The sequence below is a fragment of the Tasmannia lanceolata genome, unplaced genomic scaffold (assembly GCF_043159265.1).
Source record: "Tasmannia lanceolata isolate RefF3 unplaced genomic scaffold, GAP_Taslan_0.1 ptg000006l, whole genome shotgun sequence".
NCBI lineage: Eukaryota > Viridiplantae > Streptophyta > Magnoliopsida > Canellales > Winteraceae > Tasmannia > Tasmannia lanceolata.
This window is the reverse complement of record NW_027518683.1, coordinates 23074999-23219177: the sequence shown is the minus strand read 5'-3', so window position 1 is coordinate 23219177 and position 144179 is coordinate 23074999. Positions and strand designations below refer to the sequence as shown.

The following is a 144179-nucleotide window of genomic DNA, read 5'->3' as shown; positions in this document are numbered from 1 at the left end:
GACCAGACATGCCAATCTCAAAAAGCTCTTAAATGGTTGCTGAAAACACCCATGAAACAATAAAGAAAATTAACAACGAAAAACCACACCCTTCTCGCCACTTTGCAATGAATGAATAGGGAATCGGCTGATTCTCTTCTTTTCTGTGGCGAAAACACATGTTTGCAAGGGTAAATTTATCTTTTAGCACATCTTAAGTATTAATGCTTTCCTCGACTGTGAGAGAAATATTCAAAGATCTACAAGGAGGATGGTACCTAGATGTTTATGCTCTACACCAGCAAAGTCGACAACTGCTACCAAGTACGTTTGCAATCTAGAGGAGATAGAGAGCAGCTGATGATGAAAAGATGAGAAAATCCATATGTTTGTTTGTTCAAGTTGTGTTTATGAACATTAAAAATAGTTCTATGTTGATGGAGTTGTCGAAGCCATGTGCTGCAGTGAAGAGGAAGAATGGATTGTATTTCTATGTTCACAGCATACATTACAGATGCACATGAATGATCATGGACAAAATTATTGGCAGGGCATGTGGTTCTGCCAATCCCACAATTCAAGATGATAGATAACCACTGTATATATCTGCAAGAATATTTAGATGTCTCACATGAGTAGATTAGATGTATATAACTATAGATAACTTAGAAATATGCATTTTCCTCTCACAAGAAGACAACGCACAACAGATGGATCTCTCTTAAAAATAGGTGTAGAAAGCTGCCGGGCCTGCCTCACAGGCAAAATAGGCTATTTCCCGATTATGGAGAAATGCACTTGCTGCTCTCTCTGATGAGTGCATTTCCGCGCTTTCTAACGGGCGGGGGATAAATTTAACAGAAATTTATTAAATGTCTGTGGCGCTTTTTGGAGTGAACAAACTTGTCATTGGTTGATAGCTTATTCTTCTATAATTTCTCTGAACTCATTATTGAAAAAAGCAAAACTTTAACCAACCCTTCATGGAGTTCTTTAAAAAACCTAAGTAAAGCCTGGATGATAAGACCATTTGCTGAAAAAAAAAATTAAATTATATAGAAACATTTAAATCTTGTACATGGAGACTAGAATCCAACCTGTTGGCGACGCCATTGTAACCGGAGAGCAGCAGCATCAGAAAGAATTCTTAGTTCAGCCTCCTCTTCCAGGTTCAAATGAAGCAACTCGGATGCACTCTCGTATGTCAACATATATGTGGGTCTGATAATTGAGTTATCCACACTGTACTCTGCTATGCTATAAACCCCACGTAAGGAGTAAAACCAACCATATTAGGGAAATATTTTTCTCGTATAACATCGAAAAGATAAACTTCAAAACAAATAAAGGCAAACATGATATTCACAACTTGCCTTCCATCGGGATGGAGTAGAACAGATACACTGACAGCATTACAAACTTTTCCTTGCTTCAAGCTCATTCCTTTCATGGCAAGTTTTTCAGGGAACATAGGGAAGGTGGCTGTGGGCAAGAAAACAGAGGTTCCTCTTCTCATTGCCTCTCTACAAATCAGAGGCAATATCAAGAATATAATATTATCAAATTACAAACTCTACTTTCATTCTACGGAATAATTAAAATACCTGTCAAGTATGCTTTGAGGTTGAACTAAGGAAGTAGGATCGGCAACATGTATCCAGACTCTGATTCGGCCATCCTGAAGCCTCATTGCACTCAGCGCATCATCGAGCTGTATGGTCATGAATGATTAGAACTTATAGTTAGAATGATTAGAATACAAGAAGGATTCTATAGAAATTTCAGAAAACATTATGGGGCCGTTTTGGGAAAAATGGATTTTATAATCCTGGATTGTAAAATCCTGGATTTACAAGCTAAAACCTAGATTTTAAATCCTAAAACCTGGATTTTAAATGTGTAAATAAGGTGTGTTACCATTCAATCTTGTAAAATCCTGATTTTAGCTTAAAACTCTTGGTTTTAGCGTGTAAAATCCAGGATTTTACAATCTTGGATTATAAAATTCACGTATCTAAACGGCCCATAAATCTGTCCAATAATTTGGGGCATGAACGAGTACGACAACTTGACATTACCTCATCAGCTTCATCAACATCAATCGCATAGACCTTCAGGAAAGTAAGATCTTTCCGGTTCGTCTGATGAAATGTAAGTAGCACCATATGAAAATCTGGCAATAAGAATTCCAAAACTTAAAATGGAAAATAAAATCTACCTTGTCTGGATCAGGAGAGAGCAATAAAAGGTTTTCAGCAGCCAACAGAATATCATCGGGATATTCAGTACGAATGTTGAATTTCAACAGATCAAGATTGACGTGAACTGGGAAATATCCAACATCTATAAGGAGATTTACTGCGGCAGATGACATCTTTGGCAGCCCCATGGCCTTGAGAATCTATCGATTAAACAGTAGAGAGAAGTTACTTATTCAGTTGATTTAGGCAAATCTGCGAATAGCTTTTAGCCAAGGTTTGAGATTTCGGTTTCGGCCTCAGCCAAAATTGAAATTTCGGTAATTTCAGTGTAAATCGGCCGAAATTTTTGAAATTTTGGTACAGATTTGGTTTCGGTCCCAGCCGAAATCCAAAATTTCAGTGGAAATTTCGGTATTTCAGCCAAAATTTAAAACCATGCTTTTAGGACTCTAGAAGCTTCTCCAAAAATGTTTTGCTTCAGATGCCAATATGCCTTCTAGAAGTGATTCACCACAACTGCTCAATAACTATCTTTGGCCATCCAAATAATAACAGGAAAAAGCCTATACCTAACCAAAAACAAACTCACATGCATAGATGGATACTACTACTTACCATCCCGGCAGTTTTCTTTTGATCATCATTCTTGCATGCATCAATAGCATAAGCATCGAGAGCTTCAATTCGGTGTCGGACCTTTTCTTCCGTTGTCCATGAGCATTTGGGGGGTTTAGAGTGGGGAGGCATTGCCTTTGCAGACATCAGTAATTTGACAAATTCCTCAAGTTCTTTTTCAGAGGCCTCTTTTGTACGTTTCCTACGTAGGAGTTCATCCACCTAATTTCATAAATGAGTAGCATTACATTTAATAAATATAAACACTCGAATGAACAAAAATTCAGAGCACAATGTCATTTAAGATCAAGCTTTGCCATTCAGGAAAAAAAAGATCAAGCTTACAAAATGAGTTTTGAACAAATGATAGATGATTGAGTTTAATAAAGTTTGAATACAATAAAAAATTGTGTATCCAAAAGTAATGATACATTCACCCGTTCCCCTTAGACCACCCCTTAGAAGTGTAAAAGAATAGTCATAAGTACTTAGAGGGGCTGTCCAAGAGAAGAAAAAAGAGGGGTGGGGGTTGGAATATATCATCCCCTTTATAAGCCATCGATTAGGGATAGAGACGGGTCTCTTCATTTTTTTCTGAGAGAGAGAGAGAGAGAGAGAGAGAGAGAGAGAGAGAGAGAGAGAGAGCCCCTTCTCCGGCAACTTGGTCGGAGCTCTGACCGCGCTCATTCATCCCCAGTTCCCCACCATCTCCACGCTACCCTCTTCCTCAAACCCATCCTCACTGTCTCACCTTCTCCCTACGACCGACCTCCATTAAAACCCCTTCCACCGACCACCATCTTCTCCTTCATTGAACCCAAATCCATTAATTCTGACCACCTCCTTCTCCAGCCAACCACCTCGATCTCCCACTTCTCCTTGGTCACCACCATCAAGCCCAACTTCCCTCAAATCACTCTCTTCCTCCACTACCAACAAATCCGATCAACACCACCATCTACCCCAACCTCCATTGATTTCGGCAATCACGCCGGAATCCGGCAATCACAACTTCACCACCACTTTTCCGTCAACCCACCCCAACTTCCCCGGCAACAACTCCAAATCCCGACAGCTCTCCGCAATCCCGCGCCTCTATTTGGCTGACGAAAAAGGTATGATTCTCCATCTCTTCCTCCCTTTTGTATCCTGTAATTCAATTCGCCATGTTTTGATCTGACTCGTTTTTTATATCATATTTTGATCATTTTCGCAATTTCCATGCTACTCTCTCTTGACCTGAATTTCATTTCTTGGATCTGATTATTAAACAGTTCATTGACTTTGTTTTAACACAATTCCTGTTGTCTTCATTTTATACCACTGCAGATCCATGCATCTTTAATTTTAAGCCCATATACTTCATCATCTCACTCTAACTGATTTTATATCCTTAAGAATTGATATCAATACAATAATGTTTGGTCATGACATGCTTTTTCCTTCTTCTAATTGGCTTGTGAGAGCCTTCTGGGAATTGTAATTGACATTTGACAGTTATTCAAATACAAAGGAAGTTAGGGTTGTGCATATGACAGAATGTGGTTGTACCAATATCAATTCCTCATTAGAAAAACAAAAGTGTTTGTTGCTTTTCAGAGAAAAAAAAAGAAGAAACACAAAGTCATGAATTGTCTCTTGATGATTGTGTTTCATGTTTTTTATTGCGAGCATTCAGGGGATGTCTAGGTTTGGTCTCTTAGTTACTTTTCTGTTGTGATTCTTCCACCTCGCATATATTTCGAAAGAGACCTCTAGTTTATTACTCTCTAAGTAGAGTTATCAATGTTCGGATGAATTTCGCGAGTAAGGTCATTCCTTCGATGTGTGGCAAAATACCTATGCAGCTCTTTAATTTTGTCTTTACTTCCTAACAGCAGCTTTGGGAATTCTTCATTTTCTTGTTAGATGTCAAGCATGGGAGATACTAACAATCCAGCTATCGAACCTGGCCTCGAACCTACACAAGAAACCTCTGCATCAAAGGTGAAAAAAAGCCTTTTAAATCTGATGTGTGGGATCATTATACTAAAATACTAAAAGTGGAAGGAGCAAAGTCTTCTAAGGCCAAGGTGAGATGCAATTATTGTGGTGTTGAATATGTCCACAGTAGTGTTAATGGGACTAGTACTGTGCGTACACAGTTACAAAAATGTGAGAAGTATCCCTACAAAGAGACAAGAGACAAAAGCTTCTATCTTGGCAATCAGTGACACAAAAAGAAAGAGATGGTAGCCTTGTCATTGAAATTTGACTAAGATGTATGTAGAGATGCACTTGCGATAATGATAATAATAGATGAGTTGCCATTTAAATTTGTGGAGCGCAAAGGTTTTCGATATTTTTGTAGTGTTATGCAACCTAGGTTCAAGTTGGTCTCTCGTTTGAAGGTGGCTAGAAATTGCTTAGCTTTATATGCTGTCAAGAAGAAGAAACTGAAGGGTTTTTTTGTCTAATGAAAGAATTTGCCTCACTACGGATACATGGACTTCTTTGCAAAACATGTCTTACATGTGTCTCATCGCTCACTTTATTGATAAAAATTGAAAACTTCGTAAATGAATAATCAATTTTTGTGTGCTTGCTAGTCACAAGGTGATGCCATTAGAGGGGCAATGGAGTCGTGCATGATTGATTGGGGTATTGAAAAATTGTGCATAATAAATATGGATAATGCTAGTTCCAACGATACTGCTATTACATCTTTGAGAAGAAGAATTGTTAAGAAAAATGCTAGTTCAGATAATTGTTTGATGTTGGATGGTGGGTTTTTGCACATGAGGTGGTGTGCACATATATTGAATTTAATTGTGAATGATGGTTTAAATGAGGCGAAGAAGTCAATCAATAGTATTCATGGGTTAGTGAGGTACATTAGGAGTTCTCCTGCTATAACCCAAAGAATTAAGGAATGTGTGGAGAAGGAGAAAATCACATCTAAGAGTCTTCTTTGCCTAGATATTCAAACAAGATGGAACTCAACATACCTATGTTAGATGCCGCATTGAAATTCCAAAAAGCCTTTGAACGGATAGAAGAGGAAGAATCATCATACTTGATTGATCTCAAGGCTGCGACTCCTACTGACTTTGATTGGGATAATGCTAGATTATTGCATAAATTTTTGAATTCTGTTGATCATATGGCTAATCGATTATCTAGAACTTTGTAGTGACTTCTAATATATATTTTCATGAAGTATGTGTAATTGAAAAAATTCTATTTGATTAGTCAAAAAATGTAAATCAATCCTTGAGATTAATGGCAATGAAGATGAAGGAGAAGTTTGATAAATATTGGGGGGCATATGGATAAGGTCAACATGATGTTGTTGGTTGCTGTAGTGTTGGATCCTCGTTTCAAATTAGAGTATGTGAAGTTTTATTATGCAAGACTTTATAGTTTTGAAAAGGTTGATGCACTTGAAAGGAGAGTGAGGGACACATTGAGTCGTCTTTTTTAGTATTACCAAATGGTGGACTTACTCTCATCATCTTCAAGTAGCACACCTAAAGTTGCAAGTGACATGGATGTTGATCAACCAAATTTTAAAGGATGTGAGCAAGCAAAGTCAGATTTCGTGTCGGATTTTAAAAATAAATTGAGACAAGACCCTGGTCTGGAAAGCAAGACGGAATTATATAGATATTTGGAGGAAGATGTTGATGAGGGAGGGTCGACATTTGAAATATTAGACTGGTGGAAGTTTAATTGTTCTAAATTTCATATTCTCTCACTCATTGCACGTGATGTTCTAGCTATTCCTGTTTCCACCGTTGCCTCGGAGTCGGCTTTTAGTACGGGAGGTCGAGTACTTGATAAATTCCGTAGTTCTCTGACTCCTAAGTTAGTGGAATGCTTGATTTGTACACAGGATCAGTTGTTAGCTTCACTAATTCCTATAGATAATGAAGAGAACTTACAGGACCTAGAAGATTTTGAGTCAGGTATTTTTTTTTCTTTTTTAGCTTCTTGTTGGCAATGTCAATTAATGGCAATTTGTTTAGTTGTCGATTCTAATACATATATAATTATTTTACTTTTTTGTAGCCGTAGCTACGGATTGTGAAGTTGTTGATCTTAACTCTTGAGTAACATAACTCTTGAGTTACTTGATTCGTGGTAAATAATTATTTTCTCGTAAGATTTGGGGAGAAAGGGTGCAAGATTTGATTCATGGTAAATAATTAATTGTAGCTTAACTCTTATGTTTATTTTTCAGAAAATATTTATGGATTTGGGGAGAAATGATGCAAGTTGATGGATGGAATGAGTTAATTTATTTGTATTAAACTTATTCATGACTGTGTATTTGTGTTGATGACTTGATTTGGATATGTTTTAAAGTTGATGGCTGATTTGGATAGATAAACCCCTTTTTTTTTTTATAGATAAACGTATTTAACTATTTGATTTGGATCTGTACTGGATAAACCGTGAACCGGACCGGTGAAAATCAATTCGGTTCGGTTATACTCCCCCATCGGTTCGGTTCAAAAAACCTCCCTAAACCAAACCGGACCGAACCGTGAGCAACCCTACGTTAATGAGTATCTCCTTGTATTTATAATAATCACTCGAACAAATTACAAGTATGCCCTAAAGTACAATAGCTAAGAGGTATAAAAGTAAATTACTATCTAATTGGATACATGACGTATGTATACATTATTTACGCAGATATATACACACACAATAATATATAAGTCCAAAATGTTTCACATCCTCCTCAAATTGATGCACTGGATCAAGAAGTAGCAATTTGCGAATAAATTATTTATTTTTGGCGTGCGCCATGGTGAATTATACTATATGGCCTAAGGTATTGTAAAGCATTCGGGCTATCTAATATTTGGCTTGAATCAAACAAAAAAGTTTTGATTGAGATTCTCGTTGAGGAGAAGGATCCTCCTTAGTCCATCAAATACTACTGGCAGGATCTTAGTTATTTAATTTTAGAGCTAAAGCCGAAAGTGTCGCATCAATTTAGAGAATCTAACTAGGCAGATGACTCTTTAGTGAATTTTGCCTGTAAATGTAAAGTTGACCACACTTATTGGAAGTGTGTTCTTTCCTACTAGGGCCATAGGTTCATTTAAATGTGATTTTTTTGGGCATTCCTAGCATTCGTTGTAAATAAAGTTGTCTTCTTTTGTTTGGGTTTAGAGGTTAGGTGTATGTCCCCCTCTTGTATTTCTACTGAATAATAAAATTCCAGGTGCTACCGCAACTTACTGGATAAATTCCTGGTTAAAAAAATCGATGGAAAGACTCAAATTTTAGACAACAAGAGAAGAGATGCATGTGAATTTTGAACAATGTTGGCTCTCATTGGATTGAGTTAGAATATGCAAATTTGATCGGGAAAGGTGGTCACAGCTTAAAATCAAGCAGGTGGTGTTTAAAATAATTCATGTAGTCTAAGAAATAGTGGTTGGTAGTGATCCGGTGAATGAAAGAATTGACAAGCCCACCACTTGATCAAAATTGGGAATAGGCTGATTGGGCACATAGATATGTTTAACCGGTGACACTCAAATATGATGAGCAATATAATACATGTTAAACATGGAGCTCGGAAAAACATTCCCACTCCGGCTCGTCCCAGTATTCCTTTTGAATTCCCATCAAAATTTAGTTTTATCTACTCTTGGGGTGGTGGCTCCCAACGGGGTATTGAATTTAAGATGCGGCTCTTTGCCAAATGATGGCCCCCCAACCCCTTAACATTTCTTGTGTTGCCAATGGGCTCATTGCCTTGCTACTCCTTGCCTGATGGATTAAGCCGATCTTCATTTTCGATACTAGCTTCCCACATGAACTTTGAGTTAGAGCTGCACACAGTTCGGTCAGGTTCGGTTTAGGGAGGTTTTTCTAACCGAATTAATCCCATCGGTGTGGAGAAAATCCAAACCGTAACAGAACCAATGGGGGGTTATAACTGAACCAAGCCGAATCGACTTTCGGTTCGGTTCAGTACACGGTTTATCCGGTAAAGATCCAAATCAAGTAGCTAAATATGTTTAACGATAAAAAAAAGTTTATCTATGCAAATCAACCATCAATCCAACCATCAACTTTAGAACATATCCAAATCAAGTCATCAACAAAACAAAAGTAACTCAATCCAGCCATCAACTTGCATCATTTCTCCTCAAATCCATAGATATTTTCTGAAAAATAAACATAAGAGTTAAGTTACAATTAATTATTTATCATGAATCAAATATTGCACCCTTTCTCCCCAAATCTTACGAGAAAATAATTATTTACCACGAATCAAGTAACTCAAGAGTTAAGATCAACAACTTCACAATCCGTAGCTACGGCTACAAAAAAGTAAAATAATTATATATGTATTAGAATCGACAACTAAACAAATTGCCATTAATTGACATTGCCAACAAGAAGCTAAAAAAGAAAAAAAAATACCTGACTCAAAATCTTCTAGGTCCTGTAAGTTCTCTTCATTATCTATAGGAATTAGTGAAGCTAGCAACTGATCCTGTGTACAAATCAAGCATTCCACTAACTTAGGAGTCAGAGAACTACGGAATTTATCAAGTACTCGACCTCCCGTACTAAAAGCCGACTCCGAGGCAACGGTGGAAACAGGAATAGCTAGAACATCACGTGCAATGAGTGAGAGAATATGAAATTTAGAACAATTAAACTTCCACCAGTCTAATATTTCAAATGTCGACCCTCCCTCATCAACATCTTCCTCTAAATATCTATAGAATTCCGTCTTGCTTTCCAGACCAGGGTCTTGTCTCAATTTCTTTTTAAAATCCGACACGAAATCTGACTTTGCTTGCTCACATCCTTTAAAATTTGGTTGATCAACATCCATGTCACTTGCAACTTTAGGTGTGCTACTTGAAGATGATGAGAGTAAGTCCACCATTTGGTAATACTAAAAAAGACGACTCAATGTGTCCCTCACTCTCCTTTCAAGTGCATCAATCTTTTCAAAACTATAAAGTCTTGCATAACAAAACTTCACATACTCTAATTTGAAACGAGGATCCAATACTACAGCAACCAACAACATCATGTTGACCTTATCCATATGCCCCCCAATATTTATCAAACTTCTCCTTCATCTTCATTGCCATTAATCTCAAGGATTGATTTACATTTTTTGACTAATCAAATAGAATTTTTTCAATTACACACACTTCATGAAAATATATATTAGAAGTCACTACAAAGTTCTAGATAATCGATTAGCCATTGATCATAGCAATTGCTTATATAGAGTACATAAAGATAAACATAGAATGGAATCTAGATAACCATGGAAAGAGATAACTCTAATCTAATTCACTTGCCTAATCTAACCCAACTACTCTATCTAACCCATTCAAATCATTTTTTTATAGCAAATCGAGTTGCATTTGTTTTTGGGAACTACTATATTCACTAAACTTGGATTACAATTACGAGATAAACATAGAAGGGAGATCAAGATAATTATAGAAGAAACTTATCCTAATCAAATCTACTTTCCTAATCTTTTTTGGTTGCCTCTTCTAATCCACATGCCTAATTTATCCACGTGCCTCATTTAGCTAATCACGTGCCTAATTTTTTCATTGTAATCAAATGTATGTCGATTTTTCAATCCACATACGTTTGAGGGAGCATGTTAGAATATGTGAGAAGTTAGATTGGGTTGAGGTTCACCATTGGATCGTCTGTGTGGTAGATTAAGCAAGTTTGTTGATAGGGCAAGTAGATATATTAGAGAATAAAATCAGATCAGAAGATTTGATTTGAATGGGTTAGATAGAGTAGTCTTGGGTTAGATTAGGAAGTGAATTAGATTATAGTTATCCCTTTCCATGGTTATCTAGATTCTATTCTATGTTTATCTTTATGTACTTCATGTAAGCAATTGCTATGATCAATGGAAATCATCCAAAAATTCCAAAACTTATTATTTTCTATGAAAAATAGCAAACACTTTTGTTTTTCTAATGAGGAATTGATATTGGTACAACCACATTCTGTCATATGCACAACCCTAACTTCCTTAGGATTTGAATAACTGTCAAATGTCAATTACAATTCCAAGAAGGCTCTCACAAGCCAATTAGAAGAAGGAAAAATCATGCCATGACCAAACATTAATGTATTGATATCAATTCTTTAAGGATATAAAATCAGTTAGAGTGAGATGAAGAAGTATATGGGCCTAAAATTAAAGATGCATGGATCTGTAGTGGTATAAAATGAAGACAACAGGAATTGTGTGAAAACAAAGTCAATGAAATGTTTAAAAATCAGATCCAGGAAACGAAATTGAGGTCTGGAGAGAGTAGCATGGAAATTGCGAAAATGATCAAAATATAATAAAAAAAAGAGTTTTATCAAAACATGGCGAATTGAATTAAAGGTTGCAAAAGGAAGGAAGAGATGGAGAATCATACCCTTTTGGTAGGCCAAATAGAGGCGCGGGGATTGCGGAGAGCTGTCGGGATTTGGAGTTGTTGCCGGAGAAAATGTGGGTTGCAGGAAAGGTGGTGGTGAAGTTGTGATGGCCGGATTCTAGCGTGATTGCCGGAATCAATGGAGGTTGGGGTACATGGTGGTGGTGATCAGATCTGTTGGTAGTAAAGGAAGAGAGTGATTGAGGGAAGTTAGGCTTGATGGTGGTGATCAAGGAGAAGTGGGAGAAGATTGGGTTGGCCGGCCGGAGGAGGTGGTCGGAATTGATGGATTTGGGTTTAATGAAGGAGAAGATGGTGGTCGGTGGAAGGGGTTTTAATGGAGGTCGGTCAGAGGGAGATCGAGAGACAGTGAGGATGGGTTTGAGGAAGAGGGTAGGGTGGAGATGGTGGGGAACTGGGGATGAATGAGCGCGGTCATAGCTTCGACCAAGTTGTTGCAGAAGGGGCTCCCTCTCTCTCTCTCGTTCTCTCCTCTCCTCTCTTTCTCTCTCATGAAAAAAATGAAGAAACCCCTCTCAAACCCTAATCGATGGCTTATAAAGGGGATGATATATTCGCCCCCCCCCCCCCCCCCCCCCTCCTTTTTCTTCTCTTGGACAGCCCGTCTAAGTATTTATGACTATTCTTTTACACTTCTAAGGGGAAGGGCTGAATGTATCATTACTTATGAATACAGGGAATTGATATAGGCACACCTCCCTTGTTTAAATCACCCCTCTTCTCTTTGCAAATGATATTAACTCCTTTTAGATTTGATAATGACACAAAATCAGTTCGTCTTTTCCTCCATTTCTCGGTTCAATTCGATTCATTTTCAGATTAAAACTCAAAAAACGTGAACCGAACCAATGGGGTCGGTTTGGTAAAATACTAAACCGTGAACAAACCAATGCCTAGAAAAACCGAACCGAACCAAACCGAAAGGCCCGGTTCGGTTCAGTTTATCGGTTACATTGTTGCTTTATAATTGTACCACACCATTACAAACGAAACAAGGCGCCATAGGATTTTTTTGGTGCTAATGAAGTGCCCCCCTCCCCCCAAAAAAAATAAAAATCTAGGATGACTTTCTCAATTGAGGCCGTGAACAGCCACGATATGCCAAAATTTCCAAAAAGAGAACCCCACAATCTCCAATGGAGCATAATATGATTTAAGGTTTCCTTTGCCACCATGCACAAGACACACCTACTTGCTAATCGGAATCTCTTCCTTTTGGATCTTTCACAATTATTTAATTTGCTTATCGCTACCATCCAATCGAATAAGACCCTAGATAGAGCAAGAGAGAACTTTTTTTTTTTTTTGGAAGATAACATATATATTCATACTATGAAAGTTACACGGGGGACAAGTAGTCCAAACCGGTTTACATAGAATGACAATCCAGAATCATACATCTAGGCCAACAACATAAAAGACCAACTCGTCTACACCCACATCCGTCTAACATAACCACCATCATAACCCTCCATAGAAACAAACCACAGTACTTCCAATCCTCCATATAAACATCTAAACATATTCTTAAGCACAAAGAGAATACTGAATCCACACAGAGAAAGTACTTGTCCACCTTCTGTCAAAACCACCACTAGTCAATTGGGGGCTTCATCTAGAAGCACGAAAAGACATTTGTTAAACAAACCATTTCATGTATCCTTCAGCCTTAGGTAAAGTAGAGATTAAACAGAGGAAAAATCCTCGAGCAGCGAAGGACCCAAGGTCCCTCAAGCACACTCATATAATAAGGGCAAAGGTTCCCATCTCCAGACCATTAACGGCATTCCTCTTCAACCTTCAAGAAAAACAAGAAAAAACCTACACCACTCTTCAAAAAAAACATAAAAACCCCAATTGCAAAAACATAAAAAATCCCAAGAAGGCATTTACCACAGAGAAGTAGAAAACCCCTTATTTCTTGAGAGCCTTTAGCTCCTTGCTCCCCTTAGCCGGTGTCTTCCCCTTCTCCATTACATCTCGCTTCTCAAATTCTAGAAGCATCTCCTTTGTCTTCGCCATATTTTCCTCAAATCCAATTCCCAGATTCTTGCCCATTTTCGCCATTACTTCGAATTCTTCCTGAAAAGCTTGTTTTTCCTCATTCAATATTTCTACACTCGTTCTCCACTCCTTGTTCGGCCCTTCTCATACAACTCTTGATCTTCCCGCTAAGGTCTGCATCCAAGGAGTCTCTGGATTGAGCAGTCTCATGGCTGACAACAATCTCCCACTCTTCCTCTCCCGAGTCTGTCTCCACGTCCAAAGCCTTTTTTTCTTCATCCAGGGCATTTTTGAAGTGAGAGAGTTCATGGAGAGGGATACAAACCTCCATTGATCTTTTGCCAGTAAGGGCCTCGATTTCATCTTCCTTCCCCTTAGCTTCCTCTAAGAATTTTTTCCATTGATGCTCTAAATAGGCTTGTGCTATTTCACCTCGTGAGGCAGATTGTTGCCGCCTTCATCGCTTGGCATGGCCATGTCTTTTGAAGGACGTTGTTTCCTCAACTCCTAACCCTTCTTCCTTCGCCATTTTCCGTTTTCCGAATCGATCAAGCCTTCTGTCTTCGTCAAAGGAATTGCAGCCCCCATCCATATTGAAGGACTCCGAGAGATTCAGGAAGGTAGAGACGAGGTTTCTCTTTTTTGGTTCACACCTGCCATAACCCGTACCCTCCCCTTTTTATATTGTATCGAACCGACTCTTGAGGTCTTAAAATGACTTTTCTCGATCCGTAACTTCGATGCATTAGGGTTACGGGATTAGCACGAAATCCTTTCATATACTTTTTTGAGGATTTCCCTCGATACTTAGGACCAGGACGCAATGCAGTGAATATATGGTTAGCCTTTTTAAGATTCAAATGAAGGTTATCATTTATCGGTGAAAAGACTTCTCTCTTCACCCTCGGGACTCGACGAGATTTAATATCTTGATTCGTCGGCATTTGGTTTCAACTCCTCATTTTCTCCTCACCCCAAGCAAAGTCATTAAATGCCCTATGCTTAGTCTTTTCAGGGAGCCAAACATCTACAGCCGCATGATGCTAAGGTTTTAGCGTCCCGGCGAATGTGGGCATAACCTCCTCAGATCCGAAATCAAATTCAGAATAGGGGTGCAACGTTCCTATGTCCTTCCCTTAATGTAAAGCATTTTTATCTCTGTCAGCATTTGGACGCCTCATCATTCTCGCCAGTGAGGTTTCCGTCCAAGTAGACCCCAATTCAAATTTGAATTTCGGGTTCTCAACGGTCTACACATCTGGAGATAAGTTGGTTTTCCTTTACACTTTTTGCCGGATATTATCTTTTCCTCCGATATCAGTACGCCGGAGATGGATTTACCCCTTTTCATATGGTCGAACATTTCTTCCAAGAAGAGAGAATCATTAATGTTCAAACCACCATTAATAACCTCTTCATCCAAGCTACTCTTGACATTTATTAAATAACATCTATTCTCAACCCTCAAGTTAATAAATGGACTTAAACATTTCCATTGTGGAGTTAAAACTTTTGCAAAAGCAAAAGCTATACAATAATGATCATGGTATCCATGCATTTTAATTTGCAGGACCTGACCAAACAACATACTAAGAGACTCAATCATCGAGGGTGTCCACGCATGAAGTGGAATGTCATAGAATCTAATCCAAATGGATTTAGCCCCAGCATTAAAAGCCTGGAGCCATGTTGCAGAGATGTAAGGCAATTTCCCATGGCCTCACCTCTCCGATATAGCAATTCACTTGCTTGCTTTTCCGATTCAAATCGGAATAGAATTTCTCTGGTGTTAATTGACATAGGTTGTTGAAGGTTGGTCATTCCCCACGATTTCTTGGCCCATTCCCAAACTTCTTCGGTCTTCAAGCTTCTAATTTTCATATGCCCCACCAAACACGACCTGAGAAACCTCTTGTGTTCCTCAATCTCTTTACCGGAGACATTTAGCTCCGGGAGTCTGCCATGAATGCCGGTGACATCGTCAGCTACCTCCAAACATTTAGATAGATCTCCGCCATCGAGCACCGGTATAGTGGTGCCTTCCATGATCTTCACAAAGCATCTTCTGCATCGATTTCGTCCTTTGAAATTGTGGTAACCACAATTAGAGCATTCCCAATCCTCCATGGGAGGCTTTGGCATTCGCTTTTGTGGCTTAAATCCAGACATATCACTAACGTTTCTTTTTCCCCTCGTCGAGATCCTTTGTTCAAAAGTATGACGCTCACCTTCACTATCAGATCCATAATAGAGCTTGATATTATCAAGATTGTAGCCCTCATCCCTTCGACCATCTCGCCTCCCAATCCACAAGGTCCTTCGACTGAGAGATTACTTCTAGGTGACGAGCAAGTCAAATTACTGATCTTCTTCCCATTTCCAAATAGGATGAGGGTTTTCCTACATCAGTCTCTATTAATCTCCAAAGTTAGAAGCGCCACGAATATGGAGTAGCCTGCCTCTATGATATCAAGGTAGGTTTCTTTTAGGCTTTCAATGTTGTATCCACAGCTGCTGACTCCCCTTCCTATCGAGTTACCCAAACAGAGAACACCCGAGGATCTACCCCGCTTGTGTGCAAAGAAGTTTCGCACCGTCATCTCCTCCAGTTACTTAAAAATAATTAAAATAGCATATCAGGAGATCTGCAAATAGTGAAGCTCATATGGAGCACATATCTGATGAATTTTGAAGTCTTTTGTTTGCAACGCAGCTTGTTTTCCTCTCCCATCCTGTGGGATTGAGGTGTGGGTCTCATCTTTAACATAAAATCTATGAGAGAGCCAAACTTTTGCGAGAGGTGCACCTCTCGCATACTTCAAAGAAAAGAATGAACAGAAAAGACACATTGGGTGTTTGGGGCCCTAATCATCTCATCAAGTACTTGAGATGATATGCAACTCTTATCAAGAACCGATAAGACATGCGCCAAATTGTTGATCTTGCTTTGCTTTAGAATCCTCCTATGACATATTCCCATACAATAGTCACAACCCCCATTTCTCTCAAAATAATCATAAACTCTCAGCCATCTATGGCTTGCTAATAGGTATAGATTGAAGTCGCCGAGATCGCTTCCTCTTTTGTCCGCTTTGGCTATCCCTTTTCTCATATTCTTGTCAGAAAGCCCTTGCCCATTCTGTATCACATCATTGCTCTTTGTTGTTGGATCCAAGATTGGAGTCGTGGGGTCCATGCCCTTTCAGATTTGAGTTGGCGTGGTTAGAGCATCCAAAGCTGGAGGAGAGGATGGGTGAGTGGTGGGTGAATTTTGAACCCGATGGACCGGCTAATGCGGTAATAGGGGAGAAACTTAGGCATGTCAAGAAAAGATTAAAAGCTTGGAATTCTGAAAGACTAAAGGAGGGTGCTGAAAGAAAAGAGTGGCTTCACAATAGAATTAAAGTTCTTAAATCGAGAGAGGATAGTGGGCCTGCAGCAGATCAGGAGAGGGAAGAACTTGGGAAAGTGAAAGAAGAGCATAAGCTAGTGTTACTGCATGAAGAAATATCATTTTTTTTTTTTGAAATGGTAAGCCACTTGTATTAATAAAATAGGGAAGACAGAGAAAGTCACCCTTCAAAGAACAATAAGGGAAAAATACAAATAAAGATAAAAAAAATTACAAGAACCTCATGGAGGCAAAAAATCAAACCACTCCAATCCCAACCTCTCAATCTTAGTTCTAGCCAACGACTCCGCCTCACTATTAGCAGTTCGGCGAACATGGTTAAAGACAATGGAGGATCCCTCAACTAAATCAGAAATTTCATCAAATAACGACCAAAATCTCCATGGTGGTACCACTGATCCACGAAGCCTTTTGATCACATTTTGTGAATCCCCCTCCACAATAGTAGAGTCAAGAAGCTCTCTGTCAACCCATTTAATCCCCTTGTATGCCGCTCTAACTTCCGCCTCATTTGAGTCACACACCCCAATTGGCCCCGAGTAGGCCCAAACGATCTCTCCTCTATGATCGCGGCAAAGGCCACCAATACCTGCCGGTCCCGGATTACCCATGCTCGAACCGTCAAAATTGATTTTCATCAAACCAAACGGAGGAGCTTCCCACTTTTGGTACAATCTGTGATCGACTCTCTCCACTGAAACAAACCTCCCTCCATCCCTCCCACAGATCAAAAACAGAGACAAAGCGAAAGGTAGGTAAGCTCTTCGCCCAAGAGATGGTAAGAGCCATGGTCTTAATGTATAGCTGATAAGGCGATCTAATGGATCCCTCAAATACCCTTGAATTTCACTCCTTCCATAACACCCACCATGTAGCAAGAAGGCAAATTTCCCAAAGCATCTTACCCTTTTTCTTCATTGGCACCAACTCCCAACACAGAATCAAATCCGGGATAGAAAAGGGGACCACCCAACTAATACCAAATCTCGTTAAAATGTTACCCCATACTTCGCTAGCAACTTTACAATGGATAAAAAGATAGCACGCCGACTCTCCATCTTCTAGGCATAAGGGGCAATGATCCACCGAGCACATACCCCGCTTGCGAAAGGAATTAATCGTTTGAATCCAATCCCTGCTTGCCGCCCACCCAAATATACACTCTTGGTGGACAATATTTCCACACCTTTGCTGCGATAGAATGTGCAATACAAGGAACTAAATGCGAGTAGAATGATTTAACAGAAAAGAAGCCAGATGAGTCCAATTTCCAAACTCTTTTGTCCAACCCAGTCAACTTAATGTAGCAAGATTCTAGCAACTTGATAAACTGTGAAAAACCTTCCAACTCTCTAGCAAAAAAATTTCTCCTGAAAGCCGGCTTCCACACTACCCCTCCCCCGTCACGAATCAAAGCTTCCTTCGAAGAAGCAACAACAAATAACTCTGGATATAGGTACATAAGGGGGTCAGGTGAGCACCAAGCATCATACCAAAATTTAGTAAGGGTACCCAATTCAAAGTATGCATGAAGAAATATCATGGCGTCAAAAATCTAGGGTAAAATGGTTAAAGGAGGGGGATAAGAATACGACTTACTTCCATGGGATGGCAAATGCAAGGAGAAGAAATAATAGGATAGAAACTGTGGACGTAAAGCGTAGGCTTTCAAATAATAAAGAAGAGATTGTTGGGGAAATCTTAGCTTTTTCAGAAATTTATATTCTTCATATTTACCTTTGCGCCTGATTCCAGAAGGGGTGGAGTTTCGATGCTTGAGTGAACTAGAGAGAGTTTCGTTGGAAAAGCCCTTTGTGGAGGAGGAGGTAGAAAGAGGAGTTTTTTCTCTAAGCTGCGATAGAGCTCCCAGGCTGGATGGTTTCTGCCTCGCCTTTTTTCAGAGTTGTTGGGCCTACGTCAATGAAGATTTAATGAGATTCTTCAAGGATTTTTATGAGGGAATGGAGTTGGATAGAGGAACAGGTGCAACTTTTATAGCCCTCATTCCAAAAGTGTTTGGGGCCTCAAAGGTGTCGGATTTTAGGCCAATAAGCCTGGTTGGCTGTTTGTATAAGTCTTGGCAAAGGTCTTGGCAGAGCACATCAAATAGGTTCTCCCATCTATTATTTCTGAGTCACATTCTGCCTTTGTTAGTCAAAGGCAAATTATGGATTGCTCTTTGGTTGCCAATGAATTAATTGATTTCATGTCTAAAACGGGAGTCGAGGGTATTATTTGTAAATTGGACATGGAGAAGGCTTATGACCGTGTGGAATGGGACTGCTTAGACTATCTGTTTGGAAGAATGGGATTCGGTTCAAGATGGAGAGGTAGGATTAGGAGTTGCCTTTCATCTACTTGGTTCTCTGTGCTGATAAATGGTTCCCCTAAAGGTTTTTTTAAGTCATTCAGAGGCTTGCGCTAGGGTGATCCTCTTTCCCCTATCTTATTTATGATAGTGGTTGAGACTTTGAGCAGACTTGTAGAGAAGGGTAAGTCTGAGTGTGTAATAGATGGTTGTTCAGTCGGTGAAGAGGGAATAGAGGTCTCTCATCTCCAATTCGCCGATGACACCTTGCTTTTTGGTTCTCCTTGTCTGGAGAAAATGATGAATCTAAAAGCCATTATCAAGTGCTATGAGATGGTCTTGGGCCAAAGGACCAATTTCAGTAAATCCAAACTGTCTGCTTTGCTGTAAATTTGAATCAATCATCAGCTATGGGTTTTGCTCCAATTATGGGTTGCAGCTTGGACAAGCTTCCGTCCATTTATTTAAGCCTCCCTCTGAGAGCGGATAGGCCAAGATTATCTGCTTAGGATCCTATAGTGGAAAGGATTAAGAGAAGATTGGACACCTGGAAACGAAATCTTGTTTCTCGGAGAGGCAGGTTAACTTAATTAAAGAAGTGCTAGAGAATATCCTTATCTACCAGTTTTCTATTTTCAAGTGCTCTGATTAATCCAATCTACAAAACAATGACCGAACCCCTTTGGCCAAAACCCTTAATCGAATAACCTTTTTGGTCCTTATTTTCTTGATCAAACCCACTTGGAGGAAAAATCATTGATCGAAGTCTCTTGGGATAGAAAATCCTTTGTGGCTGAACCTTGTGAGATCGAAAATTTGTGGAGATTGCCATCTTCGTGCTTGGAATCTTAGTGAACAAAATCTTGATGCTTGGATCAAATTCTTCTTCCCAAAAGGTATGTTCTCTTTGCTCTCTATTTTAGTATTTTCTTCCAAGAGGCAAGCTTTCTCTCCATTCTCTCAATGACCATGCCCAAAAGAGATTGTGCCAGTATCCCCCATAGTTTTAAAACTCCCCAGCGTCATTGTGGACTCCCCCGAGTCGACTCCTTTATACCTTGCCCGTGTTCCGCGTTTTGCCCTACAGAGTGAATAAAAACTCCTTTGACTCTCCCAAATTATGACAGCGTCAACCGAGTACTCAGCCGCATCAACCAAGTACTCAACCGAGTCGAGCCGAGTCGACTAGGATTTTCATCGACCACATTCCGCGCCTCATCTGCGTTTTTAAACACTATCCCCACATCTAATGGGAGACCAAGATAAGTTTTTCTTTCGAATAATGAGGCCAAGATATGTTTTGGGTAGACCTTTTTCTCTACTACCAATTAAGGTAGCATTCCTCTCCATTTCTTCTCATGTTCCTCCTCTTTGTTTGAGAAAATGAGGATGTCATCCACAAATTATAGATGCGAAATTGTAGGTGACCTCGTACTTAGGGCTGGCAACGGGGCGGGGCCGGATGTTGCATTCCCCGTCCCTGCCGGTAGGACAATTCCCCATCCTCGCTTCGCTTCGAGGATGACAGGGAATCCCCATCCCCGTACCTCTCACCATGGTTTCAAATTTCGGTTTCGGAATACGTTTCAGGCCTCACCGAAACCGAAATTTCAGCCTAAATTTTGAAATTTCGGCCGAAATCCGACGAAACCATTAAAAATGATATTTTATTCTGTACCAAATTTCGGCAAAATTACCGGTAATTTCAGTCGAAATTTCCGAAACTTCGATAATTTCAGTCGAAATTTCAGTTTACTTTTGGGTATGATCTTTCCGTTAAATTCTATCTTTATCCCATCTATTTTTTTAGGAAATATTCCAATTGCATCCAATTTGGGAAGGGCTTTTCTGTCCTTTCCAACGCCTACAAGTAAAAAGTGCAGCTGTCCTCCTCACCTTTCACCTAAATCCTTGGGATATTTTATTCCTCTCCGCGTGGCTTCCTTTCTTTCTCGCCGACTCCGCTGGATTTCTCTACCCCTCAATGTTCTCTCTTTCGCTCTCTCAACATCTCCATTGCCATAAAGAATCAAGAGCTGAAGGTATTATTCTTCACTTTTTTTGCTCAAACCTCCTTGCCTCCTTTTAAACTCCATGGTTTTTCTAGGTTTCATCCTGAAGAAGAAAGACCACGCACCTATTTTAAAAACCACTAATTTCACTAATGGCACTGTGATTTCCAAAATTTCGGTAGGTAAAATATTAAATAATTAAAAACGCTTTGCGATTTCACTTTTGAAGGAAAATAATAAAAACTTTAAAAAAATTTGAGATTTGTGGTCAAGGTCCTAAAATTTCGGACGAAATATCCGAAATAACGAAATTTCGACCGAAATTTTAGCGAAGTAAAGTAACGTTTCGGGTATGTATCATTTTGGTTTCGGTCTTGACCGAAACCCGAAATTTCGGATTTCGGACGAAATTTAAAACCATGCCCCTCACTGGGCTACAGTAGTCCAGATTCTCAAGTACTTGAAAGGCGCTCCAGGGAGAGGCTTGTAGTTTAAAAGGCATGGTCAAATGAAGATTGAATGTTTTTCTAATGCAGATTGGGCTGGATCTCCAGCAGATAGGAGATCAACCACTGGGTATTGCACCTTTGTAGGAGGTAACTTGGTGTCGTGGAGAAGCAAGACATAAGATATCATAGCCATGTCCATTGCTGAAGCCGAATACAGAGCCATGGCACACACGAGTACAGAGCTTATCTGGTTGCGTTCACTCTTATCTGAGATTGGTATTGTTCCTTCTTCGCCTTCTCGGTTGTATTGTGATAACAAGGCTACCATACATATTGCTACCAATCCAGTCTTCCATGAACGAATGAAACATATTGAGGCGGACTGCCATTTTATTCGTCAGAGAATCCACAATGGGGAGATATGCATAGTTTTCACTCGATCTGGGGATCAGCTGACCAATATGCTTACAAAGTCATTGAGCAAAACTAAGTTAAGCGATAATTGTAACAAGCTAGGAATGTATGATATATACATTCCATCTTGAGGGGGGTGTTAGAATATGTAGAATGCCTAAGGGCATAGTTGTCTTTGTATCTTTCCTCTTCTCTTAATATAAATAAATAAGTGAGAGGGAGTTCTCTCCAACTCACTCTCTTCTTCCCTCATTTCTACTTCAACATCCTCGTCGATTACAACTCTATGAGCTATAGCCAATTCGAGTGACTGATCTTTCTCGAACAGCTAGGAGATGTCATACACGACAATTCTCAAATCACAATCCAATGAGTCCTCTTTGGATGTGTTCAGTTCCGACATTGTATTCCTGTCATGGTTATTTTCCTTTCTTCTTTGATATTGTTGATGCCAACTGGGGATAATATCGAATCTGTTCTTCTTCCACTAAATTAAGAACCAGTGATATGCCATTTGTATCCTCTCACAAATTTGTTTCCCCTTAAATTACAGCTTCTTGATCACCCAACCCAGACTTTTCTTGATGAATCAGATCCGGAGTTTTTGTTTCTCTGTTCTTCCATCTCTGCCATAATTGGTGAAGCACTCTCTCGTTCCTCATTCAAGATCAGTAGAGTCTTTGCAATTTGGGAAATACATAAGAAATGGAACAAGAGTTTTTTGTATAATATTAGGCAAGTTAAGATGGTTTGGGGTTTAGGAAAGTTTATGAAGTTAAATTACAGATATTTTGTAAGTTTGGACTGCCTCTATTTAGAGAAAAGGTATCTGGTTCTGTTTTGGGTAGCAACATGAGATTCATTTTTTTTAGTATGGTCATCTTCAAAGTAGAAAATGTGGTTTGGTTAGTTCATCTAAGGGCTGAAATTGATCCTAAACCAATGTATGATTAAATTAATGTTTTAAGAGGTTCCAGACTCTCTCTCTCTCTCTCTCTCTCTCTCACACACACACACACACACATACACACACATCATGTGTTTCAGTGGATTTTCAAGTACATAAAACAGTAGGAATTTTATCTCTTCAATTATGATGCACAAGCTTATTGGGGTGGTGATGCTACAATGGGCATGATGCTGCCATATTAGCAATAGTAGGGTCCGAAGCCCAAAATACCATGCTATTCCCAGTCTTTTGAGATCACATCTAATGAATTTAAGTGTCAGACCAAACTGTTTAGAGTCAAAAATATCTCTCAGGTCTAACAAATGATTCAGCAGAATATAAACAAACCCTTCCCCTTGGCGGTGAATTGAGGGTGCTCCACTCAAAGTGACCCTGATCATTCAAATAAAAAAACAAAGCGAGAGAGAGAGAGAGAGAGAGAGAATAACCGGTGTTAGGTTTCTGCCTGAAACACTCCAGCTCTCGATTCTCCAATCCCGTATAGGCCATAAATGATCACAACTGATGGCTGGTCTCGACAGACTAACTTATATGGTGTGTTCTGTGTGAGATGGTTGTCGTTTGCAATATGATGAAGAAACATAAATCTAATACACATCGTGAACGTGAAAATGCATCAGTCAAAAGTGCTCAAAATCAGACTTTGAAAAGGCATACACTAACTCAACGCACATGTTATCATTAGCTAAATACTATTGCATATTGCAAAGATAAAGCGTAGCTGATATTGATATCAATTCCGGACCCTGTTAGACCAACATTTCTGCTGACATCATACAATAATACCAATAATAGCCTCGGAAACCATGCAACCAAATGGTAAAAACAGCCTATGGAAGCCATGCAACAAAACGGTAAAATAAATGGTCAACATAAATAAGACTCGAGGCTTCTTTTCACAAATGCCCTGAAGTACAGAGATAAAGTATTGGATTTAATTTAACAAATAATCAGAATGATTACAATGTTACCTTTCTTGTTCCAATTAGTACGACAATTGTGATGAACATTAGTGACACCATCATTAGTATGGAAACTCTTTATCAAGATGATGCCACTTTCCTATTATGATCAGAAATTCACTAAGACGATATAATGTTACTGAATTCAGAAGACCAATTTAACAAAGGAATCAGAATGTATCATACTATTTGCACTAGACTGATTGTTTAATGCACGGCCACATTGCCAGACTGTATCGCAGACGACAAAGCATACCTGCACAGTAGGGCGAGGCTCATAAATAGAGCAGGAACCTTTACTCTCGATAGCATTGAAGTAAATGTCATCTTTTGATAGCAAAAGGTGTGCACAATAGCTCTCCAGAGGTTCCATACTACCATATATAATCTGCACGGATTTAAGCACCATCTTTATTTTAGAAGATCAGTGACCTAGTGCAACAGCTAAGTCACAAAATATGGTTCTCGGGAATTTCTCGGATAGGGAAAATCTTGGGATATATTAAATTTGTTTTATTTTTTCAGGTTTATATCAGGAAAAAACAATAAAAATAAAATTATTTAAAAATATATAAATTATGAAAAAACATGAAATAAAAAATAATGTCAAAATTTCGTGATATTACTTTCTCAAAAAGAAAATCGTGATATTATCGCGGTATTATAATGGATTCATGGTAAATGAAAATAACGCTATATTTTTTAAATTCTCGAGAGTATTTCGGGATTTTGTCATTTTATCGAACTGTAGCAATAGAATCGCTAGATTTTAAAAATTGCAACAGGAAGATATTTATGTCAAAATGATTTTACCTCTGCTAATTCTTCAGCTGTCACAGATTTGCTCTTTTCGAGAAGCTCCAACCAGGCATACTCAAGAAGTGTTGGATCCTGCAATGACTCATAACTAAATGAAGGAAGGAAAGCATTAAGTGAATTAAACAACCATATATACCCACCAAGAGATTCTGAGCTTTCTGAATAAAATCAGAGATTTCCGTATGGTCAAAATCTTCTGCACCAGGAACAATATATGTAATTTGTTGGGGTTTTATGGAGGATGTGATCCCATTCTGCTTCAAAAAAATACAGAAAACAAATAAAAGGAGTTAAATAAGGTAAGTCATAAACAACTCATCCTAGACACTGGTTCAAAAACCAAGAGTTTGAACACCTAGCAACCTATTCAACAGTCTGCAATAGTTGTTTCTGTTAGAACCTGATCGGAAACCATCCAGTTTTTCTTTCCATCGGGTTTCTGAGCAACTGCTAACAATATCCTATCAGAATCTTTCCGAAATTCCAGCAGTAATCCTTTTTGCAGGACCCATTTTTCATGTTTATCTTCAACTAATTCCTTGCTGCTTATTAATCCCATTCTGCAAGGGATAGAGAAAATAATTAGCTTACAAAGGAACCTACGAAGTTAATAAGGAGATAAAAAAATAGTATGAAATTATGAAGGAATGAGGGGAAGAAAAACCAAAATTAAGGAGAGAGTGCTGCTACGGAGACCTAGAGTGGAACCGAGAGTGGAACCTAACAAATCCCCGCATGCCACATGGCATGAGAGGCGTAGTTTTGCCATTTTCATGGAGAAAAAGAACCAAGAATCATGGGAAAGATTACAGCTGTGTTAAGAGGCCCTTTGTTCGGTTTCATTTTAGGTCCCCAACTCAGTTACCATATCATTATTCTTAAGGAAAATAGAAATGAAACTGCTGAAATTTTACCAATGTTTAAAAAATGAGAATTGCCGAAATCCCAAACATGAATGTGATAATGGCATTAAATAGCACAGACCCCGGATGCATGAACATAAACTCTTCATATTAAGTTTAAAAAGCCTATGGTGGTTCAATTGTTCTAGCTTTATAGTGGCTGAAGAGTTTTCTCTAGTCAAATTATAACAGTGTTGAACCCCCCAAAAAAATGCCCATAATGAATTCCTAGTCTCCATCGACCTATAACATTAGAAAGCATCTGTAACATCCAAAATTTCCCATTGAAAAAACAATGCATAACGAACCCAACCTCAAGATATTCTACATATAGGTTTTGATTAGCTTGATGAGAAAATTACGTCTAGATACAACAAATCGTTAATGACATATCCTGATAAACAAAGGTGGTGAGATTAAGAAAAAATGAGAAAGAAAAAAATTAGAGGCAGTGCTTGCAAAGGCACTACTTCGAGATTCAGAGAAGGTAGGATTGAACTTCCCTATTTCAGGCTTTAGAGAAGGTAGGATTTTTTTAATAAAGAACTATTACAAAAGCCACAAAAGCTCACTTTTTATTCCTCTTTTGGTCAAGCACGGACTTTTGGAAAATGCAATAACAATAGAGAAGGGATATAATGGGTTTCATTAGATGGTTTTACTTTAACACTTGTCAACTGAGAGGGCTATAACGCGCGGCATAGACTCCAAGAGTAGTGACATAAGTAGTCAACGGGGAGGAAACGAGCATTGGATTTGCCTGGAATTACCTCGGAGAAAAGTGGTAAGTAGTGTTTGGTTGTGTGGCATAGACTCAGTAAGTAGTTTCTCTTGGAGGACTTGTATCTCATCTTCCTTCTGGTGATTGGTTACACTCGTTATAACAGAGGGTCGTGAACCATGTTACACGGATTCTTCTTAATGGACAAAATACATGAGTTCACCAGGTGTCAGATTCCAATACTTACGGATTCTCTGCGACACTTCTAGATCTCTTTTATCTATTTTTTAATACTACTACCACAATTTTACAAGTACCGCACGTTTTGAGTTTTGTCCATTGCATAGTTACCGGAAACATTATATGCAAGTGGGAAACGCATTTCCACAGAAACGAAACGGAATTTAAAAATTGGGGAAACGCATGTGAAACGTCTAGGAAACGCTTGGGAAACATCTGGAAAACACGTTGGAAACATAGGGGAAACACATTTCCGAATGAATGTTTTTGTATTTTTGGGAAATCTTTTTACCTAATTCAAATTGATAAAAAAAATCTTATGTGTTATGGGAAAAAATTTTCCAACCTTTTTAAGTTAACATCTAACCCTGAAAATCACTCACCTCTCTTCACTCGAAAAGTCAAAAATCTCTCCCTTGGGGTTTCATGTACGTTTCACTCTCGTTTTCCTTAGGTTTCATCTGCGTTTCCCAAGACATTTCCCATGTGATTTTCTATCGTTTCCCGTTTCTCGTTTCCCCTTTAATTTTTTCACGAGTTTCACGTTTCGTTTCACATATCCGTTTCCCGACCCGGTAACTATGGTCCATCCTAACAGTAAGTTTTTTTATATAGATATAAAACATTATATTTACTTGACCTATTAAAATTTTCAATGTATTACTTGTTATAATCATATTACTATGTAAAAAAATTATTTCAGCGAATCCAAAAATCTTTCTTTTTGAGGTTTGTCAAATCCAACACTCAATATCTGTGTCGAATTCCGACACTCGTACCCGTACTGATGCAGCATAGATCGTGATGTTGGTGGTTGTGGCAAAGCTGAAATAGTTAGCTGAGGTCATGGATCATTTGGTGGTCGAGATTCAAGGGGAGGTTGTGAGCCACGAAAGTACACTCATTGTGGTCTGACCACACGATTCATACTTGTTGAGACATACATGGTAAGCCAGCATGGACCAATCCAAGGTTACCAGAAATGCTCCCAGAAGGAGGGAAGCGTGTTTCAGAAGTGGAAAATGCGACGCTTCCCAAAAGCTAGGGAAGCATCTTTCTGATTCATGGGAAGCGCATTTCCCAATTTTTTTTGTTCCGTTTTTTCTAAATTTCTTTCTTTTTTTTCATTTTACATTATCTTGTTTTTTTAATTTTTAATTTTTTTATTAAACCATAAATGCTCATGTGTGAAGATCCTTAATTTATTAATTGATTAATTATAAGAATTCTTTTTTTCTTTTTCTTTTTTTTAATGGTAAAGTTTTCTTTTTATTTTCCCATATTTTCTATTTTTATTTTACTTTTTATTTTTTAACTTTTAATTAATTTGTTCTTATTTGATCAATACCAAGAAGAGTAGAAAGGAGATGAACCAAGAAACATAAGAAGATTAAAAGTTGATTTGATTTGATACATTGATTAAATTATAATACTAAATTAACCATTTAACACTTCAATACTTTAATGTTCCTTTTAGTATGTGTGTCACTATAATCTATGTTTTTTTTTCAATGATAAATATTTTATTAAAAATAGAGGAGGGAGAAAATAAAAAATCATTAAATTGGCCCTACCAACTCCTACTAGAGCTAATCTGTTTGCATCACTGTTGGCTGATCTCCTAATATGTTCGAAACTAATCAAAGAGCCTGCCACTCAATCTTGGATCTCGTCAATTATATGTGTGAATCTTCAAGGATGAGGATGACTGCTGTCCAACCACCTGATAACATTGAGGAAATCACACTCTACCATCAAATTGCCCAGGTGTCTCCTCTTTGAGATCCTAATGGTCTATAATACCGCTCTAACCTCCACTTCGTTGGAATCTATGATCCCAACGGGGCCGGAGAAGTCCCACCTAGTCGCATCGTTCTCGTCTTTGAGAACTTCGTTTACTCCAGCAAGTCCGGGATTCCCAATCTAGTTTCATCGAAATTACGCTTCAAAAGCCAAGGGCCATGAGGGACACACTTCGGATCTCTACCTGCTCGCCGCTCATATAAATCTCTCTCCATCCACCCCTTAGATCATAATTAGAAGTGAACCTAGGAGGGACCTTCACCCATGAGATGAGTAAGGGTGTCACCTTCGAATAGATGAAATGTGACCTTTTGACCAAGCTATTGAAGATCCAAGTGTTCCTTTTTTTCAAATGGCAGATCCAAGTGTTCCTTTCTTTCCAAATTACGCATATAGTGGCCAAAAGGGTTGCACTCTAAAGAATCTTCCCTTTCTTCCACCAAGGGATGAAAAATCAACACTCTAGTAAGTCGGTAAGTAGAGAAAGGAAAAACCTAAGACAGATCAAATCTCCTGAGGATACAACTCGACCACCCATCTCTAGCTAACCCTCAATGAAGGAAATATGATCCATTGATTCCCCTGCCTCCATACATAGAGTACAATGTTCAATGATAGGCATCTTTCGGTTCCGCAAATGGTCCACGGTTGGGATCTAATCAAGGAAAGCGGCCCAACCGAATACAAAAACATTGGGAGGAGCAGGAATGGTCCATACAGTGTTTAAAAACGTGGATGCGACGCAGAACACAGCAAGAAAAATCCTTGTCGACTTGGCATGGATGCGGCTAAGTACTCGGTTGACGCGATCATAGCTCGGGAGAGTCAAAGGAGTTTTTATTGACTCTGTATGGCAAAACACGGAATGCGGATGCAGTGCAACGTGGAACGCGGCCAAGGTAGAAGGGAGTCGACGCAGACACGGGGGAGTTTTAAAACTATAGGCCGATAATCTGGCTAAATGTGAACATAGAGAAGGAGGAACAATGTGGTGGTAGAATGATTTGGCATTAAAAACCTCAAAGAAAGTCCAGATCCAAACCCTTTTGTATTTTTCAATCTTTTTTATATAGCAGGACTCTAATAACTCCAAAAAGCGAACCATATGATCCATGTCTCTATCAAAGAAATTTCATCTAAAATTTATCTTCCAAGAGACCCGACCCTCCACCCATTCAAAACAGGCTTTGACGAAAGTATCATTGTTGTTAGCCTCAGCAAACAGAAAAGGGAACGCCTCTACCAGTGGAGCCTCATCACACCACTTATCATGCCAGAACTTTATCATGTCCCCTTGTATAATTTGTATCTTATCCCCTCATTAATTAGACTCCTCAAGCCTAGGCCACCGGCTTTGATGGGTTTGCACACCTCCTAGCAAACTAGATGAAACTTCCTCTTATCCTCAGATCCTCCCCAAGGAAAACTCTTCCAGATCATCTCAATACGCTTAATCACATTAATATGGCATATTGACACAGATAAATAGTATATGGGAATATTAGCGAGCTCTGCCTTAATGAGTGATCTTGCTCCCAAAAAATACATATGGAATCTACGAATCCTACCATTTGGGGTTTGCCAAATCAGACACCTCGAATCCGTATCGGATCCCAACACGCTAATCCGGATCCATGCAACACAACGTACATGAAATAATAAAAAATAGAGCTTATAAATTTTCGTTCAGGCAATAGTTGTTTTTCCCATTGCTTCTTATAGAGTATGAGGATTATTTAGCAACAAGTTAAAAATTATACAGCGGCAACTCTTCATGCACTGCACAGAAACAAATTCATTCGATAGTTATTTCTATTGCTCTAAAACATTTTTAAATAACATTTTCTTAGTTGTGGAAGGGGATTCTCTTAACATTATCCATTGGTTGAGGGAGTCTCATGTCTATCCTTGGCGATTTGCTCCATTTTTTGAGGAAATTCAAGATATTGTGGGGGCTTTGTCGGCTTGTTTTCTTCATCTTAGGAGGTACACTAATGAGGTAGCGGACTCCTTAGCAAGGCGTGGGGTCTCCTTGGAGTCTTTGGAGCAATATGATTTCCTCCCGCCTTGATTCTGGGTTTTGCTATCTAGTGATATTGCTTTCCTCCTCCTATTTTTGTTCTGTAATCCTTGTATTATTGTTTGCCTTGTTTCATTGTAACTGACCATCTCGGTCTTTTTTAATGAATCCATTTGACCATTCAAAAAATACATTTTTAACAACTTAACAACATTATAAAGCAAAAGCTATCAATTCAGAGCAAAATTCGAGATGAAATGAATTCCTCATAGAAGAGAAACAAATTCATTCGGTAGGTATATCTATTTCTCTAAAATATTTCTATTAACTTAATAACATTATAAAGTAGAAGCTATCAATTCAGAGCAAAATTCGAGACGGAATGAATTCCTAAGAGAGGAAAAGAAAAGTCCCCATGCCATTTCCATGAAAATGTCATACTAGTAGTGCACATCATCTAAATGAGACTGACAGAATGAATGCAAACTAATCCTCTCTAACTACTAAGTTTATAGTCCTGATTGAACAGATGTAAGATTCAATGATATAAAACAGAAAAACCAAACAATAAGTCGCAATGAACTTCATAAACGAACTAACAAAAACAAAAACAAAAACGTAGACAAATATAGGGGGAAAAAAAAAGTAACACTACTTGCTACTGGCACGAAGACGCTTTCTTGCCCTAATCGCTTCGAATTCCTCCATAATGCTTTCGACGAGGGTCTGGACGAAACGTCTTTGGACGCCACTGGAACAAATAAGGACCTTCCCGGACTGAAGTTTTGTGAAAGGAAACCCTAATTGAGAATTTTTGTGCAGAAAAAAGGGGCGAGAATGGAAGAGACGAGTACGGAAAGGGGAGAGAGGAGGGGAGTAAGCAGAACGGAGGATAGAACAGCTGTTCATTGCTCGAACCGCCATGGTTGTGGTTTTGGAGATATGATAGAGACAAATTTCAGCTTTCATGGAACCCTAGGTTTGCAAAAAAAAAGATAACTGTTCTTGACATGGAACCCTAGATTTGTTAGAAATGCCGGAGCTTTTGAGAACTCTATCTGAACTGAAATAGGAGAGGGGCTTTCTCACTTGTTGATAAGTTGGAAGACAGAGATAGGGTCTTTGTGCAAGGAAAATTATAAGGGTGAGGATTTTTTCGCTCCCACTGTAGGATTATGCACCCCACCTTTAACGTAAAATGTGGGCAGACTTTAACGGTTTTTTATGTCAAATCGCGTCAGGGGGCGCATAATCGTACAGAGGGCGAAAAAATAAATATCTAAATTATAATGAGAAATTAGAGAAATTATGTGTAAAGGGGGCGGAAATGACACCGGGGTGGAATTAGAAGGGTGAAAAATGCTGGAATCTCTTTCCCTTCCCAAGTGGTGGTATTCTGATTCCGCACCAGTAGGAATTAAATTATTTGTTGACATTTTTTTGAATTAAATTTTAGCCACTGATATTTGAACGACCAGGTTTTGATAGTGAGACAAACTAATCTTGTATTTTCCCTTTTTAATTGCCTGCTGAGAGTTTTTAGAAATTGTAATAGCTTTTGATAGGAGGTTAAATAATAAAAGACAAGGAGAGTTTATATGATTATCAAAACATGATAGTCCAGATATCAGCAGACTAAATTTTTTATAGGGATTTTGCAAAAGAAGACATGTGCTTTACTTTATTTACAAAAAAGGGTCATATAGTTTAACAATTTAAAAATAGAGTCATCACATTTGAGTGAATTTTGTAAATATGGCTATGCTATCAATTTGCGACCAAAATACTCAGGGTTGTTTTTTTTTCTTCTTAACTCATAAAAATACCTAGATGTCCTTATATGTGAAAAGACGGAAATTACCTTGTAAACAGACTAAAATACCCATTTTCTGTATATACTGGCATTCTCGGCCAATGCCATTCATGGGTGTAAATAACGGGCCCTAACCCGTCAAAGCATGAGGTGTGAAATTGTGGGCCCTACCCTATACATTTTGGCTTGGTAGAGATCGTGGGACTTAGTGACCTACCCCATCAAAACATGAGATAAAATGGTGGGGCCCAACCAATGCATGGGTTTGGTGAGACCCACGCTATCGAAACATATCATTAGGCATCAGTGGTATTTTGGTCTTTTTATAAGATAATTTTCTGTCTCTTTAACATATAAGGACATTTTGGTCTTTATGAGTCAAAAAATTGCTATGGGTATTTTTGTCACAAATTGATGGCATGACCCACTCAAATGTGATGACTCTATCTGTAAACTGTCAAACTAGGAGCAAAATGCAGTCTTCTCAATGGCAAAGGACAAAGCTCCACGTCCCAACGGTTTTCCATTGCCATTTTACCAAAACTATTGGGGCATTATCAAGGAGGATGTAATAGCCTACCTTCACTAGTTTCAGGAGCGTGGTGTCATCAGCAGAGAAATCAACTCTACATTCATAATATTTTGTTAGTTGTGGAAGGGGATTCTCTTAATGTTATCCGTTGGTTGAGGGGGTCTCATGTCTATCTATGGCAATTTGCTCTATTTTTTGAGGAAATTCAAGATATCGTGAGGGCTTCGTCGGCTTGTTTTCTTCATCTTAGGAGGTTCGCCAATGATGTAGTGGACTCCTTAGCAAGGCGTGGGGTCCCCCCCCCCTGGAGTCTTTGGAGCAATATGATTTTCCTCCCCGCCTTGATCCAGGTTTTGCGGTCTGGTGATACTGCTTTCCTTCTTCTATTTTTTGTTCAGTAATCTTTGTATTATTGTTTGCCTCGTTTCATTGTAATTGACCATCTCGGTCTTTTTTAATGAATCTATTTTACCATTAAAAAGACATTTTTAAACACTTATCAACATTATGAAGCAAAAGCTATCAATTCAGAGCAAAATTCGAGATGAAATGAATTCCTCATAGAAGAGAAACAAATTCATTTGGTAGGTATTACTATCGCTCTAAAACATTTTTAATAACTTAATAACATTATAAAGTAAAGAGAAGGTTTCGCATGCTTCGCGACGCAAGCTAATAGAGTTCTTCGCCGGTGCCAAAGCCGTTATATTAAATAAGCGGTCTACATTTATTAGTGACAAAACCCGCTCCAAAAGGTAACCAGTAACCAACTTTTACTTTTCCAATTTTTCTTGGAACGAAAATCGTGAGAAAAAAAGGCATCCACCTATCATCCCCTCCTCCTTCCCCTCTTTCGATTTTTTTCTTGAATAAAATCTGTGAGAAAAATGGGGCTCACCCTCCATAGTCTTGTCTTCATCTCTCCCATAATAACCAGAAAACCGAATTGCTTCCTTGAAGTATTATTTGTAGTGGGATTTTTGCCAACAAGGGACTTATTGGTAAAATACTTTTCAATTAGTTATATAAAAACTAGTTATTGTCCACAAAGATTAACAAATGATTTTTCAAATCACCCCTGAGAGCAAGTTCCATTGATCACATTTTGCTAATACTCTTCAAAATAAAATTTCTACCCTTAAATTAAAGTCATTTTCTCTTCTAAATTTTCTGAATTCCATATTTTTCGTCAACCCGATGAGGTTGGGATTGTCTTTTATAATCTACCAAAATCCTAACCACCTAAGAAAAGCCACCAAAAAAAGATGAATCCATAAGCAATTTCAGTATGGAGACTGAAATCCTCACTTTTTATTGGCATAAATCTCTTAAATAGAATCAGAGGTTATGTTACTATCAAGGTTTTAAATTTTGACCGAAATTTTGGATTTCGGTCAACAACGAAACCGAAACGTTCCGAAACCAAAATTCCTGAAACGTACCAAATTTCGGTCGAAATTTCAATATAATATTAATATTTTATTTCTTTACGGAATTTCAGCCAAAAATTACCGAAATTTTGGTAGAAAAATCAGCTGTTTCGGTAACTTCTACCTAATTTCGACTGAAATTTCAGGATTTCGGCTGAGATTTTGGTTTCGGTGAAGCCCAAAATTATAGCAAAAACCAAAATTTAAAACCCTGGTTACTATACTATCTTCTACAATTATCGTCTTTCATATACAGTAAATCCCCTGGAAATATTGTCATGGATGAAACAAATTGTATTTTCTTTTATAGAGCATACTTTGAAAGTGTACATTTTTTTACGTAAAAAATAGACAGTTTGAAAAGCGAGTAATTTCTATCAGTCACCGAACTAATATTTCTGAATTTTGTCTGCCTGAGATTTTATATGGTGCAAGCCCTTATAGTCCCTTTTTTTTCAAACAGCAATGTACAGACCACATCATAATAGGATGATCCAAACCGTCAATAAGATGGAACACAATGTAAATAGGTTGTTCCCCAAAAATAATTTCCATAGGATGATCCCAACCCTCCGATCTATGGAGAACTGCATATTATGGAAACCTCTATAGATCGGAGGGCTAAGAGAAAATGATTTTTAGGGACAACCCATTTACGTTGCGTTCCATCTTATGGACGGTTTGGATCATCCTATGATGTGGTCCCTTTTTGAAAAATAAGGGACTATAAGGGCTTGCACCATATAAACAACTCTGCCTTGAGTTATAGCTTTAGAGATAAAGAGTTGAACGTAATTAAAAACTAACTCAATACTTTTTAAAAATGGAAGTGGGATTATACCTGAGACTTTACTAATTTCCATATATTTCAATAATAAGAAAAATTTAACAATGATTTCTTAGGCCTTTCCTAGGTTAACATTTACATAACGTGGATGTTTTTTTTATAAATATTTTCTTTTACAAATATTTTGGTAAAAACTTTTCCGTTTGGATGGCAGAATTTTTTTGGTTCTTGGGACTTTTGTGTAATTTCTGCAGGAAACCCACGTTTGGTTGCTAGTTAAATAGCGGGCCCAAAAAAATCCCACGAACTAAAATAACCACGCACGAAACCCAAAGCTGGAAAAAAAATATCCAAGGAACCAAAATAATCCCGCACGAAATCCGAGGAACCAAAATAACCAAAAGAAGAACTTTTTTCTTCCCAACAGTTCAAGCAACCAAACAAAGCGGATTTTTATTTTACCGGGATTTTTTTTTCCCACCATAGTCCGGTCAACCAAACATGGGATTTTTATTTTACCGGGATACTTCCAGAGAGTTTTTTTTCCCCACCAATCTCCCAGGAAGTTTTTTGTTCCACAAAAGTCCCAAGAACCAAAAAAAATTTGGCATCCAAACGAAATTTAAGAAATCAAGAAAAAAAATTCCAAAATTCAGAAAGTAAAAATTTTAAATCTAGGAAACTGATTTCCGAAATTGTAACTTTGTTTGGTTGCTTGAACTGTTGGGAAGAAAAAAATTCTTCTACAAGCTTATTTTTTGTTATTGGGATTATTTTGGTTCCTGGGAGTTTTTTTTTCCTTCCTGGGGTTTCGTGCAGGGTTATTTTGGTTCCTAAGATTATTTTGGGCCCACCAACCAAACGTGGGTTTCCTGCAGAAATTCCACAGAAGTCCCCAAGAATAAAAAAAAACACTGGCTCATTAGCTCATAGAATATTTTTTTAAAGTTTTTTTTGCTTTTTTTTGTTTGTTTTGTTTTGCAGTGACATATTAGTTCATATAATGTTAATTAGAGCTATTGTAGGACATTCTTTTCATTCCACACAAAAGAAGTTTTGCTGACCCAAAACATGATATCAATACAATGCAGAGATGAAGAATTATATTAATGCTAATTTTTGTATGCGACTCTTTCTATATAATGAAGTGTTAATTCTTGTATACATCTCTTTCGATATAATGAAGAAGTGTCACATAAAACCAGGAAAAGCTCTAAGTTTTACTGGCACTTGTGCAACATATCAACTACAAAGTTGAGTACATAATTCTTTTATTTGAGCATCAGAAGCGTTTGCTAGGGGATAGCTATAAGTTTTCCCATTACTTTGGCATGTCAAGTTCAGATGGTTCTCACTTTGGTTTGACTGCAACAAGAAGTTGATGTGGTAGGATAATGATTAGATTATAAAATTCTTTTGGTTCAAAAAAAATAAAATAAAATAAAATGAGAGAGAGATAGAGATTAGCAGCAGTACCAAGCAGGAAATGGATCTCGTCTTGCAGCTCCATCTTTTAGTGGGAACACAACTTAAATAATGGCACCAGGAGCAATGCTCATTGGCATCTACTCCTCGAAGGAGCATAATCAGACCAACAGTAAATCTGTAAAATTAGAGTAGGTTCAGATTGAAGTGTCCGAATACCTTGGCATTATTATTAACATGGAGAACTTTTCAACTGTAAAACAAACGATATTTGAAATTCTAAATGTCGAGAACAGAATCAATAATGCGATTTTTATAAGGAGCATGCAATATTTTTCTGAAGTGTTACAATATCCTCTTAAGTTATGCATTGGGAGACAGGTTGATGACCCTGTTAAAGAAGCTTCTCTCTCAACTTCAAGTGACTCGATATTCACAGGCACTTCTTTATTGGCAGATCATAAGGGGGCAACATCCCCCAATTGCTTTGTTGAGAACCGTACTGAAAAATGAGAGGAAGACACTTTATGCATTTTCCTCTAGTGGGGAAGATTCAAACAGCCATTTTTAATGACTTTTGTTTACTGGACCATTCCCAACACAGATGAGGTGTGGTTGATTGAATTTTTGGCTGGGTGAGAATAGTGAGAGTGGACATCTTGTAAAAGTGTTGTAGTTTTTCTTCTGTTTTACTCCATGATGGGGCTGTGTTTGATGTATGTGAGGACATCTTGTCCCCGGTTTGACATCTTCTCTAAGTAATAAAAGTCAATTTTCAAAAAAAAAAGAAAAAAAAAAAAAAAGAATAGTGAGAGTGGAGATTGAGATTCATTTGTCTTGTGGACGGAGCGGAGACAACAGGAATATTTAGGAATTGAACTAGCGACAGGGAGCAACACTGCAGTGGAGATGTGGCTAAGTGAGTGCTAGAGAATTCAATTTAATGAGCCGGTAGAAGTTTAATTGTTTGATATTACAATGTCATTTGCAAAGAGTCACTTGCAATCTATTAAAGAGACGAAGCATGCACATAGCCAGCATATGTATCTTTTGCAAAGAGAAGGAAACGTTGGATCATCTAATGATTGAATGCCCTTTTCCCTATAAGTTGTGGGAGACTACCATCAAGTGTTTTGGACTCCGGTTATCCACACTTCCATTAGAAAGGTCGTGCTGAACTGGACATGAGACCTTTTGGTGAAGTAGTCCAAACAATGTGGAAACTAGTACCCTATGTGGCATATATGGAGAGAAAGAAATGGTAGGATCTTTAAGGAGGAAGAAATAAGGTGGGCAAGAATATCCAAAGAAATGAAGTTGGATGTGATCTTTTGGGCAAGAGACAAGAAGGCAGCAAGCTACACTAAGGGGGATATTGTAAGGAAATGGAAAACAATAGTATCCAAAAGAAGAGAGGAAAGGAAAGCTGCGCCGAGATGGAATCCACCACCCATAGGTTGGTTGAAATTTAATTTTGATGGCAGCACTAAAGGAAATATAAGCCAAGTAGGAATTGGGGGCATTTTACGAGACTCAAATGGAAGGCAGTTGATGACCTTTTCAGGTCCTGCAGGCAGATGCGACACAAACGAAGCTGAGGCTAGACCTTTACTTTGGGGTCTAAAATGGTGCATAAAGGAGGGGCGGGGCCCACTAATTATTGAGGGTGACTCATCACAAGTCTTGGCGTGGGCATCAAACAAAGAAAATGGCCATTGGAAGTTATCAGGGATTATATCAGAAATTAGAGATCTAACACGGATAATTAATCCCAAATTTCAGCGTATGTTGCGATCGGCAAATGATAAGGATTAGGGAGGATGAATTAGCAAAGGATGAGTGGAGGAGGAAGTGGAGATTGTTGGGTTTAATGAAGAGCTGGATGGGGATGAAATGTAGAACTTAGGACTAAGATTGTGGTTTCTGTGTTGTTTTTTGGGACACCTTGTCCTCATGTTTTGCTGTATCTTTCTTTCTTGGTTTAATAAAATGTTTATCTTTGAAAAAAAATATATTACAATGTCATTGGACTGCCTCCTACAACTTGGAGAGGTGTCCTCTCCGCTTTTTGGGGGCAGTGAGCACTAGTTTCTATGAGAGGCTGATGATGATGACAGGAGTCTTGAAAGTCGATGCTATTTTATGCCAAACCTCTAGGCATTAGCAGTTTAATATGTTGGACACCAAGGTTAAGATAGAGGCATTAGACATTAACACTTGGTATTTCTTGACACTAATGAGATTGATGAGGTGGCTTGGCTGTCAGGGAAAGGACCTTGCGGACAGCGGCAACAGACCAGACAATTCAATCAAAAGGTAAGGCATGGATATCTAATGGGTCTGTTAAGAGAATTTACCATCCATTTGAAAAATCTAGTTAATGAGGGCCACTAAAAGTCTTTCAACAGAATCTTCCCCAAATTTTACATGTCATGCTCCAGAGAATCTAATCACTGAAGTAACATGCTGGTGAAACACTGAAGTAACATGCTGGTGAAACATGGTGTTAGCCATATTCCTCAAGCACATCAGTCAAAGACATAAATGCAGATTCAAAGATACATGAAGGTCAAACCACGTACCCAACAATTAGAAGGATCAGAGAAATGACCCACAATATGTACTGGTATGTCTTGTGTTTTGGTTTAGCTTGGCCTGTATTATATCCATGAGGAGCAAACTTTTGACTAATCCATCCAAATTGAGGGCGAATCAGAAACACAAACCCAAGAAGAAAGCCTGAAGAAAAGCCACCAATGTGAGCAAAGTTGTCCACATGTGGTAGGAGTCCCATGGCTAAATTGACTACAATGATGAAAATGAGAGTGAACAATGCTGCAAACTGAAAATATAAGGATTTAGAATAGTTAGACAAATGGTTGTTAGGTAAATGAAGAATCTTTATAAAATGTCATACTTCCACTAAATGAAGAATTTCAGGAATACCTTTTTTGCATAGATTGTCCAATTTGTAATAAGTTCAGAAAGCATGGCCCCTAATAATCCAAAAAGTGCACCAGAAGCACCAACAGAGATGCTTGATTGGATAAAAAGAGCTGACAACAAACTCCCACCAACTCCAGAGATGAAATATAACAAGCCAATGCGCACTGAAAAAAGACCATGCAGGCTTTAGACACTCAGAAAGAATCACACTCCAAGAATAGCAAACAAAAATGCAAAGAACGTTTGTGAACTAAGAGAGAGAAACTAAGTAATCATAAATAGAAAAATTCATAGATTTAAGATACTAAAACACGATCCTGTAATGCAGATTTAGCAAGAACGGTGTTGGAAACATTAAGTGTTGCACCGGTGGACCCTAATCATTTCTCAGAGGTGACCATACCAAACCAGGTATAGAAATCATATTACTTTTTCAGTCAATGCCTGGTTAGAAATACATGATTAGGTATATTTTTGTCGTCTCTAATGATGCATTTTAGTCATCACTCTTCTCTTTCTCTAATGATGCATTTTAGTCATCACTCTTCTCTTTCTCTAATAATGATGCATTTTAGTCATCACTCTGCTCAAATATGATATCAAGCGAAAATCGTCAACCGGACCCCCATACTCAACAGTCGTACTGTGCAGAAACAATTGTTGTTTCTTCCCTATCCGCACCATCTTTTGCCAATTTATCCGCATCCTCATTCGCTGATCTGCGCATGTGTTGAAACTTCAGGTTAATCAACGCCACTAGATCTTGAATTTCTGAAATTATGTCTGCTAGAGCCCAAGGTCCCACCGCTTTACCACTAGCCCACGATATAACATTTGATGAATCACCTTTGATGATTAGAAGCACGGCACCGTTGGTTACAAACCACTTTAACCCCATAGGAATGCCCAAGCTTCTGCTTCATTTGAATCACAAATGCTGACGGAACCGGAGTAGGATAATATAGTGTGCCCATCGGAATCTCAGAGAAGTCCTCCAACACCCGCTTGCCCCATGTATTCTTTTGAGCTTCCATCAAAATTTAATTTAGTCCATCCGATCGGAGAGCTCCACCTAGTTTTCATTTTGTCTTTCTTCTTCTCCAATATAACCTCCTTTCAGTTTCTTAGAATTTTGCCAACATTATAGCTCGGTGCTTCCTTTCCCAATCTACTCCACGTTATAATATCGGTTTTGATGTCAATCAATATCTTACACCAACTTCAGACAAGGTCTCCAAAAATCTGGTTCTTTCTCTCTTTCCAAATGTGCCACAATATCGCATTTCTTAACATGGTATCAATGCATTGTGATCAAAGGGAACAAAGCTAGGAATAGATCGTCATCAAGAAAAAGGAACTATTCTCTCATATTCCTTCATCTCCTCACCTCCTCTTCGTTCTATTCTAAAATCCTAGTTCTCTTCAACTGACTTACTCTATTCTTCCTTTAAACCTTTTTTCAACACAAAAGTCCTCAAATTCTCTCTTTCAAACCCTTAGTTCTTTAATCTCTTTAATCTCGCTTCTCTCTCATGGAGTATCATGTAACATTTTTAAACTCCAGTTGAGAAATCAATCAAGTTTAGAAATTCGACTCAGACTCAAGAACTCATCAAGCTGGATTTCAGTTTCAAGTCTTTAAACATTAACTAGGTCTAATGGGGAATGTAAACCTAATACCTATGAAAAACCTCAAAATAATATCATTATATGCAGCAGGAAGTCATAAAGTTGCGGGGATCTCGCATTGAATCATATTAACATAAATAATATAAATTTCCATCATATAGGAGTTAGATTGCATAGTTTATAATCTATGGCTCTGTTCACTTCTTTTCCCCGGAAAGGAAAGGAAATGATTTCGTTTTCCTTTACTTTCCAGGTGACATGGCAAAAGGGAAAGGAATGAAGAGGAAAAGGCTTCGTTTTCCATGGAAAGCCTCTTTCTGATATATTTAATCGGAAAGCAAATCTCAAGTAACAGGGAAAAAGTCAATTTCCACGTCATTTTTAGCCTTTAAATAAGAAATTCCACATCTGATAATAGTTTTCCCTGGAAAAGAAGTGAACACAGAAATTCTGTCTTGTCAAGGTCTTGTCAGGGAAAAAAAGGGCTGTTTTCCAGGGAAAACAGCACCAGGGAAAAGAAAAGAAAGGAAAAGAAACTGTGAGAAAATTCAATTTGTGAGAAAATTCCGTTGTTCACTTGGCCAAGAAAGGAAAAGAAAGTATGCAGGCAAAGTGGTTTTCTCAGGAAAGTGATTTTCTCACCCTTTTGGTGAGAAAATTTAGAGGGAAAGTGCAAGAAAGTTCTTTTTCCACGTCATTATTTATATTTTCCACCTGTGTAATTATGCTTTCCCGAGAAAACAAGTGAACGGCGGAAAATGTCAAATCATGTCCAATCACGGGAAAATTTGGCTTACTTTCTTCTCCTTTCCTTTCTCAAGAAGGCAAGTGAACAGAGCCTATAGGAAGACTTGCATTCTTGCATTCATTGAGATTTGATGGGGCCCCCTCCAAAAAAAGAAAGAAAAAGAAAACACACACACACACAATGAATAGTTACCACGCTGTCAGTATATATATGCACGTATATGTGGGGATTTGTACCAATAGCCAAATGGAGCAAACCACTAATATTTCATGCATGAACAGATGCAACAACTGACACGTCATGGGCATTCACAACAAAGCCAGATGACTGGAGTAACTATGTAACTTCACAACAAAGCTTGATGACTAGAGTAACAAATATAACTTCACAACAAAGCCTGATGACTAGAGTAACTAATATAACTTCACAAAAAAATGCTTGTTTTACAATATTGTGGAAGGAAAATATGATTTGATACATACCAAACCCAAATTCTTGCTCGAGCCGAATTCCAATAAAAATAAGACTCAACATATTGGCAAGTACATGGGCAACTCCAGCATGTAACCAAATGCAAGTTATGAGGCGCCATCCCTGGTGTCCATCAACAACTTTAGTCACTTCTAGACCTCCCATCTTCAGTAGCCTGGAGTAAACGTATAATCATTATTTTACCATTAATATATATATATATATATATATATATATATATATATATATATATAATGATTATAATCATTATTTGGATAACAGGTGTCTTAGCATACTAGCATGTCAAGGTGTTCTCAGCCCGGTCGCTTAATTAAATTAAGTGGCAAATCAGTAATCACAAAAAGGCATCCCTCCATCAAAAAATTAAACTCAAATCTGAATTCATTACTTCTGTTCCAACACTGTCCCTCAAGGATGAAGTCATTCAAAGGATTTAATCATTAAGTTCAGTTTCATTAACTAAAAGGAGGCAGGTAAATATAGCAGGATATGAAGACTATCACTGCAGAGAAAAATTGATTCCTCAGTTCTCCATCTATACATGTGATCGAGAACTTTTATAGGTTCTTATCTTGCTCTGTAGATTCATGGTGTTTTCCCTTCTAGGTGGATTCCTTTGGTAAATGGTGTTTTACTTCTCGTGGGATTCCCAAAAACGAATGGTGAATTCCTTTACTAACTCTTATTCCCTCAATTCCTTCTACATATATGTTTTTTTCCCATGCTTCCCCTCAATTGCTATAGATTTTTCCTTTTTCAAACTTAGTTTCTCAATTTTATTTTCTTTATTCCCTTTAACTTACCCCTTTTCTTTTTCAACTCTTTCTCATCTATGTGCTAGCTATTGTCCATTTGTTGGTCTACATTTCCATTCCTATTCTATGATTTGATTTCTTGATTTTGTTATTCTCCTCAATCCTAGTTCATCATTTGTTTTCTCTCACTTCTTTTATCTAATTACTGAATTTAGTGCAATCGTTTATCTCTAATTACGTTTCTTGATTATTTATTTTGATTTCTTCAATCTGAATTGTTCCTTCCTAGCTTTAACTCTAATCGGAATCTTTAATTTTGGTTGTCTATATAGAACCTCCATCGATTTGGACGAACCTACTTTCCAACTCAAGGCAGGGTTTAATACACCAGGATTACAGTTTCCTGAAATCCTATTCATCTATTTTGTTTCTTGATTTGTTACACTGATTCCTGATCTGAATATTGTCTCTTTCTTTATTTCATCATCTTGAAATCTGTTCTATAAATTATATTCTTTATTTCTAATCTTTTCTAATAACTCCAACCCAATTTCTTTTCTTTCGTCTTCTTTGTTACCTGTTAGAATCAATTCTTTATTTTATGATTCGGAATTCCCAATTAAGGACCTTATCCTAGTATTCCTTGATTAGTCCTCTTTGAGTTTCCTACATCAGTAGCCTTTATGTATCATTATATATCACTTATATAGACCATCATTTGGTATATAGAGTCATGGAGTTGATTGAGCTGTACATGGTATATACACTAATTGTCAGCATATATGTCATTTTAGGTAGTTTACATTTATGCCCATATTGATTTTGTGTACAGGAGGGGTTGGGCCTGTAGCTCAATGGTTGAGGCTTTGTTTCTCAACCTTGAGGTCGCAGGTTTGATTCCAGCTTGCCTACCAAAAAAAAAAAGATTTTGTGTGCAGGAATGGGTTTTTTCTATAATTTACAGTTATGATGAATATAAAGTGGAGGAGACAAGTCATGAGGTTGACTTGAATTCCTATTTTCTCCCAATAGCTTGTGGGGCATAGTTTGCCCTAATTTTTCTTCTCGTTTCTTCACCTCAAGGTACCTTGTATAGACTAGGGTTTTGGGCGAATGGGAATTCTTCTCGTTTGACTTGCGATGCTACTAATTGGAAATATCTGACAGCCAATGTGCCTTTGTGAGTGATAGAGAGATCCTTGATTGCTCACTAATTGCCAATGAAGTGGTGGACTTCTATCATAAAAGTGGAAGAGGCGGGGTAGTTTGTAAGTTGGACATGGAAAAAGCATATGATAGGGTGGAATGGAATTGCTTGGATTACCTCTTGAGTAGCATGGGGTTTGGAAGTAGGTGGCGATCCTGGATTTCAAAATGTGTATCATCGGCGTGGTTCTCTGTTCTTGTGAATGGTTCGCCTAAGGGATTTTTTAAGTCCTTTAGGGGGCTTAGGCAAGGTGATCCCCTTTCACGTTTCCTCTTCGTTACTGTGGCCGAGACCCTTAGTAGTTTGATAGGAAAAGGGATTGCTTGTGGGTTAATTGAAGGCTACAAGATCGGTGCAGATGAGGTGGAGGTGTCACAGCTTTAGTTCGCGGATGACACTCTACTTTTCAGCGCTCCGGATATGTTGAATGTGTCGAATATGAAAGTAATTCTTCGGTGTTATGAAGCGATAACCGAGCAAAGGTCTAACTTCCTTAAGTCTCGGAATTTTGGAATTCATTTAGAGGAAGGGGTGATTCAAGGCTTGGCGGGTATTATGGGTTGCAAAGTGGACCATCTGCCTACTTCATACTTAAGGCTGCCTTTGGTCCAGGTAGAGCAAAAAAGGCAAATTGGTCACACATCATCGAAAGAGTGGAACGGAGATTGGACACATGGAAGAGAAATTTGGTTTCAAAAGGTGGTAGAATCACTCTTATTAAAGCTGTCCTTGCCAACATGCCAATTTACTAGATGTCTATTTTCAAATGTCCTATGAGTGTTGTAAACATAATTGAGCAGATCCAAAGGAGGTTCCTTTGGGGGGGAATGATGAAAAAAAAGGTATTTCCCTTGTAAAATGGAAGGAGGTATGCAAGCCAATAAAATGTGGGGGTCTTGGAAGAAGAATCAAACGTATGAATATTGCTCTTATGGGCAAATGGCTCTGGAGGTTTGGTGAGGAGGGCTCTCATCTTTGGGTTAAAGTCATTGTTGAAAAATACGGACGTGCTCTCGGGCATTGGGAATCCAAAGACAGACTTAGATATCCTGGGGTGACTGTTTGGCATGATATATTGCGTTTTTCTCATTTGTTTTCTCCAGGGATCAGATTTAGAGTTTACTCTGGGGAGAGGATTAAATTTTGGGGAGATAAGTAGTGTTCAGACCAGTTTTCGAAAGAGATCTTCCCTGACCTGTTCCACATTGCAGTTGACAGAGATAGTTTTGTGAATGACAACTTTTCATGGAATCAAGGAGTTGTAGTATGGTCTCCTCGATTTAGAAGGAATTTCTTTGATCAGGAACTCGCATCTGTTGGCCGGTTGATGGGGATTTTGGAGAAAGGGTACATCAAACAAGATGGAAAGGATAAACAAGTTTGGATATGGAATTCATCTGGGATATTCACGGTCAAGTCTTTCTATCAACAGCTCATGGCTACTCCTCTGTCTCTCAAGGTAGCTAGAGTGTGGTCAATCAAGGCTCCGCCTAGGGTTTGCACTTTTGGCTGGGTAGCTATTCAAGATAGGATCCAGACGGTCGATTTCCTTAGAAAAAAGAAAGATGCTCATCATTGATCATTGCGCCATGTGTATAGAGGCGGGTGAATCTGTGGATCACTTGTTTATACACTGCAGAGTAGCTAGGGAGATTTGGAGCCTTCTACTATGCAAATTCGGTATTTCTTGGTATTTCCTGAAAATTTGATTGATCTTTTTGCAAGTTGGGTGAAGGTTCCTTGGAAGAAAAAAGGCAAAATTTTGTGTAATATTGCCTTGCTAGCTACTATTTGGTTTTTTTGGAAGGAGAGAAATGCAAGAGTCTTTGACGGGATCTCAAAGGGTTCTCCATACTTATTCATCAAAGTGATTGCATTGACGATAGCTGGGGACGATGGAAAGTGAATTGCTTCAGTTGAAGTCCTTCGAGTCTTTTGACGAAGCTGAGCTATTCAGCGCCTCTAGTTTATGCATTCGAATGATTCTTGTCCTTTACAGTAAGGGCAGCGCCCTATAGATGAGCAATGGGTGAACGGTTCCTTTCGGGTGCTGTTGAATTTGTTTTTTTGACTTTTCAGCCGTGTCTTTGCTTTCGTAAGAGGTTGTTGTGTGTGTGAATGCTAGTACCTCGGGGGGTTAAAGTTATCTCATACTTCAAATTTGTATCCGCATATGAATTATGGGAAGGATGGCGGGTAGGGTGCTTCAATGAGGAGAAGAAGCAGAAAGTTGTCAAAGAATGGGCACCTCCCGACCCGGGATTTCTGAAACTTAATTTCGATGGGTCTAGCTTGGGGAACCCAGGGGCATTGGGGGTGTTTTGAGAAATGACCGTGGTGAGCTCATGTGGGCCTTTGTTGGGCCAACTGGGGTGACGGACTCTACGGAGGCGGAAGTGAGAGCTGCTCATCAATGCATCAAGCTATTTGTTAATGAGTGATTGTCTAATGTGGTGATTGAATGAGATTCCCAATATGTTATTAGGTGTCTCAATGGAGCAGGTTCCCACGCTTGGAGATTTGACCATCTTATCGACGAAATGCTTGATTGGATGGGATCCTCAACGTTCCTATTTGGCACGTTCATAGATCTGCCAATTCGATGGCAGATGCCCTGGCCAGAGATGGTGTGACTTTGGAGGATTTCCCCCTTACGATTCCCTTCCTCCTAAAAACTCTTTTTCTTGAAGACTCTCATATTTCTCATTTTTTCTTTTTCTTGCTTTGAGCTTGCTTTTTGTATTTTGGCCATCTCGGTCTTTTGTTAATGAAATTGGCTACCATTAAAAAAAAAATCATTCTTGAAATTTTACAACGAAGTTTTGAGTTGAAAACTTCACATTGCATACAGTTTGTGAGTTTAATATTACTGGAAAGTTTTAAGGTCTCAAAAAAAAAAAGATTTCTTATTCAAAAGAGGTTCTTATAACAACCTCCCTTCTAAAATACGCATTGATGGCGTGAACACTCACTCTACAAAATGATTTTACGATCGTAGATTGGCTCAATGTCACACTACTTCCTGCCTCCATTACGTTTCTGTGCAACAACCAATTATTCCAAAAGCTTAAGCTGTTAGAGTTAGTGTTATTTAATCATTTATTCTTCAACATGCCCCCTCATGTGTGGCCCCTTTGGGGGTGGCTGTACACGTGGATTTTTAATATCAATGAGTAGTTGGGTTTTGAACCCAAGATCTGCCGTGAGACAATATGACACCATGTGAAACAACCAATTACTCCAAAAGCTTAAGCTGTTAGAGTTGGTGTTATTTAATCATTTATAATTCAACAGTTTCTGCTTAACAATCTTTGTCATAATTTAGAAAAGATTGCACTCTTTCTACTCTAATATATTCCACACGGAATATCAACATAAATAATCTCCCATAGGCCGTGGTGTTATATAATAAATGATTGAGTTCCATTAGTAAACAGGCAAAGTATGAACGTTGTTAGATACAAAGTAGGAAGGGGGGATGGAACAAGGTTTTGATTAGACCATTCTACGTATGCGATACACTCCCAAGCCTATTCCTGTTAGCCACAGATAGGGAGGCCACAGGGGGGGGAGGGTCTGTCTTTATGCCCCTAGACTTAAGCAAATTTGAAAGACCAAGAAATTGTTTGTCTTACCAACCTATATGAGTCTTATTTTTAATGGTGCCCTATATGAGTCTTTAGCCTCCCATTATTGTTCTCCTAATATTGATGATTGCAGGGTGTGGACATTGGGTCCCCAAGGATCTTTCTTTCATCGTTCGGCTGCCTCGAACCGAGCGCCTTCGAAGATTAATAAAATATGGAAGTTTGCCACTCCCCCTCGGATTACGGCTTTTGGATGGACGGTGGCTTGGAAGGGAATCAATACGTGTGACAGGTTAAAAAGGAGACACTTCCATCTCGCTAGCATGCGTGTCCTATGCAAGAGGAGCGAAGAAACCTTGGATCATCTCTTGTTGGGTTGCACATTATCACACTTTTTATGGATGATCATCATCAAAAGTTTCGGCCTAGCTTGAGTTCTTCCAAGATCCATCAAGAAGATATTATTAAATTGGAGTGCGGGACCGTTCGGAGAAGTGGACCAAATCATTTGGAGGTTGGTGCCCCTAGCTGTGATATGAAATGCATGGAAAGAAAGGAACAACCTAAAGTTTAAGGATCAAATAAAAGAAAAGAGCAGATTACTCTTGGAGATAAAGATGGATTTGATATTGTGGGGTAGAGGAGACAAGCCTAAAACCACCTACAATGCTAATGAAATTCTAAGGGATTGGCAAACGATTGTCATGGAAAGACGGTTGAAGACTAATATCTCTCCAAAGTGGATCCCTCCTCCATCTCCTCCATCTGGACCGGTGAAATTCAATTTTGATGGCAGCTCCAAAGGCAATCCCGGCAGGCAGGAATTGGAGGCATTTTTCACGATTCAAATGGCCAGAAATCTAATCCTTTTCGGGTTCTATTGGGATCTGTGATGCAAATGAGGCGAAAGCTCAGGCTTTGCTATGGGGTTTAAAATGGTACACAAATGCTAGATCAGAGCCACTAACTATAGAAGGAGATTCCTCTAACGTAATTGCTTGTGCCTGCAACAATTCACCAGGACCATGGAAAATAGCGGGCATTATTGACGCAATTAAAGACTTAGTATCTACCATCAATCCTTCTCTACAGCATAAGCTGAGATCGGCGAATGAGGAAGAAGACAAGCTCGTAAAAGTTAACATTTTACAAATACCTTTTGACATTCTGGTTAACATTTTTGGATATTCAAACTCTAATAAATCGTTACCTTAATAAAAAAAAGAAGTATGAACATTGTTTTAAAAGAACAACTTGAAAAGGAAATCAAGAACAAAAAGAAGAAGAAAAGAACTCACGTGTTTGAAGAAGGTCCAAGAAGGGGATTCTCCATGAGAGGCTGAAAAGAGAACCTCCCGAGAAACCTAACAATACACGAAACTGAATTCTTCGGACAATTATTAACAAACATCGTGATCGCAAACACAACAGTATTTGCCACAACAATCGATGGCACAAGCCAAGATATCCATCTCTGAAAAGGTTCAAATTTCTCAATTGGATTCAAACGTGTAGTGGTGGATGAATCGACCTCCAACGGATGGATCGAGTTGTCGGTCCTACGCCTCGGACTGACTCTGATCTCGACCTCGGTTGAAGATCCTCTCTCCATTAGAGCCTCAGTAGAGGATTCTCTCCCCATTGAGGAGATGAAGAGGGAGAATTAGGTTATTTTTAGAAGAGAGTTTTCATCACCAGGTCAAAGAATTGGGGAAATATTGAAAAAAAACAAAATTTATGACAGAAGCGGGAAAAAAACTATGAAATTCGAAAGGGAATTTCGATTACCAGGTCAAAATGTAGAAATATTTAGGAAATAACAATAGGTTAGGGCGAAATGGGTTGGTGATTAGACAAAAGAAGAAGAAACAGATTAAATACGACAGAGAACTTCTGTAAGAATGGAGAAATTAATCAAAAATATGTAAGATTAGGGCAAAATCGCTTCCTCAGTAGAAAGACGAGGACACATTATAGATAGATAGAGAGAGAGAGAGAGAGAGAGAGTCTTTTGTGTACTGTTCTGCCAAACAATCATTGGAAGGCAGAGGAAGCAATGGAATTCCGGATAAAACCTTTTTATACCCGTTTCCACACGCACGGAAAGACCGGATTCTCTTTTGCTAATTACAAAATTGATTTGGGCGTTGATAAATTCAACCACTTTAGGATGAATTCACCCGTATGTTTCAAAATGGACTGTACAGCCCACACCATAGGATGATCCAAACCGTCCATTTGATGGGCCACAGTGTAAATAAGTTGCGCTCCGGTTTCCATAATGTGCGTCCCTCTTTAGATCGGACGGTTGGGATCATCCTATGGAAATAATTTTTTGTCCACAACCTATTTCCGTTGTGGCCCATCAATATTGGGCGGTGTATGGTGGGGGCTGGACAGTCCATTTTGAAAAATAAAGGGTGAATTCATCTTAGTGATTTAAACAGGCAATTTCGCAGACAGCCATTTCAGAGCAGATTGTTGTCTTATTCATTTAATTCATGAGGTGGCTGGTATCTAATGCAAAAGTTCGAAGAATTGCCTAGCAAATCCATTTTATGTGTTTTTATTCTTTATTTTATGTACTTTGTATTAATTAATTGTTTTTCTTTTACGTAGTAAGATGACGAAGAAGCCAGAAAACACAAGAAGCAAGATGACAAGCCGGGGTCAGTCATAGGGACGAGGAGGAGAAAGTTTTCAAACCTCTTCTCCATTAGTTTGTTTCTATTTAGATAAAAAATTATAAAATAACCATTTATAATACCTTCTTTTGGCATCATATAACAAATCGAATAGTTAAGATCATCCTATGGGGATGATTTTTTAAGGGAAAGCCTATTTACATGAATGGTCTGAATCTTTGAACAAGGCAGGCCCAATGAATTTTCTAATAAATACTCATTGGTGGGGTGCCCATACGTAAGTGATCATATTTTTATTTTTTTAAAAATCACTAGGGCTCACTTTGTTCGGAGATAAAAAAGATAGGATATCATTAGAAATCTCTAAGGATCGGAAGGTTAGGATCATCATATGGAGATGATTTTTGGGTCTGACCTATTTATGTTGGGCCTAACAACTGAATAGTTTAGATCTTTTAACAAGGTGGATGCTGCTCTATTTTTAAAAAAATTTGCATGCACCTACGGACGGGCACTATATAATGCGTGTTTAATAGAAAATTCATTGAGGACCACTTTGTTTGAAGATCTAAACCGTTCATTTGTCAGGTCCCGGTTCAAATATCCTTCTCATAAAAGGCATACAAATAGGATGATTCTTTCTCTGCGATTTGTAATATGGTGTCTTCTGTATAGAGATTAAAGGGTTCTGATCATCCTATGGAGATGATTTTATAGGCTAATGCCTATTTGCATTATCTTTTATACTTAAAAACAAACAAGATCACTTACTAGAAAACAAATAGGATGATGAAGGCCTATTTTCTTTTGGGAGATTATCCTATTTATATTACCTTTTATACTACAAAACAAACAAAACTCTACTAATACTAACACTTACAAAATCCAAGACAACTCTTATAACAATAAAAATAACAAAAGTAAGTTAGAAATTAACTCCTCTAATTGCCATTAGCCATTAGGCTCTGTTTCTTTTAACATAATATGGGCATAAAATAAATATGGGATTCACTAGGGTCCATCGCTAAAGGCATTTCGTGGCTGGTTTGTTGCATGTCTGACCCGAGATGACAAAAACTTTTGTCTCCATTCACTTGGTGGCTGGTTTGACGTGCGACAGACCACCCACGAAATGCCTTTTGCGATGGACGCTAGCAATTCCCAATAAATATTATGACAATTTTTATTTTGGACGTGATTTGAGTGGGCCACCATTTTTGCCGGCCATTCTTTGGGTGGGCGATCATGTTTGTCATATCCGTCCAACATCGCCTTGCCATCATTCTCCTCGGGTTTTAAAGGACTTGTCTTCCAGTCTAGACTTGTCATCGACCAGCTACCGTGATACATTGACAAATCGATGGTAGCTCGATTAAGCATGCATTATTACTCATTTTCTTCTTCTTCGCACTCGAAATGGTTCATCATACATGATCACTTTCATTGAATTTCACATGCCTTCTACGCAACCTTCTTCAAAAAAGTCTAAGGATGTTGAGAATCTTGCCAAGTTGCATTCACTAAGTATGAACTAAGAAATTAACACCCTTGAATTTTCTTCCAAGCTTTACGTTTCGACAGGAAAAAAAAAAGAATCAGTTCTCCTTATTCTTTCTAACCATATGAAGTATTCCCTATCGACTTAAAAAAGGAACTCTAATTATTCGAATTTGATTTAAAAAAGAATGGGATTTTTGCTGATTAGTCCCTACATGGAAAAATAATTGCTTATTAGTGCCTAAGAAAAGCATATTAGCTGAACAGTCCTACTTTTAGAAAATATTTGCTAAAAGGTCCCTAAAACTCACGAACTTCAATTTTCTCGGTTAAAAATTTTAAAATGGCAAATTCACCCCCAATCCATTTAATCCGTTTTAGCGTTTTTTGATTTCCCTTCCAATAATTTTTCGCAAAAAACTAGGTAGTAAGCAACAATATTATCTCTTCCAATATTGACTTTCCCTTTGACATTCCTCCTTCTTCTTCTCCTAAGATTAGAAACCAAACCCTAGTTCTTATTCCCAAAACAAAAGTTCGGAAGGGAAAAAAAATCTAAAATTTCTTATTTCTTACATATAAAAAAAAGATAAGATAAACCAACCCTATTCAATTTTTCAGTTAGGGACCTTCGGTTTATGATGTTATCCCTCTAAATTAATCAGACATAATTCCTCAATGAAAAACGAATTCCATAGAAATAATTTTCCATTAGAGATATTTCTTGCAATCCAACCAAGATAAGAATTTCTTAGAAAAGTTAGAAACAAAAAATATTCCTAAAATTTCTTACTTTATTTATCTATGAAGAAAAGATAGCTCAAACCGAGCCTATTTAATTTTTTTTTGAGGGATTTTCAATTTATTTAATTCCTAAAATGATTTTTTGTTGGAGATTTTTTGACGAGAATATTGGAAGAGATGGCTTATTTCCTAGTTTTTTTTTCCTTAAATACTGGAAGGGAAATCAAAAAACGCTAAAACTGATTAAATGGGTAGGGGGTAAATTTGCCATTTTAAATGGAGAAAATTGAAGTTCATGAGTTTTAGGGACCTTTTGGCAAATATTTTCTAAAAGTAGGACTGTTTAGCTAATACGCTTTTCTTAGAGACTAATAAGCAATTATTTTACCATGTAGGGACTAATCAGCAACAATTAAGAATTTGTAGAACCAAGCCAAGTCACTACTAGCTTGATCAATGTAGCTTGGAATCCTAAAATACCCTTTATCTTTAATTCAATAGTCCGCTAAGTTTATGGTCAGACTTGAAACATTCTAGATTCAAATTCAAAATTTTAAAACTCTCTCCCGTTACTAGATTTAAATTGAAATATTCGGAATTTTAGAAATTTACTCGCTTTCACCTTCACACCATCTTTCCAATGTATTTAAATATTTGTTTACCCATCATGGTGTTGAGACCCAATTACATTTCAATTGATGGAAAGGTAGAAGTGGTGTTGGGGCTCAGTCACATGGATCCTGACTCCATGCTTGTTCTTAATCATTCTTCTTTGATTTGCTTCAATCCATTCTAGCTGATATCAGCACACCGAATGATCGGTCATTATCTTTACATCTTGACTTACTATAGTATCTAGTACAGAATAATTGTGTAGGGAGTTCATTGATCGTCTCTGTGGATTCATGTGTACATGAATCCATGATCATAGGTGATGAAAATCAATGAAAATGCAGAGGAATTGGAGACATTGATCGTTGATCGTTACTGTAATGTCTGTTGTTCCTTGTTTGTTGTTATTGTAACGTCTGTAGTTCCTTGTTTGTTGTTATCTGGACCTGGACAATCTACTCATGTTTAATAGAAAGTTTTCGTTAGTTCTTAGAACGTCTTGAAAGAATGGAGACTGGGTCCTCTGCAAGTAAAGAGAGGTGAAAGTTTCTCCTAGATGAGTGAGGTCGAATTCCATATTCTCTCTCTAAACTCTCTCAACACTCAAATTGAGACGATCTTGTGACACAGGGGGTATCTGTACCGATCATAAAAAAGGTTAAACAAGCTGGGAGTAGCATAAACTGCATTTCGAACCGGGTGAAGTGGCACATCTATAGTGACTTGTCATTCATTTCCAATCTCCGAAAGAGTCCCAATTGTTTCGAACTTTCGATTTTTGGAATGGGATATTTATGGAATCCCCAAGCTGGGAGAAGCAAAAACTACATTTAGAAGTGGATGAAGTAGCACATCCATAGTGGTTTGTCTTTCATTTCCAATCTCCGAAAGAGTCCCAATTGTTTCAAACTTTCGATTTTTGGAATGGGATATTTATGGAATCCCCATTCACAGCAAAATGGCAAGGGAGATCTGGGGCAAGTTGTTAAACAGATTTGGTATCAGGTGGGTATTTCCTACTACACTATCTGATCTCCTAGTAGAATGGTCGATGAATCCTTAGAAATAAAAAATAAAGTATTATGGAATGCATCATTCCTAGCTACCATATGGGTGATTTGGAAGGAAAGAAATGTAAGAGACTTCAAAAGAGTTTCCAAAAGCTCTGCCTTCCTCTTTGTCAAAGTGATTGCTTTGACGATCTCTTGGGTTAGATCCCTCCCTCACTTCAAATTTTTTTCAGCCTATGAGCTATGGGAAAGGTATGTTGCAATGGTGAACCCAAACACAAAATAGTTCAAGAGTGGGCACCCCCTCCTCCCGGTTTGTTGAAACTCAACTTTGATGGATCCAGTTTGGGGAATCCTGGCCTGTCAGGAATAGGGGTTGTTCTTAGAGATGAGCTTGGGGCAATCATTTGGGCCTATGCAGGGCCCATAGGAGTGGCAGATGCTACAGAAAGCGGAGGTGCATGTAGTCCATCAAGGGTTGAAGTTGGTGAGGCAAAATCGATTGATGAATGTAGTGGTTGAAGGGGACTCTCTGAATGTCATACGATGGCTCAATGGAGCCTTGAAGTGCCTTGGAGATTTTGATAGGTTGTTTGACCAGATGCTAGACTTGTTGAAATCCTCACCTATGATGTTTCAGCATATGCATCGCTCGGCAAACTCGGAGCTGGATGATCTAGCCAGAGATAGAGTCTCTATGGAATCTTTCGAGTCCTATGACTCTCTCACGCCTTGATTTTTTGTCTTAGTAGAGATTCTTTTGTTGTATTTCTCTGCTTTCTCTATATCGACCATCTCAGTTTCTTCCTTCTTAATAATATTGACTGGCATTTTTTAAAAAAAAGATCAAACCTTATTTCGTGGTGTTCCAATGCAGAGTTCAGATAAAACCATTAATGGAGAGGCTATGTGAACGACGGAACCTGTGACTGCATAAGATTTCATTGAAAACGAATCCTAATGATTCATTGGGTGGGATGACGAAACCAACCGATGACCCATTTATTTATTCTGAAAGATCCTGGCTTTTGTGCTTTGGTGGGTCTTCTGAGATCCTTCCGAAGACCTATGTTGTGTTGAAAGAATATCTATATGATCCAATCCATTGCGTAAGGCCCGTAATAGCAACAGAACAAGGGAAATTATACAAAAAAGATTGTTAAATTGGAAGGTTAGGATCATCCTATGGAAATGATTTTTCGCACACAACCTACTTACGTTGTGGCCGAACAAATGGACGGTTTGCATCATCCTATCGTGTGGGCGGTACCGTAATTCTTGAAAAAAATACGGGTTTATATGGCCACATCATAGAAAATCTCTTATTTCAGGGGATTCAATAATTCATACGGCCGTACCGTACTTTTTATGGCTCAACAAACCCCTCCTATTTAGGGGGCTAATTAGAATATAGATTTTATAAGTATGTGGGGGGGGGGGGGGGGGGGGGGGGGGATAACCGGACAAACCAGCCCATCACACCCCAAATAAAATAAAAAATATCTCTCTCTCTCTCTCACACACACACACACAGGGGTATATTCGAAAAGAAGGCACATGCGGCATGCCCATATGAAAATATGACTAAATCCTTCTCCTCTCTCATAAATGGGCCCGCGAATGTTCTTTGAATTAATTTTTTCATAGACGCCAAACATGTCTAAGTCTTCTAATGGCTTCACTAAATCCACCACCTCACACCTGTACCAATCCTCGTTAATCAATTTTTCCAGTTGACTGCTTATCATTCGAAGACAGATTTGATAAATTTTATTAAATTTGCCTACCAACGCCTCTAAAAGAAGCTCCGATATATTCCGAATATTCAGTGCCTACCCTACTTTTTAAGCACCCAATGAGATGGGACCGTGACTTTTATGCGATGTTGTACGCCTCACATTAGATTTGTTGGTGGAAATAGGGGAAATTATAAAATGAAAACTACAAATATATGAACTATAAGAAAGATGGAAAAGACCAAACCGAATATAGATGATTCTCAATATATATAGAGCTACTGTACGTCTTCGAACACTTCGCTTAAGACGTTATTCGGCCCTATTCCGGTGCGAGGATCAGACAACTTAACCGTCTCCAGGAACAACAAATAAGTGTTGGTGAGCACCTACCAAACATTTTAAAGGCAAAGCTTCGAGTCTCTTTAGTTAAGCAAATCGGGCTCTTCACAGCACTTTGAGGCTTCTAAGATTTACCTATCTGATACAAAAATTGTTAAGTTAAGTGGACAATTCCTAGCCATTCAAAAAAATAGTGAGGAATCCTATCCGTCTAATTGGAAGTTATATGAGCAAAAAGTTGATCTAATTGCGAGAAATCTTACCCGTTCAATTGGAAGCTGGATTCTATACTGATAAGCAGTCCATATTCAACACCCAAAAGATCTCTTTATAAGCTGCTTTTGATTTATGTTGGGACCCACTAGTTTGATATCCCAAATCCACCGTCCACGTGCATTAGATTATTTTTGAAAGAGAGAGAGAGAGAAAATACATTAAAGGTTCGGTGTATCCGCCAGATTCCTCGCCTTTATGTACTTACCTTAATTCGAATTAGTCTTCAATGAAATGTTAAAAATAGAAGTTTTCCTTGTTAGAAAATCAGACTTTGAATTTTTCAATCCTTCATGCCCCAATCCATTTTTTCTGTATACAATTTGCAGTTATTCTCCGAAAAGGAAGCAAAATTGTATCCTCTAATTTCTTTTCTTTCTCTCCCTCAATCTTCCCAGCAAAAAAAATTCCATTCTCACAATCAATTAGCCATACAAAAATCTATACATTAGAGATCATGAGAATCCCAACAACTTCAAAAGCTTAAAACTCCAATGAGTCACATACTTCTTTCTAGTAGAATCCATCGTGTAAATATGGAAAAATTCAATGGAAAGTGTCCTAATCAGCTCTGCTTCATCCTTCTGTTCTTCACTTTCTGGGTTTTCTTCTTTTACTTTCATTCATGGAAATTCCAATCATTACCAAACGAGTACTTAAACGAAGGGTTGTTAGAATCAGACCCACCAAAGCAATCCATTGATCAACTACCAAAGATTGAATTGGTAGCAAAATCTGATCAAGATCCAAAGCAACCCATTGATCAACTACCAGAGATTGAGTTCGTAGCAAAATCTGATCATGATTCGTGCTCCGATCGATATATTTATGTTCACGATCTTCCCACTCGATTCAACGATGACATGCTCAAGGAGTGCCAAATGCTTAGCATATGGACCGACATGTGCCGGTTCCTGTCGAACTCAGGCCTAGGCCCCCTGCTCGAAAATTCGGACAAGGTCTTCTCTAACAAAGGTTGGTTTGCCACTAACCAATTCGCGGTAGATGTGATCTTCAATAACAGAATGAAACAGTACAAGTGTTTAACCAACAATTCATCATTGGCTTCAGCCATCTTCGTACCCTTTTACGCAGGCCTAGACATATCTAGATACCTTTGGGGATTCAACACATCGACACGAGATTCAGCTTCTCTTGATCTTCTAAATTGGCTAGTGAAAAAACCCGAATGGCGGTTTATGCAAGGGAAGGATCATTTTCTAGTTGGAGGAAGGATAACATGGGATTTCAGAAGGCAAACAGATGAAGAATCAGATTGGGGTAACAAGTTTTTGTTCTTACCTGAAGCGAAAAACATGACTATGTTAGTTATTGAATCAAGTCCTTGGAGTAGTAATGATTTTGGGATACCTTATCCCACATATTTCCACCCTTCAAAGGATAGTGAGGTTTTCCAATGGCAGAAGAGGATGAGAGGACTGAAAAGGAATTATTTGTTTTCATTCGCAGGGGCCCCACGTCCAAACATGGCCGGTTCGATTCGCGGTCAGATCATCGATCAGTGTCGGGCTTCGAAAAGAGGGAAATTGTTAGAATGTGATCAAGGGGAGAGCAAGTGCCACTCTCCAAGTAGTATTATGAAAATGTTTCAGAGCTCTGTGTTCTGTTTACAGCCTCAAGGAGACTCTTATACGAGGAGGTCGGCTTTCGATTCGATGCTGGCGGGTTGTATACCGGTATTTTTTCATCCGGGTTCGGCGTATGTACAGTATACTTGGCATCTACCAAAGAATTATACTAGTTACTCTGTATTTATACCGGAGGACGAAATAAGGGAGGGGAAGGTTAGTATAGAGAAGAGATTAGTTGAGATTCCTCCAAATAAGGTGAAAGCAATGAGGGAGGAAGTTATAAGGCTGATTCCTAAGCTGATATATGCAGATCCAAGGTCTAGATTAGAGACTCTTGAGGATGCATTTGATGTGTCTGTTAAAGGAGTAATTGATAGAGTGAATAAGTTGAGGAGAGAGATGAGAGAGGGGATTTCTGATTTGGGTTTTGGAGAACAGAACAGTTGGAAGTATGCTTTGATGGGAAAAGTTGGAGAACATGAATGGGATCCTTTCTTCTCAAACCCAAAGGATGGAGACAATTAGATGAGGAACTAAAAAAACACATCTAAGACCAAAAGGGTTAAACCAAGGGAAGTTCTTGAGCCAGTAGTTCTCTAATGCTTTAAGTGTACAAGTTCTTTTGAAAAAAGAGGCAATCGTACTGGTTTTATTGATGACAATTTTCAATACTACCATGTAAAGTTTAGATACACCAAAAGATGAGATGTACATTTTCCATTAATTTAGAAGCTTGTATTCCTTAAAATGCTTGAAGAGATTCATAGGTTTTAGAATTTAGAAGAGCTTTTAATGTGCTCCATTGTTTTTTTATGATTTTATTTTCTAGTGGACATGCTTGTATAGTGCACATTCCATTTATTTTAATTACTGGGAGACTTCTAAGCCTTAGTTTTGATATACAGAATGAATGAAACTTCACTTTCATCTCTAAACGACAAGGCTAAATCGCATTAAACAAATTTGAGGGATGGCGTCTCCTCTGTGGTGACTTTCGATCTGCCATAAGCAAACTACACACTGAAATGAAAACTAAAATTAATCAACAACTCCAATGACCAAATCAGAGAGTCAACATACATGTGTAAATAACTATATATGCCCACAAATGAAATAACAAAGAGAGTCGCAAACAAATCTAAGTTAATGTTATGAACAATAGCTCTAAACAGCACATCCAAGGAAAAAAATCAACAATAAATAGAAAATCCATGAACAACATATAAAAAATAATTAAAAAAAAAGAAATAACTACCAAATCAAAATTGCACAAAATAATAGGAATAGTCATAAAATTCAAAGCCAATTTTGAGTAAAAACTGCAAATACATAGGCAAGAGAATTACATGAAATGATTTAAATGTAAACTCCGCACATTATACAAAAGAGAAGTGATATTGTTAGCCTAGGTGGCAACCCAAAAGGTGGGTGAATTGGCTTTTCAAAACTTTTATTCCTTTTTTAAGATTAATTAGAAAATTAAATCAAAGAATAAATTGACAATTAAAGCAAAGAAAATCCAAAGAATTCTTCTTATTTTATGTCATGCCCGACCCCACTGTGTAGATATTGTCCGGTTCTGGGTCATCTACCCTCCCCGGTTTTATTTTCCAGCAGCACTAACCGTGCCCGACCCACTCCGTGGGGCCCGCCCCTTAGAGATGCTGAAAACGCATCTACATAGAGAGATGAGAAATCTACATATATAGCCCAGTTACTTCTCCTCCCTTTCTGATGTGGGATCTTTCAATCCACCCCTCTTAGGGCCCAGCGTCCTCGCTGGCACACCGTACTGGATGGGAGGTCCCGCTTTGATACCATTATGTCATGCCCCGGCCCCACACTGTGCAAATATTGTCCGGTTCTGGGTCGCAACATGCCTCGGTTTTGTTTTTCCCACAGGAAAACGGGTCTACATAGGGAGAGGAGAAATCCACATATATAGCCCAGTAACTTTTCCTCCATTTCCGATGTGGAATCTTTCAAACCACCTCCCTTAGGGCCCAGCGTCCTCGCTGGCACACCGTACTGGATGGGAGGTCCCTCTTTGATACCGTTATGTCACGCCCCGACCCCACTGTGTAGATATTGTCCGGTTCTGGGTCATCTATCCTCCCCGGTTTTATTTTCGAGCAGCACTAACAGTGCCCGACCTACTCCGTGGGGCCCACCCCTTGGAGATGCTGAAAACGTGTCAACATAGGGAGAGGAGGAATCCACATACATAGCCCAGTAACTTTTCCTCCCTTTCCGATGTGGGATCTTTCATTTTATACACAGGCCGTCGATTTAGCGTTGGATACAAAAAGGGGGCGAGGCACCCATTTGTTTTTTTATTTTTCAATAAATGGTTCAAATCATTTTATTGATATGAGTGTTCGATAAAAACACAAGCACAATTTTAAAAAAACATAGAGAGAGAGAGAGATTGCACCCGGATTTTATAATGGTCCGCCACAAACCGGCCTACTCCACTCCACGATGATCTGATTTCACTAAACCCGGACTTCTTTACGGATGAAGACCAAACCGATTGCAAGCTTTTCTCTCCAAAGCTTCGTCCCGAGGTTGACTCCGTGCCTCGTACACTCATTCGAGCTTCGACTCCAAGCTCACTTCAAAGGGTTGAAACGGTGGCCCCCACCATAGTACAAAGACGATGAAAATAAAATGCCTTCACAAAGGCAAATACACAAGTGTACCTTACTACAATTCACTCTTAAAGAATTACAAGTATAATCCTATTCTAATCCCTCAAAAGATCACCAAATGTGGCTTAAGAGTGTGTCTTAAAGGTTTAAGGGGTAGAACCCCTATTTATAGATAAGGGAACAAAAAACTAGCCGTTATAGCTCACCAACGGTCAACTCGGTCGCCCGACCGTTAAATATATAAAAAATCCAGAAATTCTTGTTCGGTCGCCCGAGGAATGGAACTGATTCTTTTAATTTTAAGGCCTTTTGGCCTTCGTTCACTCGAGTATTGTTTGGTCGCCCGAACAAATGCCAATTTGGCATTTTTTATTCTTTTCTTCCCTTTGGCATTTGGGCTTTTGGTCCACTTAATTTCATTAATATATTTAACTTATTTTGGTCTCATATAAGTGCCTCTGAGTGGTTATTTGAGATGGATTATATTTGTACAATCTAATAGAAAGAGACTTTGACTATTGAGTCTTCTTCAAGTCTTCTCCTCTTCATGGATCTCCTTCTTCCCTTTTGCTACCTTGATCTTCAAGCTTGCTACCTTGATCTGCAAGCTTGCTTCAATGCCTTTGATCCATGCTCCTTGATTTTGATGATTAGATAAAATCTTCAACTAAACACAAGATCATTAGTAAAACGAAATTAAATAAGAAACCAACTTGTGTTTGGAATCATCAAAACAAGTCTAAGAAGATTACCAAGGTTGAACCCTTAGTCTTACATATATATTCGCGCCCTTTTCTTTCTTGGGTCAGCCCCTCTAGTGTATTTCTCACTACCTTTTTACACTACAAGGGATGACCCAAGGAAGAAACGGGGATGAATATATCATTTTCCTATATGAAACTGTTGGGGGTAAAATTTGGCTCCAATCAAAACTGACATGTGGCGCTTAGAGATTCAAAGGCTGAAGAGGCTAAAAAGGTAATTTTGCAGCTCTTCCAGAAGCCCTAGCAACCCTAGAAACTATAGCCACCACAAAGGATAAACTCGAAAACCAAAATTTTGGCCCAATCAGAGACTCCAAAAAAGGCAACTTTCCTCAACTGCCTAGGACTCTACTCTATAAAAGGGGACCAAACTCTAAGCTACGCATTCACAGCCACATTCTCATAATCCTGGGCCCATAGAGAGCTTAACGCGTACTTGTTTACGCTTCTGACTAAGGCACCGGAGAGTCCCCTAGAGTCCAACTCTGACCCTCTTTTCGATGCTCTGCTGTGTTCGCAGGTCATCTTACTGAGAGCCAGCTCAGCAGAGTTCACTTTCTGAACTCCAGTCTAGATTTTAGTGGCAACAGATTGGTGTTGTCCGTGAGAACAAAAGAAAAGAAGATCCGAGTATGGCGCCGAGGAAGAGCAACCACAACACCCATCAAGATACGCGATCCTGGCATGAGGTGTGAACTACCCCAAGGCACAGTTCTTAAAACCGTCATGAAGCATCTCGTGCAGCCCAGCTTCAGCCTACTAACAGCCATCCTGCAGCTCAGGAGGCTGTAGCAATATTAGGCCAGGTCGACAAGCTAGCCCAACAGGTCGCAACCTTAACCGACCTGGTCAAAAGGCTAATAAGAAAAGGAAGACCAACCTCCAAGAGATGAGGATTCAGGACATAACCAGGATGACAAATCGCCGTCCAAGAGAAACACAAACAACAGATCGGACTTTGCCTCAAGTCCCAACAAAGAGTTTTGCTATTGGTGAGAAAAAAGGATAAAAGCAAGAAGCAATCTGATGGAAGATGTCGCATCACAGTACAATGCAACGCCCAAGTTGACACCCACATGGGCCCCAATATCTAGAGTTTGGACTTTAAGCTATCTATGTCGTGGGCCCCACCTTAGATTGCTCATTACCCAAAAAGATAATCAAACATGGTGAGAAATCCTAACCGTTCATGTGCACAATGTCCTGATTTGGATTCTATACGCAAATCGCAATCCTTAGCGTGTCTGTGCATATCTTAGATTTGATTTTAAATCTATCTATAATTCTACCTATATATGTATAGATTTTATACTATATATAACAGTAAAACTTGTTATTCAAAACCTTATAAATGAAAATTTTGCATTAGCTACAAAATCTATATATTTATATACTATTTATAATGGGAAAACTTTTTGAGCGCCAAACCTTATAAGAGTAAAGTTTTCATTAGGAAGGTGATATATTCATCCCCTTTTCTTCCCCTTCCACCCCCTTGTATTGTAAAAAGAATAGTCATAAATAATGTTTTAAATTTCAGTTTCGGCCGAAATTTCGGAGGTGACCGAAACCGAAAAAGGTGCATGAAATGTCTTTTTTTTTTTACCAAAATTTCGGTAATTTCGGCTGAAATTCGGTAAAAGAATAAAAAATTAATATTTTTTTTCTAAATTTTGCCGCCGGAATTTGGTAAGTTTCAGCCGTTTCGGTACGCTTCGGTGTCAGTCTCGACCGAAATCCTAAAATTTCGGATTTCGGTTGAAATTTAAAACCATGGTCATAAACAAGGTTTTAAATTTCGATTTCGGAGTTACTTTCGGGGTTAACCGAAATCCTGAAATTCAGGCCAAAATTCGTTAAAGGGTCACGAAATGTCGTTTTTTTTGGGCTGAAATTTCGGCCAAAATTATTGAAATTTCGGTAACTTTGGGTGTAATTTTTGGTAAAGGAATAAAAAATTAATATTTTAGAAATTTCAGAAATTTCGGTTTCGAAATGTTTCGGTTTCAATCTCGGTCCTCACCGAAATCCGAAATTTAAAACCTTGGTCATAAATACACTAAAGGGGGCGTCATCTAGGTAAGAAAATGGTGTCAATATATCATTTCCCTCTCCGTTAACAACTAAATATGTCAGAAATGTAAATTTCTATGTTTCTATGAAGGCAAGTGATATATTCGCCCCATTTTTTATTTGGGACAGACCCCCAGTGTAATGGGCTGTCCCAAGTTCCCAACTACAAAAAGGGGGCGAATTTATCATTTCCCTTATATTAAATACTTAGAGACGTAGACTTCTCGATAGCTGTTCGATACCTTATACAGGTAACTTGCTTTATAGCTATTAAATACTTTTGCATGTTCTTCCTCTATTATCACCTCGTAAAAATTTAGTCATAAAGGCAAGAATATTTTTCTCCCTTTGCTTGTACATAAGAAATAGTATCTGAGGTTCTGAAATCCTAAAAATAGAAATTTCCCTTGTTAGACAAGCTGTACATTTTGTCTGTAATTGAAGCAACAATGTATGGCCTGGTTTCTTCCTCTTTTTCTCCCTCAATTTAGAGAGAAGTTGGTTCTTTCAAGAAATTTTTTTCCATCCTTTCATTCCCATTTTCTATACAAAAATTGTTACGACTATTGGAGGCCTGAGTTCCCTCGAATTAACTCATTGTTTTCTCAATTCTTTTCTTTTCTATCATCTTCTTCTCTATTTTCTGTTTCATATAGAACCTTGTTTTATAAAAAATCTGTATATAAGAGATCGTTAGAACTTCGAAAATTTCAAAACCTCTTTCTTCGAGGATTTATCGTGAAAAGATGGAGAAATTGAATGGAAACTGTCGTAATCACTTCTATGTCATCATTTTCCTCTCTTTCATTTTCTGCTTTCTCTTGTTTTACTTTGATTCATCAACTTCTAGAGTTAACTACTTCAACATGTTGCGAGAGTCACAACCACCAGATCAAGCTGTTGATGAGTTAAATGAGGCTACATTAGTTACAGAACCAGATCATGATCCGTGCTCAGATCGATATATTTATGTTCATGATCTTCCCACGAGATTCAACTATGACATCCTCAAGGAATGTAGTAAGATTAGTCTTTGGACAGACATGTGCCTCTACTTGTCTAACTTGGGTCTCGGTCCAAAAATCAAGAATTCTGATAAAATCTTCTCAAACAGAGGTTGGTTTGCCACTAACCAATTCGCCATGGGTGTGATCTTCCACAACAAAATGAAACAGTACAAATGTTTAACCAACAATTCTTCATTGGCTTCCGCCATCTACGTCCCCTTTTACGCAGGCCTTGACGTGTCTCGATACCTATGGGGATTCAACACTTCGCTACGAGATTCCGCCTCTCTTGATCTCATAAATTGGCTTGCGAAGAGGCCCGAATGGCGAATTATGGGAGGGAGGGATCATTTTCTAGTTGCAGGAAGGATTACTTGGGATTTTAGGAGGAGCGCTGATGAGGAATCTGATTGGGGTAATAAGCTCTTGTCCTTGCCTCAAACTAAGAACATGACTATTTTACTTGTTGAATCTAGTCCATGGAGTAGTAATGATATTGCAATACCATATCCCACATATTTCCACCCTTCAAAAGACAAAGAAGTTTTCCAATGGCAGAAGAGGATGAGGAGACTAAAAAGGCATTGGTTATTTTCGTTCGCGGGGGCGGCCCGCCCGAAGAGTAAGGACTCTATCCGCAGTCAGATCATCGATCAGTGTCGGGCTTCGAAAAGAGGCAAGTTGCTAGAATGTAATCAAAGGGAGTATAAGTGTGAAACTCCAAGTAGTATTATGAAAATGTTTCAGAGCTCTGTGTTCTGTTTACAGCCTCAAGGAGACTCCTATACAAGAAGGTCGACTTTAGATTCGATGCTCGCGGGTTGTATACCGGTATTTTTTCATCCGGGATCGGCGTATGTACAGTATACATGGTATCTGCCGAGAAATTTTACGAGTTACTCAGTATTTATACCGGAGAACGACGTAAGGGAGGGGAAGGTTAGTATAGAGGAGAGGTTGAGCAAGATTTCGGCGAAAGAAGTAAAGGCGATGAGGGAGAAGGTTATAGGGATGATTCCTAAGCTGATATATGCAGATCCAAGGTCTAGATTAGAAACTCTTGAAGATGCATTTGATGTGTCTGTTAAAGGAGTAACTGATAGGGTGAACAGATTAAGGAGAGAGATGAGAGAGGGGATTTCTGATGTGGGTTTGGAAAAACAGAACAGTTGGAAGGATGCTATGATGGGGAATGTAGAACATGAATGGGATGCTTTCTTCACAGAGCCAAAGCATCAACTGACTTAGAGAAGACAGAAACAATCACAGATAAATCTTCAAGGGTTAAGGTAAGGCAGATTTTGTAGCTTTCCTTGGCAAGTGAAAAAGCAAGAAATTCTTTTAAGCATACAAGGTACAGGTTCTAAATAGGAAGCCATTCTGGTTTTCAGAGACTCCAAGAGATGATATTCACATTTTCCATCTATTTAGAAGATTGCAGTTTTTTAGAATTCTTAAAGAGATTCAATGTTTGATATATTAAGATGGTTTATAATATGGTCTATTGCTTCGATGATTTTTTTTCAGGGAAGTATATGTTATACATTTTTCTGTATATATGGCCTTTCTGACTTTAGCTCTCTTGGTTCCCGTCGTTATTCATGTAGGACTAAGTGCTTATTCCTTCTATTTTAAGTTACAGGGTGACTGTCAAGCCTTAATTTTCATATGCAGGATGAATGTAACTTCAGATTCATCAGTAGGGGAAAAAAAGAAGCTTAAATCACTGTCAAAGAAAATTGAGGGATTACTGTCAAGCCTTAATTTTCCTTGCCAATGAGTATCTGAATCTTTGGAATGAATTGAACTATGCTAGCAGTGCAATATATTAGAGGAGAATCAACTCCCATGTTGTGTGTTTTTAGTACTCATATCAAGGCTTCCTTAGGCCTTGTTTGGATTGCAGGAATTTTTTAGAAAAGTTCGGAGAAGAAAAAACATTTCAAAATTTTGTTTTTGGGACCTTCAATTTATAATGATATCCCTCTAAATAAGTCATAACAATATCATTTCCATCTAAATAGTGTAGTCAAAACTTTTCCTACGAATTTTTTCCACGATAAATATTTTTCCTGCAATACGAACAGGGCCATAAGTTTCTAATGTGGGTGGAAGCTAGCAAAGAGGCAAATGCAGGCTTAGATTATCTTCCCAAGCTGCACTTCCCAGTGAAGAATGACAATATAAAAACCATGTAATTTTCGTATTGAACTTACAGACAATGTTCATGGTGTTTGTCTGTGAAAATTGGGTACTCTTGTAAAGTTGGATGTTTCCTATTAATCCTGCCAAAATCAACTTATAGACTGTTCGTTTTGTATTCTGAGAATTGATTTCGAGTCTAAAACTGACTATTGAAATCAAAATTGGGTTTAATTTTGAATTCAATAATCAGTTTTAGACTCAAAATCAATTCTCAAAATCCAAAACGAACAGGGCATATTGTTATATGTGAAAATATAATACTCAATTGGGCGACTCAGTCATGGGCTTGGCCAAAAAGTTCATATAGGGATCCGATTCAATTACAAGAGAAATTTCGGATCCAATTGGCATGTAGATCGGCATGTTGCCACCTTCTAATTAAGAATTGTTACTTTGTTCAATATTTTATAAAGAGACTCAGAAAGACAATTCTAAAACAGGGCTCTGTTCTAGAAATAAAAATACAATGTTAAATGATCAGCATACCCTTGATTAAGGGTTAAATTTTCAAATAAATGCCAAATCTACTAAACCTGCCACAGGTGCCACACATGACAAACGCAGTTTTTGAGTGAGTACAGTGGTGAATATTTGAGTGCTTACTCAATGCCTTCTTGTTCAGTTTATGAACAGCAATCAGATTATGAGCAGCGAACTGAACCAAAGCCAACCCAACCCAGACTGAACCAAATTGTGATGCTGGAAACTATGGAAAGGTTTCACCAGCTAATGGGTCCAGTGGCGAAGATTTGACCGCTCACTCAATGCCTTCCTGTTTACGATTGATAACAGGGCGGTAGGCTAAAGGTACTTGACCATGCCACGGCCCTCCACACTGAGCTTTGTTGCCTGAAGTTGCTTCTTCTTTGGTGCTTTCAACTGTTGCAACTTCTTATTCATCTGCACTCAACCAACCAAGTAGCCTGTTAACACAGTAACTCACTCTTGACACGGGGAATCGAGAAATAATACACGGCCAATTCAAATATTCTATATTTTTTGAGGAAACATGACAATAGAATCAGGGAAATATTTCATTTTATGTTACGGAAAAGAGTATCTTCATTATCAGATTCAAATACAATCTGCCCAGTTTTCTTTTATTATTATAGAGGAATGATAGCTATTGGTCTGCATATGCACCTCGCATACGCAGACACAAGGAAACAGTCATCTGTTTTGAATGCATTCCATCCACATATTTAGGAGTGGGTAGACATGCTTGGGTGTGTGAGGCAGCTACCATTCCTCTTATTATTAAGGGGCACGTTTGGCTGCCAGGAATTGTTTTTCATGATAAATTCGGCATCTCCAAGTGATGACGAGGATGAAGTCGGCTAAAAATCAGGAAACAAAATCCCGGAACTAGTGTCTCCCTTTGTTTCTCTTAGTCACATCAATTTGGTAGCAGAGCTGGATTTGCATCAATTTGGTATTAGAGCCTAGCCACCCCCCCCCAACAATGACTTGCAAAATCCCTTTGTCATCCCTACTCCTTAGCCCAATCACCAATGCAGGCAAAGGAATTTTGTGGCCAAGGCCCCCCAATGACCAATGCAGGCAAAGTGTAAATTAGTCCCCCACCCAAAAAAAAAAAGGTGAAAATTCCTGGCTCCGTCCCTGAATGACACATAATGTAGAAACACCTGTCATTCGTTGGTGTGGCATGAGGGATAAATTTTTGGAAAAGTTTGCTCCAAAGACCTTTCAGGAGTATAAAACACTACAAACTAGAAGCATTCGAGAAAGAGAGCAGAGGCCCAAATAGTGAAGCAACTCCCTTGTTTGAGGATCCACAAAACTTGGCAAATTATTGGGCCAAACAAGTGTAAAAGAGACAAGTCACTTCAACGATCTAGATCCAGGCTTGTGTGTGAGGATTGATAGCACAAAAAATGCCTGAAGTTATATGACAGACGAGAGTTACACTCCTCATCCAACGACAATTACCACGAGTACATGACTCGCTCACGTTACTTAAGGATTAAGAAAGTGGCCATCATCTTTCAATATGGGTTTTGTCAGAAGATGACCCGTGAACATCATATGAGGATCAAGAGGGCAACAACCATCATCTAGCACGCCTGGAAGAGGAAAGTAATTCGACATAGTCAACAAGAGCTTCGAATTATGCAAATAAAATCAATCATCCAAGTGTCTGGATCCCAAGCTGCTAATTATTCGAAAGCACACGACCGAGTGCCTACAAATCTAAGAAAACGGAAGAATCGGGATTTGTCTTTGCCTAGGTGGTCACGGTACAAGGAGTACATCAAAGGCGGACCTTATGATCACATTAGTTCAAAATGACAACACAATTGCTCAAAGCTTCTTTTGTGTTGGAAATACTTAATCCGCTAGAAGAGCCAACCCAACTATTTGCAGATTGTGCAAGGATCAGAGCCGACAAACTCTCACCCATCATGCAAATCATTATATTCTACAATGCCAAATCTTCACGTGGGTGGGGGGGGGGGGGGGGGTCGGTATCATGGAGAATCATTCAAGATGTCATGGAGAATCAAGGAGTTAATAAGGTGAAAACATCATTAATGGTAAAATTAATGGTAAAGAGGTAGTAAAGTCTTTTCACATCAGAATTACTCATGTTCTTTGAGATGAGTGCTTTAAATAGGCATCACATATGTATCACGGAGTGATTCTGAAGCTTCTTTTGGTTTGAAAATGCATGTTCAACTGTGATGTTGTTCAAAATGACTTTCTGGTGAAGTTTGACCATTATTGCAATTTTGAGGATGAAGTCAAGTCATATAAATCAAATAGTGGGAGCCTTTAGTTTATTTTCTTGTGGATTTATTGATGCATCTCATTTGTGGAATTTTTACTCAAAAATCTTGTGAAAAGTCAATGTTTATCACTCACTGGGCCTATAATATTGCCAGGAGTTATTTTCCTGAATCAGTTTCAAAGCTGATGAGTTGGGATTATGAACACTTCATTGCAACTATAGGCCATCAATTACTGCTGGGCATGCAGGAATGTTTAGCAGTGTAAATGAAAATTTAAAATAGACAGCAATAAATCTCTTTTCAGATCCTCATACACAGACCTATCTAAAGAAATAATAAAGATAAAGGTATTCCCGCATTTATATCTAATTAATAGGGTTGCAACTTGGGTCAGGCTTAGAAAACATGGGTCTTGGGTTGGGTAGGGTAGGGTTTTAGGTTGAAAAACCCGACTCAATCTTGGGTCGGGTAGGGTTTAGAGAAAAAAAACCTGAAACCCGACTCTTATAGGTGTGTACTATGACTTCTTTAATCTCTTAAATAACATGGCGACTTATTTTCTAATAAATTAATATAATTGTTTTCGTTGGGCTGATCATGTTTGTGATGTGAAAAAATAGTTTCTTTCTTACATTTATATACTTGATGATATAAATCTAGAGATTTTTGGCGTGAAAATTTGTCGTTTTCTCCAATCTTTGAAATTAGTCATTATCCTACGCTAAATAATAAAAAACCCGACTTGACTGAACCAACCCAAGAAACTATCTTGGGTAGAGTCGGGTTTATGAATCTAGGGTTTTCTCAAAGAAAATCCGACCCGACCCGAGATAATTACTCGGGTAGGGTAGGGTTCTAGAAAACCCGACCCGCCCGAACCGAGTTGCAGCCCTACTAATTAATGTGGTCTAAGTCAGGAAGAGATTACAATGTTCTAAACTATTTGTTAACACCGTTATCTTGACTCAATTACAGAATAACACTTGAGCTCCTGATCACAAGTCTAATTCCATTGACACTATAAAGTTAGGGGAGTGATAAATTGACCCCCATATATCTTAAATCGACTCCCTGTGTCTCTCTCTCTCTCCTCTGGGTTAGAGAGACAAAGACACATGGGGGGTTGATTTAAGATATTTGGGAGTTGATTTATCACTGCCCTAAAGTTAATATGTCAATAAAAATTTAAAATATAGTCAATGACACTTTAAAGTTAATATGTCAATGATCACAAGTCTGATTCCATTGACACTTTAAAGCGTTTTTTTTTTTTTTTTTTAAATGACTTCATTAAAATTCAATAATTTTGGCCAGGGACAAGATGTCCCACAGCTACAAGGACAAATGAATGATCTGAAGACAAATTACAAAGTTCTTTTATAGTGGTGAGTTAATGGACGACACAACTAGTACAGATTCCCGGAGGACTCAACACTTGGTAAGAGTTGGAGCTACAATGCATGCAGCAATGTTTAGCAGTGTAAATGAAAATTTAAAATATAGCCAGCAATAAATCTCTTTTAAGATCCTCATACACAGACTTATCTAAAAGAAAAAATAAAGATAAAAGTATTCCCGCATTTATATCTAATTAATGTGTTCTAGACTATTTGTTTCCACCATTATCTTATCTCAATTACAGAATAACACTTGAGCTCCTAATCACAAGTCTAATTCCATTGACACTTTAGAAGTTACTACATAAACACAAGGAAACAATTATCAGCATATTTTCAGAGTATTGTAGACTGTAACATGGTACACAAAGTAAGAATCCACTTTGTGCCAATTAGAAAAAGGTTTCAGGTGTAAAGGATGTAGGAGAACAAAGAAAATGAAAATTTTCATATCCAAATAACTAACCTTTAGCCTACGCTGATCCTGTATGACTTGTTTAGCTCGTGCCCTAACTTCATTTGGGTCTACCTTTGATTGAGGACGAACCACAAAATCCAAAGGTAAGGCTTCAGGCCTAGAAGCATGCTGTCTGGAACCTACCTGACCAGATTTCGGTTCCCTACACAGAAAATGATGCACCCATTAACTCCTAATCAATCACAAGGGATGCTCAAATAGAGGTAGTCCACAATTTTTATTTTTATTTTTGAATGATAGCCAATTTTATCGATAAAAGAGATAGTCCACAATAATATCATCTTACTGGGAAAATCCAGCTAAGTCAAGATCGTCATCCCTGGATTCCAGTCCAGCAGCTTTTGTCGCCGGCCTTGCAGAAAAGAATACACCAAATCCAACATATTAGAAATAAAGAAAATATATAAAATCAGAAAGTGGAGCAATTTAAGGTTTTGAAGCCAAAGAAACAAGTCAAAATAACTGCAACTAGTTCAAGTACAAGTACTTCTTTGAGGATGGCCTTCGATACGGAGCCCTTTCATCATCAAAGCCTCTCATGTCCTCAAAACGAGTGCTCTTATTGAATATAGGTCGACTCTGCATACATTTTCATTTGAAATAATTAGAAAATGTCATTGTCTCTACTATAATTTAAAGAGAACATACCTAAAGAAAAAGTTCATTTTGATTGTATTCATGTAGATGTGTAGTTCTATCTTTAAAATATGCATTTTATGCTTATTTTACTCAGCTATCACATATTACGTAAGATACAATGGCCAAATGCAGTATTTAAAAACTCGCCGACCTGACTTGGAAGTCAAACTCGTTTTGTCTCGTCAAATACCTAGCCTCATTTCCTCTGAATCCTTCAAGGTCAATGCTAAACAGTTTTATTGCTTAATGGATGATTCTTTCCAAGAAAGAACACGTACATGTGTGTGTGTGTGTGTGTGTGGGGGGGGGGGGGGAATTGCTAGAGTTCATCGCAAAAGGGTTTTCGTGGCTGGTCTGTCGCACATCAGACCAGCCACATTGTTAATGAAGGCAACAGCTTTTGTCTCTATTCACGAGGTGGCCGGTCTGACGTGCAACAGACCAGCCATGGGATTTGCGATGGAGCTTAGCAAATCCCATTTATATATGAGGAAATGGTTGTGTGCAGCTGCACAGATAAGCTATATGTGCATGGCTGCACAAACCATACTGGGGGCCACATTTTTGGTGGGATCCAAAGCATTCATTTGGAAGGCCCTTCCATGGATAGGGTGTGTACCAAAAATCAGCCCTATAGGATCATCCTAACCCAATCAAAGTTGGAGGGGGAAATGGACAAACACTGTTTCTGCCCATTTTTCCCCTCCACAAATGGCAAGGTTAGGATAATCCTAAAGGGCTGATTTTTGGTACACACCCTATCCATTGAAGGGCCTTCCAAATGAATGAATGCTTTGGACCCCCAAAAAATGTGCCCCCCCCCATGGTTTGTGCAGCCATGCACAGATAGCTTATCTATGCAGCTGCACACAAACCATTTCCTCGATATGAGATATATATATATATATATATATATATATATATATATATATATACACTAGCAAAAAACCCCGTGCGATGCACATGCCGACAAAGAATTGTATAGACCACATCATAGGTTGATCTAAACCGTCCATGTGATGGAACAAAACATAAATAGGTTGTGCCTCAAAAATCATTTCCATAGGCTAATCCTAGCCCTCCAATCTATAGAGGTTTCCATAATTCCTCTTCAATCGGATGGTTAAGATCACCCTATAGATTTTTTATTAAAAAAGCATAAAGGAGGGGCGTAAGATTGAAATTATGTGGCTTTAATGGGTGCCTTTGTTAAAAAGCATAAAGGAGGGGGTAGGATTGAAAATATGTGGGTTGAATGGGTGCATTTGTTAAAAAAAGTCAAAAAAAGTGATGTGTAATTCTCATAGAATTTTAAAAATATTCAAAAAATTCTCTTCTTTTCTCTTCTACTATATATATATATATATATATATATATATATATATATAGAGAGAGAGAGAGAGAGAGAGAAAGAGAGAGAGAGAGAGAGGAATATGTTGGTGCGCGCCATTTTTTTAGTGCGCTTAAGTGGTTATAACGCCTCCCATTCGTTTAAATGTTTGGCTTAAGCGAACCAATGGGAGACATTATAACCACTTAAGCGCACCAACACTTTTCTCATATATATATACTAGTAAAAAACCTCGTGTGATGCACGGGCCGACAAAGAACTGTACGGACCACATCATAGGTTGATCCAAACCGTCCATGTGATGGAACACAACATAAATAGGTTGTGCCCCGAAAATCATTTCCATAGGCTGATCCTAGCCCTCCAATCTATAGAGGTTTCCATAATATGTTGTTCCTCTTAAATCGGATGGTTAAGATCGCCCTATAGATTTTTTATTAAAAAAGCATAAAGGAGGGGGTAGGATTGAAATTATGTGGCTTTAATGGGTGCCTTTGTTAAAAAGCATAAAGAAGGGGGTAGGATTGAAAATATGTGGGTTGAATGGGTGCCTTTGTTAATAAAAGTCAAAAAAAGTGATGTGTAATTCTATTAGAATTTTGTAATAAATCAAAAAATTCAAACCTTTTCTCTTCTGCTATATATATATATATATATATATATATATATGAGAGAACATTTCCTACACACTTGTGTAGGTAAGTTACCTACACACTAGCTTAAAATACAGTGGGGGCCCACATTGTTTGGGTGATCCAAACAATTCATTTGAATGGTCCTCACATAGATAGGGTGTCCACAAAAAATCAGATCCATAGGATCATCCCAACCCTACGATTTGTGGAGGTAAAATGGACGTGTATAAACCTTCACAAATTAGTCAATTTTTTGCCTCCATAGTTTGAATGGTTAGGATGATCCTATGGATCTGATTTTTTGTGGACACCCTATCTATGTGAGGATCATTCAAATGAATGGTTTGGATCACCCAAACAATGTGGGCCCCCACTGTATTTTAAGCTAGTGTGTAGGTAACTTACCTACACAAGTGTGTTGGAAATGTTCTCTCTCTCTCTCTCTCTCTCTCTCTCTCTCTCTCTCTCCCTCCCTCTCTCTCTCTCTCTCTCTCTCTCTATATATATATATATATATATATATGAGGAAACTGTTGGTGCGCTTAAGCACACCAACCTTATGGTGCGCTTAAGCGCCCAATCACATGGGTCCCACATTTTCTGTGGTGATCCAAACCATTCATTTGCAAGGTCCTATCGTAGATAGGGGGTGTACCAAAAATCAGCTCCATAGGATCATCCTAACCCCTCCATTTGTGGAGGACAAAACTGGGCAGATTTGTGGATTGGTTAGGATGATTCTCCAAAAAATGGATGGGTTAGGATGATTCTATGGAGCTGATTTTTGGTACACCCCCCATCTATGTAAGGACCTTGCAAATGAATGGTTTGGATCACCACAGAAAATCTGGGACCCATGTGATTGGGCGCTTAAGCGCACCAACAGTTTCCTCTATATATATATATATATATATATATATATATATATATATATATATATATATATATATATATATATATATATATAGAGAGAGAGAGAGAGAGAGAGAGATAGAGAGAGATAGAGAGAGAGAGAAATTGGCTGAGAGGTCTTCTTTATCCTCTTCCTTAATTTTCTTATCCCTTTCCTCCTCTCTGGCTCTCACTTTCGCTTATGCATAGAGAGACAGCATGGAGCTACATGAGCATTGAGGCCATCTTTTTAATCTTGTGATCAAGTTATCGTTGCATGTTGAGTTAGCATCCTGCTATTGGAAACCATGCTTAGATGAACAGTATGAGTTGTGCTATCAAAGCTACGAGAGAGAGAGAGAGAGAGAGAGAGAGAGAGAGAGGGGGGGGGGGGGGGGGGGGGTCTTCTTCTTTATCTCTCCTCCCCTCCTCTCCCTGACCTCTGTAATTTCTTTCCTTTGCCTCCTTTCATCCCTCCACTATCCCCCCCTCGCCTTTCTCTCGTCCTCCTACTTCTCCACCTCTCCCTGACCTCAGTAATTTCTTTCCTTTGCCTCCTTTCCTCCCTCCACTATCCCCCTCACCTTTCTCTCGTCCTCCTACTTCTCCACCTCTCCTTGATCTCTATAATTCCTTTCTTTTGCCTCCTTCCTCCCTCACTATCTCCCCCCCCCCTCCCCTTTCTCTCGTCCTCCAACTTCTCCACCTCTCCCTAACCTCAGTAATTTCTTTCCTTTGCCTCCTTTCCTCCCTCCACTATTTTCTTCCCACTTGTATTAACCAGTAAGGCTTTTATTTATACTATGTTAAGACCAATAAAGGATAAGAGGTAAAGGGAGATGTGCGGAGCTTCTCACCTTCTGCATTCTCTACCACTTCAATTGATGCAAAGACCTGGAAGCAATGATCCCTTCCTCTTGTTTATAAAAAAATTCCCGAGGTGGATAGTTAGTACAGTCTGCTTGGATTAGGAAACTCATGGAAAATCCCTATAGTGGCCTTATGTACAAGGCGCTCTCATGCAAAATAGTATCAGTGGTCTAGCACTAACGATAACCCATTTCATAAGCAGGTCCACTCCCTCCGCCTTATAACCCCCTTGATGTGAAAAGAAACTTATCTTTAAAGCCTTTAAAAATGTCTCACGCCCTACAAGCGCATCCAAACTCCTCCAATTCAATTTTAGAAGAAAGGAGCTAGCTTTGAACTTTTCTCTTCTTCCTCTTTCTTCTCCTTCAACAAATGTCCGCTAAATCCAGCGAAGGTGGACATTCTCGGCGAGTTTCCCAATGGGTCACAAGGGGGGCTCACCCACGAATGACCCTCAAGGCCTACATACACTTGATGAAATCTAAACCCATCGAGATATCGCTTTGTAGCTGATTTTTAATAATTCGTTAATAAAAAATAGCACTTTAGTATATATTTTGGACTTGCATGTGGTTCTGATGCGTCGAAGACAAATGGCTAGGAATCCTGCCTCTTTTGTGGTTTCTCCTATTAATAGGATCACACTTCTGGTGAATCAAATACCACATTTAGGATTCACTATTACGACATAAATCTCTCAATTTTGGGGACCGGTATAATCTTCGATCTTGAGATCAAACCCTCATCATTGCCTCATTAGTGGCAGTGCAATTAGGGTTTTCTCTCGTTGCAACTATATCAATGTGAACATATCCTCACACTAACATGTGGATAAGGAGACCTACTCCTGTAATCGAGAATTATCACATTGTCATATGCAACTATACAACATAATACGATCATTGGAGTGGTCCCAACTCTCCCCTAGTCGTGAAAGATATCAATAAAGGGGTTATTTAGTGTTATTAGAATGTGGTCCGAGGGAAAGCAATAGGCACCAACATAACCCTTTTGATCATATTTTAAAAGAGTAGGGCCAAAAGAAAAGAAAGGTAGTTCTCCAACTTACTAGGTAAGAGGACTAAGAGTACCAATTGAGTGGCTTTTAAAGTTAGGATTGACATCATGACCATGCATTCAATATCACACAAACCATCAAGTAAATAATGTACAGGTACTTGTACAAGGGAGAAGAGGTTGGAAGCCTTTTTACCCTGGAATTGACTTGCCCTCGACTTAGTGTCAGCCAAATATGACAATCCATCCTGTTTCTTTAGACGTAAAAGTCGTAACACTTTATTGGTCTACACTTGACCATCGGATCGATTCTCAAAATATTATCATTAACATCTAATCCTCTATCGAGTTACCTATCCAAAGTCACTTGTCACCATTCACCACTACAAAAAAAGTAGGGAAACATGATTACGAATTGCCACAAAGTCTCAAAGAGAGCTCTAATTGCACATGTTGTCACCAATGTCCCTTCTGCTACTCTTGATACTCCAAATACCGACGATTGCTTCTATGGTCACACCAATTCTAGAAACACACACCTACATTGCACAATAACTTCAACAGATTAGGGGTGGCTTCAATCACTTTAGGCAACTTCAGCTATTTTTTCCATTGACAGGTTATCCAGTGGCTTTATATCATGTGACTACTGACAACCCTATTCTTCTGTCTTCAGTCTCCCTCTAGGTCACTTCACCAGACAGCAAATTCTGCAGAATGATCGATCCCTTTCCTAACTTTGACGTATAGAAATCTAGGCCCTTTAGCCTGATACCAAATATTTGAGATTAGTAAGAAAGAAAGAATAGTGGTAATGAAAAGTGTATGAGCCTGTTGCTTAAGTGGAAGGTATTTTATGCCACAACCTTTAGTGGTATTAAAAAGCGTATGAGCTCGTTGCTTAAGTGGAAGGTATTTTATGCCACAAACTTTAGATCACAAATTCAATAATAGCTTCGAAAAACAACTACAAGCCTGTATTTAGGGGCCATTTGGATACGCGGATTTTAGAATCCAGGTTTTAGTTTGAAAACATTGTAAAAAAGGGTTCATGATCAAGCTGATGTATGCTGTCCTGACAGCATTTCTTGGATTTTAAGTAAGAAATCTAGGTTTTAGAAATCTCACCCCCATCCTGAGATTTCTAAAACCTGGAAACATGGGACGATCGCCTGCTCTCTTGCTGTCGGAAAGAAGGGCAAGAAATCAGAAAACGATGGTTGGTCTCTTTCTTCTCGTCTCCCATCTACAATTTTGAGGAAATCCAAGATTCTAAAATCCGCGTATCCAAACGGCCCCTTAATGTCCTCCAATTCCCTAGTTTATTGATCGTGAGCATATGGAAAAATTGTGGCATCCGCTTAGCTCCTACTTCTAGAATCATGTGATGGGATGAATGATGGAGAGACAGACGTATCACTGGATGTTTTTCTCTTCCTCCTTCTAACTTACCAAAATCCTCATGTTTTGATCTTCCTTATTGACTTCAAAGAGCTAGAAATCGGATAGTTTTTCAATGTCTAGCCCAAAAGCAGGATTAGAACCATGTCCTCTACCAGTAATCAAGTCATTATGAATATAGACAGTGCTTCATGATATGAGGTTACAATTGGCATCTCTTACACTTCTATTTGCAATAACATGAATCTGATGTATAGATTATAAAGGTTGATTACCATTTTGATTGTGAAGAGGTCACTCAAAGCATCTTTCACATTCCACATAGATGACTAGGTCAAAAAGGGTCATTTCCACAAGGCATGAGCTATTGGACATCAAACAGACTATCATTATTATGGGATTTTGAGGGGTATGCTGATACTATGATCTACAGCAGTTCTGTCTTTCTAGCTATATTTTACTCTAACTCTTAGCTAACTTACATAAACATTATATTGGTCAATGGACCCAGCAGAGCAATCACTTGACTTCAACATTCTTTTCCTCCTTTTAGCTTGTGACATTTCACACTAGGGAAGAAACATGACCTCACCACTGCCAAATCATAACCTCTATTGAGTGTATAGGAACTATAGAATAAAATAAACCTACAAAATCATGTTGACTTTCGAAAGAGAACTCACACGAAGTAATTTCCAACCTTGAGATTAAGATTTTGTGTTCTTACCCATTTATCCACCAAATCCTTAGCAAGTCTTTTGTTGGACGTGGTCTCTTCATCAGATTTGGACAAAAACATAATGACCTGCACAAGAAAAGTATTAATGTTACACCAGCAATTCTTCTATTTCTAAGTACAACAGAGAAAGTGAATGCTCCATGAGGTGTGAGACCTTTCCAAGACCACTCTTTTTAAGTTGTTCTCTCCTGTCGAACTGGTCTAAATCGATTGGAAACTGCATAATGGAAGTACCATATCTCGATTAGAAGCACAACACAAACAAGATAAGAACCCATAAACCAGTTATGACAGAGAGAATTTATATATTATTCAAAGCATGAATGAAGACAGAATTCAAATAAAAGGCCACTAGTCACCATTAATGAACTTCGTACAAAGAAAATGGAACAAATCACAGTATACACCTCAGTCAGGATCTTCAATATAGCACTCCGAATATTTATATTAGGTAAGCTTCCATCCGGTAGAGGTTCAAGCCAATTCTTCAAAAGAGTCAACACCCCGTGATCTAGAAACTCTTGTTGAAGCTGCCTCCTGTGAAAAAAGTGGCAAAAGAAAATAAAATCAGTACCCATAAATGATAGTCATAGTAATACACATTGTTTCTAACAGCCTAAAGTAAACACCATGCAATCATCTTACTTTGAAAGAACCTCGGTAAGCAGTGGCAATTTTTTGAGTTTATTAATCGCAGGTTTAGACTGTCTATTCAGCTCTGCATCTTCTTCAGCTGTAACTTCAAGCTCAGCCATAAGATGTTCAACAAGCAAAGCAATTTCAGCCGGTGATTTCTCACTTTTCTTCTTTTTCTTACCCACCTTGAATAGCCGGTTGACTTCATCATCTTCTTCACCCTCTTCTGCCTGCAGGAATCAGAAAACTGATCTCAAGGAACAAGAAAAGAAAACAATGCTCAACTATAACTGAAAATAACTCTTTTTTTTCTAATAACTGAATTCAACACTCAGTGAGAATAGCAAGTAGTGAACAAAAATACATTAGATATTACATCATACATATTGAAAGCTTCTGTTAGCTTCAAATATCAGGGAGAACTACTATATGCCCCAAAGCATTATACACATTACTCAAATTAGAGGGGCTGTTACTGAGAGCAGCCACATAGGCTCACTTTTCAACAGATTTTGTCGTTTTCATTTAATTCATCTGAGGTGGCTGCTCTCTCATGCAACAGCCGTTCAGCGAAATGCCTTCTGCGATGGTCGGTAGCAAATCCTCCAATTAGAAGATAATAGTAGAAGGATAATACAAAAAAACATTAACGGAGCATGTAACTCAAAAAACTATGAAAATAAACATTTTAAGTATGTATGAAAGGGGGGGAAAACAACCTGAGGAGCATCACCAATAGAAGCCTCGTTATCGCTGCCAAATCGATGCGCCGGATCAACACCAGTATCATCAATAAAAGCATCATCATCCATGGTCCTAACACCCTCGTGGTCATCCTGTTTCGTTCGCATGCAGAAAAAGATACTCACTTAATTTTCAAAACAAAAAAAAAAGATACTCACTTCTCAAGAAGAATGGAATAATAAAAGCTTTTTTTTAGTTTTTTTCAAATTCACTGTCATAAATATGTTTCAGAAAGCCCTGCAAAACAAGCCTCCAAGCATCTATGCAGGAAAAATTACACCTGACACATTTAAAATCCACTAAGCTACCAACATTAGCTGAAAATAATTTTTATATTCCAAATTTACAACTGAAATATAGCTCTGCCAGAATCAAATGAAGGAACTGTCAGGAGTCAGGACGGCTCCCATTTTTTATGTGCAAAAACACTAATGCAAGAAGAGCTGGTTCAAGCTTTTTTGTGAAGTTTGAGATGGGTATCAACTACAATTCACATTTTACAATGCAGAAAAATTCACAATAGCTGGCAACTGATGAATGAACAGTATCAGCATAGAAGAAATCTGCATATCAGAAAGCTATAATATCCAATTTTACCCTTTTACCTCTTACAAGTTTACCCCAAGGTTACCTTTTGCCCAATTTTTTCAGCTACTATTTTCTGATCATTTTCACAAACAAAAAACCAATTATGACAAAGAATTTTACAGTGACAATTTGTAAGCCCCAATTCCATTTGTTAATAAATATTTTGAGGCCAAACAGACACTTGTACATTCTAAGAACCTTTGTTGCTTTCTAATGCAATCTAAAACAGACACTTGTACATTCTAAGAACCTTTGTTGCTTTCTAATGCAATCTAAAGTTCGGGAACTGGTTTGAAGCCACCCATGCAACACGACAAAAGTCAAGACTACCACTCCCTGAAGCCTTTTCTATTCAGTTAATACTTAATACCTTTTCCTCAACACGGTTAAGAAGCTTAGTGCTTCTTTGGATACCTCTAAAAGTTATTTGCATAGTCGTGTATGCAAATGGCTTTAGAGTTGCAAATAACGGTTACATTAGTTACACATTAGTTACAGAAACAGTGTAATGTGGTTAGTGACTTTAAATGAGGCCTTTTTATTCCACTTCTAAAATAAGCTTGACTTCACTTCTATCATTCAGGAAAAAAGACAACAAACACTTTGCCTTAATTCCTTTGAGTCCTGTCCCAGTTTTTCCCCAATAACCATTACATTACTACGACTGAACAAACTTGGTTGACAAACATGGTTTATGCATCGCTAATGATAAAATTGATAATATCAAAGACTTTCTATTATTCTTGGGTGCATTACAATCAAGCCCAATGAGTGTTTATATAGAGAACACTCAAGAAGATAAGCATAGAAAGAGATATGAAATGATTTGGGGAGATAATCCTAATCTAATCTAGTTACTTGATCTAGCCTTCTTCCTTAATCTACCACCTAATCAAATCAATCTAAAATCCAACCCAATCAATCTAAAATCCACCCCAATCAATCTACGATTTGATTTTATTCTCTAATATGCCCCCTCAAACATATATGGATTGGAAATCGATATACATTTGATTGTAATAAAACTACCCCAAAACCAATTTTGATGCACATTATTGCTACAGCCGATGTCCGCTTGATATATGTTACCGATATTGCAGAAGATGATTACCGCCTTTTGTTGAATAATGTGTCGCATGAAAAATGAGCCGCAAAGGTCTTCAATGAATTGGATTGGACTCAAGCCCGAATGGGCGAGTCTTTAGGCCGGCGATCTTGAATAACGAAAGTTCTGAAAATGGTACACCATGGACCAATGCCGGAAAGGGCAAAAGGAAGCCTCGATGGGCAAGAATGGGCCTCAATGGGAAAGACATCATGGGTCGGTAAGTACCGATACTCATGGAAATTGACTCTCAGGCACGAACCTCAAGGAATCGAGGCCTCTCAACTGAGTAGAGCGACTATTTCATGCACGCATCTCGAAGAAAGGCACCTCAACTGAAATAGAAAATCAAAGATTGAAATAGAAGTTGAAAGATACAGAGAATGAAAATGAAGAGAAGATAAAGAGAAGAGAGAACTAGCGGCTTTTGATAGCAAATAGCAATTGTAGAACAAAAATGACATTGAAAGTTGTTCCAATGGAAGGAAAATGATGGTGCGGATATCAAATATTGGGGGGTGATTTCACTTTGAACAAGAGGAATGGGTGTGCAAATATCACATTGGGGATAGACATCTAAAAATTAAAATGGGGCTTGGCAAATAAAAAATTCTCTCAAAAACAGAATAAGAATAAATCCATCCACATACCTCTTCACAGAAATCTGACAGTGAAATTCAACGAAACACGAAAAATCAACCAAATATCCCAATCAATGAAAATAAACACGCAGATCAAAAAACAAAACAATAAAATCCAACAAATACATTACCTCCGAATCGAGCCCAGCAATTGTAGCCCACATCTCTTTCATCTCCGGATCAGCCCCATCATCCCTCAATCCACCCCCCTTTGACCCCGATTTCGATCCCTTCCAATCCGATTTCACCCTCTTCTTCCCACTTCCTCCTTCTTTTGAAACCCTCCTCTTTCGCGACCTCTCCTCCTCCTCATCCTCTTCAAAATCTTCCCTCACCGGACTCTCAGGGTAAAAATCCGGCGTGCTCTCTTTCCCACTCTTCTTTATAAGCCTCTTTCTAGGTTTTCCCTTTGATGGAGTCTCCATATCTTCTGGCCCGGAATCGAGGACCGGCGTCGGTGATCGGTCCCGGACCCGCCATTGATCTTCTTCGGGTTCCGGCGACGGTTCACGATCGGAAACCATGTCGGGGTCCATCAGCGCCTCTCCATCTTCATCGATATACCTGCAAGGATTGGAAAGGAGAGGAATTCAGAAAGATTGGATTTTCTTGAGATGAGAAAAGGGGAAGAAAACCCAAGAAGAATTAGGATAGGATTCAAAGGGAATTACGGGTCGTTTTCGTATGCCATTGCTGGAAGGTCGTTAGCTGCGGCTGCAAGAAGAGAGAAAATTTAGGAAGGTGAGATGGTGTAGAGAAAGAATGGTGATCGAGAGAGGGAATTTGAAATGGGAGAGAAAATGAATGGGAGATTGCTCTCTTCGTTGGGTGTCCCACTGTACTTTGCAATCAAAGCTACTGGATTTTTCTGGCATAAAGTACATTAGCCCCCTTTATTGCCGCTGGGCGTCCCTAGTGATGCCTAACAGCAGCCACACAAGCTCATTTTTCAGCATGTTTTGTCTTAATTCACGAGGTGGCTGCTGCAGATGCAACGGACCATCCGTGAATGCCTTCTGCAATGGACACTAGCAAATCCCTTATTATTATTATTATTATTATTATACACATTAACCCATCATCTTGCCTTTATATATAATAGTTAGATTAGTGGAAGATAGTCAAAAAAAAAAAAAAAAAGAGTAGACTCTTGACAACCCTAATCTGGCCATTCTATCAACCACCTTATTTGCCAACGCCACACATGCCTAAAGGTAACCGACATGGATCTCATGCAATTGAAAATCTCATCAAAGAATCTATCAAATCTCCAATGATGTTTTTGGGGCCCATTCAGCCACTTAATGACATTTAATGAATCCCATTCAACCACCATGTTCTCTTCACAATTAGAGGCCAAAAGTTATGCCTTGATGAGCCGCTCGAACCTTAGCTTATCATGCGTCCGCCACCAAAATAGGACCCGCGAAAGCCCAAACTATTTCTCCTTGGTCTTTTCTTAATACCCCGCAAATTCTAGCAACACCCAGATTGCCCAAGCTTGATCCATCAAAGTTTAGTTTAAGGCAACCTGTTGGCAGCGGTTCTCATATTTGAGGCATCTTTTGATTCTTTTCCACATGCATACAAACTTCTTTCCATCCTTCCCAAAGGTCATAAGCGGATACAAATCTAAACGATAGGAGAGCTTTCACCCATGATGTCAGGGCGATTACTTTAATGAATAAGAAGGCGGGACCCCTGGAATATCCTTTAAAAAGTCTTGTATTCATTTCCTTCCATATGGTCCAAATTGTTGCTAGGAGGGAAACGTTCCACAAAACTTTCCCTTTATTTTTCCAAGAGACCAAAGGCCACCATTAAATAAGCTCAATTAGGGTTTTAGGGAAACCCCAATGCATACCAAACCGGTTCAGTAGCTTGCCCCAAACCTCCCTAGCCATCTTGCAGTGAAGAATAAGATGGTTAGTCGTAAACTCCATGCCCGATGCACAATGATCTATTATAATCATCTTCCTTTTTCTCAAGAAGTTCATTGTTTGAATCCTTCCAAAACAAGCAGCGCATCCACACACCAACTCTTAAAGGAACCTGGATTGTCCACACTTTGGCGACTTTTGCAGTCAAAGGGCATACAATTAGCTTGAGGTAGAAAGAGTTTAAAGTAAAGTCTCCAGAGGAATTCTAGATCCAAACCCTTTTGTCCTCATCTTGCTTAACATATCTATCTTCAAGTACTTCGAGAAGCATTGCCACAGATGAGATTTCCCAATCAAATAAATTTCTTCTAAACAATGGTTTCCATACCACCTTACCTTCGCTCTTCTCCATGTACTCCTTCACCACCCCTTCTTTGTTTACCGCCATGGCTAACAACTCCGGGAACAAATCTTTTAAGGATTGATGCGAGCATCGCTTGTCTAACCAGAACTGAATTATATCCCCCGTCACACACTCTAAATCTAATGCCAGCTTCAAACAAATGACTACGGCTTAGAATGTCTCTCCAAACTATCCTTCCCGGCCTTCTAAACCTGTCCTTCTAATGTTCAGTGACCTTGAGAATCGCCATATTTAGCTTCGATAACTTTCACCCATAGGTGATTTTCCTCCTTACCAAACCTCCACAACCATTTGCCTAAGAGGGATATGTTCATTTCCTTAATCATTCTAATCCAAAGACCACCACTTTTCATTCACCAGCCCCCCCCCCCCCCCCCCAATAAGAACTGTCTTTGAATCTGCTCAACTCTCTTTGCCACACTTATAGGACATTTGAAGACCGTCATATGATATATATATATATATATATATATATATATATATATATATATGAGAAAACGGTTCCTACACATATGTGTAGATAAGTTATCTACACACTAGATTAAAATACAGTGGGGGCCACCTTATTTGGGTGATCCAAACCATTCATTTTTAAGGCCCTCACATAGATAGGGTGCCACAAAAAATCAGATCCATAGGATCATCCTAACCATTCGAATTGTGGAGGCAAAAAATGGACTAATTTGTGAAGGTTTAAAGACATCCATTTTACCTCCACAAATCGTAGGGTTGGGATGATCCTATAGATCTGATTTTTTGTAGACACCCTATCTATGTGAGGGCCTTTAAAATGGATGGCTTGGATCACCCAAACAATGTGGGCCCCCATTGTATTTTAAGCTAGTGTGTAGAGAACTCTCTACACATATGTGTAGGAACCGTTTTCTCTCTCTCTCTCTCTCTCTATATATATATATATATATATATATATATATATATATATATATATATATATATATATATATATTATATATATATATAATATATATATATATATATATATATTATATATATATATATATATATATATATATATAGGGATGTTAGCTACGACAGCTTTAATGAGAGTTAGTCTGCCACCCTTAGAAACCAAGTTTCTTTTCCATGTGCCCAACCTTCTTTCCACGCTCTCAATGTGATTCCAACAACTCTTCTTAGCTTTACCTACCCCCAAAGGTGAGCCAAGATAGGTAGTAGGGAAACTATCCACCTCGCACCTTAGAATCCAACTAGTCCATGTAAGCGTAATTATTATTATTATTATTATTATTATTATTAGGGATTTGCTAACATCTATCGCAGAAGGCTTTTCAGCAGATTTTGTCTTCATTATGATGTGGCTGCTCTCACATGCAACAGGCCATCTGCAAAATGCCTTATGTGATGGACGCTAGCAAATCCTTTACTATTATTATTGTGAGTTTAAGAGTTTTTATATGGTGTAAGCCCATTTAGTCCAGTATTTTTCAAAAAGTACAATACGACACCATAGGAATATCCAAATCATTCATTTGATGCATCATCCTATCGAAATGATTTTCTTTGTGTACAAAAATCATTTCAATAGGATGATCCATCCCACGGACAGTTTGGATCATCCCTATGGTGTAAGTCGCACAATACCTTTTGAAAAATATTGGACCATAGAGGCTTACACAGTAATTATATAGGTAGGCTAGCCTATACGGGAAACCACTGTATACAAAGGCTATTATTGGGACTACGATGTCATGATAATGGGTCTCTCGCCTGTCTTTTTACTATTTAATTAGTATTCAAGGTCCGTTGTGCTTGGGTGTAAAATGGTGGGACTCATCCCGTGAAAATACGAGGGGTAAAAAAGCTAGACCCCACCTAATCCATAGTTTTGGGTAGAGATGGTGAGTCTCAACTAGACTTGGCAAACGGGTGGGCTGGGCCAGGTTTCACCCAACCCGTACGGGTCCGGGTCATACGGGCGGGGTCACAAATGACCCGGACGCCACTCATATGGGCTGGGTGGACCCGCAGGTCACCTAGGGTTTTTTTTACTCTCATTTAAGTCCAATTGAATAGGATTCTATCTTACCTAAAAATAATAATAAGACTAGGATTGTCATACAAATTGATATCAATGCTGATTTCTGCAATAACAGTCGGTTGGCTTTAGCATTATAACTTCAATGTATCCTTCTCTCTGCCTGCAATAACAGTCTGCTGCTGGTTTTGGCATAGTAAGGGCCATGATATTTTCACTCCCCCTCAGGACGCATGCGCCCCACTGTTAACGTGATTTGATGCCAAAAAGCGTTAACGGTGCCCACTGTTCACGTCAAATCACATTATAAGGGGGCCGCATGTGTACTAAAGGGGGGTGAAAATATCATCTCCCCATAATAATTGATGAATGTAATTATGTAAATCACAGTTCGTACTACTCCAAATATTAGCATTAGTGTTCACAATTCTAAAAGAGGAATGAGCCTGCTCGGTGTTTCAAACAAAGCGAACTAGGACAGACACTGAAGTGATTCATAAACACTCATGGGCAACCGCGGGTTTAATTCATTTGGGTTTTTACAGGCACCGGCAGGTTTACCCAGCCCGGCCCAATTTTGATGGGTTGGGTTGGACTGGGTCGGGTCAAATTTCAAAGGGTCACTTTTTAGTGAGCGGGCCGGGTGGACCCATGGGTCCGGGTCACTTTTTGCCGGGGCCAGTCTTAACTGTCAATGGTGGCCCCCCACCTTATGGATTGGTTTTGGTGGAGATGGTGGCTCCATCTCATCAAATCCTGAGTTGTAAAATGGTAGGTCCCATCCCATCAATAATGTGGGGTGTAAAAGAGGTGGGTCCCACCCTGTTCATGTGTCTGGGTGGACATGATAGGCCCACCACAACAAAACAAATTAGGTCAGTAGCATGATTTTACATTCACCGATGTGTTTCTCTTCACAGGCGTGAAGTATGCATCCCCGAGTGTTCAAAAGGCAACATATAGTGAAGGAACATCATGGTGAAGGACATTTTGGCCGTTACAAGACATACCAACTGGTCGACGCTGAGTATTACTTGCCAGGGATGAGATGAGATCTGTCACGGTATGTGGAATGTTGCCACATATGCCAGGTATCGAAGGGTCAAGCCACCAATGCGGGGCCTTACATGCATGGTTTTAAATTTCGACCGAAATTTCAGATTTCGGTCGGGACCGACACCGAAATGTAACATACCCAAAACGGTATTTTATTTCGTCCGGAATTTCGCTTTTTTCCTGAAATTTCGTTGAAAAAAAGGTAACTTGTTTTTACTTGGAAAAGGTGCTGGATTTTCGGATTTTGCAAATCGTGGTTTCCAGGAAGGATATATACAGAACTTTACACTGGCATATACACCGAAGCTTTGCGTGTTACCTTATTTTCAGTTTAGCGTACAAGAGGAGGAATCTCATGTACGTGGCTATCAAATCTTGTATACGTGACGATTCACAAAATCCAAAATGTGGCGATTCTCATGTACGTGGTTATCTTGTTTTGAGATAGAAGACTAATGTACGCGGTTTCTGATTTCGGCCGAAATTACCTTTCAAAAAGTAGCAACAACCCTATCAACCGAAATTTCGAATAAAATAATGTTTTTATCATTTCGCCAGATTTCGGCCGAAATCTCAGTCGAAATTTCGATCTCGGTGGGGTCCGAAACCGGTACCAAAACCAAAATTTTAAACCATGCTTACATGCCATAAAGATTCCTGATTCGCCATGGACTGATGTTAGTATGGACTTTGTTTTGGGATTACCGTGCACTCAATAAGGTATGGATTCGGTCTTTGTTGTGGTAGATAGCTTCTCAAAAATGTCCCATTTCATAGCCTACTAAAGTACTATGGACGCTGTCCACGTAGCACAGCCGTATTTCACACTTTGCTTATGGAAGAAGCTCACTACGTCGTTGTCTTTTAGCAGTGCATACCATCCCCAAAAAGATGGGCAAACTGAAGTTGTCAATCGCAGCCTTGGCAATTTCTGGCACAATTTGATTGGTGACAACCCAAAACAATGGGCTTTTCCATGCCGAATCTGCGGTCGATTTTACAGGTCCAACTGCTGGTTTTACCTCGTTTGAGATTCATCTGTCTGGATGGACATGATGGGCCCACCACAACAAAACATGAGGTGTAAAATGGTAGGCTCCACCTATGCTAGGTAGGGGTGTAAATTAGCCGAGCTTGGCCAGGCTCGGCTCGTTAAGCTCAAAAGCTCAGCTCGGGCTCGGCTTGGCTCGGTCAGGCTCGGCCAGGCTCGTGAGCCTTACCGAGCTCGGGTTATATTATGTTCACACCCCTCATCTTTCCTGGACAGCCATACTAGTGTAATTTGACTACTTTTTTTACATTATGGGGGGTGGTCCTAGTAACAAATGGGGTTCCAAAAATGAAGTGACATATTTTGCCCCTGCCTTTCACTCCCTGGACAACCCTTTTAATGTATATATTAATATATAATATATATATTTAAATATATTAAATTCTTAATGAGCCTTAACGAGCCGAGCCGAGCCGAGCCGAGCCGAGCCTGGCCTAATTCGGGCTCGGCTCGTTAAGCTTAACAAGCCTGGGGAGCCGGCTCAGCTCGGCTCGTTAAGGATTCGAGCCGAGCTCGAGAGAGCTTCCGAGCCCGAGCCAAAATTGACACCTTTAATGCTAGGCATGGTTATAAATTGTTAGGTCCATCTCATCGTAGCATCGTATGTAAAATAGTGGGCCCCCCACCATATAATGGGTTGCAGATAAGGGTGTCAATTTTGGCTCGAGCTCGGAAGCTCGCTCGAGCTTAATGAGCCGAGCCGGCTGGCCAGGCTCGTTAAGCTTAACGAGCAGAGCCCGAGTTAGGCCAGGCTCGGCTCGGCTCGTTAAGAATTTAATATATTTAAATATATATATTATATATTAATATATACACTAAAAGGGTTATCCAGGGAGTGAAAGAGGGAGGCAAAATATGTCACTTCTTTTTTGGAACCCCATTTGTTACTTGGACCACCCCCGTAGTGTAAAAAGAGTAGTAAAAAAACACTAGATAGGGCTGTCCAAGGAAGATGAGGGGTGTGAAATTAATATAATTCGACCTCGATAAGGGTAGCGAGCCTGGCTCGAGCCCGAGCCGAGCCCAAGCTGAGCCAAGCCGAGCTTTTGAGCTTAACGAGGCGAGCCTGGCCCAGCTCGGCTCGGCTCGTTTACACCCCTAGTTGAGAAATAAGCAACAAGAGTGAAAAGCGAAAAAGGAAGAGGCCAACAAGAGTTGATTCGCTAGGGACCATCACATAAAGGCACTTCGCAGCTTGCTGTTTCATTTGAGAGCAGCCACCTCAGATGAATAAAAATGAATAGGACAAAATATGCTGAAAAGAGACCTGTGTGGCTATTCTCAAATGCAACAGCCAGCCGCTACAAACGTGGTAAATATTTATATTGGCTACTAATACTGACACTATCTATTTTGATAATTGCACTACCCTGTTTAAAGAGTGGAGTGCGAGTATTTAAACAAGGGGGCGAGGAGAACATACTTTTGATTACGCTCACGAAACAGACTGTGTGGCTGCAGATTTTCTTACGCCCACGCCTTCTCTCCATGTTCATCTTGCTCTCACACCCCACCTTCCTTTCATGGCCGGCACGTGCACGTTATTCTCGCACGTGACCAGTTCGATCCTGGAGCTGTCTCGGACCGGAATCGGGTCTCAGCTGAGCGGAAGCGGAGCTTCCTTTTACTGGAAAACCCATAAGAAATCCAAAGGCTTTTCTGCAGCATGTAGGCAATCTCATCTGTCTCTCGCCGAAGGCCCTTCCTGCATATTTGTGGGCCCTATCGAGACTGCAAGCAAAGAGACTCTCGAAGCTCTGTATCGTCAGGTACAAATTTCTATTAATGGTTTTATGGTTTCCGATTTGGGTGCACTATGTGTGGGATATCCAGCAACAAGAAGGAAAGTGATTAAATAGGGAACTCTAGAGCATTTGGTGATGTTACAAATATGTTTTCCCTTACAACTAGATTTCCATATTGCAGTAGATTTGCAACTCGGGTCTATTGCGGCAAGACCGCGCTGCTATAAATCCGGTTATCGAAGACTACTCTAACCAAACAATACCAAATAGGGTCGGGCAACCCACGGACTTAGCCCAAACGAGTGAGTGCAAGTAAACTTCATTGATAGTAAACTTCACTGTCAATGATGAGAAATTACAAATAAGGGATAAAACCCTTATCTCTCCAACAATGGTGAAAACCCCACCAACACCCTCTTCTTACGACCCAAGCAAAAACCCAATACCTTCTTCCCAATGTCTTCACAACCTCGAAAACACCTTAAAAGAAGCCCAATAACCTTGGATCAAAGCCCATTGCAAAGGAAGAAGAGGAAGAAACGGAGTGAGAAAAACCCTTTTCTTGTAGAGAAAAGCCCCAAATCCCAACTAAAGATAACCCCCTCTTTAGTGGGCTTATAAACCACATTCCAAGAATGCCCTCACTTAAAGAAGTAATTCCCAAGTGATTTTATATCACTAATCCAATAGGGTCAGGTTGGTTCGGGCAACCCGAACCCGACCAGAGGAACCATTTACTCAACCCAAACCCGTTCCGACCCGAGTTCCAACCCAATGAGGTCCAACACGACCGGACCTGAGGAACCCTTTTTTCCAACCCAAACTCAACCCAACCCGACCCGACCTTCTTTTTTTTTTTTGGGTTGGACCCAACCCAAGTTGCTGCACCCCTAATCTCTATGTTCTTTTTCCTATTGTCTGATTTATGTTTCTTATTTTGCTTTCCCTAATTTCCGTAATATGTAGATGCCGTTTGGCTATCCAGCAAGCAATAATCATGTTTAGTGCTATTACCGCATTTGAGGCCGAGTTTCCTAGAATTAACTCACTGTTTTCTCTATTTTTCTCATATTATATCCTTCTTCTTTATTTTATTTTTGTTTTGATAGAACATCGTTATATCAATTTGATAGAACACTTTCCCGGTGGATTTGATAGAACATTGTTCTATCAAACAGAAAATAGAGACGAAGATGACAGAGAAAGAAGAAAACGGTGAGTTAATTTGAGGAAACTCAAACCCCTAATGTGTTGCAGCACTCTATGTGTTTATTTCCTTTGCTGAATAGCCTTTTGACATCTACATGTTATAGAAATTAAGGAGAACAAAATAGGAAATAGAAATCAGCAGAAAAGGAAAATAAGGAAACCTACTATAATAGAAATAATCTAAAGAAGGAAAACTGGTTGTAACATTCCCTGGCCCTTAAATTCAACCTTGTCCTCAAGGTTGATTAGTAATAAACTCTGGAAATTTCTATTGCACGAAGAAGACATCATGCTCATTCTGCACTAGCTTTCCCATACGATGATTCTTGATCGTAGTTGCACTTCTTCCATCTTTGCCTTTAATAGTTACTCTTTTCCCATTCAATGAAAATTACATAAGAAGTTTGGAAAAATTCCAAGTAATATCTCGCAAAGTACGCAACCACTGGGCTCCCAGGACTAGATCACAACCATCTATCAATAAAAGAAATAAATCTATGACTAACTCTTGATCTTGTACGGAAATGTTCATATTAAGAGCATTTACTCGTACTAGTTAAGATTCGACCATCTGCTACCTTAGCCTCAAATTTATCAGAGTGCTCCACAGGATAAGAAAATCTTTTGGCAAAATTATTTGTACTACCGGAGTCAATTACGTTTGATGTATCTCTTGACCTGCTTAATCAGGGGAGTAGAATACCCTGCTAAAGTGTGTACAGAAATAGCAAGTACATGATCATCACCTTCTTGATCGGGATCCTCATGATCTGATTCACACTTATCTTCATCCTCTTCGTTGGGATCGTCCGCTGGCTCGATCATCATCAACCGTTTTTGTCCGCAACGATGACCCTTATGCCATTTCTTATCACAATGCCAACATAACCCCTTTGTTGTTCGGTCCTTGAGTTCCTCCTCCGTTAATCGCTTCACATGTATTTTACGACCCCATGCATTAGATAGGACTTCGAGGCAGATTAGGGGTCGACTAGTAGAGCCTTAATACGAATGCCGACTATCTTCATTGAGTAGTGATTTTCAATACCCCTTTTGTCTGTGAACTATCGGTTTAAGGGCTTTATTTCTAATAAAAGTTAGGGGAGTAATAGAACTTACAGCTAGTGTAGTTAAAGGCTTTTGGCCTATAGTCCATAGACTGGACGTATGTCTGGTACTAGGTTGAGGATCTAGGTAAGCTTGTCTTCCCGTCACTTTTCGTGGAGGATTAAATCTTGTAACAGGGGGTCTATGGCTGATCGATATTGCACACCACCATTTAGCTATTGCTATTCTTTTCCTAATAGCTGGTCACATGTATAGGACCAACTGGGGCATTGTTCATGGCCTGAAAGATATTTTAGAGGCCACCGGAGCCGTAGCGAAAGTGATTCTTCATAGGGCAATTGTCACTGCGTATGGACCCGAACCTGGGTGATCTATCCATGACCAGAATCTTTGAAATGTGTCTTTGTTTGTTGGTTATTCCAATTCCCTGAAAGGGTACAAGTGTCATTATCCTCCGTCTAGGAAGCATTTGGTGTCCATGGATGTCACTTTGAATGAGGATATCCCTGACTTCTCTCCTGAGGGAAAGGCTCTTCTCCACCATCACTCTCCTCGGGGGGATGGAGAATCTCAGTTGGCCTTATCCAGTGTGGAATCAATTTTGATCAAGTACTCCCCTATGGGTGCCCCTTATTGAAATCACAAAATTCGAAGACAAATTACAAGGAACTTGTAAGTTATGAAAATGGTACAACTTTCTTGAATCCTCTGATTAACGATCAGTGTGGTGAAGATGAGGGCTTTCGCAACGTGTTTCTCGTTCCTCGGTTTTGGAAAATGTGCGAGCTTCACTTCGGGCTTCACGCTTTATCGGCTGTGATTCAAAATTATATGGATTCATCCCTCTACGAGGAGTTGGCAAAACATTTGAGTCTTTATTCATCAAGAATACGCAAGAAAAGCACTTCGAATTGTTGATTCATCACCAAAGATGGCTTAGAACCAATAGTTCATTATCTAATGGATCTTTCCGTTCTAATACTCCATCCGAGTCAGTATTTATCAAATATGTTCCAATCTAACGGAACGCTATTGGATCAAATGACAAAGGCATTGTTGAGAACATCTTGGAGTAGCCATCCCTTAGCAAGTATTGTTAAGAGATCATCAATTCCTAATGAAATGGATGTAGCCGTGGCTTGCTGGAAACCCATAGTCTTTACTTGATCCAGTATGTTTCAGTCTTTCCTCATGCAATCACACATGAGACATAGTCATCATGCAAGGATGATACATCTTGACTTCTTGTCTAATGTTTAAATGGAGTCTTGCTACAAACATCCTAATCAATTGGAGCGCTCGATTGGAAAACTGTTCGCAGCGGCCTTGATACTCCAAGACAGTTGTCGTTTGTATTATTTTTGCTAGCTAGCCATGGACATCTTCGTACCCCGAGGGGCCGAAATGAACCAATAAACCTTCCACAAATTGCTTCCAAGTAGGAACCCCATGGCAGGTTGCTTCGAACCAATCATACCATTGGGTAGCATCGCCCTCGAGATTGATGAAAGCAATTGTGACCCTACGATCCTCCATCGTCTAATGGAATAAAAAATATCGCTCTGCTCGGGACACAGCCAATCAGATGGCTACCATCCCATCGTGGAAACTCTTTTTTAATGCGAGAATGTTTTTGATCTCGATCAATATAATTTTCGCATCCTCGATTATCTCGTTCAATAATGCGACGATCATGGAAGTTTGTAGCGCCTTATTCAAACCAATCTCCATGCACAATGGTTGATTCAGACACAAGATCAGGTCTATCGCGAGTGGCCATCGCTTGAGGAGGGTTGGGATTATAAGAGAAGACTTCTCTGAACTTCTTTACCCTATTCTCTTCGAGGGCTTTGATTCTTGATAATTGATACAAGCCGTGATTCGATCTTCGCATCACTCACATCCACCTCGCTTCCTGGGCTTGTTTTTCAGAGGACAAAACATTCTTACTTCCTGTAGTCATCGAATAAACCTTTAGATCCTTGATACCAAACTCGTTCTTTTGGAGGTGTGTGAGAGGCATCCACCAGGAAAGTGCTCTGATACCAAGCTGATAGAATATTGTTCTATCAGATAAAAAATATAGAAGATGATAGAGAAAGAGGAAAACGATGAGTTAATTCGAGGAAACTCAGACCTCCAATGTGCTGCAGCACTCTATGTGTTTATTTCCTTGCTGAATAGCCATACGGCATCTACATGTTATAGAATTTAGGGAGAGCAAAATAGGAAATAGAAATCAACAAAAAAGGAAAAGGGAAATAAGGAAATCTACTACATTAGAAATAATCTAAAGAAGGAAAACTAGTTGTAACAGGATGCCTCTCATGCTTTGTCTTCAAAAGAACGAGCTTGGTATTAAAGATCTAAAGGCTTATTCCATGACTACAATAAGTAAGAATGGGTCATCCTTAGAAGAACAAGCCTTGGAAGCAAGGTGATGTGAGAGATGCGAATATCGAATTGCGACTTGAAGCAAGAATCCAAACCCTTGAAGAGACTATGTGGAACATGTTTAGAGAACTTCTCCATCAAAATCCCATTCCTCCCTAGGTGATAGCCACTTGGGATAGACCGGATCTTGCGTCAGTATCTACCATTGTGTACATGGATTAGTCCGAACAAGGCGCTACAAACTTCCATGATCATTGCATCAATTATTGAGATAATCGAGGTGGCGGAACGAACTTATATTGATCGCGATCAAAAATTTCCTCGTATCATAGCCTACCCCAACTAGTTTTGGACAAAGGCTTAGTTGAGTTGAGTATGAAAGTAGAATTTCCACGATGAGATGATAACGATCTAATTTGCTGGGTGTCCCGAGCGGAACGATATTTTCGATTCCATCAAACAGCGGAGGATCTCCAGGTCATAATCGCTTTCATCAATCTTGAGGGAGATGGTATCTAATGGTATGATTGGTTTCAAGCAAAATGCCATGGAGTTCCTACTTGGAAAGAGTTCTTGGGTGATTTATTGGTTCGTTTCACCCCCTTTGGGTACGATGATGTTCATGGCGAGCTAGAAAAAATATGGCAAACGACAACTGTCTTGGAGTATAAGGCCACTTCGAACGACTCTCCAACTGGGTGCGAGACTGGTTAGAGCCTCAATTGGTCGTGACGTTTGTAGGAAGACTTCGCCCACACATTAGACGAGAAGTCAAGATGTATCATCCTCGCACGATGACAACAGCTATCTCTTATGTGCGATTGCAATGGGTAAATTGCAACGAAGATGGTTAACATTCGTATAAAGGGTCTACCAGTCGAACATCTAATGTGTCTCGAGAAGGTCCTGTCAAATCCTCGAGTCATAACCTTCCTGTCAAACGATTGATAGAGGAGGAAGTCAAGGATCAAACAACGAAAGGCCTATATCAGCACTATGAAGAGAAATGTCACAAGGGTCGTTGTTGTAGACAAAAGCAACTGTTGATGATCAAGCCCGCAAACGAACCTGGTGAAGAGGATGAGGATACGGGCGAATCAGATCACAAGGATGCCAATCAAGAAGGTTATGATAATACAATTGCTATTTCTGTATTCCGCAGAATATGCGGGTCAAGAGGAGGGATACATCAAACGTCATCCCATGGCGTTTTAATTGGCTTGAGTAGTACAACTAATTTTCTCGACATTCGAATTTCCAAAGGACTTTCTTGCCATGTGGAAGACTGATAATTTTGAAGTGAATATAGCGGATGGTCAAACTTTTAACTAAGAAAATGCTCTAATATGAAAATTTCCGTACAAGATCAAGAGTTAGACGTTCGCTTTATGAGGAATTTTCATTCAAGAGGTCGTTCGCTTTATGAGGCATTTTTCTATGGTTGTCATTTAGTTGATCTGACTGACCGAGATGTTGTATTAAAATATTCTAAGAAAAAAGAACAGGAGTGAATGAAACAGAGTAAATCTTCATCAATCTTTGCATTCTTCGGCCTCTTTGGTGGCCATGGCAAAGGTGGAGTATCAGTAATGACGGAGAGTCCAGTTGCTTCAATAGCTCCGGGTAATTCACCATCGTAGGCCTATGGAGTTAAGGATAAACAGTTTATTAGCTTGATAGAAAAGTTGTCGCCTCATTCTTAGTTGACCTTTGTAGTGGAATTGGAAGGAGGGCTAAGTAGTGTAATTATTTTTTGATGAAATGGCATGTAATTCTGAAGTCTACTCTCCTTATGGTTCAGGAGTATTCCCTTGAACAGATGCTTTGTAAATGTAAGATGGGACCCATGGTCCCCATTGTAACTCTTATATATATATATATATATAATTTTTTTTTTTATTGTCACCTTTCAAAAAAAAATCAAGAGTTGGTCACATGGTTGTTGAGCTGCACTTGGTTGTTGAGCTGTATTGTTTACTGATGAATCGTAATTCTGCTATGCTAATTTAGACGACTTTGAGGAATGGAAATTCTTGAAGTTTCATCATAAATTCCTATCATTTGCATATGTTTCCATAGATTTTATGGGTATTTTACTAAAATTTCCAACTTAAACTGACATTTGTCCAAGTTTCAACCAAAATAATATATTTTATACACTTTCGATTTTTGTTTCAGTATGCATTTCAGTTTCGGTATGCATTTTGGTGAGTATGAAAATAAAAACATTTCAGTCATTTTGCGTCTGTTTCGGTGAAAATTTAAAACCATGTTTCCATATTTTATTTATTTTGGGTTGTTATTTATTCGAGCATCTTTCAATTCTAGAATAGCTTGACCAAGTAGTAAACCGAGATGTACTGATCAACTTTCCATTATTCTAGGCACGAGATGCCTATTACAGTGGGAAACCTTTGATTGTCGATGACATGTTTGATAAAGTCGAGGTAACTTCCTCCCCTATTTTTCCGGTCTTATCAATTATGTACCTGTTACATATTCATGTTTGAAAACTATATGTTACAGTTAAAGCTACGATGGTATGGTTCAAAATCTGTTGTCAAGTATCCCCGTTGTAGCCTTAGGCGACAATCGACTTATGCAGATGCTGAGGTAATCCATTTCTGAATTATTTATCATATATGTATGATCTCGTATATTTCCTTAGGCCCTGTTTGTTTAAGATTATGCCAACCGATTGTGGAACCCAAACCGATTATTGGACCAAAAATTATACAGAGTTTCGGGGTCCAATAATTGGTTTGGGACCCACAATCAGTTGTCATAATCTTAAACGAACAGGGCCTTACCAGTTAATGCTTTGGTTCTCAACGTGAAGTTAAATATGACTTGGGTGTAGGGCAGGAAGATCCTCCACAGGTTTTGGCATTAGCAAGCACATGGATCTTTTTTCTCCTCTTTGGCAGTTTTCTGTTTCTCATGCCAACATTCTATACCATCAGCCTAGCTTATCAAGATGCACTCTTCTTGAGATTCTCCTCAAATAGTGCTCGATTGGCATTCGACTTTTTTGCAATTCTTTTCATGGGATTGGGCTTTGTGATTGGGTACCCTATTGCATCAGCATCTGGTAAGATATTTCATTCTAGGTCCTGTTGAAAATTTAACTTTAGACTCTTTATATGGAGCATTTAACTTCAATAACTCAAGCACTACGTTCTCCCAGTCCGAGCACTTGAAGGCCTTTGGAGGAGTGACTTGCTGGCACTAAAAGGCTCATGCCCAAATTGCGGGGAGGAGGTCAATTATGATTACTGCTGACTTTTCACTTTAGAGCTTTCATAAGTTTTCTTCTTCTTCCTCTCCTCATACTTTCATAAGCTGCCTGGTGTATCATCATTCAGCTTTGATGCACAATAAGTCAATAATGTCTCCCTTTAAACTTAGGCAAGCATCTGTTTGCAGGTCTTTGCTTTTGTGAGTGCTGACCAATCGAATCAATCTCCTCATAGGGCAGATTGTCATGTATGCGAGTGCTCTTTGGAATTCCGTACTAAGGTTGAGGTATGCCACTCCCTCTTTTGTTTACACATGCATTCCTGCATGAACTTACTAAGTTACACATAATCCTGCTTGCTGGTGCACATATACATCCATACATTATTTTCATAATTAACGTTGATCAACCCCCTCCCCCCAAAACACACACACACACACACATACACATTATATAGGGATTTGCTAGTGACTTGCAGAGAGGCATTTTGCCGCTCGCAGCATGAGCAGCCACACGGTCTCACTTTTCTGCAGATTTTGTCTTATTCATTTAATTCATCTGATGTGGCTGCTCTCTCATGCAACAGCCAGACGCGACATGCCTATCTGTGAAAGGCCCTAGCAAATCCCTATTATAGAGAGAGTAATGCTAAGGAGACCGTGAGTAAGAACAGAAAGGGAACTGAACAAATGGCTTTTGGCCATGACATCAAAGTGATGTAAACCCAGCCCTTAGGAATAGGAAACTATGCAAAAAGTAATTTTTTTTTTTTGCATACACGGCACATTCTCATTTATGGGCTCTCCCATCTGTCGTACTTTCTCGGTCTCCATATCATTTTCCATATATGGGCGGCCCAGTGCACGAGGCTCCCACCATTGCGGGGTCTGGGAGGGCTAGATGTACGCAACCTTACCCCTGCTTTGCAAAGAGGCTGTTTCCGTGACTTGAACCCGTGACCACCAGGTCACAATGGAGCAACCTTACCGTTGAGCCAAGGGTAAGTGTTGCTTTAGCTCCCCCAGCCATTTTCCGTTATATATTGTGAAACAACCAGTTACTCCAAAAGCTTAAGCTGTTGAAGAAGGCATTTCAAATGTTCCGTTGCACCTAAGAGGAAGATGGTGATTTCTGAAGATTCGAGGGCATGGTTCCAAAAATAGTGCCCCTTCTAATCTTAATTCGAAAAGGAATTCTACCTACTAAAATGACTGTCGTGAATATTGTTACAGATAATAGCTATTTATAAGCTATGCTTCTAGGAAGTTAGATCTTGAATCCTTCCTAGGGAAGCGGGGTTCTAAATGAAGTTTAGAGGGGGCTAGGGTATCCAAGTGTTGCTCTTACATTGATGCCAGACACATGTGAAAAGTTGAATTGGATCCATCTCCTAACCAAAAAATGAGAACCTATCCTTGTGGTAATCAAGCAATACAAGTTCATGAGATTGTAGACTACTAAAATGGTTTAGGGTTCTCCTCCCCTGTTGTATTACAAACCTGTGATGACTCCCAAGGGTGCAACAGTTTGTTACCTGTGAAAAAAAACAGAAGAAGAAGAAGAAGAGAAGTTGACATGGAAACAATAGACCATGGCAATCATGTTGGTGCATCATTGGATGGAAGGTGTCTTGCAAAAAAAATTTCAGAACTCAATGCATGAAGCAGGTGTTATGGTCCTCTGTAGGGGGCTGCCTAGGTATGGGTCTAGGTGGGACTTGGCCTAATATGGGACAGGTTTAGAGGGCCTAGCCTATCGTGTTCCATCAGCTTTGGGGCTTTTGGTATATTGGTTAGGTACCTAACATTTAGTATGAGAGCAGTCACCATGTCACGACTGGGTCGACCTGTGAAGAGGACTATTTGAAAGGGCTAATTGGTAAAAAAAAGCTAGAGTGAAAGCCGCCAGAGTGAATTTACCATAGAGTGGGCTGCCACGGAAAGGGCAAACTGTGGAAAGGGCTACCTGAAAAAAGTGCCAGTAAAAGCCACCATGGATAACGAATGCGGAAGCATGGTGGAATGTTACGGGCCTAAATGGGGACTTGCCTGGTGTGGAGCTCGGCGGGACCTAGCATGGTATGGGACAATTTTAAAGGGCCTAGCCTAACGTGGTCCATCAGCTCTGGGGCTCGTATTGGTTAGGTATCTAACAACGTGTTTCTGTTTCATTGCACCTGGATCTGGTAGATGGGTAACATGGGTTTTTCTAACATTGACTCTTGAATTCAAAAACATTCATTAAGTCAAGATCAATCTCTATCTATGGTATCTCTATCTATAGAAGAAACTCAAAATGAACATGGAATTAACATGTTCCTTCTGGTTTGTGGGCATAAAAGGAATCTCTTAGGCATTGATGCCAGCTACATGTGAAAAGTTGAATTGGATCTTCCATCTATTACTCCTAACCAAAAAATGAGAAACTATCCTTGTGGTAATCAAGCTATACAAGTTCATGAGATTGTAAACTACTAAAATGGTTTAGGGTTCTCCTCCCCTGCTGTAGTACAAACCTGTGATGACTCCCAAGGGTGCAATGGTTTGTTACCTATGAAAAAAGAAGAAGAAGAAGAAGAGAAGTTGACATAGAAACAATGGACCATGACAATCATGTTGGTGCATCGTTGGATGGAAGGTGTCTTGCAAAAAAAAATTTCAGAACTGAATGCATGAAGTAGGTGTTATGGTCCTATGTAGGGGGCTGCCTAGGTATGGGACTAGGTGGGACTCGGCCTGATATGGGACATGTCTAGAGGGCCTAGCCTATCGTGTTCCATCAGCTCTGGGGCTTTTGGTATATTGGTTAGGTACCTAACATTTGGTATGAGTGCAGCCACCATGCACGACAGGGTGGACCTGTGAAGAGGACTATTTGAAAGGGCTAATTGGTAAAAAAAAGCTAGAGTGAAAGCCGCCAGAGTGAATTTACCATAGAGTGGGCCGCCACGGAAAGGGCAAACTGTGGAAAGGGCTACCTGAAAAAAGTGCCAGAGTAAAAGCCACCATAGAGGGCCACCATAGAGGGCCACCATGGATAACAAATGCGGAAGCATGGTGGAATGTTATGGTCCTAAATGGGGACTTGCCTGGTGTGGAGCTCGGCGGGACCTAGCATGGTATGGGACAATTTTAAAGGGCCTAGCCTAATGTGGTCCATCAGCTCTGGGGCTTTTTCGTATTGGCTAGGTATCTAACAACGTGTCTCGGTTTCATTGCACCTGGATCTGGTAGATGGGTAACATGGGTTTTTCTAACATTGACTCTTGAATTCAAAAACATTCATTAAGTCAAGATCAATCTCTATCTATGGTATCTCTATCTATAGAAGAAACTCAAAATGAACATGGAATTAACATGTTCCTTCTGGTTTTTGGGCATAAAAGGAATCTCTTAGGCATGTCAGGTGTATTTGTAGGGCATGAGTTGAATATGCATGCCATTCATTTCTGTCATGTATATGAATTTAAATTTATAAATTCATGCTCCACTTTGCGTGTTGGCTTTGTGCAGGAATCCTCTACAAGGCCTGGCGAGCGTTGGGTTTATGGCCGCATCTACCTGATTCCAGGGACTGCCAGGAAGCTTCGAAGATGGTAGTAGACTGCCAGGAAGTTGTGTGATTTCAAAACTTGTATAGCTGCATTCTTTTTTCATTTTCAGCAGAATGTGCTGTCAAAAGAAAACAGAATATACCCAGTTGTTAATTACAGTAAATAGCAACATTTCAAAATTAAATTGCTGGTCCTCTGCATTTATGTGATTTATTAACTGGTGTGTAGTTGCATTCTTTTTCATTTTTAGCAGATATATAATTTCCCCACAATTGGACATATTTCCCAATTGCAAGAAACATTAATTAGGCTTACCATGATATTTCACGAAATAAGCAAATTACAATAATGATAAATACATCATGCTAGTCCAAAGATTTGAGCATGTGCTCGATCTACTCTAAACCTTGTGATCTGATCCTTCCCAAGATTTGCGCACGACTCGTCTTAGCCGACTAACTCTCTATTTTCAAGTTATTCATATTTTTTGTGATTTTGTTAAAAACATTTTATTTACATTTCAAATGACTCTATTCTAATTGTGAAAAATTTGAATGTAAATTTTTTTAAGACATATAGTCCTCAATTTCTTCACGACTCACGCCCTAATCACTCTGAGATCCTACCCCAATTCCCTTGAGTGACCCAGAATCCAAGAAGTTCCCAAGGGATTCAAAATCCTGCACAACGAACCCCCTAACCCCTTTTAGGACGCAAGTGGGCCCAGTTGTGAGAAAGGAGGGGAGGGGAATAGACTTGGAGTGAGGGGAGCATGAAGAACATTATAAAAAAAAGCCAATTTGATGAAATGTATTACTTTTCACTGGTTTCTAGGGATTTCTCACGCTTTCTAAAAAAAATATTCTATGGAATAGTAGTAGGGGCAGCCATGAGAAAATGGCGGAGTGGAAGAGAGTTTGAGAGAGTGGGAAAAACATGGAAAAAAAAAAAACCCAACTTGAAGCCCCCGTCCCTCCTGAGGGAATTCTTCTTTTTATTATGCCCATGTATAATTTAGATTCTTTCCCTATTATAATGAAAATATGCTTTGTAAAACCATTATTATTGATTGCTGTAAGGCAGGCATGGCAGTTTCTCTCTTCTCAGAGAAAAAGGGTAAGACCGACGCTATCCGAAGTTCCTATGAATGAATCAGCTAATTAGAGAAGTTTAGAACAAACATACAAGGGAAATGATAAATGTGCCCCTTTTCATGACTTGGGACACCCAGCTGCATTGTACGTGGCAATCAGGTCACTTTATTCCTTCAAATGCCAAGTACATCAGCACCTTCGCAGTCATAGATAAACTGTAGCTGGGTGTTATAAGTAATGAAAAGGGGCGCATTTATCATTTCCCAAATACCATTCTCATTCTCCTGTTGGAAGAGCTGATGAAATCGGCAGAAACAGAAGACTGAGAATAGTAAGAATCAAATCTGGGTTGCTTCAAAATTTGGGCGAAAACTTTTGGAACTGGTTGGATCTCCCAAAAGGCACGAAAGGGACTGATAGATGTGATCAGCTCGATATTCTTCGATTGTAGATTTCTTCAATATTTTGATTGGGTTTCTAAGGCTAGGTGGTAAGTCCTACCCTTGCACTTCTTTTATTTCTATCAATAAAAGTTGAGTTCCTAAATAAATTCCAGGTTAAAAAACAGTTTCAAGATTCCATGCATCATGGTATTTATGGTCTGAACAATCCCATTTTAATGAAACAGCAGGACAAATAACATCATATGTGGGACCATAAATCATTACCACTAGTTGGAGTGGGCAGATCTCACCTGCCTCTTCTGAAATGAAAATTGGATGAACAAATGGCAATGGGGTCAAAATACTCTTACCCATAGTTTTTCTTGTTCTTTTGAGGCGCCAAAAGGCGAACTTGCCCAACCAAACAAATCATACAATTGTTGCTCAACAAGGAAAAGAGGGGCATTAAAACCCTGGTGTGCCATCATTGCCATAGCTTGTTAGAAATGTGCCAAGCTGTATACTAGAATCCATGCAAGCTGCACCCACAAAACAGGTTCTCTGTCATTAAACTGGCATAGTATGTGTTTTCATTGCACATAATATACATAGGTATTATGTAAAGAGGGTTGAATAGAGAAGGAGATTATACACCATAATTCAGTGTTAGTCTATCAGCTACTGTTCCACCCACCTCAAGAACCAACATCATGTACTGTGAAACGTGGGCAGCATACTATACCTGACTACAAACATAATGAGCAGTGGCTGACAGATAATACATCGAATAATAGTATATAATCTATACACCTTATCTATTAAATATAATTGTTAGAATAATCCTATGGGTATTTCAGTAATTGTACTCTTCTCTTCAGTATATAAATAAACTAGTGAGAGGGAGACAGCCCTAACTCACTTTTCTCTTCTCTCAACATGGTATCAGAGCCCTAGGGATACCTTCAGCCTCCATCTTCTCCATCCCTAACCCTCATCTCTCTCTCTTCATCAACCCCAACCCTAATCCTAACCCTAACCCCCTCCTCGCCTCCATCCACACCCCCCTTCCCACATCCGTCCAGATTAATAAACCCTAACCCTATTTTCCATCTCCCTTTCATGTGCTAAATTAGCTTCTTTGGTCTTCATTTCCCGGTTCGCGGTCTCGTTTCATCTTCTCTATGGCCCATCTTTGTCCTCGGCTCGTGAGGCCGCGATATGAGCCCTCTCCTTGATTAGTTGGTGGTCCGTCCATCTCTTCTTCCTCTTGTTGTAGCCATTGGTTGTTGGTATGTCATTTCTCTAGTCTCTTGTAGTCCTTATGGAACCCCCTGTCATTGTCGATCCTTCGCTTCGCATGACCACTGATGCCGGTGCGATTCCACCACCCTCAGCTACCTCCTCCTCTTCTCATTCTCCTTTGGCAACTGTGGAGAGTTCTTATCCACAGTTGAACATTGCCAAGTTCGATGGCACCAACTATTTACCCTGGAAAGTTGCAGTTGAGACATACCTCCTTAGACGGAGAGTAAAGTCAGTTTTTTTCATCAGGATCCCCCTACGCTAAAGGACCCTACGTATACTCGCTGGGAACAAGAAGATGAGTTGATTCAGAATCTTCTATGATAGAGTATGACACCTGCCGTTTATTCTACCATGATACTCCTCTCGACTGCGAAGGAGATCTGGGATCACACTGCTTTGACTTACTCTGGAGTTGAGAACCTCACCAATATCTGCTCCACTTACTCTGAGTGGATGCGTCTGCGTCGTGGCGACATGTCTCTTAAGGCTCACTATGGGCAATTCATTTCTTTATGTTGGTAGCTTGACATTTTCCTGCCCCTCACTTCTGATGTTAATGTTCTCCGCCGTCAACGAGAACAAATTCGAGTTGTGCACTACCTTGAGAGCCTTGGCCCTGAGTTTACTCACCTACGTCATCAGATTATCAGGTCTGGCAACATCCTGTCGTTGCGCGAGGCCTACTCTCGCGCTCATCAGTGCCTTGGAGACTCCCTCCAGACTTCCCTCTGACAGTTCTGCCCTTGCGGGATATGGTGGTGGTGGTGGTACTCGTCCTCCCAGGGGTGGTGGTTCCTTTTCCCGAGGCCGTGGTCCTGGTGGCCGTGGTGGTGGCCGTGTTGGGAGTGGATGTGGCTGTCCTTATTGTACCCACTGCCAACGTGATGGCCACATGATTGAGACTTGCGACACACTACATCTAGAGCTTCAACCGCCCCGTTCAGCTCATCTCACCACTGCTGGCCAGTATAACACAGTGCCTCCTGCTCCTGGCTCTACTTCTGTTGATGATCCATTCACCTTTACGATGACAGATTATGAGAAATTATAGCGTCTTCGATAGAGTGCCTCCCAGGCCACTGTAGGCTTTGCCCAGCCAGGTAGTTCACCTACTACCTTACTCTCTAGCTCAGGATCCTAGATCATTGACTCAGGAGCCTCAAATCATATGATTGGTAACTCATCTCAGCTCTCCTATTTTCGATCATTTCCACCTGATTTTCAGTCCATTGCTTTAGCTGATGGTTCCACTACACCCATTACTGGTATTGGCACCACTCGTCCTTCACCTCACCTTCCACTATCATCTGTCTTGTGTGTTCCTAAGTCTCCCTTTACTTTATTGTCTGTAGGTCGACTTACGAATAACCTTGCTTGCTCTATCTCATTTTATCCTTCTTACTGTGTTTTTCAGGATCTTTCGACTGGGAGGACGATTGGATCGGGACGTGAGGTGGATGGCCTTTACCGCCTTGACTGCAGTCCTTCTTCTACAGCTTTACATAGTTCATTGGATGCCTTTTAGTGGCACTATTGACTTGGTCAACCATCACTTCAGCGCCTCCGGCAGACATCTTTAGTTCCTGCCAGTGTTTAAAAACGCGGATGCGATGCGGAATGCGGCCGAAGAAAATCCTTGTTGACTCGGCGCGGACGCAGCCTAGAATGCGGTCGACGCGGCCAAGTCAATTGAGTCTAATTTTTATAAAAAAGAAAAAAAGAAAAAAATGATAATAACTCATCTTGTATTTTTTAATTAACAGATGTCAAAAAGTTATTACAATCCCAAAAAACTCTCACAAGCCAATTTAAAAAGAAAAGGCAAGCTAGGTTACTGCAACAATCTGAACCGTCCATTGATTTGATATTCGACCTCTTTTCTTCCCCGGACCAGCCCACTCTAGTGCACTTATGATTACTCTTTTACACTAGAACGGGTTCCCAAGAAGAAAAATGGGTGAATGCCATTTCCCTAAATGTATTATGTTTTTGCAGGAATATATGATTCTTTGGTCCACCCCCTTGTAGTGTAAAAGTACGGCCATAAAAACTCTAGATGGAGCTGGCCAAAGAAAGAAAAGGGGGTGGATATATCACTTCCTAATATTTAATGAAGGTCAATGATGGCAGGTGTGAGAGGATGGGACAAAGCATGCCACTTGTGCCCCACTTATTCTTCCTACCTATTCACGTACACCCTATTTTTCCTACACATCTTCGGCATACAGAGAAAGTCAGAGCACATTTACTCTAAAATGACTAGGTTATGGTGGTAAGCATCATGAGTGATATATTAGCACCTTGTTTTTACTTGGTACAACCTCTTCTTGTATGTTTATGATCACTCTTTTACACAACAGGGTGCTGTCCCGTGTAAAATAATGCTGAATATATTACCTGCCATTTACAGCACCTAAAAATTTCAAATCCTGCCAAAGGTTTTTAGGGTTTTGCTATTTTCTAAACGTGGTGTGAATGTAAGATGATCCCATGATCAAACGGTTCAGATTCCAAGTGTTTTAACCATTCGAATAAAGCATTATCGTTCTCCTCTTACCTCAAACTAGAAACAAGCAAGAAACGAACCAGCATGCATCTTTTCTTTTGCCACGGCGACGATCTAGAAATCAGACGATGATGAGGGCTTTTCATGGGATGGAGGAGAATGGCCTTAAACCTAAATTTATAGGTATGAATCTAATGATTTTTTAGTGGAACAAATCTTGATTTTTCTCTTTTTTTACAAGGTGGGGGAGTCACGTAACAGTGATGGCTGCTAGATTAGTGTTCGACTCGGCAAAACTCAACCAGACTCGGCCCGGACTGGCCGAGTCCGTGACTCCTGAACGCAGCCATCACTATTCCGCGTCGACTCGGCCGAGTTCCGAGCCGAGTCGACGAGTTTTTAAACACTGGTTCCTGCTTCTGTTTCTCCTTTTCACTGTCAGCCTTGTGAACTCGGGAAGCATCACAGAGTGTCTTTCCCTTCCCGAGTCGTTAGTCGAGTCGATAGTCTATTTGAGTTAGTTTATTCCGATGTATGGGCACCTTCTAGGGTCGCGTCAAATAATGGATTCAAATATTTTATAGTCTTTAATGATAATTATTCACGTATGACCTGGGTGTATTTACTAAGAAACCGATCTCAAGTCTTCTCTGCTTTTAAAAATTTTCACGCTGAAATAAAAAATCAATTTGGTTGCAGTCTTAAATGCCTTCGCACTGATAATGCTCGTGAATTTTTCTCTTCTACTAATGGTTTTTAGGACTACCTTTCCTCTCATGGCATTACACATCTATCATCCTGTGCATACACCTCGCAGCAGAATGGTGTCGCTGAAAGGAAACTGTGCTACCGTCTTGAGGTGGCTCGTACACTACTCTTTCAGATGCAAGTTCCAAAACCTTTTGGTCTGACGCCATTCTCACTGTCAATTTTCTGGCGAATCGTCTTCCGTCTTCTGTGCTGAATGGTGATTCTCCATATCACATGTTATACCCACGACAGGGCCCATTTCCACTTACAACTCGTGTCTTTGGCTGCGCATGCTTTGTTCATCATCTGGGTTCTGGTCGGGATAAACTAGATCCTCGTTCAGAATGATGCATCTTTCTGGGATACTCTCATACCCAGAAAGGCTATCGTTGCTACAATCCCCGTCTACACAGACGGTTTCTATCGGCTGATGTTACGTTCTTTGAATCCGAACCCTTCTTTGGTTCTGGCTCCGTTCCTACCTCCTCCAGTTTGGAATCTGAGATGTCCATTTCTCTTCCTGACCTTCAGGACATTTCTCCTGTTCCTTTACCATCTTCTTCTACTTGCCCTCCTGGTCAGGTCGAATCCTATATTCCCAGCGTCGTTCCTCCACCTATAAAGTTTTAGTATCAACGTCGTCAGCAGCAAGGTAGCAAGCACAACACCCTCACTCCGAGAGATCGTCCTCACAGGCAGAGATTCTCTTACCCTCTACTTAGGTAACCTCATCTCCTGTAGTTGTATCTGAGTCTTCTATTGCTTCACAGACTTTTTCTCATTCCATTGCCCATCCTATCTCTATTTTTGTTTGTTATGATCGTCTAACCCCTACTTTCAAAAGCTTTGTGCTCTCTACGTCTTATGTTGTGTTACCACAGTCTTTGGATGAGGCTCTTAATCACCCAGGACGGCGAGCTGCCATGGACCTTGAGATGGGTGCTCTACATTCTAACCAGACGTGGGATCTGGTCTCTCTACCTGCTGGGGCTCGCCCTGTTGGTTGCCGTTGGGTATTCTCCATTAAATATTTACTTGATGGCACTGTTGAGCGACTCAAGGCTCGTCTTGTGAAAAAGGGCTACACTCATACTTTCGGCGTTGACTAAAATGAGACATTTTTCCCAGTTGCGAAGATACCTTCAGTGCGGTTTTGCTGTCCCTGGCCATCAATAATGGTTGGCACCTTCACCAGTTACATGTGAAGAATGCTTTTCTGCATAGCGACCTCCTTGAAGAGGTGTATATAGAGCAACCTCCAGGTTATGTTGCTCATGAGGAGTTGTGCTCTTATGTCTGTCGCCTCAGGAAATCGTTTTATGGGTTAAAACAGTCTCCACGTGCATGGTTTGGCAGATTCAGTGGGCGGTTATGAGGTTTGGCCTCAAACAGTGTGCCGTGGATCATTCTGTATTCAGCCATCAGTCCTCAGCAGGATGCATTATTTTGATTGTATATGTCAATGACATCTTTATTATGGGTAGTAACTCAGGAGGGATTCAGAAGCTGAAGACATTCTTACAAAGAGAGATCGCTACAAAAGACTTGGGACGTCTCAGATACTTCCTTGGGATAGAAGTGGCATACTCCTCTAGTGGGTTATCTCTATCACAGAGAAAGTATGTTTTGGACTTACTAGAGGAAACAAGAAATCTTGGCGTAAAACCTGTGTCTGCACCTATGGATCCAAATGTAAAACTAGTTCCAGACGAGGGTGAATTGTTGCAGGATCCTGGTCGGTATAGGAGGCTGGTAGGTAAGCTCATATACCTTATTGTTACTCGTCCTGATATATCCTACGATGTTGGAGGGGTTAGTAGGTTAGTCAGTACATGACCTCTCCTCGTACTTCACATTGGAGTGCGGTAGGTCAAATCCTAAAGTATCTGAAGGGTGCACCACGAAAGAGTTTACTATTCAAACGGCATGGTCATATGCGAATTGAAGGGTTCTCTGATGCTGATTGGGCTGGATCTCCTGGTAATAGGAGATCAACTACTGGGTACTGTAGCTTTGTGGAGGCAATCTGGTCTCATGGAAAAGTAAAAAGCAGGACGTCATTGCAAAGTCAAGTGCTGAGGCAGAATACAGAGCAATGGCTCATACTAGTACAGAGATCATTGGTTAAGGTCACTCCTGTTTGAGATCGGTTTTAGGTTTCCTTCGCCTTCACAGTTGTATTGTGACAACAGGGCTGCCATCTATATTGCGACAAATCCAGTCTTTCATGAGCGGACGAAACATATCGAGGTCGACTACCATTTCATTCGTCAGAGAATTCAGAAAGGAGAAATATTTACTGCATTCACTCATTCCGCAGAATAGTTAACCGATATGTTCACAAAACCATTGAGTAAAGCAAAGTTGAGTGACATTTGTAACAAGTTAGGAATGTATAACTTATACATTCCAGCTTGAGGGGGAGTCTTAGAATAAGCCTATGGGTATTTCAATAATTGTACTCTTCTCTTTAGCATATAAATAAACTAGTGAGGGGGAGACAGCCCTAACTCACTTTTCTCTTTTCTCAACAATAATGATATAACCTGACAGACATTGCATAATCTACTTAGACCTAACAGCGCCTGATAATTGTGTAATGAAATACATGCCGATGCATCTTCTTGTTAATATAAATTAACAAAAAGGAATTTTTAAGTTGAGAAAAATGTGCGAAAGTACCAGAAAGAGAGTTAAGGATGCAAAGAGTCCCTCTTGAAGAAGTGCTCCATGACCGCCAAACTCTTCTTCATCGACCTTCAGTATGACAGCATAATAACCATAAATGATGCCAGATGAAATCACCAGGAATCTGGAAATCGTATGAGCATTAGATTATATAAACCACTTACCAATAAATGCATGCAAGATTAGAAAGATTTTGCAGCTTATCCATGAGTTTGCATCAAATGGTTGATAATAGCAAAAGGATGTCAAATTAGCACATGGGTAAATAACTCAGTTTGTGCAATTGTCCATTTAATGAAATCAAATTTAAGTTTCCACAGCACTCCGTGCAGTAGTAGTACAATCGTGCTTGCTTAGCCCATATCTTAGGCTCATGTCTCATCAATAAATGCATGTAACATTAGAAAAATCATTTTAATACTGATTCACAGACCACCAGTGGCTGATTCACCGAGTGAAAGCTGGAACAAGCAATTGATTTAGCATAAGCTTTTATATAAGATAGTCGTTGTTAATGGTTCAGGTAAGAGAAGAAATAAGAGGAGAAAAAGGAACAACAAGAAGAGGAGAGAGTGAAAAAAGGAAGTCGAGGAGTTTCTTGAATGAAACCCACATCTTCTTGTCACTTATAGTGTATCTATTGTTGGATGTATTCTTGTCACTTAAAGGTAATTTAGTCATTTGCATTGCAACTTCACTATATATATAACATCGTGGGAGGAGAGGCGTGACTTTTGCTTTCTTACTTTCATGCCATTCTCTATCTCTCATCTTCTCTTTTTTCTCCTTCTCTTTCACCACTTACTCCACCATGTAGAAACCTAACATGGTATCAAAGCTCAAGGTTGAAGATCCAATTTTTCCTCCCTGGCATACCATTCAACCCTCACCTTAGAATCCCTAAACCCTAAAAGATCCAATTCTTATCCTCTCCTTTCTAACCCTACCATCAATCACACCCCTCTCCTTTACTCCACCAGTACTGCCCCTCTCCACACGCCCTATTTTTGGGTTTCCTACCCACAACCACTACTAGCACCCCCTCTTTCCTTCCCCAACCCCCCCCCCCCCCCCCCCCCAAAAAAAAAAAAAAAAAAAAAAACACTCCCTCTTTTACATCTCAACCCTAACCCTGACATTGAAATCTTTTCATATCAGTCCCTAATCTCCTTCATTTTCATGAAAACCCTTATAACATCAAAAATGAAAAAATGAAATTCACAATATTCATGTGCAACTTGACACGATAAGAATCCTGTATCGGCCTCAAATTGGTCATATCAGCCCCGTATCGATCATATCGGTTGATACACCTTGCTTATCGGCAGTATCGCAACAATACATATCCCTATTGGCAGAAATTTCGAGCCATGGTTCTGAACTATGTTGCCTGATTGCAGTTTCGTTGGTTTGGTTTGGGCTCCCAAATCACAAACTTGATGCACCTTTGCTTATCGGTAGTAACCACCGATGCATTTGCGATTTTTTTAACCCCATTACGCGTGCACGACAGAGGGGTGGGTGTTCCATCCCCACCAATACATATCCCTATCAACAGTTAATTCGAGCCATGGTTCTGAACTATGTTACCAGATTCCTCAGTTTTATTTGGTTTGGGTTTGGGTTCATCATTCACTACTTTCATACCAACCTAGTTAGCTTGGAATAGGTTTCTTTGGTTCACGATACTTAACAAAACAATTCAAATCACCCCAAATCCTAATACATATGAGAAGTAAGAAGTTTAAGACTCAAATATGGGAAGTTGATGGTCGAAAATGGACAACGAATTTCTTTTCATACCGGCTTGTAATTTGCAAGTTTGGTGAATTAACATCAATCATACTACAAATCAGTTTGTGCGTACTGGTTCACAACATGGTACCTGATCGAGTGTACTAGGTAATTCTGGTTCTGAATGGTAAAAAGGTACCTTTAAGGCATCGATACACCACTTTGGGAACTTATTGTGGAGGTTAACTTTTCTGTCTTCTAGTGATCACACAAGAGGTGGATGTTTTGGGGCACATAGGTGCATGAGGTACTTCAAAATTGGTAAAGATAGACTCCAACTCCCTTAAATACAATCAGACTAACTTTGACAAGAGTTATAGTGGGAATCATGGGCCTGCCCGTATATCATGGGTGTGTTTAGGGATGAATTGGGGGAGATTAACAACATAAATTCTGGATCTATTGGGATTAAGAACTCATATGAAGCAAAGAGTGGTTCTATCACCGTTCTTCACATTTTCAAGGTGTGTGTTTTTCTTCTTTGGTGTTGGTGTTGTGGAGTCCACAAATGTGATTGTATGAGTTGAGAGATCAAGCTTGGGTTCATGTAGATTAGCAAATTTTGCTATGGAAGACATTGACCTCAGTAAAGATTTAACTCCTTTCTACAAGTGCATTCAGAGAAGTGCCCATGATGCGGTACACGTGCTACCTAGAAGAGTCAACTGGGTTGAGTCTCAAATTGCGCAAATTCTGCCCTGGGTTTAATTTCATGGTTTCAAATCATTTCTCTTTGGAGCCATATCATCCCATTATCCTTTTTGTATTTATGTTGCTTATTAATATATTCCACCTTTCCCATCACCTCAGCAAAAAAAAAACAAAGAAAGAATAAAATTCCACACGTTGTCACAGGGTATATTGGTTGTTTTATGAATGCATGGTTTAGAAATTCATGTAAATAGAATTTTCTCTCTTAAAGCTGCACATTTTTCTTGCCATTATTTTTATACAGTTCTATGTACATTTAAGCATAACTTAAACTTAACATAATTGGACTTCCGCATGAAAACTGCACCCAGATCACCATACACTTCCTTGATCTTCAACCAATGTCTTCTCCATGTATAAGTCAAAATCTTTTTGTAGCTTTCTTTAGCTTAAATAAGTTCTAGAAAGCAAATTGGTGAACTATCATAATCTTTCACACTTCGCTGAAAAGCCTTCAATAATAAATGAAGAACCATAACTTTATATGCCATCTTCAATGCACATTAGAAAAAGGTTCAAATAAACAGCACCATGCAACTCCTATATGTATATTCAAAGGCAAAGACAACTTGCTAACTTTTACACTTTTACAAATGTAAGGAAATACCATGACAGCTCCAAAGCAGCTTATATATGGGAAACCATAGATACCCGGTCTGGTTGGTTGGCACTTAATGGATTACAATTTCACCAACTTCCGCCAATATCATAACATGAAAACTCAGCTGGCATCATTTTCCAATCAGCAGTATAGTCTTTCATTTATTTCATGTAGTGATCAGAATTTGTAATCATGGGCCCAAAGAATCTTGAAACTCAAAGAAGCTTCTTTCATGCCATTCCAGAATGGAAGGATCATATAAGGTAAATTGTAACATGTAATGCAGAATTTGCGGCCATATATGTTCTCCCTCCCCAACTCAAACACACACACATGGGTGTCGGTTGGATTCCATGTTTCCTATACTAGACCCCGAGCCAGAGTTTTTTTTGCCCTTTTTTGGGAGAAAGAAGGGAATATAAATAGACCTAAGCAAACAGAAAATAGGAAACAGAGAACAAATGGGTCCCGCCAAGCAATTATTGCACTATTAATTGATGTTCTTAAGGGGCCCACTATTTTAGAGAAATGGTTGGCAACGCTGAGCAAGCCACCATGTGACAAATATTTTGGGTGATTTACGATCTTTTAGGCTTTTGTGCACTGTTTTGAGATTCACGACACTACAATATGTCAGAAGTTCCTTCGGCATACTTGTTTGGGCCTTTTCAAGACGTTTTAAGGGGTTTGTGCAAATTTGAGTGATTTATTATGCCTATCATAAGTGATAAGTCTGATTGTATCTTAGTCAAGGTTTTAAATTTCGTTTCGGTATGCGTTTTGGCCCTCACCGAAACCAAAATTTCGGCTGAAATTAGGTACTCAATTAAAAATAATATATTATTTTGTACTAAATTTTGGCCGAAATTTCCGAGCTGCATTTTCAAAATAACTTTACCCATGCATTCCTTTTCTTTGAGGGCATTCTGGACATTAAATACCCTTGTACAGCTGTCCACAAAAGAAGAACGTCATTTCCTTCTCTCCACGTCTCCCTTTATGCGCAACAACTGTCGATAACCTAAACTTATCTCCTCAGACTCTTTTTCTTTCTCACGAACTCTCTTTCGTTAGTCTTCTATTACCCCTTTTTTAATCCTTTTTTCCTCCTCTCTTTCACCTTCAAACCCTCACCTCTCAGGCACAGACCTTCCATTAAAATGGTATTGTTTCCTTTTCTTTTATCACATAGATTTGGATAGACTTGCCAATTTTTTTTTCTACCTACATCTAATGAAAGAGTACTGTTTTCTTTCTCTTTTTACCCGGATTAGGGTTTCGGGAAAAATGCTATATAATTAGAACAATTGAGATTTTTGGGTTGCCGTTTCGGGTATAGGCAATTTCGGTTTCGGTGTTGACAGAAATCCAAAATTTTGGATTTCGGTCGAAATTTAAAACCTTGATCTTAGTAAGGTTTGATGGGTCTAACTAGCCCCTATGGGAATTTCATTTCCGGATATTTGTTGAAGAAAAATAAATGAAGGGAATGTTAGATGGATCGGAACTGAAACTATGTGAGAAAAAGATGGCTCCAAGGGAGATGAACAAAGCACAAGTTATCACATGGATTCCGAACTTGGTTAAGTATCAAACAAGTAAAGAGATGTCGGATTATCTGAAGAAAATATATCCTCGAGCCAATCTTGCACGATTGTTTAGGTTTGAGTATGAATTTTCTCAATACTCATGGGGGAGTAAGGATATACGGTCTTATTACTAAAGGTTTGTTAAAGTGTAAAAGATTAAATAACGCGTTCTCCAACAGCTTAAGCTTTTGGCGTAACTGGTTGTTTCACATGGTATCAGAGCAAATGCCTGGGTTCAAACCTCCTTGATAACAAAATCCACATGCAATGGCCAAACCCAAAATTGGGGCCACATGTGCCACTTGTAGGCCAAACCAAAGAAAGAGGGGCCACACATGAGGGGGAGTGTTAAAGTATAAAAGATTAAATAATGCCTTCTCCAACAGCTTAAGCTTTTGGAGTAACTGATTGTTTCACAAGGTTCATGGACCTTTGGACTGGAGAAGATATTGTATCCCTTCATCAGGTTTTTGATGTCCATTTGGGAGTTAATGCAACTCCAAGAAAGCAATCAGATTATGCAGCTTCTTATGAGACACCGTCCACATTCTGCGCAACGTCCAATGCTATGTGTAAGGAGTTTGGACACCTAGCATCAAACTTTAGAAGAGAAAAACTTGCTAGTATTGTTGACAATATGGTCATATTATCACAAAGTATTTCCGAAAACCTACAGCTCGTGGGGTGGTTGACATTGAAGTCAGCATACCCCTCATGGAGATAGTACCCAAGGTCCTCCTCAAGGAGGTGGTGGCACTCAAGGGCCCCCGCAAGGTGGTGGTGGTAGCATACCGCTCATGGAGATAGTACCCAAGGTCTTCCTCAAGGAGGTAGTGGCACTCAGGGCACCCCACAAGGTGGTGGTGGTGGTAAAGCTCGGCAGGCATATTAGAATACTACACCTTCTACGGGAACAGAGCAAACGAATATGACTCAACCCTCTTTTGATGATAATCAGAAGATGATCCACAAGACCATTGTAGCAGCTCTTCTTAGTGCCATGTCGACAGCTCTCTGCAGCTGCCATTTTACGTAATGTTGTTCATTCTATAGTTGTTGGTTATACCTCAGTTTTCTCTCCTTTATCATTATGGAGTTTAGAATCTGGTGCCGCAAATCAGATGGCTACAGTGCATAATGTTGTTCGTTCTATAGTTGTTGGTTATACCTCAGTTTTCTCTCCTTTATCATTATGGAGTTTAGAATCTGGTGCCGCAAATCAGATGGCTACAGTGCATAAGAATCTTTTTACTATTTAGAGGCATGGTTTTAAATTTCCACCAAAACTGACACGAAACAACCGAAATGTTTCTGTTTCAATCCCTGAAACAGAAATAGAAAAAACCCAAATGCATAAACCAAAATAGTAAGTGTAATAGTGGTATACTATATCACTATTAAGGTCGGCCTAGTGCACGAGGATCCCACCATTGTGGGGTCTGGGGAGGGCTATATGTACGCAGCCTCACCCCTGGCCCCTGCTTGGCAGAGAGGCTGTTTCCGTGACTCGAACCCCTGACCACCAGGTCACAATGGAGCAACCATATTATATCACTATGTATTACATAATTATATTCATATGAATTGCATGCGAAATGTGGGGCATGTATTATGTAAAAATATTTACATGAATTACATGTGAAATTAGGTGTTCATGTTTTTAAACCATTATGGATGGTTGTCTTGCTTATGTGATGGTTTCTAAGTGTGTGTTTGTGCTTATTCTAGCTTTTCCTAAAGTTTCATCTAAAAATTCTTAATTCTATCATTTGCATATGTTTTCATATTTTTCTATGATTTTACAGGATTTCTACCGAAATTTTGAACCGAAACGGAAACCGAAATTTAAGACCTTGCTTAGAGGTGTACTAGTCATCAAAAGATTGTTATTGCTAATGGTGGCCTCCTAATCATCTCTGATTTTGTTTTTGTCTCTATTTTTATTTCACCAGATCATTTTTACTTCCTAGCTATATTTTCTCTTTCCCTAATCTATTTGCCAATTTATATGTCATAGGACATTTTCTTCTAATCTATGTTGCATGGATTCTTTGCCCCCCTATGCCGAATCCGTGTCGACACGTCTCCACATGTGAATCGGACATGGATTCACGTGGGACACACCTAGATTCTTGTTGTAGCCGTGTCTCGCACAAATCTTGTTCTTCTTTTTTTCGGGCGAATCCGATTCATCGTTGTCTCTTTTAAAATGAGAATTATGTATACTTTCCCTTTAAACGTGTTTTCTTCTTAACTTTTTCATATGAAAGCACAACCTGTACTCTTTTAATAAAAACCCTAGGACCACGACCCTCCAGCATCGACCCCGTTCCTCCTTCGACTCTCTTAATACAAAACTCGCCTCAACCCTCTACGCTGAAATTTTTCATGAATATATATACACACATATACGTATACGTATACGTATACATATATATACACAATTTTTGAACATTTTATTTTATTTAAAATTACCGAATCCGAATCCTACTTTTGGGGGTTTGCCGAATCTGACACCTCGAATCCGTGTCGGATCCCGACACGCGAATCTGTAGAACCTACACATGGTGAAGGTGATACTGGCAAGGCGTAGGCGTTGGTGAGTTTCCTTGAATTTGATATGGGGGTTACATCCTCCCGAGTCGGTTTATTTTCTCTTTCTTCAGTCGATTTTCAGTTAGGACATTATTTGTGGTCTCTATGACATAGATATCTGGGTCGTCCACATAGAGATAGATTAAATCACTGTTACATTCTGGTTTGATTATAAATAAACAGAATTGTTGCTTCTTGAGTTTCATTTCCTTCTCATTGAGATAAATGTTACATTAGTCAGAGTAGTTAATTGTCTTTTCCCACCAGTGATGATGCTACCACATTGTCCAAATACATATTTCACACTCCCTTATTATGGTGTAACCCAATTTCAGTCGGTCATTAAGATCCTCCTATGATCTGATTTAGGAGGAGAGTACCTTTTCAATAACATTCAGCAACTGTTATAGGAGGAGAGCATCTTTATATTATGAGTTTTCCTAAAACTCCTCAATAGAATGGGGTTCTTGAAAGGAAGAATGGACATGTCTAATCTAACATTCCATGCACTTCTTATTGAGTCCAATGCACCACATTTCCTCTGGGGTGAAGCAGCTCTTACAAATGTTCATTTAGTAAATTGCCTGTTCTCAGGTGTCGTCTTATTATCATTGTGAATTTAGGAAATCTCTCGATTATTCTTTTACTCCATGTTTTTGGTTGAATCTTATTTGTTCACTTTCCTCCTCGTAGAAAAGATAAGCTCTCTTCATGTGCAACTAAGTGTATTTTTGTTGGCTATGGATATGGCCAAAAGGATTTAAATGCTATGATCTTGTAAACAGTGTATGCGACTATGCGCATCTTGGATCACATTTTCTTCCTAGAGAATGCTTATTATTACATCCTTTATTCCCCTCATCTCCAATTATTTCGTACTTACTTTCTTTTGATGATGATATTACTCCTATTGCTTTTGAGATCCATAATCCCTCCTGTAAAAAAACCAGTGATCACTAATAAAATAAGAGAATGAAAGAAGTCATGCCACCAAATCCTTTACCGTTATCCTTAAGATTCCAATTCATACGATTTGTGTTCATTACATCGTTTTAATCGTCATTCTCATCCTCATTGATTTGGCTTTCCATCTCAAGCTTTGCTTGTTAATATTGATAAGCATTCTATTCCATCTACTTATAAGCAAGCAACAAAGAAAGATTCATTAGTATCAAACGTAAGAAAACCCCTTTATGACCTAACGGAAGCATCAGAAAATGGGTTAAAATTTCAAAAGTGAACAACAATTGTTGGCAATGGATGTCATCTGAGTCCTCTCTTTACTCTCTTTATGCTCGATAAAAGTAGGAACCACTATCCTATATATCATCTCGGGAGATGATTTGTCATGCATTGATCAACTGAAGTCTTTTCTTCACTCCACATTCAAGATGAAAGATTTGGGCTCGTTGACGTACTTTCATGAATTAAAGGTTCATGCTCGGAGGTAGGTAAAATTTTAGCCAGATTAACTGTACCAAAGATTTGATATCCCTTGCACATCTTAAAGACAGTAAGATAGTGGACAACCCTCTTGAGATTAATATGAAGTATCGACAGTTTGATGGAACACATATTGTCAATCCAACTATATATCGTTGACTTGTAAGGAGTTTGATTTATTTGACGATGATGAGACCTAGCATTTCTCATGTAGTTCAAATCGTAAATCAGTTTGTCTACACTCATTACGTCTCATCTCACGGTTGTGGACCGCATAATCCAATGTTTACAAGGGTCAGTAAGGAGAAGCCTCCTTTCTGTCATCATCTTCACTTGATTTGGATTCCTATGTCAATGCCGACGGTGCAAGGTGTCCTTACACTCGTCATTCTACTACAGGATGACACGTGTTCCTAGAAGATTCTTTGATGTCATGGAAGTACAAGAAACAGGATGTAGTTTCTAAGTCACCAACAAATGTTCACAGCATCCAATGAGACTGTGTGACTCTGAGCACTACATACGTTAGTGTTACTTTAGAGGGATGGATCTCGCTTTCATATGTTCGATCTTTCCACCAGTTGGCAGATATCTTCATGAAGGCCATGTCACGAGTGTCACATGACTTCTTACTTTGCAAATTGATGTTATCTGACCCAGTGCACAAATTTGAAGGAGAGTGTAGAAAATATGCCTTTGTAAATCACTTATATATGCCATTTAGTTGCGTACATAAGTCATGGAGAAATTTGAAGGAAAGTGCAGAAAATATGCCTTTGTAAATCACTTATATACGCCATTTAGTTGCGTATATAAGTCATGGAGTAAGTGATGCAGATAATAGGCCAATAAGTGGCATATTTGCCCATTAGGATTTATATTTCCATGTTATTTAGTTTAGGAATTTATTTTCCATGTTATTTTAGTTTCTAGGAATTTTATTTCAATATTTACTTTTTAGGGATTCTTAAATTAGGCAGTTTCCTTATTTTAAGGACTTCTAATTGCCTATTATAGGCCTTATGTAGTAGAGATTATGAACTTTTGATGATTAATAAAGATTGATTCTCCCCCCTACTGTTTTCTTCTTCTTCTCCTCTGCTCATATTCTTCTTCTTCTCCTCTTCTCATATTCTTCTCTTCTCCCCTAATTTCGTCTCTTCTTCTCTTCTTATTCTTCTTCTCCTTCCCCTATTCTTCTTCTATTCTTCTCCTTCTATTCTCTTCTTCTTCTTCTATCCCCTTTCGTCTATTTCTCTCCCCTTTCTTCTATTTCCTTCACGGTGCTGCATCAAATTGGTATCAGAGCAAAGGATCCAAGATCATGTTTAATCTCCGCCTCAGCAAAGTTTTCCGCACCATTATTGCGCTGCACCTTACTTTTCGTGGTGAAAATCCATCCCAAACTAGCAACAATCGGTACCCTTTCTCCCTTTGTTTCACTTTCACAACAACCTTCCATCTCAGCCAAGACACAACCCACACAGTTCCAACTGTTTAGACATAAGCCCATTCATTATACCATAAAACCCATCTTTTATTTTATCCAAACAAAAACCTACTCTTTTTTCTTCTTTTTTTCATCCAAAATCCAGTTCCTTAACCTAAAACCCCAAACCCTAATCATCTACCCTAACCCTCTTCCCAAACCCATCTCAACTGAGAGTCCTTTTTTTTTGTCCTACATAACAGCACCCAAATTCTGAGTTTACCAGCCCAAAATATCTTTCTATTTCACGGCTTATGTGCATAGTAGAGAAGGAATCCAAGATTTTTAAAAAAATCAGGATTGCAGCCCTCGTCCCTCTCGTTGAGCAGCCAGAGAAGGCAGGATTTTCTGCCCATTTTCAGCATCCCTGAAAATTAGAAAGTTGATCTTGCGTGTGACAGAGAATAAAGGAAACTATCCTTATAGGAGCAATAGATAAGAGCAATAAGGCCAATACTTTCTTGCAGTTGAAGTATACAAGAATCCTCCGTATTTTTTACTGTAAAGATAAAGGGAAAGTTGCTTTTTGGATTAGCAAGGTTCGGTGCTAGTGGTCAATTTTCCTGCTTAAGTGAAGAAAAAAAAGAGGCTATTTTCCTAACAGTAAGTTACTGCTATAGTTACCCATCGCAAAAAGTTACTGCTATAGTGCTATCTCTCTCCACTTCCGTACAACACCTATTTATTTCTTTAGCAGTATCTTGCACACCAAGCTTCAAAAAACGTAAGTTAAGTAATAACCTTACCCACCTATCCCTTTATTACCTTGGACACCACTTTCCTTAGTTAGTGAATTTATCCCCCCCTTTCTTCCCGTGGGCACCCCTTGCTCATTTAAAAATACCAATTAAGCCCCTCCTATTATTTCCAATTTTTACCCACAGGCACCCATATTATTCTACTGCCAGATAATATCTGTCAAGTGCTAATTCGAGTGGAAAAAAAAATCGAAAAAAAAAAAAAGAAAAGAAAAAAAACAGAAATAGAGTTTCTTTTTCTCTCTATTTTCTCTCTCCTCTCTCCATCACATTTTCTCTTTCTTCGATCGGGCTATTTCTGCTCAAAATTTGCCCTCGACCTCAACACAAAAGTTGTTCATGACAACTTTTAGAGCGCATCCAGCCTATTTTCAGTAGCGGACAGCAGTCTTTAGTACAGTTTCAGGAGCCATCTCAGCCTTTGATCGCACCCATTCTTCCGATCATCAGCTTTCACTCATCCGATTTGAGATCCGAAACAGGTGTTGTGTTCCTTTTGACATGACAAACAAATCAGACGGTTGATTTTAGTTTTCGACGCCGATCCCAATGGCTCCGCCCTATGTTCCATATTTTGATGGGTACGACGAAAGCTATTGGAATGGCCGCACTCACTTTCGATATTATGAGGATACATGTTTACGTTGGATTAATGCTCTAGACGCATATCATGAGTACAAGGGCCATGATCACCGCCAGACTATCTACTGGGCTAAAGAAACTGTGCGACGACAAGCCCAATGCTCATGGAGCCACATTGAAACGAACCGTCGTAGAAGACGTGAGCAGCCAATCTGTCGTTGGGAGGATGTTCGTGATGCATTTATGAATATTTATGCGCTCGACTATTTGAATCAACAGAGATTGAATCGTGAGCGAGAATATAGAGTGTTGTGTAATGTTGAAAGTAAAGTCAAAGCCCTCGTTGAACGACTAAAAGAAGACAGCCATTATATATGCGAAGCTAAAATTATAGCTGAAAATTCAGTGTGTTGTATACATGAGCAGAGACAGCTTCACACTTCTAAGGCAGATATTGTAGTAGATCCATGTGAGGCTTTTCCCTTGACAAAGTTGATCGAGCATCGTCCTGAGTCAAAGCCGAGTGACATGACTGTTGATCCATTACCTGAGACAGATGATCGCGAGCATATTACAGAGGATTGCCCTATATTTACGCTGATTGATCAGATTGCCGAGACTTGTGCCGACACAGATGAACTTGTTCCGCAGATTGATCATGAGGACCATCAGCCTGACATCACTGCCCAAGCTTCAGTCCTAGACTCTGATTTTATCATTGATTCTACGGAGCCTGATGAGATAATAGCGGATGACTTCCATGTAAATTCTCCTGTGTCTACTGAGTTACCAGTTGATGTTGATTATGTGGAAGATGTTCCCCGATTGGTACCACCCATAGCTGTTTTGATGATCACGCCGATCCAGGACTAGTACATTGCCATCTTCCCAGCTTCCCTGATTCTCACGAAAGGGGTGTATTTTGATGATTTTGTATGGATGCTTTCTTCCATATTCCGCCGCCAGCCTTTCAGATCGCTTTCATTGCTGTCTCGAGTATTAGCCATCAGGATTGCCTCAGACGGATTGCGCCTCATTCTGCTTCATTGGATTATTTTCTTATTTGGCCCAGGCGGACTAGAACTCAAGGGCGAGTTCTTTTCAACAGGGGGAGAATGATGCAGATAATAGGCCAATAAGTGGCATATTTGCCTATTAGGATTTATATTTCCATGTTATTTAGTTTAGGAATTTATTTTCCATGTTATTTTAGTTTTTAGGATTTTATTTCAATATTTACTTTTTAGGGATTCTTAAATTAGGCAGTTTCCTTATTTTAAGGACTTCTAATTGCCTATATATAGGCCTTATGTAGTAGAGATTATGAACTTTTGATGATTAATAAAGATTGATTCTCCCCCCTACTGTTTTCTTCTTCTTCTCCTCTTCTCACATTCTTCTCTTCTCCCCTAATTTCATCTCTTCTTATTCTTCTTCTCCTTCCCCTATTCTTCTTCTATTCTTCTCCTTCTATTCTCTTCTTCTTCTTCTATCCCCTTTCGTCTATTTCTCTCCCCTTTCTTCTATTTCCTTCACGGTGCTGCATCAGTAAGACTTATGTCGTCTTTCCCAAGGTTACCTAGAACACGGTACGATGGTAGCCCGGTACGCGGTACGATGAGGGTAGGCTAAGAAGGTTCGCTATTTCGATTCGCCGGTCGATTTGGAGAGCAATATAGGTCGCTCTGGTACTCTATATATATAATTTCATAAAATTTTACAAGAATATCATTCTATAGTCCACACTACAAACATTTAATAAACAAAACCATAAGTCTCGTGTATGCCATTCATATATATTCAAAATGCAAATTCCAATTCCAAACCAATCCATAATATATAAAATTGGAAGATCTCCAAATATCAGTAAATTAAGTACCAACGTATATTGTATTCTCAATCTTAAATGAAAGCAAAATAAAAACATAAAAACATGAACAAACTAATAAACTATCATGCAACTCTCTTTTCCTAGTCCACTGAAGTTTTCCATCTCTCTATGCATCTCTCCCTTTCCCGCGGGTCACCAGTTTTGGTGATCTGGGTCGCAAACGACCCACGTTTCGGGTCGGCGACCCCGGTAACATTGGTCTCTCCTTATATAAGCGAATTAAATTGATTTACCTCTCATCCCTTTGGCTTATGTGCATAACGTAAGTGCTTTTATTTAATTGTCTTTTACTTAATTAGGAAAGAAGACAAGTTATCACGGTGATTTGATCACCTTCAATTATTTTGTGAGCTTCTCTTATGGTTGTGCGTCGCTCTACTTTCTTTTCTTTCTCTTTCATATTCAACAATCAAACAAGGTTTGACATTATCACCACAAAGTGGATCTAGATATGTTCCCAACCAGTGTTTAAAAACTTGTATAACTATCTAATCACAAAGGAAAAGGCAGGGCACAGAAAGTGCCTACTAGTGGTACTTCTCGGCTGTGATCCATCTTAGATCGCAATAAAGGACTTTAAAGGAAGAACTGGTCTCCTTATCTCAGCTGCTTTCTCTACTACCAGTGCAAGAGGCACTATTTCTTTAAAGCCTACTTCCTCACTCTAATCTCCTAACCCCTTTTTCTCTCTAAAAGATTTTTGCCAAGAAGTTCCCCATAATCCCCTCATAAGATTTCAGTAGCTGATACGCATCCTTTGGATCATTGACTATTGCACCATGTGTGTGGTTTTATTCGATCGAAGATGCTTGGCACCATTGATCAGGGGTCTATAATCATCTGATGACGTCGAACTAGCAGCAATGGACCAGATCTGTTGTGGCCGACCAGATCAACGGACCCAATCACTTGCCACATGGATTCTCATTGGGGCATGACTGTCCAAATTAATTTGAAAAGAATGCTTTTTCAAAGAGATGTGTTCTGATTTAAGAAAAAGCAATAAACTATGAAAAACCCTTAGAAGAAAGTCACTTCTACTTTCCTTCACAAAAGACACGTGTTGGGCCCTCCTCCTGTCTTGTTTACGCGGTCAGATCCATTGATTCAAATGGCAATCATAAGTCCGACCAAATGCCACTGAGATTACCTTGGTTAGACGATTCTAGGTCATTGATCCAACAAGAATCTTTCTGGGTTCTGTGAAGAAAATATGAACCATTGATTTTTACAGCACTTCATTCTACACATATTTTCTATGAAATGAAACCCCTATAGAAAAGACGAACCCAACTAGTGCAGGATTAGACTTAGTCAATTTGAATCAGTTAGATCCTTTCAACTTCTTCATGAAAATTTTCTAAAGGATTCATTAGCCGACCCCAACTAGTTTGGGACAAAGGCTTAGTTGAGTTGAGTTGAGTTGAGTAGAGTTCATTCTACACATTTATGCCGTCGTTAGGAAAAACCAGACGGGCTCTTCTTCACAGGAATAGAAATCCTTGGATAAGTTATCCCTGGAATTGTCTACCCTACTCATTTTATCTTGAATAAACCATTTGGATTGATGCTTGCATAGTATACTCATCATTGGGTCTTCAGAACTTAAATGGAAGATTGCAAGCATATGCAAAGATAAAATAAACCCTGGCTCACTATCCCCGTAAAGAACATCACCATCCCCATGGAGAACAGCCCCAACTGGTCTTTTGAGAGTTCTCAAATGGGTATTTGAAACCCTGATTGTTTTGCATTTTGCTGGTAAAAACAAGGGTAATTAGCAATGCATCACCTCCACATCAAGAACAGAGCTATTTGAGTATTTCTAGAAAATCAAGGACATTTCTAGCATTTAGTACGTAGATAATTGGTATGGGATAGAGGAGAAATTGGCAATTTCATTTCTTTTACACGTGGGTCAAGCATAAAAACAACAGACTGGAACTATGGAACATAAGTAGAAAAGGAGAGACACAAGAATACCTTACAGACCCACATAAGCAAAAGGCAAAACCTTCTGTTTAGCATCATTATAAAGCTCAAAAACCATTTTATAAAAAGAAACGAGTCAATGATTGAATTGGGTAGTTTCTATAAATTGTTCCCAAACGATTGTTTCTCTTAGTTTATGATATATAATAAGATGGTCTTTCTATTGTGACGAAGAACTATATTGACACATCACAAAAATGAAAACAATATTTGCAATCATAGCATGAACACAAAAATGTAGGTTGTACGCATGTAGTCTATCAAAGTCTATCAACTTTCATAGGAATTTTTTTTACAGGGAATTGGAATTGGTGGGAAGATTACTACAGACGTTGGAAAGATACTATATTAAGTTAGATGGGGAAGATAAAAGAATTTTGGTCTGGAACTCAGATGGGGATTTCTCAGTAAAATCATTGTATCATCAGCTCCTACCTTGCTATGGCTCCTCCAAAGTAGCCAAAGTGTGGGACATTCAAGCGCCACCTAGAGTATGCCTCTTTGGATAGGTTGCACTCATCGAGCGGATGCAAACCATAGATTTCCTGAGACACAGGAATATATGGTTTATTGACTATGTGCTCTTTGTATTAAATTGGGAGAGTCGGTGGATCATCTACTAGTACATTGTAAAGTAGCCAGAGAGGCATAGGGTAGATTGTTTAATAGAATCGGGATTGCTTGGGTAGTTCCAAAAAATTTATTGGAAGTGTTTGAGAGTTGGGTGAGGGCTCCATGGAAGAGAAAAGGGAAGATTTTGTGGAAAGTGTCTTTCCTAGCAACGATTTGGGTGCTATGGAAAGAAAGAAATTCCAGGATTTTCAAGGGTTTCACCAAGGGGGCATGGTTTATTTTCAATAAAGTAATCGCATTAACTATATCTTGGGGGAAAACATTACCATGCTTTACATTTGTATCTGCTTATGATCTATGGCATGGTTGGAGAGAGACCTGGGGGGAAGGGGGACTAAAATGAACCCAAAGTGAGTGAGGCTTGGGTCCCTCCAGTCCATGGAATGCTAAAATTGAATTTCGATGGATCTAGTATGGGAAATCATGGGCTATCCGGCATTGGAGGATTGTTGCGGAGTAAAGAGGGAGTGGTGATTTGGGCCTTTAGAGGTCCCACTGGTATCGCGGATGCAAATGAGGCGGAAGTGCACGCAATCCATCAGGGCATCAAGATGCTTCTTAATGCGGACATGAACAAGGTAGTGGTGGAAGGGGACTCTCTCAAAGTTATCAAATGGCTTCGGCGATCAAAGCTGGCACCTTGGAGATTTGGAGCTTATTTTGACGAAATTCTAGATAGAATTGCGATGGCAAAAGTCACATTCAAGCATGTTAGGCGGGCTGCGAATGGTGATGCGGATAGTCTAGCGAGGGCAAGGGTGCACAAAGATGGCCTTGAGCAGTTCGATTTTCTTCCCCCCTAGACTTCTATTGTAAAAAAATTATCGCTTCCTCGGTGTACTCCTGTTTAAGGACCTTCTCGGTCTCCGTTTTTTTAATGAAATCTATTTGCCATTCAAAAAAAAAACTATGATTTGTGGACACGGACACGGGTGTCGCGTGTCGACATGGACACGGAGTGTCGGACACAGCAAACCTCCAAACTTTAGAAACAGGGGCACGGCTAAAATAGAAAGTATATGTAATCATGATTTGTGGATATGGATTCGTGTGTCCAGTTTTGACATGGATACGAGTTGTCTAAATGAGATAAACACAATATTCAATAAAAAAAATAGAATATCACACTTGACACAGTCCAAAAACATGTCCACACACCGACATTAAGTCTAACACTTCCAGCAATACAAGTAAAAGTGTCCAAAGGAGTGTCGACACGTGTGGACATGGGTGTCGTGTCGGACACGGCAGGACACATGGGTCGGCAAAAAATTCGAAGTGTCGGCCAAACCATAGAAAAAAAATGCATGCAGTCTATCAACCCCCATTTTTAATGCTCCATTAGGCCTCAAAGCACCCACTACATGTGAACATAATATTGAATTTTTTGCTCGAATGTTGGTACCATAGTTGTCAATTTTGTTTTGTTTCATCTGATATCTACCAAAACCAAATATTTCATACCGGAAGGAAGGCTAGTACATAAACTAGGAATGAAACCTCTCAGTCATATAAAAGGATAAAAGGATTTGGAGTTGGGACCCATCTGGCTTCTTTTCCGTTAAATCTTTTTATTCCCATCTCGTTCCGTGTGGTGCGCCCTCTATCCTCGCCAAGGTGTGGAAGTTTCATTGTCCTCCTAGGGCATGCCTTTTTGGGTGGGCAGCGTGTAGGGATAGGATCCAAACAATTAACTTTCTTCAGAAGAGAGGTATGTTTTTGGTGGATCATTGCTCCATTTGCTTGGAAGATGGAGAGTCGGCTTGCCATCTCTTTATCCACTGCAAAGTCATTAGAGAAGTATGGGGGTACATTTTGGGGAGACTTGGGATTTGTTGGGTGTTTCCTTTCTCTATTTCGGATGTCATTTCGTGTTGGGAGGCGGTGCCATGGAAGAAAAAGGGTAAGATGTTGTGGAAGATGTGTCTCCTTGCTACATTGTGGGTCCTTTGGAAGGAGCAAAATGCAAGGATTTTTGAGGGGTCTAATAGTTCGCCTTACCGGTTATACATCAATATCATCGCTCTTACCATTTCTTCGGTGAAATACTTACCTCCTTTCCGCTTTGTCTCTGCTTATGACTTGTGGGAGGGTTGGAGGGTGGTGTGTTTAAGTGGAGAATACCGATCACAGGTGGTTCAGGAGTGGGAAGCTCCACCCATTGGATGGATGAAACCTAATTTTGATGGTTCGAGCTTGGGCAATCCCGGACCGGCGGGTATTGGTGGTCTCTATCGTGATTTCAGAGGGGCTACATTGTGGGCTTATTCGGGGTCGTTGGGAGTGTGTAACTCAAATGAGGCGGAAGTCAGAGCAGTCAATCAGGGTATTAAAAGAATTGCAAAGAGACCATATAGACACTACTAGAGTGGAGGGGGATTCACTAAATGTGGTTAGGTGGCTCCGTGGGACTGCGGCACCGCCTTGGAGATTTTGGTCATTTTTGACGAAATCCTTGATCTTGTAGAGGGCTCATCCATTGTTTTCAACCATGTTCGCAGATCTGCAAATTGTGAGGCGGATTCTTTGGATAGATCTAGGGTTGAGAGATTAGAGTTGGAGAGCTTTGATTTTTTGCCTCCTTGAGGTTATTGTATTCTTATTTTCTATATTTTCTTGTAATCCTTTGGGAGACTTTCTCGGTCTTCCCTGTTTTTAATAGTTCACTTACCATTTCAAAAAAAAAAAAAAAAAACCTCTCAGTCGTAAATTTGTTTTGTACCAGTATGTTTCGATCTATTTATTCTAAAACCATTTTTTCTTTAAATTACCAGAAATTCTAGATTAATGTATTATCGATTTTTCCTATTGCAGCCTTGTCTTCTGTCTATTGTATTGTTGTTCGAATGGCATTTTATGTCTTTTACCCCCTCAAACATATGAGAGTTAAAAACACATGAAATGCCCACTACATCAAGAATTCCCAAAATGATCATTGCGTGAACATAAAAATGTACATATTTGGTAGTCTTTTTAGGGTTTCTTTTGTGGTGAAGATTGAGTGGTGAAGATTTTGAAATTTGAAGATTCAAAATTTAACCGATTTGTTTCATCGTTCTTTGTTTAGGAATGACAATTGAGTTCCCCTTTTGAATTTATCTTTTGTTAGGAGGTCCTGTTTGGTTCAAACTTTATTTGATATGTACAGTGGTGCTTTTTTTTATGAACTATTGAGTTCATACTCCCCTTTCGAGTTTATTTTCAGGAGGAGGCAGTTTATGTTATCATAATGATTTTTTCCTCCGAAATGATTGCACAATCACAAGTGCCACACCATGAGATTCCTTGTTTGATGGTGCCTTTTTTTTCGTCTACTTGAGCCCTGACCACATTAAAGCATTTTCAAGCTTCACTTCAACAAAAGTGGCCATCTAACGTAAGACCTATATTTTTAATTTTTTGTTATTTATAATTAAGGTCTATGGAAGGGATCTGCTTTGAAAACTCATCCAGGCTGTTAGGGTCTAAAAACAGTAATTTATTAATAATGACATGCGATATTTTTGAAGCCCAAGTCGTCCCACAGACGAACTGGATGCGGGGCCGAGCTTCCCACTTTGGGACAATTTTTGTTGTTTCCGGAATTTTGGCATCTGGTTCATCCTATGGACGAACTGGATTTGAACCGAACTGTTTATACAGGGTGATGTATGTCATCCTTTGAATTTTGGCACCCAGTTCATCCTAGGGACAAACTGGATTTGGGTCGAACCGCCCATCTGGGGCAATTTTTGTCTTTTGCTGATTTTGGCATCCACGAACTGGATTTGGGCCAAACTGCCCATCTTGGGGCAATTTTTGTCGTTTGCTGAATTTTGGCACTCAGTTTGTCCTAGGGGCGAACTGGATTTGGGCCGAACTTCCCATCTGGGACAATTTTTTGTCGTTTGGTGATTTTTGGCACCCAGTTCGAACTGGATTTGGGCCGAACTGCCCATCTGGGGCAATTTTTGTCGTTTGCTGAATTTTGGCACCCAGTTCGTCCCTAGGATTTGGGCCGAACTTCCCATCTGGGGTAATTTTTGTCGTTCGCTGAATTTTGGCACCCAGTACGTCCTAGGGATGAACTAGATTTGGGCCGAACTGCCCATCTTGGGGCAATTTTTGTCGTTTGCTGAATTTTGGCACCCAGTTCGTCCTAGGTACGAGCTGGATTTGGGCCGAACTGCCCATCTGGGGCAATTTTTGTCTTTTGCTGATTCTTGGCAAGAACTGGATTTGGGCCGAACTGCCCATCTGGGGGCAATTTTTGTCGTTTACAGACGAACTGGATTTGGGCCGAACCGCCCATTTGGGGCAATTTTTGGACGAACTACTTTTTTCCACGTAGTTTTTCGTTTTCGATGAGGGGCGTGATTATGATGGCAGTTTTCACGAGAATCGAGGGGGCGCCACGAAGCTAGTTGTGCACGTTTCCAATAGGCGCTTCACGCGGATTATGGACACGTGGCGGATCACATTTATGGTACCTGACATGCTGAGCTTTCGTTAACCTGTCAGGCGCGTTATATATAAGGTATGGAGGAGGGTTTTTCTCTCATTTCCATCTTGGCCTCACGGTTTTCCTTTTCTTCTCTCGCTCTTGAGGTCACAGTTCGAGAGTTCGGCCTCTTTTAGATCAGTAAAGTATTCTTTTTTCTCTGTCCTCATCTCATTTTCGCATGTCTTTGTAGATATGTCTAACTCCGAGTCTAGTTCTTCTTCTGGTAGTTCATCTTCTAGTAGTCCGTCGGAGGATTTCGAAGTAGATGTAGTGGGAGTTGACGAGGAAGCTAACATAGGTGACAAAGCAGAGGGTAGCGGGTCTGATGTGGTGGAAGAACCGATATTGCCTTTGGGTTTTAAAGCAGATTCCCCTGAGCTTTTGGATTTAGACGAGGACGGAGAAGAAGAGGACGACGAGGGACTCGATGGTGAGGGCGACGGCTTAGACGATAGCCGAGATGGTGTGGCTTCGAAGGTGCGGGCCATAGCTCGGTTGGAGGCGAGCCCCTCGTATAACATTGGTGCTTTAAATGAGGGAAACAAACTTCAGGATTCCAGGTTGGAGTTCATCAGGGTCAAATACTGCGTCCCTGCCGAGTTTGGCTTGCGAAATGCTTTAGAGGGAGATAGGGCATGTAATCCTTCTCCTAAAGACTTATGTGTTTATGAGGAAACTTTGAAGGGAGGCTTCAAGTTTCCAATCCACCCCTTTATCACTGAGGTCCTGCAGTTTTATCATTTGGCCCCGGCCCAGGTTGCGCCGAACTTCTGGAGGGTGTTGATCGGCTTCTTGTACTTGTTAAGGACGGAGCTGAAGAGGACCCCTTCCCTAAGATTGTTTCGAAGGTGTGCTCAGCTAAAGAGGCATAAGTTTAATGGTTGGATTTATTTGAGCCAACGTGCTGATGTTAAGATGGTAAAGGGTAAACTGACTTCCATCCACGGTTGGAAGAACAAATTCTTCTTTGTTACTCAGGAAGCGGAATGGACGGTTCCCATTAACTGGTCGTCTGGTCGTATGGCGATACAAAGGCCCTCAGCTGAATGCCTTCTTTAGAGGGGGAGGACCTTGAGACCTTTGAGTTGATTAAATCATATGGAGCTGCCACTGGAGGCATCCATTGGAAGGAATTTATTATTGAATAGAAGTTGGTGGATATTGGAGTTAGTGTCGCTACCAGAGCACGTAGGTGTCTTAGGTCATCCAATTCTGTTTTTGTTTTCTGCTTTTCTTGACCATTATTTTCTAGGATGATCTTTAGCACTGATACTTATTATCATGTTCTATTTGTTGCAAAGATGGCTTCTGCTAGTGCTTTGGATAAGGTGAAGGCCTTGATTAAGCCCGGTGGAAAAGGGGAAAAGGCAATTTCTTCGAAGGATGGCATTGGATGAGGTTCTACCTCCAGCAAAAGGTCGCTTGTACCCGTTGAGGATCCCTCATCTGGGAAGAAGTCACGTCAAACCGTAGGTGGGAAATCCCTGAGTACCTTGAAGAAGCATCTAAAAGATGATATTTTGGGAGTTTCCGATGCAGTGGATGTCGAGCAAGACGTTCCTCATGATCTTCCTCTCGAAGTCGATCCAGTGTTTCGCCCAAATTGGGCTGTTCTGAAAGTGAACACTGGCATTGGTGAATCCCGTGTTGCCAAAGAAATAGTTTTGAAGAGTCGTCTTCTCAAGGACCTATCTCGGGTAGCTGAAGAGCCTTTGGAGACGAGTATCGATTGGATTTGCTCGTCTTTGTACGCCTTGAATGTTTGGTGCAGTGATCTGATTGACAAATTGAAGAGTTCTTCTGGGGCTATTACTGGCCTGAATTGTGAGATTGGGCACTTGAAGCAAGAGGAGATTCGTTTGAATCAGATCGTACGTGAAAGGGATGCTGCGATAGAAGGTCTGAAGAAGTCGCTAGCTGAAGAGAGGGTTGTGAGGGAAACCGACCTCGAGAAGTATAAACAGCAGTTAAAAAAGCTAAGTGGTTTAAGGAAGGCCGCGGTGGCAGCCAAGGAGAAAGAGCTTGTAAACCTGGCGGCAGAAGCGTACGTCGATGGGTTCAATGAATGCAAGGGTAGAGTTGCTGGGAAATACACTCAAATCTCTTTGGAGGAGATCTCTGTTAGGTTGGCCGCGGAAGATGAAAGAAAAGACGATGAGGAGATGCTTGAACTGCATCAAGATGGGACCACCGAACAGGGCACTGGGGGAGGTATTGAGCTTGTCTCAGATCAAGCTACTGCCAAGCGTTCGGAGGATCTTAAATCTTAGGCCTTTGTTTTCCACCTCTTTTTTTTTCTTTTTTTTGTCAGTCGTGTCTGTGATGTTCCTTGGCCATGATGCCTCTTTTTGTATCGTAAGAAAGGTCTCTATGAATGAAAGTAACATTTTGGAAACTTTTCAAGTTTTGTAACTCATCTTTATTTACTCGACACCCCCCCCCCCTTTCTTGATATTAGCTTAAGCCTTGGACTAAAGAATTCTCAAGTCTTTTTATGAATGGTTGTGGTTTGCAATACTAGTTTGCGTAGGTCATTCTGCTAACAGGATTGCTCCTCTTTGGCTCTGGTTCCCGGTTCGAAATAATCTTTGGACCTTTTAGGGACCGCCAAAGATTTCTATATGGTAGCATTTATCTTAATTTCTCAAGAAAGAAACAAGCATTTCATTAACAGTAAGAATTTGGGCTACACAGATATTGATTTTCTTTTCGACATTTCATCGGGTTACATAAACATTCATTCATTAATAGTATCTCCTTAGATTTTTCAAGTTCCATGCGTGGGGGAGAGGGCTCCCGTCGAGGGTTTCTAGCTTGTAGCTTCCTGGTCTAATGATTTGAATTACCCGATACGACCCCTCCCAGGTCGGGGAGAGTTTGCCTACCTTTCAGGGTTTCGAAACTTCTGCTTTCCTTAGGACCAAGTCCCCTACGCGGTGCTCTCTCGGCCGGATTTTTGAGTCGTGATAGTTTGACACTTTTTGCTGGTACGCTGCGACTCTAATCCGGGCGTCCTCCCGAGTTCTTCTAATAGATCCAAATTCATCCGGAGCCATTCACTGTTGTGAAGTTCGTTGAAATTTGCTACTCTCATGGATAGGACTCGGATGTCCATGGGGATTATTGCATCAGTCCCGAAGGTCAGGCTGAATGGAGATTCCTTAGTGGACGCTCATGGTGTCGTGCGATAGGCCCACAGAACGTGATAGAGTTCACCGGCCCAACACCCTTCCTTATTATCCAATCTCTGTTTAATCCCCTGCAACAGGGTCCTTTTCGTGACTTCAGTTTGTCCGTTTGCTTGAGTGTGTGCCACCGAGGTAAACCGTTGTTCGATTTTGAGGTCCATGCAAAATTTTCTGAACTTGGCACTATCGAATTGTTTTCCGTTGTCGGTGATTAATACCTGGGGGATCCCGAATCGGCAGACTACCGACTTCCAGAAGAATGTTTGAATGTTCTGCTCGGTAATTTTCACCAACGGCTCCGCATCCACCCATTTCGTGAAGTAATCTATCGCTACTACCACGAATTCTCTACCTGACGAGGCCTTAGGGAATGACCCCAAAATATCCATGCCCTAGACAGCGAAGGGCAAGGGACTGATGATTGGTGTTAGTGGCACTGCTGGCTGTCGGGTGAAAATCTTTGACACTTGGCACACTTCTTCACCATGTCTATGGCGTCCCGCCTCAGAGTTGGCCAGTAAAATCCTCTTAGGAGTACTTTGAGAGCTAACGGTATCCCTCCTAAGTGCTCGCTGCAAATCCCCTCGTGAGTCTCCTGTAATGCGTACGCGGCATCGACGAGGCGGAGGCATTTCAGGTATGGCCATGTATACAATCTCTTATAGAGGGTTTCGCTGTCGAGGGAAACCTAGCCACTCTTTGCACCACTCTCCTTGCCTCTTTCTCATCTTCGGGTAACCTTCCTGTCTTGAGGTAGTTCACGATGCTGTCCATCCAGCAAGGTTCGTCATCTACCTACATCACCTCAATGGCTTTTGAATCAATGCTTGCCTTTTTCAGAAATTCTATATATATGTTTCCTAGTGTTGTGTATCTAGAAGCAGCGAGTCTGGACAACACATCAGCCTTTCTATTCTCCGTTCTCGGGACTCGAACCAATTCAAAGCTACCGAACTTTTCGCTGATACTGCGGACAATGCTCAGATATTTGCTCATACGTTCGTGGCGCGCTTCATAATCTCCTTGAACCTGGCCGACGACAAGCTGTGAGTCGCTATAGGCTTCCTTTTAGCGCGTACCTGGGTCGCTACGTTCATCCCAGCTTTGAGGGCTTCGTATTCCGCCTCATTGTTGGACGCGTGGAAGCCAAATCTCACGACGTATTCCCTAGTGAAGTTATCGGGCCCGTGAGGCCCGCTCCACTTCCCTGCGGGCGCGGCTCCGAGGTCGAGATGAATTCTTTGTCGCCTTGTTGAGTGCTTTTCAATCTTTGCACCACCCCCCCCCCCCCCCGAGTGTAGTTGGGTCCACTCCACTCGGAGGTTGGGCTACCTCTTCGGTTGTTGGTGCGGTGCTTGGTGTTAGAATGGTGCATTCAACAATGAAGTCGGCCAGGATTTGTGCTTTTATTGCTGGCCTTGGCTGGTACCAAATATCGAATTCGCTGAGCTCCACCGCCCATCTTACAAGGCGGTCTGAGATGTCCCGCCTATGAAGAACTTGTCTGAGTGGATGATCGGTCAGGACCTTAATCGTATGCGCCTGGAAATATGGTCCTAGTTTGCGGGCCGCCATGACCAGGGCATACACAAACTTTTCTACCAGGTGGCATCGATTAGCCTCGTGTAACACCTTGCTGACATAATAGATTGGCTTTTGCTGCCCATGTTCGTCCCTTACTAAAACAGCGGCCAATGTTGCAGGGCTTACCGAGAGGTACATGATCAGTTCCTCCGGTTTGGATAATAACGGAAGGGAAACGAGGTACCGTTTTAGTTCCTCAAACGTGGTTTGGCATTCAGTACGCCAGGGTGCGGACTTGGTTCCTTTGATGGCGTTAAAGGGGATACATTTTTCCGCCAACTTTGAAACAAAGCACCCCAGTGCGGCTACCATCCCTGTACGCTTTTGGATTTCCAGTATTGTTGTTGGTGGAGACATTTCTACGACTGCTCGGATCTTCTCGGGGTTTGCCTCTATTCCTCTCTGGCTGACCATAAATCCCAAGAATTTCCCGGGTGTAATGCCGAATGCACATTTTGCTGGGTTGAGCTTCGTGTTATAGCACTTCAAGACTTGGAATGTCTCTTTCAGGTCCGCAATGTGATCTGGGGCTTTCTTACTTTTAACCAGCATGTCGTCGACGTAGACTTCCATGTTTCTGCCGATCTGATCTCTGAAGAGTTTGTTCTGATAGGTTGCTCCGGCATTTTTTAGGCCGAAGGGCATAACTCTGTAGCAATAGGTTCCCTGGTCCGTCACAAACGATGTTTTCGGGATATCCGCCTCGTATATCCGGATTTGATTATACCTGGAGAAGGCATCCATGAAACTCAATAATTCGTGCCCGGAAGTAGCATCGATGAGCTGATCTATTTTGGGGAGAGGGTAGCTATCATTCGGGCACGCTTTATTCAGGTCCGTGAAGTCTATGCAAATTCTCCACTTTCCATTGGTCTTCTTTACCATGACCACATTAGCTAGCCAGTCAGGATAATTGATTTCCTGGATGAACTCGGCCTTCAGTAGCTTCTCAACTTCCTCTTTAATGGCTTGCTGCCTTTCTGGGGCAAAATGCTTTCTTTTTTGGTTTACCGGATTGCAGATCGTGTCTACACTAAGCTTGTGCACACTGACCTCTGGGTTTATCCCTGGCATGTCAGCGAGAATCCATGCAAAAACATATGCGTTCTCCTTCAGGAACTTGACAAGTTCCTCTCTGAGGTGGTCGTTCAGAGATGAGCCGATCCGGACTGTTTTGTCTTCGTTATCTCCATACAAGGGAATCAGAACGAGTTCTTCTGCTACTTCATTGACAGCGATCCGGGTTTCGTCCCTAAGGTCAAGTAATTCGATCGGTAGCGTTTCCGTTGCTCCTCTCCCTTTTAGGGCTGTGGCACAGCATTCCCTCGACTGGGGTTGATCTCCTCGGATCTCTCCTACGCCTTCCGACGTTATGAATTTCATCTTCTGGTGATACGCAGATGCGACGGTGCGGAGGAGGTTTTGCCCAGGTCTTCCCAGAATGGCGTTGTAGGCTGACGTGGCCCTCACCACTAGGAAATTAACCATGGCGAACGCTTGTAGGGGTGGTTCCCCAACGAGGGCCGGGAGTTAAATTGATCCCTCCACTTTGACTATCTCCCCAGAGAACCCAAATAGATCGGAATTAGCTGGCTTTAGACGATCTTCCCCGATGCACATTTGCTTAAAGGCATTGTAATACAGGATGTCGACAGAACTTCCGTTGTCTACCAAAATTTTCTTCAACTCCCAATTGGCCACCAGCATAGTGATAACCAAGGCATCGTCGTGGGGTACTATGAGACCATCAAGGTCGGCGTCTGAAAACGAGACTTCGTTTTTTACTTTTCTCTTCTTCGCGGAGGTGTGAACCGAGTTAACTTGTCGGGTATAGATTTTTCGAGCAGATGATGACGTCCCTTCTGCCGCTGGTTTGCCCATGATCGTGTTTATGACTCCGGGAGGTTGGACACGCTGCCACTCGACTGGTGGATTTCTCGGGACGACCGATTCATTGTGGGTTCTTAAAGATCGTGATCTATGTGGGCTCCTTCGGCTGTGAGGAATGTTGTTCCTATGCTCCTTTCGACCGGGTTCGTATTCTTTTACGTAGTGTCTGAGGTACCTCTTCTTATAAATAGCTCAATCTCTTCCTTAAGATGACGACATTCGTCAGTGTCGTGGCCGTGGTCCCTGTGAAACCGGCAGTATTTTGACATGTCCCTTTTGTTTCCTTTGGACTACATTTTCACTGGCCATCGGAGGAAATCTTCCTCCCTGATTGCTGCAAGTATCCGAGCTCTTGAGGTGTTGAGGGGAGTGTAATTTTCCTCTCTTCTTTGGGGGCGATCCTCTCGGCGCTACTTCATGGGATTTCGTTCTTCTTCAGGGTTTCTCTTCTTCCCCTCGAATGTGTCTCCTCAGCCTATGTTTAGGGCAGCCAGAGGCTCTTCCACTGAAATGTATTCCTCTGTGCCGGTCATCAGGTCACCCAGCGATGATGGATTTTTTCGGGCGATAGATCGCCGGAAGTCATTGGACTTGGGGGGCCTTGCGAGGAGGGCGTTCATCGCTACGAACGGGTCCAAGTTTGGTACCTGCAGAGCCTCTCTATTGAACCGGGTTACAAAGGCTTTGAAGGACTCATTGCTTTCTTGCCTCATGGCCATTAGGGAAGCAGCTGTTTTTCGAAGCCTTCTGCTACTCATGAAGTGTCGGACCAAATCGTCTCCAAATTCTTCAAAAGAGTAAACAGAACCCAGCCCCAACCGGGTGTACCAATCCCTAGCTGCTCCTATGAGAGTCGTGGGAAACGCTCCGCAGAGAAAACCGTCAGAAGCACCATGTAAGAGCATCATGGTTTTGAAGGTCTCCAGGTGATCAACGGGATCCGAAGTTCCGTCATATTGTGGGATTGGAGGCATTTTGAATCCTCGAGTAGTCGGCGCATTTAGTACTCTTTCCGTGAAGGAGGTTTGCTGGTGAATGGATTGTGGGAGGGTGGATTACGGCCTTTTGCCGGCTCCTCGATCCGGTTGTCAATTTCTTTGAACTTTTGCAACATGGTATTGGTTCTTCTAGGCAATCTATCACCTTTCTCGGCCTCTTTTTGCATGGTTGGACTTGCAACAGAACCTGAATGGGTCTCTGGTTTTCTCCTGCGATGTTGAGTCTTGGTTCTTTCATTGCGATCATTTTTAGTTCGCTGTCGACCGGGCGAGCGTGAGCGAGTCCTGTGGCGATGGCCACCAGCTGAAGGTGCTCGCCTTGTCTTAGAATGGCGGGCTGCTTATCTGACGAATAGCGGGTTGGTTCACGTTGAGAGGGTATGAGATCGAAAGCCTCCAAGCTTGGTTCGCGCTGGGGAGGCGGATTGCTGTGGCCTGCTTGGTGTGCCAGTTGTTGCACTAGGTTCTTGTATTGGTCCGCCAATAGAGTTACTTGTTGAACAAGGGCCTGAAACTGTTCGGGAGTAGGCAATGGCATCGGAGAGGGTTGTCTGGTATGGGAAGAACTCCTCCTTGTAGTTGCTGGGGGAAGAGGTATCACGACCTGAGATGCAAGTCGCGTAGTGTGAGGAACATGTTCTAACACTGGTTGAACTACTCGGGCGGCGTTACGGGCGCTCTTCCATCCAACTATTTTCTGAGGTATGGGACAGCTTTTTGTTCGGGTCCCATGAATGGCGCCAATCTGTTAGGGTCTAAAAACAGTAATTTATTAACAATGACATTAGGAAGAGCTGATCTCAGCTATTACAAAGGGTGATGTAATGCTGATGTAATGTTTGTGAATAGTAAAATTTTATCCTCCCCTTCTTGAGATTGCCGCTGGCTATTTATAGTAGGGGTCTGTGTGTTGTTTTACTCTTTTACCCTCAAATACAGGTGCCGACCCTTCATTCGTCTAGGAGAATCTTTGGTTGAGGGCTGTTGCTTGCCACGTGGAGATTTATGATTGGGGGCCCTTTTTGGCCCTTATCACATGCCACAAATCAAGTTTACTCAAAACAACCCCTAAATGAGAAGAAAGTATAAATTAAGGTTAAAATTCTTTGTATTTTTAAAACAAGTGATCCTAAACTTCTCTCCCTAGGACACAAATTTGGGATCATCTTTATCCCAACTGCACGTATGAAAACAACTGAACCTTTATGCATAGGGGTATTTTAGCTGCCTAGAGCATTTTTATGACTTGGATTTAATCCTTCCGTTTTTTTTTACTTGTCATATTTCTTTGTTTTCATTTTTGTTTTTCCTCTTCTGTTTTCCGGTAGAGAGGGACTCCAAAAATCTCACACCAGACCAAACTGCCACCATTAGAGGGCCACAAAAGAAGTAACATGGTATTTTCCCCGCCCTAGAACATTTTTTCCTATGAACATTTTTCAGCACAGCAGTTCAGGCCTCAGGGGAATGATTTGCTTCAGAGGTTTAATATTATGATAGTGTTGCATAGAGGGGTCAAAAAAAAAAAGACTTTGATGAGGTTACACTCCCTACCAGAACTTGATGACACATGCAGTAACAACTAACAACGCAAGCTTGAATGCCAAGCATGTCAGTTCCCACCATACAATATACAAGGAAACCAGTTTCACGCACCATCTCATGTAAGGGATAACTGAGGCCATGATAGAAGATGTGAACAGTTACTCAAAATAACCATTATCCAATAGATGCTACAGCTAAAATAAGTAAAATCGTCAAAAGCCTTGAGTATTTGAACTTACACGACAATCCATATGGCCCCAACCAAAGGAATCGCACCCCACACCAATCCACATATGAGCGCTACAACTTGCCTAATCCAATGTAAAACATCTCCTAATTGATCCTGCAGAAAGGAAATACAAGAGCTGAATTACTTGGAACCGCAATAACAAATTTTAAATGCAGCATCAATATCTTCGACGAACTTATACACTCAGGCCTTGTTTGGATTGCAAGAATTTTCTAGAAAAGACAGTGAAGGAATAATATTTTTAAAATTTCTTACTTTTTTTACACAAGAAAAAAAATAGCTTCAACCAACCATATTCAAATTTTACGTAGAGGGACCTTTGATTTATGATAATACCCCTCTAAATTAGCTATAATCATGTAATTTCCCTCTAAATTGTGGAAAGAAAAAAAATCTTCCCAATAAAAAATTTTCCATCAGAAATGTTTTTCTTGCAATCCAAACAGGGCCTCAGTACAGAAACCAATAATAAAAAATAAAAATAAAAACTATTGCCCCCCAAAATTCCACAAACCAATCTCGAATGGAAACATTGAAATCTTATAATTTCTGTTCAGCGTTTCTCAAGATGTTCAAACAGTATATAAAAACAACTCATTGAAAGATCCAAAACGCCAGATCAAATAGCAAAAAAACCCTAATTCCAAATCATAAAAACGATCCAAAGCAATAGTAATAAATCAATACCTTGTCCCAAGAAGCCTCGGGATCTAACAATTTTGCCAATTTGAACGGAGAAAAGTGGCCGTTTTGCTGTTGATGCTGCTGGTGGAGATTGAATTTGACTGATTTTCTTTCTTTCATAGCTAATAATATCTTTAAAAAATCAACAAATAGGAGTTTTCTGATGATCTCAACTCGATCAGTTGCTACTTTCTTCATCCATTATAAGCAAAAATCGCGAAGAAGATAGCATAATATTAGGGTTTTGAAATACCAATGAAACAGCGAGAGAGGGAGAGAAAAAAAACAGGAATAAATAAAGAACTGCGATTATGGAAGGATGATGAGAGCTTTTAAGAGAATAAATAAACGCAGTGCTTTGGATCTGAACGATTAGAGGTCAGAGAGAGAGAGAGAGTTTGCACGTGCGCGTAGCGTGCAATTTACGGGGAATATAAAAAAACAGGAGCTCTCCAGAGTTTTTAGTTTTGTTTTGGGACATGATAAATTCGCACCCCATGTAGGATGATTCACTCATTCACCTCACTGAACATGAATTAACGTCGATAAGCGTCAAAAAGGAGTAACGCTTTTTTGCGTCAATTCACGTTACAGTGGTGCGAATTATCCCATTGTGGGTGAGAATTTATCATCGTCCGTTTTTTTATACTGTGCCGTATAGTCCAATGTTTTGCAAAATGTATTGTGCGGCTTACACCATAATACCATATGATGATCGAAACCGTCCATAATTTGATGGGCACAGCGTAACTACTAACTAGGTTGTGTCCAAAAAATCATTTCCATAGGATGATCCAAAACCCTCCAATCTTCAACCTTTGTGGCCCATCAAATGGACGGTTTTGATCATCCTATGGTGTGAGCCGTAATGTACCTTTTGAAAACTAGTGGACTGTACGGCTACACCTTATAAAAGGTCCAGAAAACACTAGGTACCTGTTAGCGTCCTCTGTCTCTTGTTTCTCGTTGTTGGCAATAAGCCACCGGCTGCCCCAGAGAGCAAACCATGCGTGTGGTCGTTAGGGCTAGCAACGGGGCTGGATGTTGGGTCCCCGACCCTTTCCCTGCTGTGGGGAATTTTCCCCTCCCCGCCCCCTCCCAACTGCGGGAATGGTGGGGAATCCCCCTTCCCTCCCCACGGGGAATATCTAATCCCCATCCCATCCCCTTCCCCGCCCCGCATCCTTCGGAGACAAAATCCCCACGCCGTCCCCCTCGCCTTCGCCACTCCAAATCAGCCCCTATTTAGTCATTGATACATTATTGATGGGTGTCCCTAATCAAAAAGGGGCGGATATATCACTTCCCTTAGACACTGCTACTGGGTGTCCCTAATCTATAGATGTTTCTCTTCCTAATTCAACAAATGAAATTTAAATGAAAACATAACCATGAGATGGATGAACATCAATGAAACAAAAGGAGAGTTTCCACTACAACAAAAAAGTTCAGAACATAACGCAATGCCGCATGTTAAGCAAGTGACCAATCTAAAAAGCCCTAAGATGATGTTAGCACTCCCATGTTTTGATATCTTCCCCTAACTCATCTTGCCTAGTTGTCTGTTAAGTTTTAATTTTTAATCAGACAGACTTTGTTTGTGGAATTATCAAAATATCGTGGTTCTAAAATCACTTGCCTAAAAGAAAGAAATGCAAATGTGAAAATGAAATGTTTAATATTATATTCTCAAGAAAGTTCTCACCAAGAAAAACTTTAGAAAATACTAAAATAAATGGTATTGATTAATGGGGTCGGGCGAGGCCAACTACATCCTCTCCTCTACCCGTCCCTGCACCGGGGAATTTTTTAAACCCCCATCCCCGTCCCTGTTCAAATCAGGGAATCCCTGCCCCAAGCGGATTAGGGTGGGGCGGATCCCCGCTTTCACGGGTGAAATTGCCAGCCCTAGTGGTGGTTCCACATTCCTAAACCATTCTCGGGTCTATATTATTATAGTAATATTTAGGCTAAACAGGAAAGGCTCAAGACATACTAATGAGATTATCCTGGTAATATTCTCGAACTAGATGCCCCGCATTTCTAATGAAGGTTTTAAATTTCGGTTTCGGCCATCATGGAAATTGAAATATTTTGGTTTCGGTGGAAAATTTGGCTGTTATCTTTAAAATTCAATGGAAATATTTCGGTAGATCTTAAATTTCAGTGGAAATCTTGCAAATATGTTGCACACCTCGTGAAAATATTTCGGTAGAGATTTTATTGAAATTTCGACTTTTCCGATTCAATATGGATTTTGTTTTGGTTTTGGCCAAGACCAACATATTTCGGCCAAAATTTTAAATCATGTTTATAACACATGCATTTGTGATGTCAAGCTTAATCTAATCTTGGTTGGACTATTTTCTTTAATGGTAAGAATAAAATTTAAAGAAAAAGGAGAAATAAACAACGAACGGGCGCCTAGGCGAACGAGATGATTGGAG

General features: G+C 39.8%; 7 protein-coding genes across 12 annotated transcripts in view; 3 read left to right on the top strand and 4 right to left on the bottom strand.

Moving 5' to 3' along the window:
* EMB2730 (Ribonuclease II/R family protein) overlaps nucleotides 1-31400 on the bottom strand; it is a 37770-nt gene extending 6370 nt beyond the window's left edge. Inside the window, exons 1-11 of the mRNA XM_077382890.1 lie at nucleotides 30943-31400; nucleotides 25002-25161; nucleotides 24742-24855; nucleotides 24596-24673; nucleotides 24039-24170; nucleotides 2796-3017; nucleotides 2198-2380; nucleotides 2058-2120; nucleotides 1584-1690; nucleotides 1353-1502; nucleotides 1077-1236 (exon numbers count right to left, since the gene is read on the bottom strand). Coding sequence (XP_077239005.1) covers nucleotides 1077-1236; nucleotides 1353-1502; nucleotides 1584-1690; nucleotides 2058-2120; nucleotides 2198-2380; nucleotides 2796-3017; nucleotides 24039-24170; nucleotides 24596-24673; nucleotides 24742-24855; nucleotides 25002-25161; nucleotides 30943-31256 — 1683 coding nt within the window. The 5' untranslated portion in view covers nucleotides 31257-31400. The remainder of the gene's footprint in view (nucleotides 1-1076; nucleotides 1237-1352; nucleotides 1503-1583; nucleotides 1691-2057; nucleotides 2121-2197; nucleotides 2381-2795; nucleotides 3018-24038; nucleotides 24171-24595; nucleotides 24674-24741; nucleotides 24856-25001; nucleotides 25162-30942) is intronic.
* A 4478-nt stretch (nucleotides 31401-35878) lies between these two features.
* On the bottom strand, nucleotides 35879-49718 carry RBL1 (RHOMBOID-like 1). 2 transcript variants are annotated; one of them, XM_077382888.1, is made up of 6 exons: nucleotides 48937-49701; nucleotides 42080-42243; nucleotides 39221-39384; nucleotides 38857-39116; nucleotides 36326-36452; nucleotides 35879-36214 (listed from the first exon to the last, which is right to left on the bottom strand). In XM_077382888.1, exons 1-6 carry the CDS (start codon nucleotides 49278-49280, stop codon nucleotides 36092-36094), a joined length of 1182 nt encoding a protein of 393 aa, XP_077239003.1. In that variant the 5' UTR covers nucleotides 49281-49701; the 3' UTR covers nucleotides 35879-36091. The 2 variants fall into 2 exon arrangements, with proteins under 2 accessions (XP_077239003.1, XP_077239004.1); XM_077382889.1 differs by lacking the exons at nucleotides 35879-36214; nucleotides 36326-36452 and having other exon boundaries at nucleotides 38863-39013; nucleotides 48937-49718.
* A 6994-nt stretch (nucleotides 49719-56712) lies between these two features.
* LOC143880125 (xyloglucan galactosyltransferase MUR3-like) lies at nucleotides 56713-58959 on the top strand. 3 transcript variants are annotated; one of them, XM_077382885.1, is made up of 2 exons: nucleotides 56713-57472; nucleotides 57569-58959. In XM_077382885.1, exons 1-2 carry the CDS (start codon nucleotides 56992-56994, stop codon nucleotides 58612-58614), a joined length of 1527 nt encoding a protein of 508 aa, XP_077239000.1. In that variant the 5' UTR covers nucleotides 56713-56991; the 3' UTR covers nucleotides 58615-58959. The 3 variants fall into 3 exon arrangements, with proteins under 3 accessions (XP_077239000.1, XP_077239001.1, XP_077238999.1); XM_077382886.1 differs by having other exon boundaries at nucleotides 56714-57472; nucleotides 57593-58959; XM_077382884.1 differs by having other exon boundaries at nucleotides 56715-58959.
* A 4602-nt stretch (nucleotides 58960-63561) lies between these two features.
* On the top strand, nucleotides 63562-66089 carry LOC143878515 (xyloglucan galactosyltransferase MUR3-like). Its single transcript, XM_077380791.1, has one exon. The coding sequence runs from the start codon at nucleotides 64324-64326 to the stop codon at nucleotides 65830-65832; it is 1509 nt and encodes a 502-aa protein (XP_077236906.1). The 5' UTR covers nucleotides 63562-64323; the 3' UTR covers nucleotides 65833-66089.
* Nucleotides 66090-67072: 983 nt separating this feature from the next.
* Nucleotides 67073-83679, bottom strand: LOC143880124 (protein IWS1 homolog 1-like). Of its 3 annotated transcripts, none has more exons than XM_077382880.1 (11): nucleotides 83343-83679; nucleotides 82803-83235; nucleotides 80313-80429; nucleotides 79603-79823; nucleotides 79317-79494; nucleotides 79112-79174; nucleotides 78946-79023; nucleotides 71902-71993; nucleotides 71701-71766; nucleotides 71403-71556; nucleotides 67073-67689 (listed from the first exon to the last, which is right to left on the bottom strand). In XM_077382880.1, the coding sequence occupies exons 1-11, from the start codon at nucleotides 83360-83362 to the stop codon at nucleotides 67591-67593; spliced, it is 1521 nt and encodes a 506-aa protein (XP_077238995.1). In that variant the 5' UTR covers nucleotides 83363-83679; the 3' UTR covers nucleotides 67073-67590. The 3 variants fall into 3 exon arrangements, with proteins under 3 accessions (XP_077238995.1, XP_077238997.1, XP_077238998.1); XM_077382882.1 differs by having other exon boundaries at nucleotides 79335-79494; XM_077382883.1 differs by having other exon boundaries at nucleotides 79365-79494; nucleotides 83343-83676.
* A 6829-nt stretch (nucleotides 83680-90508) lies between these two features.
* On the top strand, nucleotides 90509-102529 carry LOC143880123 (PGR5-like A protein). The gene is made up of 7 exons (XM_077382879.1): nucleotides 90509-90868; nucleotides 97900-97962; nucleotides 98042-98128; nucleotides 98381-98606; nucleotides 98703-98776; nucleotides 98942-99040; nucleotides 102266-102529. Exons 1-7 carry the CDS (start codon nucleotides 90623-90625, stop codon nucleotides 102350-102352), a joined length of 882 nt encoding a protein of 293 aa, XP_077238994.1. The 5' UTR covers nucleotides 90509-90622; the 3' UTR covers nucleotides 102353-102529.
* A 1362-nt stretch (nucleotides 102530-103891) lies between these two features.
* Nucleotides 103892-142144, bottom strand: LOC143878514 (uncharacterized). Its single transcript, XM_077380789.1, has 4 exons — nucleotides 141736-142144; nucleotides 141038-141141; nucleotides 111027-111156; nucleotides 103892-104322 (listed from the first exon to the last, which is right to left on the bottom strand). Exons 1-4 carry the CDS (start codon nucleotides 141928-141930, stop codon nucleotides 104284-104286), a joined length of 468 nt encoding a protein of 155 aa, XP_077236904.1. The 5' UTR covers nucleotides 141931-142144; the 3' UTR covers nucleotides 103892-104283.
* Between the last annotated feature and the right edge of the window lie 2035 nt (nucleotides 142145-144179).

What these genes read in the sequence shown, in the direction of transcription:
- LOC143880123 (XM_077382879.1), top strand. Translation starts at nt 90,623, where the DNA reads ATGGCCGGCACGTGCACGTTATTCTCGCACGTGACCAGTTCGATCCTG. An exon ending in CGACTTATGCAGATGCTGAG is followed by an intron (nt 98,129 to 98,380) that starts GTAATCCATTTC and finishes GGTGTAGGGCAG; the next exon opens with GAAGATCCTCCACAGGTTTT. An exon ending in GCCCAAATTGCGGGGAGGAG is followed by an intron (nt 98,777 to 98,941) that starts GTCAATTATGAT and finishes ATCTGTTTGCAG; the next exon opens with GTCTTTGCTTTTGTGAGTGC.
- LOC143878515 (XM_077380791.1), top strand. Translation starts at nt 64,324, where the DNA reads ATGGAGAAATTGAATGGAAACTGTCGTAATCACTTCTATGTCATCATT.
- LOC143878514 (XM_077380789.1), bottom strand. Translation starts at nt 141,930, where the DNA reads ATGAAGAAAGTAGCAACTGATCGAGTTGAGATCATCAGAAAACTCCTA. An exon ending in CCGAGGCTTCTTGGGACAAG is followed by an intron (nt 141,142 to 141,735) that starts GTATTGATTTAT and finishes TCCTTTCTGCAG; the next exon opens with GATCAATTAGGAGATGTTTT. An exon ending in CATCCTTAACTCTCTTTCTG is followed by an intron (nt 104,323 to 111,026) that starts GTACTTTCGCAC and finishes TTGTGGGTGCAG; the next exon opens with CTTGCATGGATTCTAGTATA.
- RBL1 (XM_077382888.1), bottom strand. Translation starts at nt 49,280, where the DNA reads ATGGGGAGAGAATCCTCTACTGAGGCTCTAATGGAGAGAGGATCTTCA. An exon ending in CGAGCAAGAATTTGGGTTTG is followed by an intron (nt 39,385 to 42,079) that starts GTATGTATCAAA and finishes GTCTTTTTTCAG; the next exon opens with TGCGCATTGGCTTGTTATAT. An exon ending in GGACAATCTATGCAAAAAAG is followed by an intron (nt 39,117 to 39,220) that starts GTATTCCTGAAA and finishes TTATATTTTCAG; the next exon opens with TTTGCAGCATTGTTCACTCT.
- LOC143880124 (XM_077382880.1), bottom strand. Translation starts at nt 83,362, where the DNA reads ATGGCATACGAAAACGACCC. An exon ending in CTTACCGAGGTTCTTTCAAA is followed by an intron (nt 79,495 to 79,602) that starts GTAAGATGATTG and finishes CTTTTTTCACAG; the next exon opens with GAGGCAGCTTCAACAAGAGT. An exon ending in GACTTAGCTGGATTTTCCCA is followed by an intron (nt 71,557 to 71,700) that starts GTAAGATGATAT and finishes TTTTCTGTGTAG; the next exon opens with GGAACCGAAATCTGGTCAGG.
- LOC143880125 (XM_077382884.1), top strand. Translation starts at nt 56,992, where the DNA reads ATGAGTCACATACTTCTTTCTAGTAGAATCCATCGTGTAAATATGGAA.